The 144,179-nt window shown below is 33.7% G+C and overlaps 4 protein-coding genes and 1 long non-coding RNA gene across 7 annotated transcripts; 4 read left to right on the top strand and 1 right to left on the bottom strand.

Annotated features, from left to right (window-relative positions):
- The first annotated feature begins 3,059 nt into the window (after positions 1-3,059).
- Positions 3,060-14,760, top strand: LOC128987098 (gastric triacylglycerol lipase-like). Its single transcript, XM_054407796.1, has 8 exons — positions 3,060-3,266; positions 4,968-5,145; positions 5,869-5,983; positions 7,393-7,639; positions 8,092-8,334; positions 9,276-9,360; positions 10,649-10,791; positions 14,442-14,760. The coding sequence occupies exons 1-8, from the start codon at positions 3,141-3,143 to the stop codon at positions 14,751-14,753; spliced, it is 1,449 nt and encodes a 482-aa protein (XP_054263771.1). The 5' UTR covers positions 3,060-3,140; the 3' UTR covers positions 14,754-14,760.
- Positions 14,761-64,541: 49,781 nt separating this feature from the next.
- Positions 64,542-79,728, top strand: LOC128988129 (protein dpy-30 homolog). Its single transcript, XM_054409348.1, has 4 exons — positions 64,542-64,696; positions 67,113-67,198; positions 68,016-68,170; positions 79,337-79,728. The coding sequence occupies exons 1-4, from the start codon at positions 64,687-64,689 to the stop codon at positions 79,422-79,424; spliced, it is 339 nt and encodes a 112-aa protein (XP_054265323.1). The 5' UTR covers positions 64,542-64,686; the 3' UTR covers positions 79,425-79,728.
- A 771-nt stretch (positions 79,729-80,499) lies between these two features.
- Positions 80,500-86,419, top strand: LOC128987887 (TLC domain-containing protein 5-like). Of its 3 annotated transcripts, none has more exons than XM_054408965.1 (4): positions 80,500-80,614; positions 82,824-83,079; positions 84,185-84,363; positions 85,966-86,419. In XM_054408965.1, the coding sequence occupies exons 2-4, from the start codon at positions 82,842-82,844 to the stop codon at positions 86,266-86,268; spliced, it is 720 nt and encodes a 239-aa protein (XP_054264940.1). In that variant the 5' UTR covers positions 80,500-80,614; positions 82,824-82,841; the 3' UTR covers positions 86,269-86,419. The 3 variants fall into 3 exon arrangements, with proteins under 3 accessions (XP_054264940.1, XP_054264941.1, XP_054264942.1); XM_054408966.1 differs by lacking the exon at positions 80,500-80,614 and adding an exon at positions 80,775-80,879; XM_054408967.1 differs by lacking the exon at positions 80,500-80,614 and adding an exon at positions 81,516-81,627.
- Positions 86,420-88,490: 2,071 nt separating this feature from the next.
- On the bottom strand, positions 88,491-112,433 carry LOC128984925 (apoptosis-stimulating of p53 protein 2-like). Its single transcript, XM_054404294.1, has 15 exons — positions 112,379-112,433; positions 108,751-108,926; positions 107,706-107,917; positions 106,089-106,787; positions 105,424-105,544; positions 104,024-104,158; positions 96,350-96,463; positions 95,400-95,644; positions 94,480-94,757; positions 93,920-94,183; positions 92,721-92,878; positions 91,825-91,958; positions 91,165-91,331; positions 90,388-90,587; positions 88,491-89,545 (listed from the first exon to the last, which is right to left on the bottom strand). The coding sequence occupies exons 1-15, from the start codon at positions 112,431-112,433 to the stop codon at positions 89,507-89,509; spliced, it is 2,997 nt and encodes a 998-aa protein (XP_054260269.1). The 3' UTR covers positions 88,491-89,506.
- On the top strand, positions 97,810-101,864 carry LOC128985873 (uncharacterized). The gene is made up of 4 exons (XR_008490085.1): positions 97,810-98,097; positions 98,944-99,109; positions 100,028-100,138; positions 101,788-101,864. It is a non-coding gene; the product is annotated as an uncharacterized LOC128985873 (long non-coding RNA).
- Positions 112,434-144,179: the final 31,746 nt, after the last annotated feature.

A 144,179-nucleotide genomic window follows, 5' to 3' on the forward strand; every position in this document is an offset into this window, starting at 1 on the left:
TCTTTAGAAAAAGTAATAAGTGAAAAAAAATGGTGGCTGTGTAAGTAAATAAGGACTTCCGAACCATTTCAATATGGTATTTACTTATGTTTCTAACTCGGGAACAATACTCTAAAATTTTGGTAGAGAGTTCCGGGACACCCTGTAAGAGTGATGCACTGTATCTGTTTGTTCAGAGTAAACATAAACCAGCTGAACCTTCTGGTCTCTATTGTACAAATGAAAACTACCAACATTTAAACCTATGCATGAACCTTCTTTTCATCGTGCTACCTGGAGTGCACGTTGATCGGGGTGGTGAGAAAATAAATACAACAATAATTAAATTTGCTCTGCATATTAACATAGTAAAATCACATTTACTTTGTTAGAATTCCAGTAAAGTTATTCATTGCATTTTCTAAACAGCTTATTTTACTTGACCAATGAGAATTTCAGCTGATAAACCAGTTAGTCCACTAGTTAGTAATTTGGTTTCTACTTTGAATATATCAAGAAACGATAAACACTCTACGAGATAGACTTTTTATGTGTAGAAAAATCTTGGAAACATTGGAGTGCAGAGGCATAAACAACACAAGTGGCTTGGCAGATTAGTGTACAAAACGTGCAAAGGTAACAACTATATTGTGCGGATTTGCAAAAAAATATTTTGTGAAAATGAACAATTGGTTTTTGTGCAATGAATTGGCTTACAAAATGAAACTTAAAAAAACACACATGAAAGTGGAAAAATTTAGGAAATTGATGAAAGAAAGGAAAGTGCAGAAGAGAAAAAGGATTTATTAGAGTGGTAAAAACACGTGACCCGAGTAAATTTGACATTGTAAGTATAATACATTAAATATTCACCATTTCAACTTGTGCACTGTTTTGGCGTGAATAATGTTAAATGTGTATTTTGCGTTAAATACCTCGAATACTACGCTCACTGGTTTGTAAAGGTTAACATTGTACTGTATATTATTTTTCTCAAATTTTTATTTGGAGCATTATTGATTTGTGATTTGCTTAAAAGTAAGTAAAGTTTTGTTCATCGTAATGCTATGCAATTTTAAAGCATTGTTTCTAGGAAAATAATTAATTGGCAGCTAGTTTATTTATTTAATAGCTTCTCATACAGGGAATAAACTATTACCATGGTTAGACCTGGATTCGGGACTGATTTACTTTTTCGTTTTGAGGTCCCCAGATTAACCCTTATTTACTATGTATATTTATTTGAGTGTCAGTACAATTACTCCAGCTACAATTCCTCCGATTTCGATGAAATTTGGTTTAAACGTGTAAATTTACGTTTATTTGAACAAGTTCGTGAATCAAAATGATTGGACTGCAGGAATGAGGGTTTGTGTTTAAAAAGTCTAAGTCTTAAAATTTACGATCCTCGAACATGTTACTGATAACATGTTTCAGTTTCAAATTGTAGAGTTTTAAAATAACATAATTCAGTATATTATAGTATTGTATTGAGTTTAATAGTTGCAGTTAAAATTCAAAATATACTGGTAGTTTAAATAATATTCCTATGTCACTTATGTAGGGTAAGTAAACTTTTGTACGTTGCTCGTTTATTGATATTTCATGATAAAATCTGGAAAATGTGTTAATTTATACTAAGCTATTATTATTTTACAAATTAACGCAACTCTTAAAATGTGTTTAAATAGGTAATAAATCTTTGCGAAAAGCGTATCAGGTAAATAACAATTTGCTGAGTCAGCAAGTTGGGCTGTGGCGGGTGCGTTGAAATATTTAAAATTTGTTTTAGTAAATTTCCCTAAAGGTAAAACGGCATTATTGCGGGTAGCAAGGCGAAGCACAATGCCTATTTACTTCTTAATTTTCATGCCTCAGAGGCCAAAAAAACTATGCATAAAAATGGATACGTGTTTGTGTATCCGTGAATGCGATAACTCGAGTAATTTTGATCCGATTTTGATGAAATTTGGCATGCACTTGAAGGGCTGGATAAAATATTTAAAACTATTTAAATACGAGTTGCCCGTAAATTAAAGTCTCCATCTTGCTTTTGCCTCCACCAAGCGAACTGATTTTAAAGTCTGAGATCAACGTCGTGTTCTTACTACTTCTTCATCTACTACTATTTTCGGTACCCGTCCCTATTGTTAGACAATGAGTCTTCCATCGATGTATATAGAGTGTTTGGTAGTCAGTCTCAAATATTTTAAAGCATTATTAAGCAAGTAAATTGCTATAAAAATACGCAATTTGGATAGTTATATCTCACTCCTACTTCCGGAAACAGCCATTTTTAAATTTTTCAAATTTCTTGACATCGCTTAATAAAATCTCATATTTCTCAACTTTTAACCTAAATAATGATATTTTTAATAGCATTTTTAGAATCGTAATTACATTTTCTATCGGAACACGTATGATATGGTACAAACCAATTCAAAATGTTAAAAATCGATTAAAAGGGTGCTACAACTCGCTTAAGAAAACTGTTTATCAAGTAATTAATGTCAAATAGTATTAAAAAATCTCCACATTTTAAGCTTTAAAATGGTATGCAATATGTGACATGTAATGTCAGCCTAAGGGGAAAAATATTGCGTTAAACATAGAATTAATCACTTTTTCATTAACTGCACTCATTAATTACAAGAACGCATTTAGTGAAAGTTGTGTGCAAAAGGTAACTGTTTAATTAAGTATACCCCATTAGTCTTATGTTTACTGTGTGTTGTTTTAATATAAGGCTTAGGTAGGACGAGTTAGGAAAACTGTAAAGAGCAAGTTAAAACAAATTTCCAAAAAAATACAAAAAAGCGTAAATTTGTTAATTGATTAAAACATTTCACTTGATTAAAAACCATCTAAAACCTTAATAAAGATCATCCGATTCATAATATCGTTATATGCTTTGAATGAACTAAATGAATATACATTAATTACACAAAACCTGGGATGCCATACCAACTGTTGTGTAACTTGCTCACCAATTGTTGGTTTCTAGCCATGCTTCAGCCAGAAACCATCTACACTAGTCTCATTTTTATCCATAACTTTTAACATGTTTTCTTAGTAATTGATGATTTTACACTTTTTCGTAATTTTAATTTAAACAGTGTTTTTGATGTGTATCAAGTGTTTAATTTTTTTCATTGTGAATTATGACTATAATACAGCATAAGGTGTTCTGGAAATTAATAGTTTTGTCAGTTACGTTACGCAACTGTGCAACCGCAAAATCGGAGCTTTCAACGCCTAACGGGGAAGAAAACAAACTAGGTGATGTGGTATGTAAATGAGATTATAACCTTTTAGATTTGAAGTAAGGAGTTACATGATGTGGATCATGTACTGGTATTGAGCTTATGTTTTATATTCAAACAGAACATAGCTATGTATTCACACAGTGCTACTGCCTAAATAGTGTTTACACACTTAACCTATTTTATTATATTCTATAATGGTTAGTTGGTTCCGCAAAATAGATGATATATTTTACAATAAGACATTTCAGTTTAGCTTGGTTGCAAATCTGTATATTCTACTTCAAAAATCTGTAATTAACAAGCAGCACAAAACACCTGTGTTTATTTTATTAAAACTGGCTATAACATCAACTGGGAATGAAAAAAAGTCTAGTTCTATCCCAAATCAATGCATACTGAAGTAGGAATCCCAAATATATGAACCAGCTGTTGCAAGTTTTCATCCGAATTCAGAGAAAGTGCTGCTGCAATATTATATTTTCTACCAATGATAGTTGATGCAAAATTAAATATTTAATAGTTCACCATAGACCGCCATAGGAGTTCGGCCTTGTTATACAGATAGTGTACTTAAAAATACCATTAAGGTAATTGACATTGACGACGTGACTAAAATGTGTTTTTTAATTATTTAACTGGCTATAACGTTAAAAGATACTTCTATCTATAGTCATTGTTTCTTCATAATATTGCCAAACGGCTAAATCATTTTCCAAAATAAACTTATCACACACTTTTTATGGTAAAAAATCTATCTATAGTCAAAAATGTTAACTATATAATTTCAAAAAGAATCTTACGGATATTATTTCACCGAAAACATAGTTTTGAAAAACTTATAAAACACATCAAAGATCTCATTGTAGCAGCTAAACAAAAGAAATCAGTTGAAATTGAAGTAGTTTTTTTCCCCATTTTAAGCTATTGTCAGTCCCATCAACCAAAAACCTATCGTACTTAAAGGGTATAAATTCTCGTAGTTTGACGATTGTGTGTTTATTTGTAAAATGAATGGATGGAACAAATTACATATGTACTACCGGCAAAGTATATACTCAGGAATTTTTCTATTGAATAACTAGGTACAGTATTCGATATAATTTTTACTTTGCCTAGTCTTTCTGTGGAATGCCCATTGGCACTTCAGGTAAGTACAAAATATGATGTTGTAGGCATTTTGTAGACTTTTGTTTCCTTGTTCGCATTGTCTTATCAAATATAAAATAATCTAATCAAGCATAATCATATACAAAATATTCTGTTATTTCTAAAGGCTTTTTGAAATTTTTAATTCATTTTTAGGCAAACGCCAACATAATTGAAACTAACTCATCCTAGCTATACACAGCATAATTCAACATAGTAAATAGTTATTACATACAACCATTTCTTAAACTAGCCTATTCACTTTGCCTCATTATTTCATTACTTTACTGCACTAGTGAAGTAAAGTAACAGACCAATGGGGCTTAAGGATTGAGAGAAAAGAAGTTTAATAATGCTTCGGACGCCGTCTTATCAGCTGTCAACAACCAAAAACAATTAAAACATTATTCAATAACAACCAAAACCTAATTATGCTCAATCACAACTAAAAATATATAACGCTTCTTAGAAGAAACGAAAACTTTAAATGATGGTAACAAAAATGATCACATCATGGCATAGGCCTACTCGTTATACTGTACGACAGCGTACGTATATAATGTAATTTCCCCACAGGTATCCATGGTGAATCGCTGGAACTATAACTTGGAACCCCATACAGTGACTACAGCTGACGGCTACGTTTTGACAGTATTCCGCATTCCAAAAAAGGATTCGTCCAAATCCCCTGTTTACTTACAGCACGGCCATCTTTCTTGTGGTGCTGCCTTCCTGGCTAACAAAAAAAGCTTAGGTAGGCCACTAGAGTCAAATTATATATATGTATGTTGCATTGACGATAAGCGACTTAATCATTGTTTACCTCTGTTACTGATTGAGAAACGTGACATGTACACACACAAAATTACTTTCGGAAAAATTGATAAATGGATTACTAAGGTAAGCCTCGGCCGGCTTCATGAGGCGGAGCTTTAAAACTTCATGTGAGGTTGAATTTAGTATTTTGTGATCGTTGATTTTTAACAATACAAATAATTATCTATATCATTTTAAAGGGGAGATCCTAATTCAAAAAATAAAACAAACGGATTTTTAAATATTTTTACTTTTCAATCTCTATTTTTTACCAGAGTACTTACTAATGTTTTGGTGTTGGTTTGGCATTGATCTCAGATTAAACACTGATGATGCCATTTCACATTAATTGCAACCTAGCTGGAAGTAAATTTCATCTGAATATCTTCTTAACACAAATAAAACCGATGCTAACAAGCAACCAGCATTGAAAGGCTTAAGGATGAAGAGTCATAATTTAACAATGTTTGCCAAACGTGACAGAATTATATCAATTGTTTTATTACAATTAACATAGAGTGTCACAAGATATTTACAATATGTAAGAAGTACTTGATACATAGTACTTGGTTCTATAATTAAGACATGATGTGTTAGTTTTTGTGTCAGGATGGACGGGTATGATTTAAACTTTATTTTTTATCTCAGTAAATTGTTCTAGTGTATCACCTGTTCAACAATGGTTACGATGTTTGGGTGGGAAACGCGAGAGGAACTCAGTTCTCCCAAAAACATGAGCATTTTGATACAAACAGTGCTGAATATTGGAATTTCAGGTAAGGAAATTTAACGAAATTACATTTACAGCAGAAATACCTATCTTTAAGCTAGATTTCGTTCTATAATGTGTAACCAGTAAAATACGTTTGATTTTCAATAATATATAAATTAGCAGTAAGTATTATCTTGACATTTTAAAATCATTTTCCTAGTTTAGATCATTTTATTTACCTAACAGTAAGTTTTTAACTTAACATATGGGTATGCATCCCATATCTTCTTATATCATACCAACTCATAATTGTGTAGCTAACGTCTCAAAAGAACACAAGCTGTTGACCCGTCCTACGTACGGGAATCTAGTGGTCAGTTAAAACAGTGTATAATTCAAAGGTACAATTTTTAAATTCCTTTTTTTTGTTTCCATAATTTGCAAATGGGTTCTTTCAATTATTTAATTTTTAAAGATTGAATTTTTGTAGGACGCATTTCTTTGAATAGCAGAAACAGCAATTAAATCCAGCTGATCATAAACTAAACAAATATGTTCTTTATGAGGATAACATGGGAAATTTAAAGGCTACTGGGGCAGAGCCCAATGGACTTTTTCGAAAATGTAAGGTCAGTTTGCAAATCTACGCGACACGCTCTTTTCAATGAGACGTCAATGGATAAAATCGGTTAAGAAATGGCGAAGGAGTTCAACCGACAAATTGTGTTATCGTATTAACTATACAATAATAATATATACATGATGATGATTTTGAAAGTTATACAGTAATTACGTCCAAGAAACCGCAATTTACAAAACCGGTTTGTATTAAAACAGACAGAAATAACTTAACCCTTGATTGATGGTAATTTGATACAAAGTTTGGGCAATGTACTGGCAATACATTATTGTGGAAATCATATTAAACCGAGCCCCCAAAATGCAGATTTGTTCAACTTCAAATTATTTTTTTCAACAGAGTTAGCTTACAGTTCAAATGCTGTAGCATCAAAACTGTCGGAACTTTACCTCTTTAGAAGCTAATTTGTTTCTACTAAGATAATTTCTTTCTAATGTATAGGAGAAATGTTGCGCAAAACTGTTATTACCTTACATTACCTCATTGGCCATTGAAATCTCAGAAGGATTTGGCCTCGCCAACGATGCTTCTTCACTCTTCTCTATCCTCCGCTGCCTCAGGAGTAGTGCCCAATACAGCCCCATGCTTCAGCACCTGACTCCTCCATCGCAGTCTCGGCCTGCAGAGTGGTCTTCTTCCTTCTGGTTTGTTCTGGTCCACAGCTTTAATTAATGATGAATTCTCTCTCCTCCGCAAGCCTGTTATTACGATTGAAAAACTATTTGAGAAAAATGTGTGACGTTTCCGCAGTAAGACCTTAAAACACAGTTTTATCAAATGTCCTATGTAATCCCGTGCCATCTCTTAAATGTTATACGTATATTTGTCAGCAGTTTTCATGAAATGGGCAAGTTTGACCTCCCGGCAGTTATACAGTACATCACTGACACCACTGGCAAATCCAAAGTCCACTACATCGGCCACTCTATGGGAACCACGATGTTTCTGGTTATGGGATCCTTGCTCCCCGAAAACCTGGTACTCGTTGACACCGTAACTTTCCTGGCTCCCGTCGCGGTACCCAAGCACTTGACGGCGGCCTCATCGACGCTCAAATGGAACATTGCTAACTTCATTGCGGTAAGATAATCAACTGATGAAAATTTATAGAACATGTTCTCTTGAAATATTGTTTACTTGGAGACCACACTTATTGTGGGACCTTTTTTAAACTGAATACGAATGAAGATTGAATGTTGAGTAATTCAGATGTTTGGTGTAGTTTAAGAACTACATTTGTTTCTTTAGCCGGACGGTTTATAAAAAGCCAATCTAGGACAAAGAAGAACCATTAAAATCTTACTTGATTTTATCGGCGTATAACAGTTTTTCTCTTCTTAATGCTCCGTGGTTTTAAGCTACTTCCAATTTTACAAAATCGCAAAAAGAGTATTATTGAACACGTTTGGGAGTTTTGGGGTTATTGAAATCCCAAGAGAGCTGGCCTGGTTTTAGGCTATTAATAACTATAGAATTTTTCACGATCGAATTGACAACATTTTGCATGTAATAATCTACCTTTAATTTTTTAGAAAACTTTACCGATGATTGGTGTTCCCAAACATGGAGAACAGCCTTGGATCGCAAAGTTCCAGCATAACGTTTGCGACTCAGACACATTCTACGGTGCACTATGCAGGTTTTTAAGTGGAACACCAAAGTATGAGGAGATAGTTGAAAAACGTGAGAGAAGAGTAATCGATGAAAACTCTAGTAGTGAATCTGGTGAAATAGAAGTAGTACATACAGTTGTACCAGCCAGCATGTTTGATCGAGTAAGTATTGGTAACATGATTTGGTAATGAAAAGTATGAGACATAAAATATTCCCCTCGATGAAGCTTAATTTGAGTAAAACTAAGGATAAGTTTATGTTTAACGTAAAAGAGAAAAATTTTAAACATGCTAGTATTTATTGTATATAAAGTATGACTTGTAGGAAAACGTATATTACAAGGATAGTGTAAATGTGTGATAAAATTAAACCAAAATTAACTAGTTAATAAGACCATTGACTGTACAAATATACCAGGGATGTAATCTTATCAATATAGACCTGGTTTTCTTTTAGTTTTTTTTTTCTTCAAATCAATCATTATTGAAAAAAACACTGGGGCAAAGTGTAAACATTTATCTCTTTGATTTTGGTGCTATGATTTTTTAAATATAAGATAATATTGTTTATACGGAGTTAAATTTAAATTTGATTTCGTAAAAGGTTTGCCTATTCATAAAAAATTTGACTAATTCTGTCATTACTCTTAATCAAGTTAGTCTTACTCAAGCACTAAAACTTCTAGATTGTGGGGACAAGATAACATACCTCACAATGAAGGTTCAAACACTGACAGTGTCAATTGCCCGAGTTTCGCCAAACAGTCTGTTAGGGAAACCTGTTCCCTCTTAAATTTCCAGGGGAAGCACCAACCCGGAGCAAAAACAATGTTCATCAACATCCACTCATTCTTGGATTGGTATATCGTTTCCAGATTTAAGAGAAAACAACAGAATTCCAAAACACAAATTAGCACAAGAACTATTGTGTTGAAACAGGTTTATCCAACTCTTAAGCATCTATTCGTTTGTATACATGATACATGTAAATGTAAATGTTTCTTACCCTGCAAACAAAAATATACTCCTCAATGCAGTTAGAGTATAACAATAACATTTTTAGGAATAACTAAACATTCTACTCTTAACATTGTTACAACTAGACCTCTGCGGAAAATGTGATTGAGTACTCTTACCAAGGCACATCGTGGAAGACTTATCGCCATTTTCTACAGATTATTAAAGCAGGTAAGAACGTTTAACAAGGAATTATACGAAGTGGTAGCTTCATGATAAAGTACAATCCAACTTACAACAATGTTTAGAACCATGTTATTGGAAGAACATGGAGTTAGGTTGGATCCGACAGTTTTTTGCGAATTTTCCATTCAAGGAATAAGCTATTACCATAGGTCTCATTTTAAGACCTGGGCTCGGGACCGATTTCCTTTGTCGTTTTGATGTCCCCAGAGGCCAAAAATGCCATCCATTCAAATTCATACATTTGTATATGTGTGTGTTCGCCCGTTAACACGAAAACTCGAGCAAAAATCATCCGCTTTTGATGATATTTGGTACAAACGGGATCGTGAACTAGCATGATCGGACCATGGGAACTGGATTTTGTGGGGGTTTTATAGTATACGTACACTGTTAAAATGTACTTGTTTATGGGTATTATTTTGATCAAACTTGGCAAATTATTTTATTTTATACTAAGCTATTAATATTTTGCCAAAAACACATGTACTAACCACCCTATGGCAGCAAACCTGGGTACTCGATACACCTAATGTTTTAAGTAAAAATCAAATCAGGCAAGCTCGTTTGCGGTGGCGTCGGTATTACTTTATCTGAGGAATATCTACCTCAAATTGTTGCTTTTGCAGTGGTAAAATAATCCTTTCATTATGATACTGTAAACTAACCACATATTCTGCTTGTTTCTTCAAACATCGGAGTAGCCCAAATTCACACATATTTGTTCAAATTGATGTTGGTTCTCATGTTTATCAGATTTCACAAAAAAAACTAAATATACATAATTTTTGCAGTTTTACGACCAAACATGCATTAATTGTGTTCTGTCCTCTCAGGGCCCTAAAATGAAAATGTACAGGGTCCCTACATTTCGTGTTTTCTATGACTAACTAGGCGAGTGCTTCTTCCAATAATAAGATTGAAATGTGCCAACACATGATGTCACTACAATAACTGGTTTCTGAAAAGTGTGATCTAATCTATATGAATCAAACGTAAACTCTTAAAATAAGGGTTTTGGAAAAACCATCACTGCATTTAAATTTTACTCTATAAGATATTCTAGTATAAGGTTACTTAAATAGTTAACATATTAAAAACTAAATCCAATAAATAGTTATTAAGAGATTTTTTATAATTCCATATCTAAAAGTTTAGTTTCCAACTCAACTAGCATAATACTTTTCACTTTTGGCCATGCATAGAAGTCTGTATTTATAGTCATATAACCTACTGAATTATTTGTAAGGTTGTTTATTATTCGAGCTATTTTTAGGAAGGTTCCAAGAGTTTGACTATGGACAAGATAATCCAAATGTGTATGATGGAAAAACAAAACCGTATGAGTACAAAATACGGAATATAAATAAACGAATATATCTGCTTTCTGGAAAATTGGATACCATAGCTCGGCCAGAGGTTTGACCATATCTTTAAGAATTACATTACCTTAGTTATATGAATGACTTAAAAGTTCTTTAAGTGGTGGGTTTTTATTCTAAACCAACCAAGCATTCTTTTTCTATAAAGCAAAAGTCTGCAGTAACATCGACATAACACAGACAAATATTGTTTCCTAATTCAATTTAGCGCTGCTTTAGTTATGCTAGTGTGTAAAGCTGGCACATCTTATTAGTCTTAATCAGTGTTAGCCATATTGGATTTTAGTCAAATCCAAAATTTCTAATAAACCTGATGTAATAAAATACTGATTAATATATTAAAATTAAGGATTAGTTGTCCTCTTAGAGTCAAGATTTTAGTTTTTCCAGTTTCCCTCCACTGTTAATGATCATTAATCAAGTCTTTAATTAAATAATTTATTAAGAAAAGACAAATACAAATTTTTGAAAAATAATTTCCTTTTATTCCCTAGTGCTCTACTTTATAAACCTAATTATTAACTTTAAAAAATACCTATAACTTTTTAACACCGGCTTGCTGCTTCAAATAATGGTATGTATGTTCTGTCAAATTTAACATTGCTCTTATGGGACTAAAATCCAATATGGCTACCACTGATGAAGACTCTTAAAGCTACACATTTTGATGTCCTCCAAGATATTCTGAAAGCCACGATGGCAAGGCCAGGTGGTGGGAGGGACCTGGGAGGGACGGGAATTCGGGTTTCCCATATGTACGAACATAGCAGTTATGTGAATGCTTAAAAAGGTTAATTTAATCCCCCCCAACAAAGCTGCATCATTTCCAAAATATCCCCGTGAAGGATGTATTTAGGAATTCGTCCAAAGCAGTGCTTTTACGAACTTTACAAAGTTAAATTTAGGGCTAAGATGATTAATTTTTTATATATACCACTGATCATGTACAATAGTTGCCTATGCATACGTGTCGATGTGCGAAAAGACCATCAATTTAAACTATTAGAAGATTGTTTATATTGAATTGGTACATTTGAAATATGATTGTCTGACTCAATTAATTGATATTGTTTCGACAGGAAAATAAAACTAAAGAAACAATGATTAACTAATTGAACCTTAACTACCTTACATATGGTTGGCTCAAATCTTTGACTATTAATAAACTGTATCCAATAGTCAATGCTCAAACCTAGTAATTCGGTTTACAAATCCTGCATTCTATTATTCAGTGCAGTAACTTTCAGTTTATGTATAACTAGCTGTAACCCGCGGGCTTTGTCCCGTTTAACTTCTTAATTTTCAAGATTATCTCGTTCGCATGGCTCAATCACGTCCTGGTTGAAGTTTGTTCGCTACGCTCACTCACCTTTAAAATCAGGTGTGATTATTTGTTTGTATTATTGTATTCTGTTTATTTATTTCAGCTTAACTTAAATAATCAATAGTTTTATTAACACTAAGTTATGAAGTCAAACTGGGTGAAACCCGTGGGTAACAGCTAGTTTAAATAAAGTTAATTTTATTTCACTTGTGATTTATTTTCTACTCTGTCCAACAAAAGGAATATCTACAATTTCGCCTCATTTATCGATTTAAATATCTACAATGTATAAATGGAGGCTATTTTTTATGTTATAGGATTCCGTATACAAATTTACTAACCACTTTAAATGTGGGTATTTTAGCGGTGTCGTACCACAACGGTCATACTTATTTGACGTAATCGATTGCGAAATAAAATTATCCGATTGTTGAAATTTATTACACCGTTTTTGCTCGTACAATTATATATAGTACTAGCTGTACCCGCGGGCTTTGCCCCGTTTTACTTCATAAGTTAGCTCGTTCGCTACGCTAACTCGCCTCCAGGTTGAAGTTCGTTCGCTATGCTCACTCACCTTTTGGTTGCAAATTAGCTGTTGTCATAAATTTTTACAAAATTGTGCTGCACCCTGTTTGCAATCCTTGTAACTTTAATGCTATTGAACATCGTAGAACAGAACCAACTTGTTTAATTTAAACAGCTGTTAAGATTCATTAATTCCATTTAAATATGAGTACTCATAAGGTTAACATGGGAAACTCCAGACCCACTGGGGCGGAGCCCGAGAGTCCGATCAGAATAAAAACAACTTAGTTTTCCTATTTAATGCCTAAAGAATCAGTGTACCAAATTTCAGCCTCCTAGGTAAATGGGAAGTGGGAGAATTAGTGATGAGTGAGTGAGTGAGTCAGTCAGTCAGTGAGGGCTTTGCCTTTTATATATTTAGATAATCTTACTAGGGTGAACTCAGAAATAGTAGGCTATAACGCTGCAGTGAGAAAAGGGAGTTTTTATTTTCCGTTTTCCATACAATCTTCCACCCTGACGGTCAGCCGTCGTAGCTTTTAGGATACTGAAATCCTTAAAAATGCGTCACGAAGGAGCTGCCTTGTCCCTACCCACCACGGGGATTAAGGTCTGGTTTCCGCCTATGAACGTATTGGACAGAGACTTCATGGGAAATTATTTTGGAAGATTCCCTTCTGGTAGCTGTGGTCAGACAACTTTACGTTGATTCAATTTATCACCGACTTTGTAAAGTGCCGGTTAATTTCTTATCCTATTGTAAAATGAAAAACTGTTACGGTGTGTTTAATGTTGTTTGATTTTAATTGCTTAAACAAGTTACAATAGCTTTTTCGTATGAACTTTTTTCAGTTCTCAAACGTATGTTTCTACCCCTCAGGACTGATTATGTTTAATAAAACAACATTAATTTGGAAGAATTTTACTGATTGCTCTTACTTAAAATCTATCTTATAGTGCAGTTTTGTTTTTACTGAAGTAGACATTATATTACATTACTCTACAGAGTGAACAACTTAACTGTGCCACCATTGGTATCTCAGAACCTATTAGATTTATAGAGATAAAAACATCAACTTGTTTATAATGACATAACAAAATATGAATTCCAATGGTCCAATAAATATAATATAATGAAAAATGGCAGCCACCTTTAAAACTTCTTATGGGACACCCTGTATTTTCTAAAAAAAAAGCTAATGACATAATAACTATGGCATGGCTAGCTAATTTTTCAAAGTTTAACGTAGCTCTTAAACAAGTAGGTTAGAGAGAAAACTCCAGAAATAAAAAAGTCTTAAAATTGCATCCAAAATCTCAAACAAAATACATAAGAAGGTGTCCCATAAGAAATTGTAAAGTTGGCCACCATATTGGAAAATGGTGGCCATTTTTGAAACAATGGAATTCATATGTTTTATGTAATTAAAAACTAGTTGAAGTTCTCCATTTAATGTTCTCTCTAAACCTAATAGTTTCTGAGATACCAATGGTGGCACAGTTAAGTTGTTCACCCTGTATACCAGCTGTAACAACATTATTTTATTCAAATTTGACAGTTCCATGAGGTACTCACAGATTTCTGTATTACTGTGATAGTTGATGTGTCATAAAATAACATGTTCTTAACAAATAAGTTGTCCTTTTTTCCAACTTTGTTAAAAATAGTGTCCTATACAGAAATCATTACTTATCCACTGAAGATGTCAGTGGATGAATAAATAAACTACGTTCAATTTAGTCTACAGGCTTAACACAAGAATGGAGTGTCTACTTCTAACAATACCTAACTTACTTTGCGTATTTTCTATGGTGTTGGCTTTGTGTGTTTTAAGGACGTGGATTGGCTAGCCGTTCGTCTAAATGATCCCTGGTTGATTAAAGAAGGGTTTGAAGATTTCGACCACACTGCCTTCAACCAAGGGCGAGGTATCGATATGGTGCATGAAACTGTTGACGAAATCATAGAAGCCTCTGAACAGGACAGGGATCCAGATTTGCCAAAGGATTTTGCAGTACAGGATTTGACTATCGATTATGAGTCAAATGAAGAAGAAGAAGAACCGTCCCAAACACCAGACAAATTTAGTTTTTTCAACATTTTCAATTCAATATCTATTCCTTACAAGAATAAATTCGTCAAATAATTTATGAAGATACACAATTTTTTTTAGTTTCCTGTGCTCTTTTCAACCATTGCTTGTGATTCATAATTTAAAATTGTTAACTTCTGTGTTTTAGCGAATTTCCCCTATAGGGAATAAACTATTGCCGTAGTACTCATGGTAAGACCTGGACCCGGGACCGATTTACTTTTTCGTTTTGAGGTCCCTAGAGACCAAAAACACCATCCGCTCAAATTCATATATATATATATATATATATATGATCGGACTATGGGAACGAGGGTTTATGGGAGGTTTTATGGGGTAAAAGTTGTTTTTTCCCATTTTTGAGCCTATAAACTTAAAATTTAGCAATTTCTTTCCAAACTATTTTGTAGAGCTTAAAGAAACAAATAATTTAGTATACTGAAGCGTTACTATGCGCCTAATGGTTACGGAGAAAATGCCAAAAATCTGTAAATTTAAAATTCCTATGTTATTCTTATGGAGAATAAGTAAACTGTTGTAGTTTGCTTGTTTATGAACATATGTTGATCAAATTTGGAAAATGCATTCATTTCATACTAAACTATTACATTTTACACAAAAATATCTTTTTACCCTCCCTGTTGCAGCAAACCTAAGTACTCGTTAAACTAATGTTATTTAAATAGGGAATAAAAGTGATATTTTTAAGGAGACATTTTAGTGTAAATCCAGTCAGGCATATGGAAATTCGCTTAGTCTGCAGGTTTGCTGCGGTGGGGGTATTTACTGATTTGGAAGATGTAATTGAGTGTTATAAAGATAATTTCAGGACATAAACTTTTTATGGTATATAATTGTAACTCACTTCGAAAAATCTGTTATAAGATACATTGTACAACAAACCATTGCTGTAACAATTACGGTTGAAAAGTTATTGCACTTTTTGTGATTTTTAACTATACAATATCATATGTATTTGCTCTCACCACTTACCCATGATAAAGGTTGTTGACAAGCTTATGGGAGAAAGTATGTGTCAGAATGCTGAAACCGTTGATTTTATTTTTAAGAGGTTGGGGTCATCTTTTAACCTTGCATTTACACGTCCACATAGACTAACTGCCCATGCGTGGAACGTATGCATCAAAGCAAAAGGTGAGCCGGTACGGTACGAAGGTGAACTGTACTGATAAAATTACAGTGGCCAGGATCCGAACCCACAACATCGCTGCCTTGGGCCCGAAGTCCGCGACGCTACCGACTGAGCCACCGACTCACAAAATGCATTATATCGTTATACCATTGTATACAAGTATTAATGAATGTTTCGCCAATAGACATTTGAGTCCCGGTTAAGATACTACTAATAATGCAAGTGACCTCATTGTTATTGAACTAGAGAATGTTAAAGAGTTGAAAGGTAACAGCGCAAGGATCAAATTGTTAGTGAACATAAGTTTTTTGCAACACCCTTTAAGGAAAGCTTTTTCAACTCCCAAAGGTCACTTTCCTACTTGTTCATTATTGAGTTAATGGCAGCTACTTTATGATAATGGTTCCATTGGGATATCACTACTTAGAAACGTTTTCTATGTTTTTCTTAGGCGTATGGAGATAAATCTTTAGTCGATTAAGATTTTCAAAATCTTTAAATAGTAATTAAAGTAATAAAAAGTATCTGAAACTATTGAGTTCTCTTTACCAAAATTATTAGAAGTGTTAAACAATCATTGTATTACTTTAAAACATATTGGTTTCTTAGAGGAGAAGATTTGTCTTAGAAAGAAACATTATTTTGGTTTGTGATCAGGTGTAAATTGTTGTTCAAATTAAGATTATTTTAATATTTTACATCTGAGGAAAATGACAAAAGAAAGAGACGAGCAAATATGTTGAGCAAAGACTCTTTCAGAATATTTACATTTGATAAAAAGAATAAAAGACGGAGACGGATGGTGATGGTGTATGTATTATGTAAATGCATTCAGCTGAGTGATTTTTAAAGTCAGAAGATTTCCCAATAGAACATCCTTAACATTTTTACAAAAAATGTTGCAACAATTGATAACTTTCTAATTTTTTTACGTTCAATTAGAAAAAAGTAATTTATACATTTTTCATCATTTGCACTAAAATAAATTGAGATTAGTAATCTGATATTATCAATATAACCCACATTTATGTGAACTTGCTTGAATGTGATATCGACTAAATGTTTTATATTTTTTGAGGGTGAGGCTTAGTCTGCACTGTACTTTTTGTTTTTATTACCAGAAGCAAATTATAAAAATGTCAACAAGTGACTTTTTACTTTCTACCCCTATACCATAGTATATGGAGAAAGTATTGTTTTCGTCAAAGTTTTTGAACAATACACAAATAGAAGCAAAAATTATCAAATTACATTTCTGCCAGTAGGGCAATGTTTAAATAAAACCAAAGTTTGTTCCCAAAGCACTAGCAATCAATGTAGTTTTGCTCAAACGTTGTGGGAAATTGGCTCCACTTTTGTATATTCAGACACTTCATCTTTTCCAAGTTTTCTGGGTCAAACATTTACTCGTGGCCTAACTAGGATTCAAAATGTATAAATTTTATTTGTAATTGTAATTTTATTCCAAAACATCATCTCCTTTCAACCAATAAATTCTATTCTATTCTATTCTATTCTAAATTGTAACGTCTTTATATAACTTCGTGTTATTTAAAAAATATATAATCAATGACATTTTTATAATTTGCTTCTGGTAATAAAAACAAAAAGTACAGTGCAGACTAAGCCTCACCCTCAAAAAATATAAAACATTTAGTCGATATCACATTCAAGCAAGTTGCCAAAATATCAAACACACTTCAGAAAATTTTCACAATATGTTGGCATTTCTATTAGAGACATAAAATTGCATTTGTAGTTACTTCTATTTATCTAAGAATTTAAAGTTAGGAAAAAATCTATTTGGAGAGGATAATGAATAATTATAATTAAGTAATAATACCTTCTTCTGATGAAACTGAAAAATGTGAAAAATTAATAAGTCCTCAGTATCATAAAAATTATAATTTTACTTTTATAATTTTTTTATTTCTCAACTGTTTTAATAACCCAATTAAAATCAAAGAATATCTACCACCAATTTAGTTTTAAGCAACTGATATTGCCCAGTAATGAAATTAGAATCACTTGGGTATATTATTCTAAAATATGAAATTTAAAACAAATTAATTGGACATTACTGAACATTAGTCAATGCCAGTGATTAATTTCACAACAATTACACAAACAATAGAAAAACTTTGAGTAACACATTTAATAATTTCTTGTTTAATCCTTGAAAATGTTACATAGTTTGCAAATTCAGGAATAGGTTATAATTAAGGTTAAGAGGATTATATTGTAGGTAAATCGGTTGGGTTCAGTATCGACATTAACTAATGTATTGCAGACATGTATTAGGTAGCGTACCTGGTCTCTATATCTAAAATAATTCCCTCAGACAGTATTTTACACTTAATTTAACACATTATTTTACACTTATTTAACACTTAAATATATAATTGCAACTTAATCAACTGACTAGCTGCTGTACCCATGCTTCACAACGGGAATGAAAATCAGTTTCATAATCAATGGCATAGATTTAGAATAAATAATAATCTATGATAAAGTTTTATATTACCACATATAGTTTAGTAAAATATATTTCATTTCTTTGGATCAGCTGTCTGAAATTGTGAAATAAGTATTTGGCAGTTCTGATTGTTTAAATTGAAATGTCAAACATTTTGAATTTCCTCATGCTTCTATGGAGACCAATTAAATACTTTTGAAAACCTTACCTCAAATCTTTGGACGTCCAAGGGCCCGAGAGGAACTCAGGGAAGTAAATAGGCCTAAGACATTCCTAGAAATGTGGACCATCTTGGTACTTAAATTTTGCTGTATCGGTTTAAGTATTTTAGTACCTAGTGACATCTGCCCAGAAAGACAGACACCACCTCATTTTCATAATAGTATAGATATAGATAAAATGTTTGAGTCCAAAGAATAAATAAGCATAGTTTATCAATCATTTATGGACAAAAATTACACCTTGTATTAGTAAAATACATTTTCTTCTTAAAATAGCGTTTAGTAATTTGAAAAGTTGCATTGCCGCGCTAGTCTATATGATGACCAGCGAAGCAATTATGGAAGTAATATGCTTTTATTTTGCTTTCATCAAGGTACAGGATGAAAACAGCCCCTTTTAATTATACTTTGATGGGTTCAATATTAAATTGTTAGCTTGCTTAATTTCTTTACTGCCAAAGTTAGCATTTCAAACTGAAATATTTACTGTAAAGCAAAAAATTAATAATTTAACTAAATAAAAATATATGGCTAAGAAATGTTTTAATGTGTATCTTTTTCAAGATATTACATAAGTTTAAAAAAAAATACAATCTATGGATTTTAGTTCTATAATGTTTCATTGATACATTGGTTTACAGTAAGCATCGGCTAGTTTAAACACAATTACATAAATACAGTACAGCTGTCATGTTTAACTCGAATTTTCATTTGAGGTATAGTTTGCGGCATTGCTTTTAGTTCGACAAGACCTTAAGACCTTTAATTTGATGTGCATATTAACCTATGCTTACCTTTGGGATTTTCAACTTACTATGGGCCGTCCCCCATAGGTGACATCCAATCACATTGTACACAAAATATGTAGCCTCCTATTATCATCAATGATATGCAAAATTTGGATGTGGTATCTCTTTTCGTTTAAATGTTGTAAAGTCGTCCTACGACTTAATTGTCGCTATATGTAAAATATAAAACAACCAAAAATAATTACTTAACAACTTATAAAACCACAAGTCACTTATGTATACCCCCTGATATAGTTTAGATGAAATTATTTGTTATTTTGGTCAATGTCAACGAATTAACTAAACTAAGAAAAATCACTTACCTCAATGGTAAAAATCCATAGTTTTATGTCTCATAATTTATTTACAATTTAAATAACAGTAACCAACGGAAATAGACTGCTCTTCCAATGAGCTATGTTTCTTAAGAAATTGTAAAATATAAAAATAAAACCTCGTTTTCAACAAACATTATCTTTACACAGATATATTCTAAATGTAGGATTTATTTTGCAGCTCTAATCAATAGTAATAAAAAAGTAGCAACCTCTCTAATCTTTACTCAGTCTGTTATTACCTTGTAAAATCCTTATTAAGGTTGATTTATTAGGTTTACTGTAATGAAAAGCAGGGAAATCCACATAGGGATTGCTGGGCTTTTTAGTTTCTCAACTGGATTCATAAACATAAATAAATCATTTAATAACGTGTCCTTAGTTTTGACGAAAGTCTCCATGGGAAAAAGTAAATCCATTAACATACATACATAAACCTGGTTTCTATCTTTAAAATGCCTTCCTATAAGTATTGTTACATAATAAATTGGTATGATACAACTCTCCGACCTCACATAAGCATCCATTCAATATTAAAATGAAACATAAAAATATTCTGTGGGGGTTTGAGCTATGGTTTAAATCAAATTAAAATACCTCAATAATTTACATCACTGCTTAATTGGAATGTAATTGCATTCCATTCCGTTAAGCTACGACTAATTACGTCAGTCTGCGTGAAAGTTACAATTTATACTACAAAATTTAATTTAGAACTACATTCCTATAAAGGATTACTTCTTTTACATGATTAGCTTTTATACTTAGTCAGTTTTTAAAAATTGAATATTTAGGAAGTAGCTTAAATGTGTCAATAATTTCGACGAGACTTGTTTATAAATATTAAGCCTTTTACGGTTTCAAAGGCAGAATTTAAAATTTTTCCCTTTACCCATGATGCAAGTTTGATGTTAATATTAATTTATAAACCTAAAAAAAGTAAAATTAAAACCTATTAATAAAATTAATTATAACAATTTTAACTAATTTGGTTTGATTTTAATTTTACAAAATTTTAGTTAAAACATATCTGAAGTTAGTTTTAAAGTGCAACTAGCCACACACAGTTTCCTTTGTCACGTCAGTAAATCTAGAGGCAATTTGTTGTCTGCATGCAGTTTTAGTTAAAATCACCATTATCAAACTTTTTTTACATACTCTAACTTTTAGTATAACATAATTTTTCAAGGACACAATTTCTTTTTACATTACAAACTAATAACCCAAAGATGACACCGTTGATATTTTGAATCCGTCAATGTTCAAGAAATTGACTTTTTATTAATTTCGTTCAATATCAAATGCATACTTTCACACACAAAAAATGTATTGAACAGAACAACCATACCAAAATGCTGTTTTACCATAAAAGATTTTTTTACTGTAGATAATTTGGATACATAAATGCTTTACATCCTGTTATGTATCACATTTGTCTATAAATAGTTAACCTTTTTAAACTCTATAGAACGAATTCACTTTTATTTTTCGAGTAACACATGTAATACCACTATGAAAGAATTGCAGTTGCCTCGATTATTCCTGCTAAAAGGTTTTTTACAAGGAAATTGAACGTAATGAACAAACTGCGTTTAATCAAGAGAAACATTCTAGACAAATGAGATTAGTAACGCTAACCCAGCAAGTGGAGTACAATGCAGAACACTGATGTAATTATGATTTAATTGACCCAATCTGACCTCGACCCTACAACAATCATATTTCCACCTCGGGGTTGTGTCCTTTGTGGTTAAACTGCTTGGTACTTTCATGGTTAGCAAGGTTCATCATAACGTTATAAATTAAAAAAAATTTATCGTTTATTTTTGTAAGTAAGTTGGATTATACTGTTAGAACTCAAGCCTGTTTATAAGTTTGTTTAACGGCTAGGTATGTTTAAATGCGACAGTAACAATACATAGCAACAAGTGGCCATCTTGAAGGCTCGCTGTTCATTGAATGTTTAACCAGAAAGTAATAATTACTCCAGTTATAATCCATTCATCTCTATGTTTACCACACTTACACTTACCTTGAAGTTGATATTATCTGATCCATAAATAAGTGATAAATTTACAACACTGATGGTACATTAATTGATGGTACGAGTCAGATGGAGTAAAACAATGCAAACCAAACAATAAAACTAATATATTTGTACAGCTTTTATCTAACATGATGATAAACTGATACACACTGTAAAAGTCTTTTACGATAGAAAGGGTATGCTTCTTTCAGTTTAAAGACTATCTTAAGAAAAGTAAAAAGTTAAAAAAGTGGAAAGTAAAAAGTTAAAAAAAGTAAGAAAAGTATTTTCTAAGTATGCTAGAACTAAGTAGATTGAGCTAAAATATATGGGGAAATAAGTCATTAAAATTATATCTAACTTAGTTGTGGAACAGAGTCTACTTTATAGACTCAACAATTTAAACTCCTGAAGGCTATGTATCTAGCTACAAGTTACTAATAAGTAATTCAATCTCTGCTCAAACTCACTTCCGTTATAGTTTTCTATCGTATGTGTGGAATTTATATTCTATAGCATCAATAACCTTCTAACCCATTTCATTTGTGAGATGTTTTCTCAAACAGTTAGTATAAAATGTTTACTTGGAACAAGGAAATAATGTATTCATATTCCTTATGTAACCTAAAACAATTTAATCAACGTTGTAAAAGAATTTCAAAAAACAGTTGTAAAAATATATGAACATTAAAATCTTCAAAGTATTGTTATTATTGAAATAAAGAATCACTATTTCATCAAAACACATGGACAACATGCATTTAACATTGATACTTGTATATCATCAATATTTACGGAAAATTTCATATAAACAGCTTATGAGTTATTATTCAAAAACTACATAACTCAATTTCGGACTAAATTCAGCAAACAAGTTAAAATTTTTAGTAAATGTTGTAAATATTATTGAAGAATGTTAGAAATTACAAAACCCAGACTATAAACTTTACCGACTTTATACAGTTACCTGTAATGCCTTTTACAAAAAAATTTATGATCTTGAAAATATTAAAAAAAAGTGTTTAGGCTGACTATAAGTAAAAAAAAACCTATTAGTTACTTTAAACAAATTATGACTTTTAGTTGAATAAGGTTTAACAAAAGTTTCTCCACGTAAAATTCAAAAATACATGTTAATTCAGAGAAAGGGAGAAAATGTATTTAGCCCACAATTAAACTTAACATGTAACGGTGTGATTTGTACAACGAAGAGACAACCCGTACAAGAGAGAAGGGTGTGTTTACCATTGTATTGTGTTGAAGGGCGGGACCGTTTCTGATCCAGACACTAATGTGGTCTGACTTTGCGTGTTTAGTGTCTGTTTTATTCTTTCAACTCGCAAAAGCACAAATTAAGACACTAATTGTTTGTTTTGACACCACTAGACAGTTGGCAACGTAATTTAATCCAGTGACGCATCTAAAGATAATTTAAGAAAACATAATTTGTTAATATTCTCATATAATGCAAATGCATCTAGGAGTACCACATTTCATGACAATGACGTGCCATGCTGGGGTTGGATTTTCTATCACTTAACTGCTATACTTGAGGTCCAAATTTGAACCTCACTAACTATTGTACACTTAGCACCGTGATAATGTAAAAACCGTTGTGAAAACATTTTGTGTGAAGATCACAACATGTTGTTAGTAATACAAACCGAGAATATTTTGTTTATCTCATATGAGGTAGATCTTGATTTGTGCAAAGAGATCCTTTTGGACCTAACTGAAATGTCTGTATTGAAGCATTAAAGATGGAGTATGCTAGGAAGTAGTAGCAAGATAAAAAATTTTTTGACACTAACTGTAATGCTGATAAAAATTATGAGCTTCAAATATTGGATTTCCATACATTCAAAAATATGTCTTGTACTTTCTTACTACAAGCAATTTGCGTTGAACTAATTTATTAAGGAGTATACTATAATTTCTCGATGTATATTACTTTGATAACCTTCCAATAACCATAGGTAGGAGTTATTTACTGAAACATAAACTATACCTGAGGTTATTAACTGAAATTTGAGACACTAATTAACCACATAAGAGGCTGGACTTATTACTTAAAGATCATCTACCTTATTTTTATCTACCTTTGCATAATTTACTGAGACATGAGACACCAATCTCACCAACCAAATGACTGTGATTAATTACCAATTAAGTATCAGCGGTAGAGGCTACTTACTGTACTAAGACATCCATCAATCTTGTCATCACTTTCTAAAAGATGAGACACCAATCTCGCGAACTACATTAGAATAATTACCTTCCAAGAATCAGATGTAGAAGCGACTTGCTCTGATATCCAACTACTAACATGATTTATTATTTTTCAACCGAACATTGCTGTTTCCTCATCTATATTAATATATCAGAGGCAAAAGTTGCTTACTAAGACTTCCATCTATCTTGGCAAAATTTACTAAAATATCAGAGTCCAATCTCACGAACCTTACGATTAAAGTAATCACCTTTTAAGTATTAGAGGTAGAAGCTACTTACTAAGACAACCATCTACCTTCAAATCCCTTACTATGAAATGAGACACCAATCTCACCAAATGCATTAATGTAATTACCTTCCAAGTATCAGAGGCAGGAGTTACTTACTGAGACATCCGTCCAACTTCAAATCCCTTACTATGAAATGAGACACCAATCTCACCAAATGCATTACTGTAATTACCTTCCAAGTATCAGATGCAGGAGTTACTTACTGAGACATCCGTCCAACTTCAAATCCCTTACTATGAAATGAGACACCAATCTCACCAAATGCATTACTGTAATTACCTTCCAAGTATCAGATGCAGGAGTTACTTACTGAGACATCCGTCCAACTTCAAATCCCTTACTATGAAATGAGACACCAATCTCACCAAATGCATTACTGTAATTACCTTCCAAGTATCAGAGGCAGGAGTTACTTACTGAGACATCCGTCCAACTTCAAATCCCTTACTATGAAATGAGACACCAATCTCACCAAATGCATTACTGTAATTACCTTCCAAGTATCAGATGCAGGAGTTACTTACTGAGACATCCGTCCAACTTCAAATCCCTTACTATGAAATGAGACACCAATCTCACCAAATGCATTACTGTAATTACCTTCCAAGTATCAGAGGCAGGAGTTACTTACTGAGACATCCGTCCAACTTCAAATCCCTTACTATTAAATGTGACACCAATCTCACCAAATGTATTACTGTAATTACCTCCCAAGTATCAGATGCAGGAGTTACTTACTGAGACGTCCGTCCAACTTCAAATCCCTTACTATGAAATGAGACACCAATCTCACCAAATGCATTAATGTAATTACTTTCCAAGTATCAGAGGCAGGAGTTACTTACTGAGACATCCGTCCAACTTCAAATCCCTTACTATGAAATGAGACACCAATCTCACCAAATGCATTACTGTAATTACCTTCCAAGTATCAGATGCAGGAGTTACTTACTGAGACATCCGTCCAACTTCAAATCCCTTACTATGAAATGAGACACCAATCTCACCAAATGCATTACTGTAATTACCTTCCAAGTATCAGAGGCTGGAGTTACTTACTGAGACATCCGTCCAACTTCAAATCCCTTACTATGAAATGAGACACCAATCTCACCAAATGCATTACTGTAATTACCTTCCAAGTATCAGATGCAGGAGTTACTTACTGAGACATCCGTCCAACTTCAAATCCGTTACTATGAAATGAGACAACAATCTCACCAAATGTATTACTGTAATTACCTTCCAAGTATCAGATGCAGGAGTTACTTACTGAGACATCCGTCCAACTTCAAATCCCTTACTATGAAATGAGACACCAATCTCACCAAATGCATTACTGTAATTACCTTCCAAGTATCAGAGGCAGGAGTTACTTACTGAGACATCCATCCGACTTCAAATCCCTTACTATGAAATGAGACACCAATCTCACCAAATGTATTACTGTAATTACCTTCCAAGTATCAGAGGCAGGAGTTACTTACTAAGACAACCATCTACCTTCAAATCCCTTACTAAAAGATGAGACACCAATCTCACCAAATGCATTAATGTAATTACCTTCCAAGTATCAGAGGCTGGTGTTACTTACTGTGACATCCATCCAACTTCAAATCCCTTACTATGAAATGAGACACCAATCTCACCAAATGCATTACTGTAATTACCTTCCAAGTATCAGAGGCAGGAGTTACTTACTGAGACATCCATCCAACTTCAAATCCCTTACTATGAAATGAGACACCAATCTCACCAAATGCATTACTGTAATTACCTTCCAAGTATCAGAGGCAGGAGTTACTTACTGAGACATCCGTCCAACTTCAAATCCCTTACTATGAAATGAGACACCAATCTCACCAAATGCATTACTGTAATTACCTTCCAAGTATCAGAGGCAGGAGTTACTTACTGAGACATCCGTCCAACTTCAAATCCCTTACTATGAAATGAGACACCAATCTCACCAAATGCATTACTGTAATTACCTTCCAAGTATCAGAGGCAGGAGTTACTTACTGAGACATCCGTCCAACTTCAAATCCCTTACTATGAAATGAGACACCAATCTCACCAAATGCATTACTGTAATTACCTTCCAAGTATCAGAGGCAGGAGTTACTTACTGAGACATCCGTCCAACTTCAAATCCGTTACTATGAAATGAGACACCAATCTCACCAAATGCATTACTGTAATTACCTTCCAAGTATCAGAGGCAGGAGTTACTTACTGAGACATCCGTCCAACTTCAAATCCCTTACTATGAAATGAGACACCAATCTCACCAAATGCATTACTGTAATTACCTTCCAAGTATCAGAGGCAGGAGTTACTTACTGAGACATCCGTCCAACTTCAAATCCGTTACTATGAAATGAGACACCAATCTCACCAAATGTATTACTGTAATTACCTTCCAAGTATCAGATGCAGGAGTTACTTACTGAGACATCCGTCCAACTTCAAATCCCTTACTATTAAATGTGACACCAATCTCACCAAATGTATTACTGTAATTACCTTCCAAGTATCAGATGCAGGAGTTACTTACTGAGACATCCGTCCAACTTCAAATCCCTTACTATGAAATGAGACACCAATCTCACCAAATGTATTACTGTAATTACCTTCCAAGTATCAGATGCAGGAGTTACTTACTGAGACATCCGTCCAACTTCAAATCCGTTACTATGAAATGAGACACCAATCTCACCAAATGCATTACTGTAATTACCTTCCAAGTATCAGAGGCAGGAGTTACTTACTGAGACATCCATCTATCTTGGCATAATTTACTGAGAAATGAGACAACAGTCTCGCCAATTACTTTACCTTCTCATCAGGAACAGAAATGTATTGCCTCGACATCCATCTCCTGATATATATTAATGAAAAAGATAGGTTTCATCAAACGTAAATAATTGTTATAACAGACACAGTAACTACATTTATGTATAGTTTTCCAATCACAGTTGGATTTAGTATCATTGTTTTAGTCGTGTTTTTAGGTCTTAGTGTTGTTTAATGTTGGTACATTTATACTTTGAGTTCAAAAACTTGTGAATAACTTACATGGATGAAAAGTTTATTTGTTCTTGTAAATATGACTTTATTTTTCAATTATTATGTAAACTATTGACTTCTAAGCATGTGTATTGATTTTATAAGTTAGGGTAGATATTCCTTTGTTAAAGGGATTTGGGGGGTATTTTGTTAAAGGTTAATCAAGGATGTAAAGAAAGGTTTGTATAATACATTATTTAGGTAGAACATAAGAAAAATAGTCAGCAAATGTGAAGAAATCTGGGGATTAATAATACAACTTATCAATAAATAGTAAATACAACAGATAATATGTATGAAGCGAATAATACAGTTTGATTTTATTTTTGTGGTTTCTATACTAATTCGTCATAAAAGGTGTATACTGCAAACCGAATTCAAAAAACACTACAGCTCTGTGAGTGAAAGATTTTAAACCAGTTTAGTAATGATTGGACTATTGTTATAAAAGCTTTATTTATATTTTACAGCTTTTTCAATCTTGTTTCCTGAATAGTACAAATTATTTCAATTATTCATTAAGTATATTTTATTTTATTTAAATATGCCTATTTATATTTTTCATAGTTTTTTTTAACCTAGTACTTTAATTTTACAAGTGATATATTCTTATTGTCAACAAGTTACAAAAGTCTCATAACTACTATTATTTTACAGGTGAAAGATAAAATTAAAAATAAACTAGGCCTACTTATTTACGATTTAGAATTCATACATTATTCGTCACGAGTTGGTATTTTAGAGGAAAATGTTAAAAGTCAGGTTTGTTTAGTATATTTACCTTAAGTAGGTTACATACATAAAAAGGAACCACCTCTTATTTTCATCAAAGTAATTTACACAGCGTAGTTGAGATCAGTATTAACATAAGAAATTTTTACAAAGAGAACAATAATTAAATATGAAAAGGTTTTAAAGTAAGCCACAACAATCACGTTAGACAAGATTAATTCTCTGCTTTTTAGAATCACTCCGCTGAATACATCTACATAAATACATTCCGTTTACGAATATTCGTCCTGGGACATTCTTTTAATTAAGTGCTTTAATAATATCCGTGTATAATTGAACCGATGGAAAAAAGAGCAAGGGGTTTAATGGAACCACAATAAATATTCTTTGTGCACAGAAGAATTTATAAATAATGAATTAATATTTAATTTAATTATATTTAATATTTAAACCTCTTATACCTCTTGATTTTTTTATATTTAATTATTTTATATTTAATAATATGTTTTTATTATTTATTGAATTAGTACGTTTACTAGAGTATACAAAAATACAAATTAAACTCAATTAAAATGTCATATAGCAGTTCATTTACTTGTGATAGCCTTTAAAACGAGAAGTCCATAGGTAACTCGTCCCCATAAAAATTACACTACAGTAATGTTGTTTATAAAGATTAAAATATTGATAAAATGTTTTCATCTATGCTTTGAGTGTTTGTAATATTACTTTAAAGGGCTAGTTAACTCAATAATATTATAATTACCTCGGTTATAAACTCATGAAGTATTTAAAACCCGTTATTGTTGTGTATTTTAAATCAAACACGCACTAATGTCAATAGGCGAGACCTAGTCAACTAAAATGTTGAGAAACCTAACCTGTCTTTTGAGTTATAGATTGGACCTGCTTCAGATTTGTATTAGAAAAATTGTCAATGTTATCAATAATATGATCATACAGTAAATAAAACTGCAAATTAATTGTATACCATTTTTAATTGGTAAGCAAATGTTTTCTTAGGATACTGTACTCTTTCGAAAAATCATAAAGTGGAAGTTTAAACTATGATTGAACCTATAAACAAATCAATGATTTAATTTTATTCAGTTTTTCACTAAAAGCTAGATGAGCCAAAGACTTATAATATCAAAACATTTTATGATATATACTATCATCTTTCAAAATAGTAGGTATAACATGCATAAAGTGTTAGTTTTACGAAATTCCTTTCATGCTCTGAGGGATTCAATTTTTATTTACTTCTTCTTACTCAATACACACAACATGTAGGCTTATCCTAACTGTATTTTTATATCAGAGACATACTTTTATTGAATTTGGAATTGTAGTACAAAAAAACTTCACTACCTTCCCTGAGAAGCAAACGTAAGTACTTATTAAAATGTATGTTATTTCGTAGGAAATAAATCTGAGAATTTTAAGAAAGTATTTTAGTGAAAGTCCATTCAGACAAATGGAAATTCTCGTCTGCTGGTTTTTTGCTGGTCCCGAAATACTATATTTGTCTATTTTAATCTAGGTAGGGGGATTACGAAATGAAATTTATCAATCTAAATCCCTAAAGCACTTGATACATCTATTCAGCTAGTCTTATATCTTACATTATGGCACAAGAGGGAAATCATAAAACCCAAATGAGGTTTAGTAAGGACCATTTGTTTGGTCTAGAAAACAAAAACCCTAGTAAGTGCAAAGCCCTCTTGGTGATTTATTGTCTAGTGGAGTATTTCTGGCGCTCAAGAGCCATTAACGTAAGTAACTGCTCTTAACTCAATTGAGAGGGAAAATAGTTTTCTGTGAAAAAATATTTACCGAATATTCATAATACACTATCATAAGGTAGTGAAATGAATCGTGTTAGTTAGGTAATGTATAGAAATTAGTCATGTTACTTAAAAACCTTTCATTATGTAAAGAATGCATCAATGAACAACAATGTAATGAGAAATGTTTTAGACTGTTTTATCGGATCTTAAAAACGAACTTAGATCTGTGCAAGTGTTTGAACATAGGGGTACACTACGAGTATATTCAAAAAAATTTCTCGATTTGATTTTCTACAGCTTAACTAAAAGGAGGAAGTTCTTGTGGAAAACTTTTAATTAGACATTTACTTTTATAGGTGTATTTCTAACCTAATAGCTATGTGTCCTATTACCATTGACTTTACAAGAGCTAATGGTTTACTTTATTTGTGTTTGATTGTTAAACTTTTAGTGTAATGACTGTAAAATGCGTGTGTAAATTGTAAACACGGTTTGTCAAATACTTCTAGATAGTTTACGGTGGCATTTCAAATATAAATTTCTTAAACGACGCGAGTTTAAAAGGTATTTGTGATTCAGTTAGCAGTTCATCAATAGGGTTTCAATTGGATTATTTTGTCCTGGTTAACAAAATCATATCCAAAATCATATCTAAAGATTCTTCTACATACACGCAATTAAACCCTAATCTGTGTAACAATGTTAATAATGTTCTAAATTGTAAGAACTTAACTAACGCAAAATATACATAATCTGTATTTTGATTTGCAGATTGTTCACCTAGAGCGTTATGCTGTAAAAGACAGTAGATAAGTGAGTAACATTTACAAAGGATTTGATTTAAGAAAAATTATACTTTGAGGAATGTCTTTGCATTAAGGACCCGAGCCCTTGGAGGGTAGCGGCCATCTTGGATAATTTCAAACAGCTGCTGAAGAGTTATTTAGTATCAAAAAATGTTTTTTTTTACACAAAAGTGTTTATAATTTAAATATCTAGTAAACCGTAAGATATGTTCTTTGTAGTTCTTAATTGTTCTCCAATGGAGTCCATGGAAGATAATGTCCTTCTTGGATTTGCCCGCAATAAGAGCAATGTTAATTTCGTTAATTTCAAACAGCCACTGAAGAGTTATTTACCATCTCAAAATATTTTTTCAAACACCAGCGTGATTGTAATTTAAATATCTAGTATACTGTGAGATTAGAAATTTCCTTTTTATTTATTTAATTTATTACAAGATAGAATGTCTAGGCTCCAAGGACTCTTAACTGCAAGCCTCACAAAATTATTTGACGTCATAATAGTCAACGTAAACAGGTTTATGTGATGCAAATTGACCAAGTGTTATGGGTGGATTTACTGTACAATGAATGATAATCACTAACATAGAAGATAGTTATATCAGGTGGTGTCCAACTCACTCCATCATCAGGACTACCAATCAAACATGATTATTTTTTAAACAAACATTTTTGCCAACTGTACTTAGAGGTGCTTCAAGTGTTTTTGATTATGAAATGGCATAGCTGTTACTATTCTTCATGTAGTTTATTTCATAATTTACAGTATCAAATGTTTGTAATATTTTAATATCATAGGTTAAGGTAAAATTGATTGTTTGCTTTTTTTATAAGAACTCAATTTTTTTAAATCTAAAACCTATATATTTTATATAGCTCTATATACCTCCAGTTAAATATATAACAATGAATACCAAGCAAGTTAATAAAAAGCCATTGAAAAACCCCGCCAAATGTAAAAATAAAACATCTTCAGTAAAATAACAAAACTATTGAAATCGAGAAACAAGATTACAGTAAACAAAAGATACATCTGTCTTTGTTGCGTTGTTTAACTAATTCGTTCGGCTGATATAGTTGATATGTTATCAAACACGGAACCCGTAGGACAGGAATCGGTGATCACGAACATCAAGTATCCACTAATCCCGCCCAACATCGTAACACTAAAATACGAAATGCAATGATTGGAGCCCACTTAATAATGTCGATTTGGCGTCAACATTTATTTTATATTATTTTAAGATGTTTAAACTCGTTATAGGTTAAAGATTCTTCACTGGATAAGAGAAGCATAAAAAACGTCAGAGTAGTCGTCAACATAATTTAAGCTCATTTTACAAATTTAATTGTTGGATGTCTCTTCTGTTTGACCCAATTTTGTTCATGTAAAATATAATAATGAATTCTTGTCAAAGCCAAAGGATTAGTGCCATTAATCAAACGTTATCGACTCTAATCAAGACAGAGGATAACAAAATGTAACAAAGCAAAAGGTAAATAAGTATTGATCAGTGTCAATGAAAAAGAGCACACCAATGAAGCTTTGACGGGGACTAACTTGATTAACATCAGTGAGGCAGAAAGGAATGTAATCAGGCTTCCAATCACGAAGTGAATCAATCAGTGAGGTAATTCTGTAGCTTTATTTATCCTACAATCAGTAAAAATGAGAAACATATTTTCCGAAATTACCACTATAATTAGTAAAAAAAATATTAAGTGTAAAGCCCTCGTGGTGATATATTGTCCAGTGGAGTATTTCTGGCGCTCAAGAGGCATTAAGGTAAGTAACTGCTCTTAACTCAATTGAGAGGGAAAATAGTTTTCTGTGTAAAAATATTTACTGAATATTCATAATACACCATCATAAGGTAGTGAAATGAATCGTGTTAGTTAGGTAATAAATTAATTCATAGAAATTAGTTATGTTACTTAAAAACCTTTTATTTTGTCAATTATCAATTATATCAATTATTTAAGATGAGGATGCCACTATTTACGTATTTTAACCCAAATATGAGTAAAGGATGATGCACTTGTGTTCCTTATTTTATACATAAAAACAGAATGCACAATCTACAAAAGACACATTTAAAAATTGTACGAAAATATTATATTGTTTTATTGGTTTGCACTCTTTCGTTTTAAATCTCCAATTGTGTAGACCAATCTTTTCGCAAACTTTTCATTTTCAATATGTTTTGTGTACTACCAAGAAATGATGATGTGGAACCAATTTTAATATTCCAGCCATAAAACTGTAAAATGGTATCCATTATAATTTAATTTAATAGCATAAATTAAAGCTCATATAATCTATATGCTACATTAACAATAAATGCACTGATTGCATTTATAAAGCACCCCCACCACAGCAGACCTGCAGACCAAGCACATTTCCATTTACCAGTATTGGATTTTAAATTAATCTAATTAAATAACATTGGGTTTAACAAGTACCATGGTTTTCAAACAAACAAAATTGTTTCACGTCATAATAGTCAACGTAAACGGGTTTTTGTGAAGCAAATTGACGAAGATATTGGGTGTATTTTCTGTATAATGAATGATAATCACTAACATACAAGATAGTTATATCAGGTGGTGTCCAACTCACTCCAACATCAGGACTACCAATCCAACAAGATTATTCTTTGAACAAACACTTGTGCCAACTGTAATTAGACGTGCTTCAAGTGTTTTTACTTAGTTAAATAGCATAGCTGTTACTATTCTTCGTGTAGTTTATTTCATAATTTACTGTATTAAATGTTTGTAATATTTTAATATTATAGATTAAGGTAACATTGATTGCTTGATTTTTTTTATGAGAATACAATTTTCGTTAATCTAAAACTTATGTATTTTATATAGGTATATATACCTCAAGTTAATCATATAGCATTGAATATTAAGCAAGTTAATAAAAAGCCATTAAAAAACTCCACCAAATAGCAAAATAAAACATTTTGTGTAAAATAACAGAACTATGAAAATTGAGAAAAAGATTACATTGAACAAAAGATACTTCTGTTTGTATTGCGATATTCAACTAATTTGTTCGGATGATATAGTTAATGACATGTTATTAAACACTTAACCCGTTGGAGAGGAATCAGGGATCACGAATATCAAGTATCCACTAATCCAGCAAAACATCGTAATACTAAAATACCCCCGCCGCAGCAAACCTGCAGACTAAGCGAATTTCCATTTGACTGATTGGATTTACACTGAAATGTCTACTTACAAATATAACATTTATTCTTGATTTAAATAGAATTAGTTTAACAAGTACTTAGGTTTGCTGCATCAGGGAGGGTAAAACTGCTTTTTTTGTAAAATGTGAATAGTTAGTAAGAAATAAAAACATTTTCCAAATTTGATCAAGATATGTTCACAAACAAGCAAACTACAACAGTTTACTTATTCTCCATAAGAATAACATGAGAATTTTAAATTTACAATTTTTTGGAATTTTCTCCGTAACCATTAGGCGCATAATAACGCTTCAATATACTAAATTATTTGTTTTTTTAAGCTCTACAAAATGGTTTGGAAAGAAATTGCTAAATTTTATGTTTTTTGGTTCAAAAATGGGAAAAACCTATTTTTACCCCATAAAACCCCCCGTAAACCCCCGTTCCCATGGTCCGATCATGCTGGATCGCGAACTCGTTCGAATAAATGTACGTTTACACGTTTGTACCAAATTTCATCAAAATCGGATAATTTTTGCTCGAGTTATCGTGCTGACGGACAAATATATATATATATATATATATATATATATATATATATATATATATATGAATTTGAACGGATGGTGTTTTTGGCCTCTAGGGACCTCAAAACGAAAATAAAAATCGGTCCCGCGTCCAGGTCTTACCATGAGTACTACGGTAATAGCTTATTCCCTATATGGGAAATTCGCAAAAACGAAATACAATGATTGTATAGCCCCCTTAATAATGTCAATTTGACGTTCAATTTTTATTTTATTTTAACAATTATTATTTTAAGATTTTGAAACTCGCTATAGGTTAAAGGCTCTTCACTGGCTAAGAGAAGCATAAAAAACTTTAGAGTAGTGATATCCCAATGGAACCATCAACATAAGTATCTGCCATTAACTCAATAATGAACGCGTCGAGAAGTAATGGCCGTTGGGAGATGAAGAAGTAGTTATTAAAGGGCGTTGCAAAAAAACAAATTATGTTCACAAACAATTATTCACCTTGCACTGTTACCTTTTAATTCTTTAACATTCTATAATTAAATAACATTGAGGCCACTCGCATTATTAGGAGTCTCATAATCGGGACGCTCATGGTTTATTGGTGACCAAAAATTCATTGGTGAATTGTATGCAACGGATGATGCCAAGACCCAAACGTTTCGTCAACAAAATATAAGCTTTTTTCAAGTTTAACGGTTGTATGTCTCTGCTGTTTGACCCATTTTTTTCATGTAAAATATAATAATAAACTCTTGTCAAAGCCAAAGGATTAGTGCCATTAATCAAACGTTATCGACTCTAATCAAGACAGAGGATAACAAAATGTAACAAAGCAAAAGGTAAATAAGTATTGGTCAGTGTCAATAAAAAAGAGCACACCAATGAAGCTTTGACGGGGACTAACTTGATTAACATCAGTGAGGCAGAAAGGAATGTAATCAGGCTTCCAATCACGAAGTGAATCAATCAGTCAGGTAATAGCTTTATTTATCCTACAATCAGTAAAAATGAGAAACATATATTCCAAATTTAGCACTATTATAAGTAAAAAAATATTAAGACAGTAAAATAGCCATTAATATTAAACCACAGCTTCAATCTGATTTATTTTAATTGTGCATGTTATTTTTCATGGTCTCCTATTTATATATTTTTCTTACAATTTTTAAAATGTGTCTTTTGTAGATTGTACATTTTACACTTTTGTATGTATAAAATTAGAAACACATGTGCGCACGAGATTTTTTTTTAATGCATTACTTTTTAATTACCGTGAGTCGGAAAATTATTTCTGACTTTTTAGAAATATCTAAATGTATCAGCAACCGCCACTAGTATCCCTGGGAAGCAACGACGTCAATACTGTATTTTTCCTGTAGTTTCAGCAAAGTTCACGGAATCCACTAAATAGACATGCTGAATATTGTATTTATCGTTGTCACAAAATATGAATTTTCTTACCATGGAAATTCCTGGTTTAAATTGCAGTTTTTACAAGTGTATAGTTTAACCTTTGGTTGTTGAAATGACTGTACTATTGAGTCTCATGACAATTAAATGGATGGAATATCAAATATATCTATATTTAAATTAAACTAGCATAATCTTTTCAAAAAATACATTAGCGTTCTTAGTATGCACTAGCTTTCTTTATAATACAGTTTTAGTAGTACTGGCTTTCCATGAAAATTACGTGGATATAAAAGAAAGAGTCTTTTATCACAAACTTACTTCTCCTCCCAATTGAATTGTGACTTCAATATAGTAAAAATATGGCACACAAGTGACATTTCTCTTTTTTATAAAACAAATATTTTTCTACAGCTAACCATTTTCCCTCTCAATTGAGTTAAGAGCAGTTACTTACCTGAATGGCTCTTGAGCGCCAGAAATACTCCACTGGACAATAAATCACCGTGAGGGCTTTGCACTTACTAGGGTTTTAGTTTTTTAGGCCAAACAAATGGTCTGTACTAAACCTCATTTGGGTTTTATGATTTCCCTCTTGTACCATAATGTAAGATATAAGACTAGCTGAATAGATGTGTTAGATTAATTCATCATGTTGGGAGACTAGAAAAAAAGTAATATTCAGTTATGCAAATATGTTTAGAACTTTTTCATAAGTTCAGAGTGGTAATAAATGATCAAACAACTCATTAATATCTTACAATTTGTTATAAGCAGATTTCAACTAAGTATCGAAACAGGAAAGAGAACACTTAAAATTGTTGAGCAATGAAAAGAGCCAATTCCATGAGAAATAAAATTTAATAAATTAAAACCATCTTATAGATTTGTTTGAAACAGACTTAATTAATGACTAATCAAAGTTTAAGCAGTTGAAGCTTTCTATAAAACTGTTAGAAGACCAAATATTATCCTGATCATTAAAAAGTAGCCCTTAATACTTGTTAATTTTCACGTAGTGTTTTTTCTTTTAATTGCTAATTGTTAAATTTTGAATATTGGTCAAAACTAGTCAGAGGATGTTAACACGTATTTTACACTTTTGATTTTCATTGACAAACAGGCATTTGGTACGTTTTATTTAGTTACTATAACCTACATGGTAATTCTTTAGCTACTTTTTGATATTATTATAGATACACATTTTAAATGTTATTGACTGAATCGTTGCATAAGTGATAACTCTGATATTTGCCTGGGTTCAATGTAAATCATTATTTATTTGAATACATAATTTATTACTCAGTGGCTAAACTAACTAGCCAATTTATTGAAATGTTTGTGCAAATATAACGAATATTTATTCAAGTATTGGTTGGAAATATTTATCATTTTGTATATTTTTGACAATCTTAAGTAAAATCGCCTACATTTTATTCATACATGAAAATATCCATATTAACCTACGTTTCAGTAAACCAGTCATGCAAGTTTTCCCCCAATTCGTTTTATACACGGAAATCATTAAAACATTTAATGAAAAGACTGACCCAAGGGAAATATTTTGTAAATGGGATGTATTTATGCAGATGTATTCAGCGGAGTGATTCTAAAAGGCAGAGAATTAATGTCACCTGACGAGATCGTGGTGGCTTACTCCAAAACTTTTTATTTCAGTGTAAGTTATTTTATGATCCTTATATTTTCAAATCATTCTTTTGTTTACTTCTTAGTTTATACTAGTTTTTAAATCACCTTAATATTAATAATATTAAATCATAATTCTATCGTGCTTTCACATACATAAGGGAAATTTTACTAAGTATGCCAGATTTTTACCCTTCTATCAAATGTCTTACTAAAAAAATGTAAAACCCTTTGTTCTTGTAAAAGTTATACGTTATTTGTCTATATTTTCTCTCACATTTAAGGTAAAATGTGATTTTATAATTTGTTTTTTATTAGTTCATCATATTTTTAGCGTGTATAACATTGTGGTAACTGTTTTTGAGGAAATATAAAGTAAGCAAGTATTTAATAAAGGGAATGAATTCATACATTTATCATGTAAACAAATTTTACCTTTCCTAGAAAATAGGAATAGATAAATCGCAAACTTGATAAGGAGACAATTGCATTGAATTGCTCTAAAAATACCTAATTATCTGTTTTTATTTGTACCAATATACTATGCGTCTTATATTGTAAACAAATGCAAATATAAAATATTCAATGGTCTGACAAAATTCAATGCTACAACATACAAAAGCATAAAACGATAACACTACAACTGATTACAGACGGACGAGTGCGTAAGTAAAGTTATACAGTGGATGAAAACCCCGTAATGAAAGACTGGAAATTCAACGGTAGTTGGATATGATAGCAAGTAGCTACTCGCAAGAGTCTCTGATACTTGAAAGGTAATTACAGTAATGTAGTTGGTGAGATTGTTGTCTCATCTTTTAGTGAATGACGCCAAGATAGATGGATATTTCAAGTAATCAACTCCTACTTCTGTTACTTGGAAGGTAATTACAGTAATGTAGTTGGTGAGATTGGTGTCTCATCTTTTAGTGAATGACGCCAAGATAGATGGATGTTTCAGTAAGTCACTCCTACCTCTGATACTTGGAAGGTAATTACAGTAATGTAGTTGGTGAGATTGGTGTCTCATCTTTTAGTGAATGACGCCAAGATAGATGGATATTTCAAGTAATCAACTCCTACTTCTGTTACTTGGAAGGTAATTACAGTAATGTAGTTGGTGAGATTGGTGTCTCATCTTTTGGTGAATGACGCCAAGATAGATGGATATTTCAAGTAATCAACTCCTACTTCTGTTACTTGGAAGGTAATTACAGTAATGTAGTTGGTGAGATTGGTGTCTCATCTTTTAGTGAATGACGCCAAGATACATGGATATTTCAAGTAATCAACTCCTACTTCTGTTACTTGGAAGGTAATTACAGTAATGTAGTTGGTGAAATTGGTGTCTCATCTTTTTGTGAATGACGCCAAGATAGATGGATGTTTCAGTAAGAAACTCCTACCTCTGATACTTGGAAGGTAATTACAGTAATGTAGTTGGTGAGATTGGTGTCTCATCTTTTAGTGAATGACGCCAAGATAGATGGATGTTTCAAGTAAGCAACTCCTACCTCTGATACTTGGAAGGTAATTACAGTAATGTAGTTGGTGAGATTGGTGTCTCATCTTTTAGTGAATGACGCCAAGATAGATGGATGTTTCAGTAAGTCACTCCTACCTCTGATACTTGGAAGGTAATTACAGTAATGTAGTTGGTGAGATTGGTGTCTCATCTTTTAGTGAATGACGCCAAGATAGATGGATGTTTCAAGTAAGCAACTCCTTCTCTGATACTTGGAAGGTAATTACAGTAATGTAGTTGGTGAAATTGGTGTCTCATCGTTTAGTGAATGACGCCAAGATAGATGGATGTTTCAAGTAAGCAACTCCTTCTCTGATACTTGGAAGTTAATTACAGTAATGTAGTTGGTGAAATTGGTGTCTCATCGTTTAGTGAATGACGCCAAGATAGATGGATGTTTCAGTAAGTCACTCCTACCTCTGATACTTGGAAGGTAATTACAGTAATGTAAATGGTGAAATTGGTGTCTCATCGTTTAGTGAATGACGCCAAGATAGATGGATGTTTCAAGTAAGCAACTCCTTCTCTGATACTTGGAAGGTAATTACAGTAATGTAGTTGGTGAGATTGGTGTCTCATCGTTTAGTGAATGACGCCAAGATAGATGGATGTTTCAAGTAAGCAACTCCTTCTCTGATACTTGGAAGGTAATTACAGTAATGTAGTTGGTGAGATTGGTGTCTCATCGTTTAGTGAATGACGCCAAGATAGATGGATGTTTCAAGTAAGCAACTCCTTCTCTGATACTTGGAAGGTAATTACAGTAATGTAGTTGGTGAAATTGGTGTCTCATCGTTTAGTGAATGACGCCAAGATAGATGGATGTTTCAAGTAAGCAACTCCTTCTCTGATACTTGGAAGGTAATTACAGTAATGTAGTTGGTGAAATTGGTGTCTCATCGTTTAGTGAATGACGCCAAGATAGATGGATGTTTCAAGTAAGCAACTCCTTCTCTGATACTTGTAAGGTAATTACAGTAATGTAGTTGGTGAGATTGGTGTCTCATCTTTTAGTGAATGACGCCAAGATAGATGGATGTTTCAAGTAAGCAACTCCTTCTCTGATACTTGTAAGGTAATTACAGTAATGTAGTTGGTGAGATTGGTGTCTCATCTTTTAGTGAATGACGCCAAGATAGATGGATGTTTCAAGTAAGCAACTCCTTCTCTGATACTTGGAAGGTAATTACAGTAATGTAGTTGGTGAGATTGGTGTCTCATCGTTTAGTGAATGACGCCAAGATAGATGGATGTTTCAAGTAAGCAACTCCTTCTCTGATACTTGGAAGGTAATTACAGTAATGTAGTTGGTGAGATTGGTGTCTCATCGTTTAGTGAATGACGCCAAGATAGATGGATGTTTCAAGTAAGCAACTCCTTCTCTGATACTTGGAAGGTAATTACAGTAATGTAGTTGGTGAGATTGGTGTCTCATCGTTTAGTGAATGACGCCAAGATAGATGGATGTTTCAAGTAAGGAACTCCTACATCTGATACTTGGAAGGTAATTACAGCAATGTAGTTGGTGAATTTGGTGTCTCATCTTTAAGTGAATGACGCCAAGATAGATTGATGTTTCAGTAAGAAACTTCTACCTCTAATACAGTTATTTGAGTTTTTTTTACGTTTAATGTGAAATTACTTCAGCTATTATAGACAGCAAAGAGCTATATATAGCTTACGATACAAATACATATCGTTTGCCTTTTAGTAAAGGTGAATATCTAAATATGGAGAAAGTTTAATTCTCTTAGAACACATGCATGACCTTGTTGTATAAATAGGGGTGGGAAAACTCCAAACTATTAGTTCAGGACAATATCACAAAGCTATAAGGCATTAGGAGATAGGTGAGATTAGAGCTTGGGTATCTTGTACAAGAATACCTTACTTTAACCACCAAATAAGCAACATCTTCACAAAATATCTTCACCTTTTTTATTTCCTTTAGGCAAGTATTCGTAGCAGCGACTTTACTATGTATAATTCTCTAAACTAGATCGCACTTTGTGGGTAACAAAAATGTTAACATGTCAAAATAAATTGAGGGTTTAAATTTTGCAGTGATAAAAGAATAAAACAGACACTAAACACGCAACATCAGACCACATTAGTGTCTGAACCAGGGACGGACCCGCCCTTCAACACAATACACTGGGAAACTCACCCTTCTCTCTTGTACGGGTTGTATCTTTGTTGAACAAATTGCATTGTTACATGTTAAGTTGTGTGCTAAATACATTTCTTCCTATAACCTAAATCAACATGTATGTTTAAATCGAAGTTCATCGAGGGACTTTTGTTAAACCTTATTTAATCACAAATAGTCTTTAGATTAAATGAGTTATTTTTTTATATTTATACTCAGCCTTAACTTGTTTGTTTAATATTATGAAGCTTTTGCAGATTAATTTTGGTTAAAGACATTACATGTAAGTAATTATAATTTGGAGTGATTATTATTTTGCAACATTCTACAATAATATAGAAACGTTTACTGTAAATTTTAACTTGTTTTCTGGATTTAGTTCGAAATCCAGTTATGTATTTCTTTTAAGAATACTAATTCATGTACGCAATTTTTATGCATTTTTTCATAAAAATATTGATGATACTAATTTATCATTGATTAATGTTTTGATCAGACAGTTCTTTTCAATTTCAATTCAATAATAACAATACTTTAAAAGCTAGTAGGGTTTTTTATTGTTTTAGAACAGATAAACTCTTCTTAATACACATTTGAAGCGTAAATATGCATTATTATTCCCTTCTTTTAAATACAACCTTTCTACTTACTGTTGAAAAAAACATTTTTACAAATTAAATACGTAAACAAGTCAATGATGTTAATGATGTTATATCATGTGAGCAATAATTAACAATACTACACACTAGGTGGAAAACTATTTCGGAACTGAGTTTGAGCAGATATTGAATTACTCATTAGTAACTTGTAGCCTTCAGGAGTTTAAATTGTTAAGTCCACATATGTAATGTAGACTCAGCCCCACAGCTAAGTTAGGTCGCATTTAAATGACTTATTTCCTGGTGTATTTTAGCTCAATCTACTTAGTTCTAGCATTGCTTTTAAACTGCAAGAAGCATACTATTTCTATCCATTTCTACCATTTATATGTCACTTTTCGTAAATATTGATGATATTCAAGTATCAATGATTAATTCATGTTGTCCACGTGTTTCGCTCAAATAGTGTTTTTTTTCAATAATAAGAATACTTTGAAGATTTAATTTTAATATTTTAATGCTTTATTTTTTATTCTTTTACAGCATGGATAAAATTGTCTTAATCCTCATCTGAATTCAATGTTTACATTTTTATTCCCTTGTTTCAAATGCAACTAATCTACTACCTAACTGTTTGAGAAAATATTTCACAAATTATTGATTTTATAAAATATACATCATATAAGCAATACCTCAGAGTATAAGAATTACTTTAACAATTCAACATAAGATAGAAAAGCTAGAACGAAAGTAAGATTCAGTAGAAATGGAATCAGTAACTTGTCGCTAGATCCATAGACTTCAGGAGATTTAATTGTTGAATCTAAAATGTAGTCTTAATGTAGTCTTTATGTAGTCTTGAATAGGCGTACCATCAATCAAATGTACTACAAAAGTTGCAGATTTATCATCCATATGAATCAGCTAAAAACAACTTCAAGGTAATTGTGGTAACGCATGTAAGTGTGGTGACATTGACAAATACAAATTAATTCCGGAAAGGTTTTGAGGTGTAGACCTAAATTCATTGAGAGAAATTTGCGTCTTCCATTATACTGTATCACTAAATGATAAGTATTACTCTAGAAATAATTCATCCTTTTATTTTTATTCTTAACTACCTTAGACAATTAAAGTTAGTCAAATAACAAAAGAAAATATTGTTTATTAACCTCAGGGCACTTAAACTTACCTAGATATTAAAAAAACACCCAAACAGGCTTGGGTTCTAACAGTACTTGCAATAACCAACGATAATAGTATATTTCGTACCAAGGGCCGAAAATGAGGTTTTGCCGGCTCGAGATAGTTTTTAAGTTCGAGACGAAGTCGAGAACTTAAACGATCGAGAGCTGCAAAACCATTTCGGTCCGTGGTACGAACGCTATTTTTCACCACACTATACCCTATTACCACTATTCACCACTATAATAATGCACACTGATCGTCAACACAACTACAACTTTAGAAATAATTTGAGGAATCAGCAAAAATATAAAGACATAGTTGCTAGGCAACGGTGACAATAACACAATTCTATATTGCAATGGTATGGATTTTGATTGTGTATTTAAAACGCATTCATGTTCTAAGTAAGTAAGCGGACAGCTGATTTTGCGGCCCCGGCCTGTAAAAACCTGCTCGGTCCCCAAATTGGCGACAGCTGGCATGGCCAGCAAAACGTAACTTTCAGCCACCAATTAACGTATGTAATACAGCCAAAAACATCATAGTGTGGTGAAAAACTTGTTTCTGCACTTTTCGTCTATCTGTATGATTAATATTGTTAACAATGAAAAAACCAAGCAGTTTAACCACAAAGGACACAAACCCGAAGTGGAAATATGATTGTTGTAGGGTCGAGGTCAGATCGGGTCAATTAAATCATAATTACATCAGTGTTCTGCATTGCACTCCACTTGCTGGGTTAGCGTTACTAATCTCCTTTGTCTAGAATGTTTCTCTTGATTAAACGCAGTTTATTAAATACATTGCTTTTTAACTTACAAAAGCATTTTAGGAAAATAGATTTAGTCATTTGTAATTGTTTCCATATGGGTATTACAAATGTTATTTGGAAATAATAGTGTGTTCGTTCCTTAGAGCTTTAATTGTTAACTATTTGTAGACAAATGTGATACTTAACAGTATGTAAAGCATTTATGTATCCAAATTATCTACAGGAAAACTTGTTTTATAAGGTAAAGCATCATTTCGGAGTCTGTCGGAGGCTCACATCAACTACGACGATTTAGATCAAATATCTGGCTACAAATTTAACATATGGATGAACTGTCTACAATAAGCGAGTAACAAAAAGTTCGAGAATTGTAATTTTAACTAAAACTGCAATGCAGACAGTAAATTGCCTCTTGGATAACTGATTTGTCGCAGGAAATAGCGTGTGGTAACTGTGGTAGTTAAACTTTAAACTTAACGTTGGAAGTGTTATAACTAAAATTTTGTACATTGAAAATTTAACCAAATTGTTTAATTTTGTAATTAATTAACTTATTAAACTTTTATACTTGACAGTAAATATTTTAGTTTGAAACACTATAACTTCTGACTGACAGTAATAAAATCAAGCTAGCTGTTAGTTAAATGATATTGAACCCATCAAAGTATGATTTAAAGGTGTTATTTTCATCCTGTAAAGTGATGAAAGCAAAATAAAAGTATATTACTTCCATGATTGCTTCACTGGTCATATAATCTAACACGGAAATATAGATTTTTCATTTATTAAATGCTATTTTAGGAAGAAATTTTATAAGCCATGATAAGCTATTCCTCGGACTCTAAAAATGTCAATAGAATTTTACATATATATTTGTATATTTACAATAAATATTATCAAATATCATAATACATTATCGGAACGGGGGTTTTAGATATATTAGAGACCGGGTATGCTACCTAATACATGTCTGCAATACATTAGTTCATGTCGATACTGAACCCGACCGATGATTTACCTACAATATAATCTCCTCTTAACCTTAATTATAACATGTTCTTGGATTTGCAAACCATACAATATTTAAAGGAATTTGGCATAGATTTAAACAAGAAAATAATTAAACTTAAAAAAGTTAACTATAAAAGTTATAATTGTTGATCATATTGTTGTTGTAAAATTAATAGTTGTATTCACTAATGAAAATTAACGTTAATTTAATAATATTTTGCAATAATGCCATTCCAATTTCATTCCTGGGCGAAATTCGATGGTTAAAACTAGATTAGGTTGTAGTATCTTTTTTTATTTAATAAATATTTTTAGGCTACATGACTTCATATTCATTATACTGGAGACTATGTCACAATCTTCAATCTTCTTCAGAATGATGTATTATTTGATTATTACTTTATTACATTCATAAGCCTATCCAAAATTGGTTTTTGGATAGCAAAACGTTTTTAAATAAATTTAATTCAGTACATATGCATTTTGAAGTCTTGATTAAGCCTGTCAACCTATTGTGAAGCTTTCTTGAAGTGTGTTTCACATCTTGGCAACAAGCTTGAATGTGATATCAACTAAATTACCACAACTGAAGGTTCACTAAATCACCACAATTGAAGGTACACTAAATCACCACAGTTGAAGGTTCACTAAATCCCCCCAACTGAAGGTTCACTAAATCAACCCAACTGAAGGTTTACTAAATCACTACAACTGAAGGTTCTATAAATCACCACAACTGAAGGTTCACTAAATCACCACAACTGAAGGTTCACTAAATCACCACAACTGAAGGTTCACTAAATCACCACAACTGAAGGCTCACTAAATCACCACAACTGAAGGTTCACTAAATCACCACAACTGAAGGTTCTATAAATCACCATAACTGAAGGTTCACTAAATCACCACAACTGAAGGCTCACTAAATCACCACAACTGAAGGTTCACTAAATCACCACAATTGAAGGTTCACTAAATCACCCCAACTGAAGGTTCACTTAATCACCACAATTGATGGTACACTAAATCACCCCAACTGAAGGTTCACTAAATCACCACAACTGAAGGTTCACTAAAACACCCCAACTGAAGGTTCACTAAATCAACACAATTGATGGTACACTAAATCGCCACAATTGAAGGTTCACTAAATCAACCCAACTGAAGGTTCACTAAATCACCACAACTGAAGGTTCACTAAATCACTGCAACTGAGGGTTCACTAAGTCACCAAAACGGAGTTACACTAAATCACCAAAAGAGAACGGCATGAAATTGGAATTCCAAATAAAGTTTGATACATTTTGAATCGTTACTACGAGTGACCTAGAAAACTTTGAGAAGATAAAGTGGCTTAATATACAAGAGTAGGGCCAATTTCCCACAATGTTTGAGCAAAACTACATTTATTGCTAGTGCTTTGGGAACAAACTTTTATTTATTTAAACATGCCCTACTGATAGAAATGTACTTTGATAATTTGTGCTTGTATTAGTGGAGAAACCCGTATACATTACTAATATAATTTCTTTTTAAACTGATATTACAATTTTTTACAAAATTAGCTACAAGATTACATAAGAGTTTGATTTTGAAGATTTTCAAATAGCTATTAGTATAGTTAAATTTTTTCCACCGTTTAAAAATTTTACTTGTGGGTATATTGATGATAATAATTTATTACTCTAAATTAATTGTAATGCAAATTATAAAAAATGTATAAACTACTTTTAGCATATTGAAAATTAAAAAATAATTAAGCAATCAATTGTTACAAAGTACTTTGTAAAAAGCTAAGGATTTTCTAATAAGAAATATCCTGACGTTCAAAATCACTCAGCTGAATACATTTACATAATACATACACCATCACCATCCGTCTGTGTCTTTTATTCTTTATATAAAATGTAAATATTCTGGAAGGGGTTTTCCTCAACATATTTGCTCGTCTCTATCTTTTGTTATTTCCTTGAATGTAAATAATCCAAAAGAATCATAATTAGAACAAACATATTTACCCGATCACAAAACAAACTACTTTTTATTTCCAAGACAAATTTTCTTCACCTAAATAACCAATATTTTTAAAGTATGACTACTGTTTAGAAAGACCCACTAGGTCACAGCTTCGGCATAACAGTAAACTTATATGAACAATTGGAAGTAGAACCATAAACAGTTTTAAGTAAAAGCTTTGTATGAACACAGCCAAATTTATTCGTGTAATAAGTTTAAATTTATCTATATGACAGTTACATGGTAATTTTATGAATGCAATTTTTAATAATATTTATATGAAAAAGCTTTATGAACAACAACTCATAAACAAACGTGACTAGAAATGTTTTTTTTTTTGCCTTGTAATCAGTTTAAAATAGGTTTTTAACTAAAATCTGCACATCTTAATACAATATTAAAATTGGTAAAAAGTTGTAAAGGCAAATAAACTTATTTTTAAATTTTTTTTACATCAGTTGAAAACCCCAAGATAACAGTTAGCAAAATTTCAAAGTAGAAGAACTCAAACCAATTCTTCGCAAAACTATGTTTATAACTTAATAGTATTGAGCCAAATATTTCATTATCATGAGGGATTCCGAATTGAGATGGGATATTATAATAAAGCATTCCTCTTTGGCGCTTGTGGTATTTCTATCTACATTCTTTTAGCAAAGTAGGATAAAACTTTAAAATTCTGTAATATTGTTTAATATAGTCTATGCTAAAGTTATCAATTACAGAACAAATTTGTACCAATTTATGTTTTGTCATACAGTAATAATCATGAAAGGTTTCATTTTCATAATGCAATGAAATACATCCACATCATATTATGTGTACAATTGTTAAATCAAGAAGTAGGTAGAAATGTTAAATATTCTTGACAAATATTAATAATCTTAAAAAGCCTTTATGATAATCTTCGACATTTAGCCTAGAAATTTGTAAGCTACATTGTGCTTATATTACCTTATGTGTGCACAGTCAATGTCCTTATACTAGTCATAAAAATATAGGGTAATTTATGATAACACTGCTTATAATGGACTTTTGAGAAAATATTTGTATATACTTGCTTATATATTTTTATTTTTATATATTTTCTTTCTTTCTTTCTACTTTTTATATGACTAAATATATTCGAAAAAATGAACAATGTAGCATGTCATAAGACTAAAATTCCACAATTTAATTTGATATACCTACTATTTTAGATTATATATTTTTAGAGTTAGTTTCATTGGAGCCTAATAGTTTGCTACACTATTATAAAATATAGCGTTTAATTTTTTTTTTTATTTTATCTTAGTAAAATCTGCAAAAAATGTTGTATACAACAACGTATTAAAAAAATACCAAGTATTTGCTCTTTAAATTTTAATGAAAATTGTGTTGATATAGTTCAATAATAAAGTAATATTTTCTAACCTTATAAACTAAATTATTTTAAAATACAAGTAATTTACAAAGTTAAAAACTATGCTGACTAGTTTATTTTGAACAATATTGTGTTAAAATTGTACAGCTCTATTCATGAAAACTGTACCAAATAATAATCATCCAATCAATTCAAATAATAGTGTTTTCTAAGCTATATTCAATAGAGTTTTAATCGCATAATATATAGTGAATTTTTAAGAGCCGGAGAACCTTTCGACTGCAAAGAATCCAATATCAAGGACCTGGACTCCTTCAACTTTAATCAGCCTTCAATTAAAAGTCTTCCGATAAACCTCTTAACAGGGCTTTTACTTGATTGAATTTTATTTAAAATCTGCTTCCACTTCTTGTACCAGAGTATTTTTTTTCGATGAAAACTTTTAGTGTTAAGTATTTTCCAATAAATAATTTCCCCTTACATATCTCCCAAACTATAAACATATGTAAAATTACAGCTGGTCTATCGTTTAGAGCACACAACGTAAAGTTCTGGGTTCAAGTTCTGGTAATCACCAAAGGCTCATATTTGTCGTGGAGATTTGGAGATTATTTTATACTGCAGATCAACTCTTATCAAGTAGACCAGGGATATTTTCTTGGAAACTTTTTTATCACTGTAGAACTCCCTTCTCAACAAGAAATACGATTAATTTGAAAACTACTATAAGTAAACCACGTGTAAGCAATTTCTTTTTAGGCACTATGTTCACATTCACACGCAATATTTATTATTAAGTTTGTTCAAGGGATTTTATTATATTTGTTCACAATAGTCTTGGTTGGTTTACAGGACAGTTACAAAAATGTGTACATAGTTAGTTTCTTTATTTAAAAAAAGTTAAATTAACAAAATGGTTGATACGCCAATCTCGACTCCCTTTTAAAATGTTTTGAAAACTTTTAAAATGTCTCAAAAGTAGGTATATCGATTTGTATTACTACAACCACCTACTCCAAGTGATAGAGAGTCTGTCTTGTGTAGAGGTTTGACTGCTTTCAATCAACAATAGCTGTGGATATTTTAAACTTCACCAATCCGCCGCAACCCTCTGAAGTAATGTGTAAAACGGTTCCGTTCTAGATCCAAGCGATTGAAGCATCCTAGGTTGTGAAGAAAGAAAAGGACATGATCCACTAAATTTAGTAAATCAGCAATAATCCTAACACATGTTCCAAACTACAGCTGATTTCCATCAGGCAACTGGTTTAACTCCATATAGGTATAATCGAAATGACGTAGGTGGTCCTAATCCTTATTATAACATTAAAATATGGTTTAGACAGTTGAAACATTTAAGCAATGTTATGTCATGTTTAATTTCGGGCAAGTAACATAATTTGTTTATGTTTATGATCCATGCCGTCTTTGGTCTAGTATTAGTGATTATTATATTTCTGTGATACTAGTAATGAATTTTGATTAAGTTTTGTTCATAGTTTACATTTTATGTAAATGTGGTGATGTGAACATTATCACCTGATAATATTTATTATTTGATTTGTTTGTAAATATTGTATTTGTTCTTAACTAAAACATGGTTGTAATTTTGAATGAATAAAAGCCATACTTTTGGTTTACTAAGTCTTTCTTACAACAATTTTATTCATTCATTGATAAACTCAGTTAGTGCTACATTACAATGGAGAAATTCCTTAGACCAGACAAATTGCAAATTGACCCGGAATCTCCAACTGCCTCAGAGGAATGGACGCACTGGTTACAAACATTCGAAGACTTTCTAACCATGACAGAATTCGTTGAAGACAAGGACAAACTGAAACTACTAACTAATCGATTATCTTTTACTACTTATAGATTTATCAAGGAATCTGAAACTTACCAAGACGCTTTGAGAGTTCTTAACTCAATTTACATCAAACAAAAGAATGAAATATTCTCAAGATATTTAGTAATGACTAGAAAACAGCAACAAGGTGAGACTATTGACAAATATGTGTCGGAACTGAAACTTTTGAGCCAAGATTGCGTTTTTGAAGCTGTTAATGCGATTCAATACAGGGATCACTACATTCGTGATGCTTTTATCAATGGCTTAGCCTCGTCATACATACGGCAGAAACTATTTGAAAATAAAACTTTAGACCTAGCTGAAGCAGTGGAACAGTCTAGAGCTCTTGAAATGGCTCAAGCTCAAGTCGAGAGCTATCCAAAATCTATGAACGGAATGCAAACTTGTGCAACAAATGAATTGGCAAAGCAAGCTTGTCAGTACGAATTCCCACTACAACAAAAGGAAGAAGCGACTGTTTCCGCTATTAAAAATGTTGATGGCAAGTGTTATTTTTGTGGGCATGACAGACACTCTAGAGATCGCTGTCCAGCCAGAGAAGCAACTTGTGGGAAATGTAACAAGACAGGGCATTATGCGAGAGTCTGTAAAAGTAATCCAACTCAACATTTTAAAGTAAAACAGAAGACGTCTAGTACATCAGCTGCACTAATAGCAACAACGCATAATACATCTGTATTGAAGGACTCTACAGTTGAAGCTAAAGTGAATGGCCTGAAAGCAAATTGCTTAATAGACACCGGGAGTACATCAAGCTTTGTAAACTTGAAGTTTGTTCAGTTAAACAAAATTAAAATGTATAATGAAAGTGGACAAGTATCACTAGCTGCTTCTAATATGAAATCAAACGTCCACGGGTTTGTTAAAATTAACCTAAATCTGTTGAATCACAATTACAACAATTTTAAGTTGACTGTTCTTGAAGATCTTTGTACTGACGTGCAACTTATCGGACATGATATCATGAAACTCCACTCAAATATACAGGTTTGGTTTGGAGGTAAGAAACCTCCTCTGTTGGTGTGCTCCTGTGCCAAAGTTGAACCACCCAAACTATTCTGCAATTTAACTCCAGATTGTAAGCCAATAGCCACAAAATCACGACGTTACTCAGATGAAGATATGCAATTTATAAAACAAGAAATGGAAAGACTACAGACTGAGGAGATCATTGAACCTAGTTCGTCACCTTGGCGTGCACAAGTGTTGGTTGTTACAAACGACAAAGGGAAGAAGCGACTGTGTGTGGACTATTCACAAACGATAAACAAATTTACTCTGTTAGACGCCTATCCCTTACCAAACATAGATGATCTAGTATCCACTGTAGCGACGAACAAGGTTTTTAGTGCCATTGATCTAAAGCAAGCATACTATCAAATACCAATTTCTGACGAAGAGAAGAAGTACACTGCTTTTGAGGCTGCTGGTCGTCTTTTTCAATTCAGAAGAATTCCGTTTGGCGTAACCAATGGGGTGGCATGTTTTCAAAAGACCATGGACCAAATCATTAGAAAAGAAAAACTGAATGGAGTGTATGCCTATCTGGATGATTTGACCGTATGTGGAAAGGATCAAAAGGATCCTGATGAGAATCTAAGAACATTTTTAGATGCTGTAACTAAGTATGGACTTGTAATCAACAACGAAAAGAGCAAGTTCAACCAGACTTCAATAACCTTGTTGGGACATTTAGTTTCCCATAACTCTATTCGACCTGATCCAGATCGGCTAGAATCTCTACTGTCACTTCCTGTGCCCAAAGACCAAGTTTCACTAAAGCGAGTCCTAGGATTTTTCGCTCACTATTCAAAATGGATACATCGGTTTTCTGATAAAATAAGAAACCTGACACAAGTCAATTCTTTTCCTTTGTCACAGGAAGCGGTTGCAGATTTTGAAGCCCTCAAACTTGACATTGCAAACTCAGTAATTACTCCTAGGAATGGGCAAGAGCCACTGGTAGTGGAGACTGACGCATCTGACATAGCCGTGGCAGCAACTTTGAGTCAAGATAATCGGCCAATTGCTTTTTTCTCACGGACTCAAAACAAATCTGAGAAGCTGTATTCAGCTGTTGAGAAAGAAGCCGTTGCCATTGTCGAAGCCCTTCGAAAATGGAAATAATTTCTTATCGGAAGAGACTTCAGATTATACACGGATCAGCAAGCTTTATCATTTATCTTTGACAAGAGGCATACAAGCAAAATCAAGAACGATAAGGTTATGAGATGGCGACTAGAGCTAACACCTTATCAATATGAAATAGTGTACCGGTACCGACCTGGTAGGGAGAATGTAAAAGCAGATACGCTCTCTCGGGCATGTGCGGTTCGCTGGGATAATGCCAAGTTGTTTGAATTACACAAATCTCTTTGCCATCCAGGAGTCACTCGAATGTTTCATTGGATTAGAACTAAAAATCTAAACTACACTCTGGATGATGTAAAAAGGATGACGTCAGCTTGTCAAACATGTGCAGAAGTGAAGCCAAGATTTCACCAATTCCAAGGCAAATTGATAAAGGCAACCACTCCTTTCGAACGTCTAAATATTGACTTTAAGGGCCCTCTTCCATCAACAACCAGAAACCGTTACCTTTTAACCATGGTGGATGAGTATTCTCGTTTTGTATTTGCTTACCCCTGTAAGGACATTAGTTCAGCAACAGTTATCAGATGTTTTTCAGATCTATTTTTACTTTCTCCCCCTATACCATAGTATATGGAGAAAGTATTGTTTTCGTCAAAATTTTCGAGTTTGAGTTTTGAGTGGATATATTCGTTTTGGGTCCCCCTGGACCCAAAAAAGTGGTTTTCGAAGTGATGTCTGTGTGTGTGTGTGTGTGTGTGTGTGTGTGTGTGTGTGTGTGTGTGCGTACGTTTGCATATCATTGTCGGGACACACGCCTGCATACGGCCAGACAGTCGGGCTAACACACGGTTGTCGGGACTCACACACGTCCCGACAAGCAAAGAGTGCCTGAAACGTTGTAATCGGGTCCCAGAAACACTTAGAAAATTTTGTTTTAAATGTCCCGACAGTCAATGTACGCCCCCGGAGTCAGTGATGTCTATCTTAGTCGGGCCCTATATCTCACACGTACGGTGGCGCGGCAGTGGTGATTTGCGGAACTAATGAAGTGTGTGGTTGTCCCGACATTCACTTCAAATGCAGGTTTCATGTTGAAGAGATGCAATGTTGCCAGTTTGAAGTTCCAACCGTTTTTTGCATCATCTAGTGCTGACTGCTGGTGGTCGTGTCGTGGAGTTTAGCGGACTTGACCTTGCATGTTGCGGTTGCTCCTCTGACTTAAAGACAGCGTTGTAGTTGGAGCTGTTGTCTGCCTAATGGCGATATATTTTCTTCTACTATAGTAACTCTCAACTCACTGAAGTTAGTTGAGGTTATGTTATTGTTATTGTTTACGTCGGTGGGGAATTTAATAACTTTCAGTCAGTTATTCCGATTATTCCCGTACAAAAAGATCACCAAATACTGAAAAACTATCGGTGGAATCAAATAAACAAACCAATTCAGTTATTTACGTTTATGGCAAATCATACAATTGATACGCTAAGTAATTTATAGAACCAATTTAGTTAAACGTGTAGATATAAAGTCAATGGTTAAACTTAGGCCTTGCTAACTTGCAATTAATTTAATTAATTTGTAATTAATTCCAAATAGTTTTGTAATTAATTTTCTATAGTTAAAATATTTATTTTATCTTACCATATATTTCTTATATAAAATATTAGGTACAGTTTCTTAACTTAACTGGGCTACGCTAATATATATTGAAACTATCAATTCGATTAGTAAACCTTATATCGATTTGTTCACTGTCGGTAAGTTTGGTTGGTTATGTTAGATTGTTACAGTTTCATTTTAAAAATTATATAAGTAGGTTAAATATATTTATTACTCAAGATATATTCTCAATTGATGGTTTCAATCGATATTAACGTAGCCCAGTTAAGAAACTGTACTCAAAATAGTAAATAGCCTATATTTATATTTAGGAGGGTTCTATTTAACTTACATGTTGTTTTCTTATTTATTTTAATAGGTACAGGGATGTATTTAAATGAAATTTCAAATTAAATTTTACGCTGATTACAATGCCACAATTTGTTTAAAAAAATCTTGATCCATTCTAAAGTTATGAGGACTTTTTATAACTTTATTTTTATCCCATTTTAACATTGTGCATTTACAAACCAAGACCATTTAATCAAAAAATAGTGCTGGATAAAGATAAGTAACAGCACCAGTCATTGTTGACCTATTTTCACTTGGCTATGACCATTGACTATATAACACTTATAGGCAATGCTATGACGGATGTATATTTTCGGCCACCATCTTGGATCCACCATTTTGAAACGTGATAAATTATTTAAAATATGAAGGTGGTGTTATGACCCATCATTTTGAACTAATTTTCATGTTGAACTCAATTCCGCAATCCGTTTTTCATTTTCATATTTAGTTTTTGAAATATTGACATTGTAAATAAAATAATTATAATTTTTCCATCAAGAAAGCTTGATAACAAAAAATGGATTGCGGCATTGAGTTCAGCATAAAAAAGTAATTCAAAATGATGGGTCACAACACCACCTTCATATTTAAAATAATTTATCACATTTCAAAATGGCAGATTCAAGATGGAGGCCGAAAAAAATACATCCATTATAGCCAAGTGAAAATAGGTCGACAATGACTGGTGGTGTTACTTATCTTTATCTAGCACTATGAATCAAGATTTTTTTAAACGAATTGTGGTCACAACCCTACCTTTACATTTGAAAAAAAAACTTTGTATCTAATATGGCGGATCCAAGATGGCAGCCAAAAATGTATACCCAGCCAAAATGAAGTACTTACTACTCCACAATGATCTGACGTATTTCGGATTTGATATCTTAAGAAATGTAGAAAAAATAGGGAGGAAACTCATTTAAAACTCACCCTTGGCTATTCTATTTACTGGTGCTGACGTGTAGTTTACAAGGGTTCTGATGGGTATGTTTGGCTTGTGAACCTTTGGTAAGCCTTTGGATTTTGGTGCGTAGGGGGCTGTTACTTTGAGTTTTCTTTTTATTTTTTCACAAAGTAGGTGTTTCGATCTGTTAATGTTAGCATTTATTTCTTTAAGAAATTTGGGGGTTGGGGCATTTTTTACAATTTCAATATTGTTTTTGGCTATGAACTGGTTTATTGTCATATCATAATCACGTTCGTACATTATGACAGCTGTATTTCCCTTGTCAGCTTGGTTACTATTGCGTGGTTCTCAGTTAGTTTTTTTTTCTTAGCTATTAGATGGATGGTCTTGGTTTTTATGACGTTTTGCATTTTGTCTGATTTTGGGGACTATGTACAGTATCTGGTTAATTTGTCATTTACTAAAACTATACATAATTGTATTTATGACTTCGTTAACTAGGTTCTTCACGTTTGGGGGAGGTAGCAGACAATGTTTAAGTCCTTTATTCAGAAGGTTAGTCTCTTTGTCTTCAAATAATATGTCAGTTTTGTAATCGTAGGAATATTTTTTTGCTCGTAAATTGACCAGAGTTCATTTCCCTACTACCGGATATTGAAGCTTTAAATAATAATAATTAATAAAATTAATAATAATAATAGAATAAATGTGTTACCTTGTTACTTTGTTGTGTGTTACCTGTGTAAACAAGGCAACAAGTTTATCTTTAATATTATTTAAATCTTCAATATCCAGTAGTACGAAAATGAACTCTGTGTGGTTTTATGACTGTTTTGGTCATATAATGAAAACGTCATTTATTTAAAAAATTTAACTAGTTTCATACATTTAAATGGCTGAATTTTTTATGATGAGTTTTTAAATTCTTCCCACACATTTTTTACAATTCCCATTATCAAACTTGGAGTAGGAGGCAACAATTGTAGGCCTATATATTCTATTATTACTTATTTATTTTGTTAATAGTTAAATGAGGCATGTCTATTCACTAATAGAGTCAACCCCTCTTAACCGACATCGCATTAACCGATAATCGAATTATCCGCCCTTGATCGTAAAATATTACAGTTTTTTTTAAACCAACCTTGCTTTGTGAGCAGTTCGGTTTAACCTACACTTTCTAGGAATCTCGGGGATTTCCGCTCCCACGCTTATCTCCACAGGATGTGCCTAAGAATAGTTTTTAGGTATTCATCCCAAAAATATTGCATGTTGCCAGGTTGTTATCAAGCACAAGCACATCTGATTTGTTATCTGCGCGGCAAAATCATAGAGTGTGTTACAATTTTTATAGCTAATTAACTGATCGCTAGAGTAAACGAAAAATGCAACTAAGTTCTGTACTGTATTACGATAGATTTCTAAATCATAAATTAATATTAGCCTAGAGTACCAAAGTTATTAAAATAAGCTTTTTCTATTGACTCTTGCCTACAAGTATAATTTATACCACTATTTGACTTAACCGTGTTTTGTGTTTATTTGTGATTTTTCTATTAATTCAAACAAAGGAGGTAAGTGTAGTTTACTTTAAATAATAATGTAATTACAGCTTCGAAATAATGGGATTGCCCGTTTTAACCAACTTTTTGCGTTATCCAACTTAGTTACTTAGTTACTTAGTTGTCCAACTAATGGGTCCGGTCCCATTAGGGTCGAGTAAGGCGGGTCTACTGTATACTGCAATTTGGTAATTTAAATAAGCTATAAGGACTGTTGTCTTGCCTTGCTCAAATACAGGGCATTTTTTAATCTTTGAACGACTGTCATTTTTTACCAAGCTGTTATTTTGAGCCCAAAATAATTGCGGAACTGTATTCTACTAATAAAGAACTTCAAGCTTATGTGCATTGACCTATGCTTTCATAATGACTTTCTTCCGGCTTCTAGCGGGCGCATAATTCACAGCAATCTTTGAACAGCTGTAATTTTTTACTCCATTGTCCGCTTGGATTGGGTTTGTGGCATTGTGAATTTTGTCTGACTCCTGATGGGCCCCCATCAAAGTAGCACTAAAAAGTGAACATAACATTAAAAAATATTTAAAAAAATGCATTACACAGTTCCGGGACTTTTCAAATACACAGTATACATAACTAGAGGTCGTCCGAAAACTAGACTAAAATTAAATAATCTACAGACTTCTCTATTTTCACCCAATAAACATGCGATTGCAATTTCTACCATTAGTTTTGATTTTCTGTTTATGTATTTTGTGGTTATTTCATCATCAGCATGGCAACCCATAAAGACCACGTTTTTGTATTTTTTTTCGATTGATACCAATTTAGCAGTTTTGGCGTTTTCCCAGCGCAAGCAATCGTAAGGAACGTTCGCGATAGACAACACTAAACCCAGTATCAACAACAGTCAACAGCGACATTTTCTTCACGATTCCAAGGATAAATGCCGATACCATAACAGCTGTGGCGTTTCCAGCAGTTACATACGAACGACATCAATATCCACAAACACCGATACCAAAATAACAGCAACGACGTTTTCATTAGTTTACACTGATATAGATCACAATAGAAAACACAAAAGCTGATGCCAATTACAGCGTCAGTGTTTCTTTTCCGCGGTAACGTAGGATACGTAAAAGTTGTAAACGATTGCGATAGGCATAAAAAAAGATCAAAGATATAAGAAGATAAGAACATAAAATATGCAACAATAGCGGTGACATTTACTGCAGCTACGAGTTTGCTCAAGAACGGAATTTATGTGGCAAATCACGAATTTGAAAATTCCCTGTTGAAACACAAATTTGCGCATAATGTTTTTCAATGTTTTCCGGTCAGTGGATACCTTGTATACAGAATGTCCCGTAAGTAAACAGCAAAACTCCGGGAAATGGTTCTATGGGTCAAAATAAGTCGAAAATAAAGAATAACATTTTTTCCAAAATCACTTCGTTAACCAGATAGGCCTATACGCCATTTTGTATTTTTAAACATTTGTTTTCTTTGACGTTTTTTAACCGATCTTTATGAAACTTGGTATTTACTTTAAGGTAAACAAGACTAGTGTCCAAATCATCTTGATTCAACTCAAAATTTCAAAATGGTGGCTATTTTAATTTTTAAAACTTAAATTACTCAAAAACAGAAAATTTTATGGAAAATGCCAAGAATACTTTTATTGGGTTAAAAAGGCTAAAATATTCCTGTTGGTCCCATTTTACCACTAAAAATCGTTATATTTAAGCCATTTCTTATTCCAACTTTTTGAACTTGGTATTGTTTTTGATAGGAAATTAATAATGCTAAATATAAGTATTCATTACATCTTTTCATACAATTTGTCGCTTTTGAGTAATTCAAGTTTTAAAAATTAAAATGACCGCCATTTTATAATTTTTCGTCGAATCAAGATGATTGTTTTTAACTCAGACTGGTCTTGTTTACCTTAACGTACATACCAAGTTTCATAAACATCGGTTAAAAACGCCAAAGCTACAAATGTTTAAAAACAAATACAAAATAGTATATATCTGGCCAACAAAGCGATTTTGAAAAAAAATTTATTCTTGATTTTCACCTTGTTTTGACACATAACACAATATCCAGGAGTTTTGTTGTTTAATTACGGGACACCCTGTACATGTATAAAATGACACACATACAGAACGATTTTAAACATAAATTTTTCCCTAACATAATATGGACAGCAACCAAAGATGCTGCATGTCGATAAGCGTTAAGCAAAAACACGTCTATGACGTTTACAAGGACGTTGGGGGAGGGGGTTGATCGTAAACGTTGCGAAATAGAATGCAACGTGAGGCCGGCAGTCCACTCATGAAAGCGCACGGGGGGTGCGTAGCCTTGGCGCTGAGAAACCAGACGATGTGGCAACGTTGGAATGACTCATCTGCAGTTGGTTCACACAGAAAGTGTCAAGTTCTTGATTTATATGTTTGTCGGGCAGACAAACACACTTTTGCTATTGTCGGGGCTATTAACACACTTGTAAGTTTGTCGGGACATCCCGACAGTCAGTTTTAAGGTTTTTTGACATTTAAATGGAGTGTAAAGAAAATCTACCTTTACGTAGTGAATGTACGAACAGCAGTGGGTACATAATGCTGTTTGGTTCAAAAGTCCCGACAACTGTGTTTTATACAGGTGTCCCGACAAAGATTTGTAACCGGGGATGTGTGTGTGTGTCTGTGTGTCTGGATGTGTACAGAGCTAGGGACTACACCTGTGGTCCGATTTCGATGAAATTTGGTATGTGGGTTCTAATCCATGGTATCTCCAGGCGTTTTTTTCATTTTTTTGAAATTTTGATTTTTAATGGGGATTTTCCCATAAAAACCCATAAAAAACCGGAAAAATTGGATTTTCTCGAAAATGGCCCGAACGATTTCGATAAAAATTTAGTATGTTTTAGCCCTTTAAATTCTGAACAAAATGGTACAAATCCCATTTCTGTAAAAATTACGGTTCAAAAGTTATGGTAAATTATGTTATTTTCCCATAAAATAACGAATAATAGGATTTTAGAAAAAAAATACGGTTTTATTTTAACATAGTATGTTATAGTACTTAAAGTTTTTATAGTTTTTCATTTTTTTTTAATTTTTTTTAATGGGAATTTTCCCATAAAACTCCATAAAATAACGGAAAAATAGGATTTTCCCAAAAACGGCCAGAACGATTTTGATAAAAATTTTGTATGTTATAGTCCTTTATATTCTGAACAAAATGGTACAAATTCCATTTCTGTAAAAATTATGGTTCAAAAGTTATTGTAAATTATGTTATTTTCCCATAAAAACCCCATAAAATAACGGAAAAATCGGATTTTTACAAAAATGGCCCAAACGATTTTGATAAAAATTAAGTATGTAGTCCTTTAAATTCTGAACAAAATTGTACTAATCCCATTTCCGTATATTTACTCTCACCGCTTACACATGATAAAGGTTGTTGACAAACTTATGGGAGAAAGTATGTGTCAGAATGCTGATACCGTTTATTTATGTTTGGAGCCCCGTCCTTTGTACATTCAGATAGAGGCTCATCTTTCATGTCGGGAGAGCTGACGGACTTTCTTCACAAGTACGGAGTAGCTACAAGTCATACGACACCTTATAACCCTAGAGGGAACTCTCAGATTGAACGCTTCAATGGAACAATATGGCGAACCATCCTACTAGCTTTGAAAAACCACAACCTGCCAGTTGCTGCATGGGAAGAAGTATTACAGGAGGCACTTCACTCAGTCAGATCTCTTTTATGCACTGCGACAAACTGCACACCGCACGAAAGATTCTTTATACATAGCAGAAGAACTACCAATGGAGACTCCTTACCATCTTGGCTATCCGCTCCTGGTCCTGTCCTGCTTAGAAAGTTTGTAAGATCTAATAAATATGATGACCTTGTGGAGCCAGTTCAACTTTTGGAATCAAATCCACAGTACGCTCTCGTCAGAAGAAGAGATGGGTCAGAATCACAAGTATCCCTGAGACATCTTGCACCCGCTGGCCTACCTCCTGGTGATCTACCTCATGAAGACAACGCTACTGAGAGAGAGATTGTTGAAAATATAAATTCAGACATTGACCACAATGAAGTTCAAAATGAAACTCAACAATCGGTATCTCAGACCCCAACTTCAGAGACGGCTGTGGGGGAACTACGTCCAAAGAGGAATGTCAAGCCTCCGTCATATCTAAAGGATAACATATGCTATACCTACCTTGAAAAATAGTGGGGGAGAATGTGGTGATGTGAACATTATCACCTGATAATATTTATTATTTGATTTGTTTGTAAATATTGTATTTGTTCTTAACTAAAACATGGTTGTAATTTTGAATGAATAAAAGCCATACTTTTGGTTTACTAAGTCTTTCTTACAACAGTAAACAAACTATACCTGTTGACATTTAAGTTGCTATTTCTACTCTTTATTTAAATCTATAATTGATTTAATATGAACTACCTATCTTAATGAGAACAGTTCTCTAGTTCTTTCACTAATTTACATGTCAGTTGAATTTTGTTTAACCCGTTGAATATATAACATACTCAAAACAGCAGTAACATTGAATGTTGTATAATTTAATTGTTTCAGTTCTGAGGTCAACTCTACCAACTCCTAACCATTAGTACCAACTTTAGTTTCAGGAGTAGTTGTTGGAATTAGGTTACATGTACCAATTATCTATATTGAAACAGCTTTCCTCGTTTGACTGATCGTATTTCAAACTTCTAGGGTTAGCAGTGCAGTATTCAGAACCTGTTTCCTATTAATTTTATCCTCAGTTTATTTATCTTCTTACTTATCCATGCACACTTCGATTGTTATATTTTATGCTTAGCAACTGTTGAACAACGCACTTGTTTCGTTTGAAAACCATTTTTAAGAGTTTTTGGAATACTTTCAGTATACGTTAGAGTGAAATACATTAACGAGGGAAATGTTATCACATAAAGTCTTTGGGGATAGATGTCAAGATTAGATACAATTCAAATTTGTTTAGTAGTACAACAGAGCAAAACCCTACCTTTTTAATTACAAAGAACAGTGTGCTCTGATTGCACAAAGAGACATAAATATTCATACAGCATGCATTTGCATTTTAAATACATTGCTTGTTTTATTTCAGTATGTTGTTCACAATCACTAATCAGAAGACATTGCAACGATTCTCATTTACATCTCATTCTCATAACTTTCATAAAATTTAGGACACAAATAATATTTTACTATTTAATAATTATTTTAAATTAAAGGAAATCACATCTTGTAGTCTTAAAAGGATATTTTAGAACATTGCAGTTAAATCCAAACTCTGTCCCAGCGAGATTACAAATAGGGGGGTGAAAGCTGGTTGAAGGTACGGAATCAATAATATTATGTATAAACTTTAAACTCTGCCATGCCGGTGAGAAGCTGAGGACTCAAGCCATGAGGAGGAGAAGGAGGAGTAACCTCGTTGAAAAACCTGGGTCCTCCTTGTCCCTGGTGGTAGCACCCAGTTACAGGCCTCCCTGCAAGGGTTACGGATCTCAACATCAGTGGTGGCAGAGGAAATGGGCTCTGGTACAACACTTTCTGGCAGAAAAAACAACCCTTCTGTACCGGGGGGGGGGGGGGGGTATAGCAGGGGCCACGATCATGTAGTTATATATTTCAACGCTATGGGAGAAAGCCCTGACAGACGTGTAGCCTGTTGTTATAGGTATGCCTAAGTGGCTGCCCCATTGCCAGGCTTTGAAAAGGTGGGCTAATAACCTGCTTCCCTTTAAAATCAACCTTATACATAGAAACTGAAAGAAGTGTAGACGCCGGATTAAATGAACACGACATTCCTCGTTCTTCATTTATATTCAGCTTGGAACTCAAATAATGATGCGTCACACTGTCAAAGAAAAAATATTGAACATTTCTCTTTCTTCCTACCGAGACTAATGACATCTGTCTTGCTTCCCAGTGGCAAAACAATGTGAACGGTTTATATAAAGTTAATTCTTAAACAAAAACAATGCAGCAGTTCCCCTTTGGAATTGGTGAAGAGGAGCTTTAAAAGGTAGACAGTTTCAAATACCAAATACCTATAGAAAGTATATACAGCAGGACAGCAGGTAAAATAGGTATATACAATAGGAGGAGCTAAGAATGGCGTTCAGATTTGTATTAGAAAAGCAAATATGTAAGTGTTGTTTTTGTACGACTTTACAATACTCAGTTTGGTGAAGCAGATATTTTCAAAGAGGGCCAAAAACTGCACATATTTTTATAATACAAATGTCAAGTCCATCCTACTGTATGCGAGTGAGACACGAATGAAAGGCAACAACCATAATGACCTCCAAACTACAAGTTTTCATTAATATTAAGGTCTTCGCAGTAACGAATATATGTCGTCCTGAAACCGTGTATGAATGAGCAACTGGGAGACATAAGCACTAATGCAGATTCAAGAGCGTAAATTACAATGGTAGGGCACACCCTAAGAAAACAAGAGAGCCTTATCGAGAAAAGATTAAAGTTGTATTAAATGAGTGGAACCGACTGAGGTAATAGCTATGGCACGGCAACTCTGTTAGAAAATCGACAGGCTTCAACATTTCGACATTTTGTTACCAACTATAAGAATCCAGCTCAATTGGCTCATGGCTTAAAATCCCACAATTTCCTGTTCTCCTAGTCCAGATTTACTTTAACCCTATATTACAATGTACTTTACAGTTTACTGTGACAAGCTAGCAACAAAAAGAGGAATTTGAGGATGGCTCATTTTCGGTGCCGATCTTAACCTTCCTCGCAGAACTTTGTGCACTGGTGGCACCTTGTCTGCACCTTCGGAGGAATAGCTCTTTGGGCTCTTTGTCGGGATGGTGTTTGGATTGGAGCATGGATGGATGTGTATTGGAGGGACGTCAAATGGTGGCGAGTTGTCGAGGTGGTATACTGTCGCCAGTGTGCCTAGTGACGAGTTGACGAGGGTGTTTCCGGTGCGTACGCACCTGACACCTTTGACGAGAAAAATGGGGCAGTTTGTCAGGGTGGCGTGGCCAGAAAGCATAGTAGGGGTTGACGGAAGGGTACAAAACAATCCACCACCCACCACCTTTCATAAAAACTGGTGTTGGTGGTAGCGGCGGGTTGTCGGGGTTGCCACCACAGAGCAGAGTGTTTTGGTTGCCACCAAAACAGTATTACCAAATAGGGGTCTTGACGGCGACCCCTAAGCCCTAAAAAGGGTTATGACATCTAAGAGAGTTTGTTATATACATACTATCATTAGTGGTACCATAGATAAAACATATAGGCCCTTAGTAGATTTATCATCCTTGTGGAACAGCTGAAGCCAATTGTATGGTTAGTTCTGTTCGGTGCACTGTGAAGTTCGTGTTTTGTTTACAATTTGTTTCTTGTTATTTCAGTCACTAAAAACCTCGTTAAACCATAAATAAAACGATCTCGTCATAAAACTTAACTCGTCCCCTGGTTATTTTTATAACCAAACAGTAAAGCAAAAATCATGAAATTAAACCTAAAATAATATAATCACAATTTCCTCGACACTAGCGGTCAATGTCACCGGAAATGAAATAGACACGAGAAACGAATGAGCTTCAGAATTATTTACATTGGGATGAGAAGTCTACTTGTGTTGGTTAGTCCATGGTGGGATGGTACACACTAATGGCAAGTTATTAGGCTAGGCTAGTTATTTGCAATAAATCTTTACCCAAAATCACAAGCAACATAAATCTCTACTAAGCTCTATAGCTCTCTGTGGCTCTATAGGATATACCTTGTTTAAGGCCGTTAAAATGTTTTAACATTTTCTTGGAATCGAACCAGAAAGCAATTTGGCTATTGCTAGACAATATCACAGTTATACTGTACAGTCATAATATACATGTTAACATGATTATACCATTATCATCACAATAGGGCATACTACATAATAGTATGAATCAGAGGAGGCTATGATCATAGATGAAACATGCTTACTTGATCTAGGTCTTTGAAACGCTACTTTGAAGGTGCTTGCAAAGCAGCCGCTAAAAGTTTAAAACTAACAGCTGTTTATTAAAAATTGGTCTGCTGATATTTTTTCTTTCGTTTGCCTTCCCTTTATTTTTGTTTTACCGTCTTCTTCAATTCGCCATTTTTGTTTACTTCTAATGAGGTTGCTTTAGATCAAATTAATCAACAAAAATACATTACTAATTTGAATATTTTAAGTGAATAACGTTTTAATTAGAGGCAAAAGCAAGGAAACAATACAATGTCTTCAAGTAAGTTAAAACATATATTTCTATTCATAAAAAAATTAAAATAGATAGGCCTAACATTATCACAAGTTTGCTGTGGTAAATTAATTTTTTACCGGTTCAGTTCTTAGATCCTGCATTTATAAGTTTGATGGATATATACAGAATGGATACTGTAAGCTATATAGCCTAGGCCAAAGGTACTCTTGTATATAATTGCTTGTTAACACAGCCTAACTCAATTAGATCCTACACTGTAACATACATTTTTTGTTCTGTAAATTTATCTCATAAACAAACTGAGCCTACACAACAAATCAACTTTGTTTGTTATTATCGTAAATTAAACTAAGCCAAACTAAACAAACCTAACTTAACCCTCGAGTGGGCGCTTGTGGAGTTTTTCTCCACATTTGTAGTTTTTGTTAAAATAATTATGCTAACACTTTGGCCTAAGTTAATGGGTGTCAGCAGTCGTGTCCGGCTCCATACTTCATGCACCTCATCCCGAGAATGCCCCTAAGCTATTTTTACCCCAAAATTCCTCCTTATTAACTTATGTTGTCAGTTGCAATTCAGTGACGCGGTGTCAGTTTGCGGAGGTTTTCTCCACGTGCACACGATCGTGTGAGTCCTTAGTGTGGAGTTTATTTCCTCATGTGCTCTTCAGTGTTAACTTAGAGGTGACCGTTTTAGTTGTGTCTGTTAGTGAAGTATATGACTATTTGGTGTTCCCGTTTTATATATGACTGATGCCACTATGGATTTATTACAAGAGGAGAAATTACAAAGAGTGCTTTTAGTGTCAAAAGGGAAGAAAGGATAGAAGAAATACAACAAAAAGAGATTTTGATTAGGGTATTACGCCTACTCATTTAGTTGAGACTTCATTTTAGCCTATATGCACAATGCTGCAGCGTCTGCTGGTAGCATACGGCTCTTGCTCTCCTCGCCTGCAACTTTGTGCGCTGTAAATACAAGGCACTCCTAGCGGTGAGCGCCGGAACGTTCCTTTGACAGTCTATATTTATTCTATCTATGGTTAAGTTAAAGGCTTAACTTATAGTAAACTAATATTTTATCCCATAGGCCTATAATATTATCTTAGGTACTTTTCAGAGCCGCAAACAAAACAATTATGTTACTGTACTGTACTCACTGCACTGGATTAATCCATCTTGGACTAATGTTCAGAGGTTTGGCCTAGGCCTACTTGTGATTTTTAAACTGAATAGTAACTCAGTAAAATCAAAATAAACGTATAAATGATAATAGAGTGCTCAAGTCATGGAGACTAAGTTTAACTTAGTGCGTGCAGCTAAGTCTACAAGTCTGTTAGCAGCGGGAATTATATTTCGATATTGGCTTCTGAAAAGTACCCAGACAAACCTAGGAGCGATAAAAACTGAACTGAACTGTTTTGGGGTAGGTGCGGTAAAAGCGAGGCCTGATATGAGGGTTTCTACTGTTATTTGGAGTCCTAAGATGTTACTGCTGGCAGTAGTTGTACCATTGAATTATATAAATGTGAATCTTGAAGTAGTTGTCTTGGTTTAGGCTTGTCAGTTTTCCTCAAACGTTTCCAAAAATATTCTTTTAAATATTCTAACTTATTGATACGAAAAGTGTTTAGTCTTATTTGTTTGTTGGGCCCTTGGGCCTTTGTTTTTTTGTTGTTTTTAGCGAATTTCCCTATAGGGAAGTAGCTATTACCGTAGGTGGCACGGTAAGACCTAGACCCGGGACCGATTTACTTTTTCATTTTGATTTCCCCAGAGGCCAAAAACACTATTCGTTCAAATTTTTATATATGTATATATATATATATATATATATATATATATATAGCCTATATAGACTTATATATATACGTCCGTGAACGCGATAACTTGAGTAATTTTTGTCCGATTTTGATGAAATTTGGTTTAAAGGTGTAAAGCGGGATAAACTTGAATGAGTTCGCGAACCAGCACGATCGGACCATGGGAACGGGGCTTTACGGGGGGTTTTATGGGGTAAAAATTGGTTTTTCTCACTTTTGACCCTCAAAACACAAAATTTTCCAATTTCTCTTTAGACCTTTTTAAAGAGCTTAAAAAAACAAATAATTTAGTATATAAAAGTATTTTTGTTCGATTATTATTAACGGAGAAAATTAAAATGTTAAAATGTTGTAGTTTGCTTGTTTATGAATATATTTTGATCGGCAAATTTATTTATTTTGTACTAAGCTATCAATATTTTACTCAAAAACATACTTTATTAGTTTCCTTGTAGCAGCAAACCTAGGTACTCGTTAAACCTAATGTTATTAAAATATATTTAACTGAAAATCAATTCAGACAAATGGAAATTCGCTTAGTCGGCAGGTTTGCTGCGGCGGGGGTATTGTTTTTTTTTTACTGTATTGATAGTTAAAAAAGTTATTTACTTTTTCCAGCTGATGTTGGTAGTGGAGACGCAGAAACACCCAGTCAGACTGCTGGAGGTGTTGCCGGAACTAATGGCATTTCTGATGCCCTCCATGTAAGTCACTTCTTAGTTTGAGAATTAGGTACCTATCAAAACGTAGTGATTAGGTATGTTATTTTTTTAACCTCTCAGCTCTAATAGTTGATATAGGTATCAAAGGTAGGTAGGTGTCATTACTTAACTAATGGGTGTTAAGAATAAAACCATTTAACATTACAGGTAACAGTGGCTGATATTCCAGCCTTGTTGCTGATAGCATCTTTAGAGCAGTAACAGAGCACTACTACTGGTGTCGGCTATGTGAGAGTAGATTGACAAGAGCTTACAGGAGTAAACTGTCAGGATAAGTTAGTCTGGATTCCACTACACAGGGTGTGAAAGTGTCATATCTAAAGACTTTGCAAAATGGCTACCTGGAATGAATTTAGATTGTTCTCATCCACTGCAAGTCCTTAATCTAAGCTTGTAGAGTATTGGTCCGTTACTGCTCTGTAGATGTTTGTGCCTTGTTTGTTGGCAAGTGTGACTGTGAAAGCACAATAACACCTTTATTAAGAAGGCCTACAATTTATGAGACTTAAACGGAGTAGTATGTAGGCTACACGAACCTTTTAGACAAGCCTAGAACTATGGCTATGATGTTAGGTATATTATTATGGTTATTGGTTAATTCTGATTAGGTCAAGCGGTCTACAGTGCTGTCGATAAGCCTACCAATATTCAAAGTCTTAAAAATCATTCTGCCACTGTAGTGTAGGGCCTAATCATGATGGGATGTGTATATGGTATTATAAAATTGCAGGACCTAGTGTATAATTTTTGTCTCCTCTTAGTTTGTTTTACAAAGTGTTTTATCTTATTGTCCGGATAGAAGGTGATATCAGCGGAGAGAGAGCGTGAGGCGCCTGACGGAGGGACAGCTAAGAAGTCACGAGTGGACCTCAAGTCTCTACCAACACGACAATACCTCGACCAGACAGTGGTGCCAATACTGCTCCAGGCCCTCTCGGCTCTCTCCAAGGAGAGGTATGTCACTTATCTATCAAAGTGGGTGTTGTTAGTTACTTTGTAAACCAACACAATATATCAGGGGGGAAACATAATAAGACATAAAGGTGAGTAAAACTGGGTATACCTACCACAAGCCACACGACTTCACGGTCCGATATAAGAGCAGGAATCATCATATGGCTGTCGGGGATTGCTTTTCCAGCTTTAATAGTTTTTACAATGTTATTTTCTATCTATAAATTTTTGGGTTTTTTTTATGTCTTGAAACCAAGGCAACACTAAATAAACAGGTCTCCTTAAGCGGCCCACACACTGGGACGCTTGTGCACGCACATGTGACGCGCGAACAGCTCGACGCACATGCGCCTCAATGTGTGGATAAATGTGCCCATGCTAGTGACGCGCATGCGAGGTGCCTGGTGCCTGCTGCCGGACCTTCGAGCATCGTCACAAGTGCGCGAGCTTGTGACGATGCTCGCCAGTCTGTGGGTAACCGAGGCACATGTTCGCAAACTATCAGTAATAACCATTGCAGCAATGCTGCATATAAATCTGGAACTACTAGGTCTGTCCCTGCGTGGTTCACAATGCAACGTTCACCACCCCACGTGTTGTATTTTGTTTGTCCTTGTTTGTTTGGTTATTGACTTCCTTGTTGTGCGGTTAAGATGTCCTTCAATGACCTAAGAAAGTTTTGGTCAGAGAACTGTATACAAACGTGTACTGTGTACAAACGTGTTTGTGGGATGCGAAAAGTGTAAACTGTTCAAAAAACCCTAATTTGACAAAAGTTATCATGAAAAACAGAGTTTGTACTTTGATGAACGCTTGCAAATAAAGACCTTATTTATTTATTTATTTTTTTTAAAAACAAATAAATGCGAAAAGAAAGTAAGAAGCTATTGATAGCAAAATGTATGAGTGTTTTCTAACAGTGACTATAAGTTTGTGAACACTATGGATAGGATCTCAGAACTAAATAAACTTATTAAATCGAAGTCTACAACCCATATACTCTAAATACAACCCTTATACCATTATATTAAATAATACAACCCTTATATCCTTAAATGTCATATTTCTTACTCTTTTTAGGCCTATAAACGTACTGTAAGCCTAAAAACCATAATACGTACAACTAATAACTCAGCCATTAATTTAAGTATTAATCACGTCTGGTGTCTTTTTTATTTCAAATTTTAATCTTTAGTGACTTTACTTGCTTCTTTAAAAAATCCCTTAATAAAGAAATACAAAATTAAAAACAAATAGTTAAAAAAGAAGGCCACGATACAATTCAGTTTATTATAATGATTTAAAATAACTGTTGTATTTGCTGTTATACCCACTATTTTCATCGTCAAGACAGTTTTGCAGGCACATGTGTCTGTAGTGTGTGGTCACCATGCAAGTCGCACATGTGCCTCGAGCCGCACGCAGTCACCTCACTACGAGCCACGCAAGGCACATGCGCGCTAGTGTGTGGGCCGCTTTAGGCATGACGTCATCATAGGCGACTGCAATGACATAATATTACTTTTTTAGTTATATATTTTTGTTTTCCAAGAGAAGATTAAAACAAGCAGCTGATCACAAACGGCAAACATTATGTCATTGCAGTCGCCTATGATGACGTCATGCCATAGGAGCGTTGGGAATGTTGCTGAAAGTCAACAGTCCCGGAAGATCAAATAATTTATACCTGTGCCGCTAGGTCAAAAACTACAATTTTTGCAGTGTCTGTAGATCAAAAATCCCAGAAAGTCAAATAGTACAGTCCGGGCTAAAAGTTTAGTCTATGTTAAAGCAATTGACTTATTGGGAATTTGACCTAATGCAACAGCAGGTTTAATATAACGAAATACGGTAAAATACAAGTTCAGTTTCGCTGAGTCAAAAGTGCCGGAAGATCAAAAGCAATAAAAGTGAACGTCGATTCAGTGTAAAGTAGACCTCCTGCAACGCTTACTACACCAACAACACTCGCTTTTAGTTACTTCGTGTTTTGTCATAATTAGAATAGAGCTAAAATTATCATATTTAGTACATAGCTTATTTATTAATGCTTCTTGCCAACTGTTTGGTCAACACTGTAAATAGGTATAGTTTATGTAATGAAAAGCCTTTCGTCAAAATTTGTGGCATAAAATACACGCAAGGACGATCTGAACATTTCTGGTTATTATATACGTTTGTAAAAGGAGATCCGTTTAATTGTAGAACTATTTTATGAGTTATAATGTAGTCTACATATAAACTGTGTAATGTATTACGCCACGGAAGGGTTGAAACCTGTCCAAACTATCATATATATTATTATAACGTAAATGGGGGTTTTTCACGATTCTGAATCAACCAGTCGATGGATTTTCATTAGTTTTGTGTTGAAAGAAAGACAATTTTGAGAACTAGATAATTTCAAAGCCATAATTTAAAATTAATGTCCCAGTTTTTTATAAATTAAGTTTTAGTTTTTAAAAAGTCTAGCAGCCGATGCTAACCTTCTCCAATAAGTCAATGCTTCTAGCTAGCTTTTAGTACAATATAATTTGCTTAACATAACAGCTGTAACATTCAGTATTTGTGACACAAATTCAGCATTTGGAAGAAAATTCAAATACATACTTATGGTTGACTTATTTATACTATGTATGTGTAATGCTGACCATTGATACATTTAATTCTTCGGTACGAGGATGGCAGTTTAATTAAATGTGCATAGTAAAATAGGTACAGTAGTAGGATGTTCAAATTATTTTTTAAAGTATTCTTTGTAATCATCGATTTGTTTTAGTCCAATATAATTTGTTTTAACTAACAGCTGGTTGAATGTGCTATGTATACTTATAAAAGGCAAAGCCCTCACTGACACACTCACTCTTACTCACGCATCATCACTAATTCTCCCACTTCCCATTTACCTAGGAGGTTGAAATTCGATTCACCGATTCTTTGGGCATTAAATAGGAAAACTAAGTAGTTTTTATTATGATCGGGCATTCGGGCTCCGCCCCAGTGGCTCTGGAGTTTCCCATCTGAACCTTATGATTTTTCATATTTAAAAGGAATTAATGAATCATAACAGCTGTGTCAATTCAACAATTTATGACAACAGCTAATTTGCAACCAAAAGCTGAGTGAGCGTTTCGAACGAACTTCAACCTGGAGGTGAGTTAACCCCAAGGCAAGTGAGCTCAGCGAACGAGCTCCAACCTAAAGGTGAGAGAGCGTAGCGAACGAACTTCAACCAGGACTTGATTGAGCCATGCGAACGAGCTAATCTTGAAAATTAATTAGTTTAACGGGGGAAAAGCCAGCGGGTACAGCTTGTTATTCTATAGAATTATTAGGTTTTTAGCGAATTTCGCATATAGGGAATAAGCTATTACCGTATAACTCATGGGAACACCTGGACCCGGGACCGATGTAATTTTTCGTTTTGAGTCCCTAGAGGCCAAAAACACCATCCGTTCAAATTCATATATATATAAGTGTATAAAACATTTTGGGGACTTGACTTTTTCGGGACTCGAGAATTTAGTACTTTTCGAGGACCTGTGCAATTTATTCCATTCCAAATGCAGCGCGTTATCGATCTTCACCCTTGTGTGGGCCTCCCATTCACTGACGGAATGTCTCGTGGCGTATGACGACCGGATATAAATAGTCACTTTAACACTCACTTATCTCGTTATTTTTTTCAGCATATTCGTTGACCCGTCTGCAGGTCTTATGTTAATGGGCTGTCAGAGCGTCTGTTGTAATAACTGGAATTCCTTATGTATGTTTGCTGCTGATTACGGTGAAGTATTGTTAGAAATTCCACCTAATCTTTTAAAGTTACCCATTAAATTCATAGAAATAATAATATTTAACTGTTTGACGAGTACCCCTATTGTATTCAAAATACTCAACGGCCCAATCCAATGTCACGTTTCGTATTTTGTATACTACCGTTAATTACTAGACTTAATTACTAGCTTCATTCCCACTGTTCTTGTGAACTTAACTCTAGATCAGACTGTTGCTTCATCCGCTTCTTCATCAGTTAATTTTTCATCTTAAAATCTAAAAAATATCTTTTTGGTACCTATGTTATCACCCACGGGATCTTTGAATAATTTTAGGCTTAACTGAATCTGAAGTATGTGTTTTGGTGGTTGATCATTGTAATGAATTATATAAGATTAACCTGCATTACACTATCGACAAATTAACTATCAAATATTTATTAAAACACTGAAGCATACTGCAAACGCTGAGTCATACTGCAGCAAAAACAGCCGTATTTAGTGAGCTTAAAGTAGGTATTTTCACTATTTTCTCCCTAGGAAGTGAAAGTCAGCTGATTTAAACTCAGTTGTGAGCTTCGATTGTATGCAATCGCATGTATCGAAAGTATGTATAATTTTTTTCACCACACTATGATGTTTTAGTTAATTTACAGTCTGTTTCAAAAGTAGAAAAATAAGCAAATACATTAACAATAATACAACGTTAAAAGTATAGTGATTTACCACTCTCAACACTAGCTAACAAAGATAATTTTGATAACACAGCCGAATCTGAATGGGAGGTTTAATGTCGTAAATGGTGTTGTGATTGTCCAATAAATTTAGTGCAAGATGAGAGCTCGCCTTGTGGTCGGAAACTTGACCAAAAGTATGTATTTTTCCAACTTATCTATATTTACCCTATGCTATAAATAAGACATGTAAATGGAATTTCTTCTATTTGGTTTTATTTTCTGTTTACATTTAGTTGTTATTTCGTTACCTACATGGCAACCCATACGGCCCAAGTTATTTTTTTAATTTTAAATTCGTTTCTTGTGTTTATTTTTGAGCCTATTTTAATTTATAAAGGGATTCATCACATCTACAGGAAAATATCTTTCATTTGGTACCAACCGCGTGTAATTCGTTCCAGTAGTATGGTCAGGCTAGCTGTCATAAGTTTTGCAAAAGTTGTTTTGTATAAGACGATTTTGAATGATTTTCCAATTTGATTATCTTTTTTCACTAGATTTTGTAATTTCTTCTTTGACTTTTCAAATTCTAAGATTATTATGAAGTGTTCTGTTAGTAACAAACCAAGGTGCGTTGACAATTTTACGTAGCAATTTTGATTGGTATCGTTGAAAAATTTCAATGTTTGATGTACTTGATGATCCCCAAAGTTGGATCCCATAAGTCCAAATTGGTTTTATAACTTTTCTGCAAAGTAACATTATTTTGTGTACTAAGTTTTGATTTAGATCCAAGAAGACAATTAAGCTTAGTTATTTTAAAATTTAGATATTGTCTTTTAGTCCAGATATGTGCCTTCCAATTAAGCTTTGCATCTAAGTGCATGCCCAAGTATTTTATTTCTGTTACTTTAGGGTGGTGAATATTGTTCATGGATACTGGAGGACATGTAGCCAGATTTAGGGTAAAAGTAATGTTTTCTGATTTATTTTCACTAATTTTGAACCTCCATGTTTTAAACCAATGTGAAATTTCATCCAAGTTTAACTGTAAATTTGCTGTAGTTTGAACCGGTTTGTCGTGGACAGATAAAATGGTCATATCATCCGCAAATGTGGCAACCATAGTGTTTACAATTTCTGGTAGGTCCGATGTATAGGGAATATACAAGTATGGTTCAAGTACGCTTCCTTTGGGGATTCCTGATTCTATAGGGTAAAGGTCAGTTAAATAATTTTGATGTTTAATTTGGAAAGTTCTGTTTGTAAGATATGATTTTTAAATTTGAAAAACTGAATGGGGTAGCTAAATGTGGCATTCTTGTCAATAGTTCGATATATCGATAGTAATATACACTAACACAATCGTAATAAACGAAATAATTTTATTATATTTACTAAACAGATGCTTGTTTGCATTAGCAAAATAAATAACAATTTAGAAGTCATTTTGAGAAGTTATCTTAGTATTTCTGTTAAAGAAATGACATTTCTTCATAATCTTAACATCTCAAATTACTTTAATACTTTCTTCTGAAATGGCTACCATACTAAATTCAAACTCACATAACAAGAAATTAAATAACATCTAAACATAAATTAAAAAGTTTTACACCACAATTAAAAAAACAAATGTACGATTGCTCTTGCTCATTCTTCGTCAGATTAGGCATAGGCACGAGACCCTCCTTCATTGCGCAGTCTGTAGTCTTGGAGATAAGAGAGATATGCGGTAAAGATAAGGAAGAACTGGAAAGGTCCGTTGTGGGTTTGCAATATTTATCTCAAAATCCAGCGCAAGGTTAACTAAATTTTGGAATTAAGGTCTGAATACGTGATTGGTGAAATCCAGGAGGCAATACTGAACTTGCACTACTTATGTTTTATCGAATTTTTTACCTTATCTACCAAAATTATGCTATTTTCCTTTGGCACTTTAGGGGGAAACGACTATTTCACCCTGAAAATCACGTTTGGAAATCGAGAAAAGCTTTAGAAATCGGCGATTATAAGCGCTCGAAAAATCTTTTTTTCTTTTAATGGAAGCCTATTTTTTATTATTCGAGTCATTTCAAACTTCTTTTCCTCTTGCACTTTTTCAGCAAACACATATTTCACCACGAAAAACACGTTTGAAACTCGTTAAAAGCGTTATATATCATTAATATCGCCACATTTGACTGGTAAGTGTCAATAAAAGAGTGTAAAAGAGTCCTTGGAGCCTAGACGTTCTAACTCATAAAACAATGAAAGAACTACAAAGACAATTTATAGTTTAACAATATACTAGATATTTAAATTACAATCACTCTGATGTTTGAAAAAATATTTTTGGACTGTAAATAAATCTCCAGCTGCTGTCTGAAATTAACGTAATTAACATCGCTCTTATGGGGGACAAATCCAAGATGGCTGTTAGCTTTCATTGACTCCACTGGAGAACAATAAAAAAACTACAAAGAACATTTCTAATCTCACACTATACTCGATGTTAAATTATAATCACTTTGGTGTTTGAAAAATATTTTTGGACGATAAATCGCTCTTCAGCAGCTGTTTGAAATTATCCAAAATGGCCACTAGCCTCCAAGGACTCCCTAAAATAACCTTTAGCTGAGCTCCTCAGCCCTAACCTAAGCTGGGTTTACCCAAAATCGGTAATTTTCGGCACTTTGCTATTTTTTAATAAGTACGGTAAATTAATAAGTACGCAATTAATAAGTACGGTAAACCATATTACTGCAGAGGCCGGTCTTTATAAGTTATATTGTCTATGAGAGATTTATTTTGGACCTATTTGCATAAGTATGGTGATGTAAATGCAGTTGTCATCGTATTTATAATCATCGATCAGTCTAAGTTTTATTTTGTCAATAAATGTAAATATCCTTTTTGGTTAACAAAGGATGCAACCGAATCTGTAAATTAAGACAAGTATGCGAAAAACTTAAGTTTTCCAACCACCATTATTGCCTTGTTTACAACTATAAAATCGGAAGTAAAAATAACAATTAGGACAGCGTATACTAACTATTTGATTTTTGTTGTGAGTTGTATACAATATCACTTCTTTTTGAAATTATGTCAAGTCCAAGAGACATACATCTAGTTTTGTATTAAAGTCTTCTGTCAAGAACTACACGAATGTAAATGTTACTGTGGACAAGGTAGCTGAAACATTTGCAAATAGGTGTAATAAATTTAAGAATATTGTATTAGTAAAAGTATCATATACATTTGTCATTGATATCACTGTATTAAATAATGTATTACCTAATTATTTGTAGGGAGTAAATTAGTTAGTAGACTATCTATTAATCGATTTGCAAGGTACATTATGAATATTTCATAATGTAGCTTGTAAATCGATTAATGTATTTAAACCAGACGCTCGTCAAATAATGCAGTTCAAGGCGGAAATGTAGTGAGGGATACATCATGATTAGAATGTGTGTTACAGAACGAGAAACTGATGACAATAGTTGGAATAACTAGTCAATGTCAACGCACTCGATAAAAGCGCGGGATTAAAAAAGGCGCGAATATGTGCAAGTACTACTGTATAACCAGCGACAACACCTATGTAAAACCAGACATAAGCTATATTACAACCAGGCCTACGAAAAAGTCAAACTATGTAAAGAATGAATCACTGAATATGATTAGACGAAATCACAGAGGTACAAACTATGTTAGATATTTACGTGGTAAAGGAGTGTAGTTTCCTGATAGGTCTAAACAACGTCATCAGTTACCAAATAAATTATTTTTACTAGTTTTAGTCATACAATTGTTCTCATTTAAACTTGCGCTATTATGCTAATTCAACCTAGTTCAGATGTAGTTCCCACAATATATCTATACTTACACGAGGAGAGCGTGGTTTCGGTGATTTTGTAAAGTAAGAAATAATAGATGTAGAAAGAAATGTGTAGATTTTGAACTTTTTTCTGTTTTCATTGATTTACTGTGTTGATTATGCACCACAGTGCTTTGTACTGTAATTATTTTCTGCCATTATGAAAAATTCATTGCCAATATTTCTTTCAAGGTCCCTTGCATTATTTTGCGTGTACTAATGTGTACTAGGTGTAAAATGCAGTTGTCTGCTTGCAATATTGAACGGAGCTATCATAGTACTGTAATCCAATACTTTTTCAAAGTCAATGCTAAATATAGTTCACGTAATTGAGATGTCTCCTACAAGTTCACTAAGTCAATTGTATAATTGTTTCTCATAAATGGGATGACTACTTGTAGTATCCAAAGTCAATGCTTTATCTGTTTCTCTTAAATGAAATCTCTACATCCAGTATCTAAAGTTAATGATAAATCTATGCTAAAACTATTGCCTTGGATGTAGTAGCCTACGCCAGTGTCACGGTGATAACGGCGGGAGTGGTCGTGGTAGGCACGGATGAGTCGTTGTTCTTGCAAGGCTGTTTTTTGCCTGTCTTCTGGCTCAGTCAGCACTTACACCATCGGGAAGAGATTGTACATCCAAACTAACAAAAATAGTTTCCAAGGACCCATATTAGATTTAATACAATTGGCGGCAAACGTTATTGTTGATTAGTATGTTAAATAACAATAAAACTGTTGTAGGAGTTTGTTCCTAACCGTAGGTGCTCTGTATAATATTTAAATCGCTAAAATTATACCCCAACAATCAACGTTTACAATCGTGATACGTAAACAAATGATCCAATAATATGTAAGCCGAAGGATCGTCGTAAATTAATGTCTTTCGTGTAATACAACAATATGATAATAAACAATGTTACTATATCACTAATAACGTGTACGTAGACCGTCGTAATTAGGCTCAAATTAAAATATAATAATGCAATGTCAGTATTAAACAATCTGTATTAACAGCTGAAAATAAGTGAAATAGAAAAGGTTTTGGTTAAATCCATCAAATTGTAATTGGACACTAGTAAATACTAGTGCACTTGTTGCTACCTCCCCCCTTCGGTTTCATGTATTCCTCTCAATCAGTTCAAACCTAGGAGGATTAAACATTAATGTTAATTAATGTTAAATCCTCCTAGATTCAAACCTGAAACACCCAGATCGAAACTCGCCTGTCGTTATTTTACCATCGCCTGTTTTTTAAATATATTTTTCAAAAAAGAAATATTATATTGATTTACTTTGGTTTTTAAAAATGTTAACGTTTTATTTTGTTAAAGATTTATGGTGATACGTAAATATTGTGGTGTAGTAGAGTATATTATATTGTAGTTAAGTGTTAAATTTTGAAATTTTAGGGTGAATCGAGATGAATCTTTGTTTATAACATGGGTCTCTCCTACCTTAACATACATACCAAGTTTGATAAACATCGGTTGGAAAAGTGCAAAGATAAATATTTGTATGTAAAAAATACAAAATGGTGGATATCTGGTTAACGAAATTATTTTGGAAAAAATGTTATCCTTGATTTTCTGTTTATTTTGACCCAAGGAATTACTAGGTAAAGTATCTCCCCGCTTATTTTAACACCCTGTTTATGATGTATTCTTATAAGTGAAAAATGTTAGCTGGTAATAAAGAAAGATTTTTTATAAATAATATGAATGTACTGGTGATCTGTATATTCACCTTTTTCTTGTCCTTAGATAAATTAAATTAGATAAATTAAAAGTCCACTCAGCAGTCGCATCGTACGATGTAGTTCTTTCCATGCGTTGCGAAATGCTACATTTGCCGTCCTCTTCAACCCAAGTTATCTACTGAACCACTGATTGTAAAAAATTCCAAAAAAATATATTTTACGCATTACACTTTTGGCTTCAACTTTGCCACAGACAAAACCTCTCTAACCCAAAAACAAAAAAAAATCTCGCATGCTAACTTTTTCATGTTAGAAATCACGATTTAAAACTATTTCACCATACAAATCATTTTTTATTAATTAGATCGGTAAATAGTTTAAAGTTCCAACAAAATAGTCATCGAGTAGGACTAACCAAGAAGCTCTGTGCCAAATTTCAAAATTTTAGCACAACTTTAAGAACACCAAAACACGAAATTATTGAAGACATGCGTCGAGAGGACTATCGTTGTTTTTAACAGATTATACTTTTGACCTTCCGGCACTGTTGACTCAGCGAAACTGAACTTATATTTTATCTTATTTCGTTATATTAAAACTGCTGTTGCATTAAGTCAAATTCCCAATAAGTCAATTGCTTTAAAATAGACTAAACTTTTAGCCCGGACTGTACTATTTGACTTTCTGGGATTTTTGATCTACAGACACTGCAAAAATTGTAGTTTTTGACCTAGCGGCACAGGTATAAATTATTTGACCTTCCGGGACTGTTGACTTTCTGCAACGCGTCCGGAGCGTTACAGCCTTTCTTTTTAGTGTTGCCTTTCTAGAACTCAAATCTTGGAGAAACCTTTAACATCTGAATTGTTGGATTTTTTTTTTCAGGAAAAAAGTTCAACACAACAACAAACCAATTCTCAATATCTGGCTAATAGATGACAGTAGTACTAAGCAAATGACTCAGCATGCCAGTGGGTAAACCCATTGTGGGCATACATTGGGCTCAATTGGGGTATTATTGTATGCAATTCAAATAATAGGGATCTGATGAGAAATAATCACAGATTTTGAAGTCATGAAGTGACGCTGGCTGCTAGTCTATTCGGTTTTAAGTTAAAAAATTAGTTAATGACACGCTGATTTTATTTTGCAGGCCTGACGACCCGATCAGCTACCTTTCTGCTTATCTGCTGAAAAACAAATCACAATACGACGCCGCCTCTGCAAGCTCTTCCCAGTAATCTGTGTTTGGTTTGTCTTCCGTCTAAATTATGTGTAAATTATTTTGTTACATTGTTACAAGTACGTGAATAAACATAATGTAATTTTAAGTCGTGTAATTTTGTGTCTCAAGTTAAATGACTAAGTTAAATCTTGTTTTGATTTTAAACACAACCCATGTTACTTTAATAGCCTCATCTTGTGTTTTAACAATGATGTTGAAGATTCCATTTATTTAGGAATTACAAACAATAGACTGATAATTTGTTGTAGATTTTCAACAGTAATAATTTGTCTTATATGATTAAAGTTTTGTTTTTTAAATTATTGTTTTCTTTAACAAAGCCTTTTCCCATTTTTTTATTGAAAAGTGGGTATGTTTTATGACAAAAAATGTTTTTATTCTGTTGTGTTGGTAAAATTCTGCTTTGCAACTTCGAGATGTGAGATTTTTAACGTTGCAATTGCGGCAATTGTGGCTTTACGTACAGTAATAGTTGTTTTAAATGGTAGCACAGTTCTAGATTATTAGTAATAATTATTTACTCTTTTGAGTTTCATGTAGGCTAATGAGAGGCAATTCCTAATGATTTCCACTCTGTCAATCTTTGCACGCACTAAGTATAACCACTCAGCTACCCAACGATAGATATAATTAATTTAATTGTTTTGATTGACCGAGTGGTTTTTGTGTTTGCCTCTAAATTTGAAGGTCGCATCTTCGATTCCAAAAGGTGTAGAATCAGAAAACTGATGCCAACGATGCTACATAATAAAATGATTCTTGTTCTGTTAAGTCGACTTATAGCACGACGTTTAAAACTTTGACTGGCATGCCCTCAATACTGAAGAGAAATTTAAGGTTTTCACATCCATCTAGAACTACATCAAGGCAGTATTAAAATTACAGTTACTAACTAAAATATAGCAAAACGATTATCCAGATGTTAATCAGCCTATGCATCATGATAATACCATATTCATTATTATTCAAGGTAGCCAGGCACATTTTCATATTGGGACATCAGGATTCTAAGTGTGAGTCCTGACATTGGGTGTACGTGTTGCCTCGTAGTGTCAAATGCCTTGAAAACACAATTATATTGTAAAAGCCTTCTGAATTGTTTTGTTGGAACACAGTAAGGTTTTACATCAGGACAAAATGTGTTAATCAAATATCGTTGGCCACTACCATTTGGACATTCTTCAGGTATGTAAATGCAACTCACAATTTTATCAATTTAATCCTGTTACGATTGATATTTTATATTTGTTATGATTCATATCAGATGATTTTTATGTAAAAATCATTAAAATTATACTAATTTGCCAGCTGTTATTAATTGATCAATTATGTGGAGCGTAGCAGACTAGGCCTAACTGTTTGTAGTATGTTACTTGAGTTGCGTTTGGCTGTTTGTGTGATAAATACTTATTCTGTGAGTTTCAAGACTGATCTTTTAAACTAGGCCAAGGTAAGTAAATAAGTAAAGCTCTTTACTCATAATACCAGATGATAAACAATACTCTATACACAGAATCCTAATAGACTCCATAAAAAAAAATGGAAAAATCCCTTGAAATTGTCTTTACCTGCCCTATGTGGACGAATTGTCCTTAAAAATGTATGTTCAATCCATGGTGGAATATGATTTTGGCCAGAAACATTATATTTTTAATTATTTAAACACACTGTTGTCTAGCCTGACAAGAAATTCAAAATGGGAATAATTATTTGTGTTACTAGTGCGCAAAGTGGCACTTTGCTGCACATTAGAGAAATATTTACATGTGGAAAGTTTCACTCGACATTGTGTACCCATGGGCACCTAAGGCCTCCCAATAATCCCCATCGTAATATTGTTGTTATTTATTTACCATGTGCAGATGGCCTTGGAACAGTTCCTGGGGGTAACAGCTATTTGTGTAGTAGCATGACAGTATTTCTTTCTTGGACGAGGTTATAGATAATAGTTTCAACAGTTAGTTGCATTTGCAAACTTTGCATTGCAAAGGTGTTTACTTTTGACTTTGTCTTTTGAGCTGCTTGAAAAGTCTAGTGTTGTTATTAATGCTGTGCTGATGCTGAAGTGATTTGTTATAAGTATTGACAGATAAATGTGGTGTGTTCATGAACTATTTATTAAGTTTTGAGTGTTCACTTAACATACTTAACTTATTTTCTCTTTCAAATTCCTCAAGAATGAGTGATTGTTAAGAAAGGTTAGTTTGAGTTTGTGAATTTGTTAAATTAGGTTTTTGATAAGAGTCCCCCGCAGCAAACCTGCCAACTAAGCGAATTTCTATTTGTCTGAATTGGTTTTCAATTAAATCTATTTAAATAACATTAGGTTTAACGAGTACCTATTTTAGGTTTGCTGCTAAATGGAAACTAATAAAGTGTGTTTTTAGTAAAGTATTAATAGCTCAGTATGAAATAAATAAATTTCCCAAGTTTGATCAAAATGTATCCATAAAAAGCAAACTACAACATTTTACAAAATTCTCAAAAATTAGGAAATTTTGTGTTTTGAGGGTCAAAATGAGAAAAAGAAATTTTTCCCCGTTCCCATGGTCTGATTATGCTGGTTTGCAAACTAATTCAAGTTCATCCCGCATTACACCTTTAAATAAAATTTTATCAAAATTGGACAGAAATTACTCAAGTTATCACATTTACGGATACATATAATTTATATATATCTACAGTCCCATTGCATGATTTGTAAAAAATTAGGTGCTGGAACTGTAACCTACTTAATGTGATTAGAACCTATTTATGTTCATGCCAATATTTTTTTCTTTCTGACAGAGAGGTAATGGACAGACATAGCTCGTATCCAGAATATAGGATTACAACTAATAATTTTTTTTTTATTATAAAAATAAAATGAATACAGTATGTAGGCCTGTAGTCTCCGATTGTCTGAGGTCTTTGAGACCAACTCTAATTCGGAAACTGCAAACCTCAGATAATGCAGAGTTAACTTGAAATAATTCGGCCACTGATGTGTATAATGTTGGTTTAGAACCACAAAATAGAACAAGGAGTCATCTCCAGTTACAAATTGTGATACGGCATTGGCATTCACTTTATAAAATTAACTTATTCCATTGCTGCTAGCTTGTGTGAAGACAGTGTTATAAACAATAATAATGACAACATATAGCAGCAATTTCAAGACCGCAGTTGCCAAAATCTTCAATTTCTAAACTTTTAAATCTTGAAGTTCACCTATCAAATGTCAACAACAAAACTTTTCCAACATTTTGAGATTTGATATTTGGTTTTGAAACACCACTGATGAATTGAAAACAGCTGTATTTGATGCATTGTACAAAATTATTCTGGTTAGGCTACTAGAATTTTATTATTTATTATTTGAGAGTTTGAATGTGACAAAAATAAACGTTTACAGTGATTGGCCTCCAGAAAGATGCTACCTCTAGACATCCTGAGTTCGGAGCATATCTCAGTAGCCACAGCAGTTGCTTGGGCTTTGACTTCATTCCTGTGCTGGTGCCTGGTGTACTACTTCTGCAGCTTGGCAGCAAATGGCAGTCAGTTTCTGTTGGAATGTTTGTCATGCTGCATGCGAGCTCTGCATGCCGTAGGGGCTATCGTCTTCACTATGATTGCCACCGAGCATCGTCCACATCCCTTCATAGAGATTGGTGAGTGAATTTGATGTTGTATAAAGTTTTAGGGAATTTTCTATTTCAAAAAGTCTTGCCTACTGCTGTTTCGTGTTGCGAAAAGTGGGTCACATCTACTATCTATCAGGTCAGAATGTCTAGATATTGAAAAATCCCTAATGATGGCGTTCATCACATATGACTTTAAAGCTGGGTTTTCCTAGGCCCGCAAGCGGAGCGCGGAGAGAGGAACGCGGAGAGCGGACTCCTCTTGTCTTAGGTAGTTTAATGTTACTGTTTTCCTAGAAGCGGAGCGGAACGCCATGTTAATTGCTTTTCCGCTCTCCGCCCTCCGCGCTCCTCTTCCGTGTCTAGTCTAGGAAAACCCGGCTCAATTCAACAGTACTGTAAGTTATCTCATAATTTCATGATTATACCAGCCTGGACAGCTTGCTTGAAATGTTACGTCCATGTGTTTGCTGTGTTCTGTGTTTTGTATGGTTGTTTTGTAACTTTTGACTGACTCTTCCATGAAGGATTCTTCAATAGCTATTAGCTAGGCACTCTGAAATGAAGATCTGTTCTGTTTTTTTCGCAGAATGAAACAGCTGTAGGTTGATTTATAAAACAAATCTTTCTGACAGCAACTCAGGTTATTTGGTGATACCTGATACCACACACTGATCCAGTATAATAATACCATTTTTAAGACAAATATGTAGGTCATTGTTTGGGCCCCCGAAGGAAATTTCTTTAAGGAGGGCAAACCTTCGGTATCCTCTTCTATGGGTTGGAGGAAAAAGCCCTCCTCCAAAAACGACTTTGTGTAAAATACTCCTTTAAAACATTATTTAAAATTATTATTAGCGGTTATCTAACTGGTGGAGTTATCTTACAATCTATTTAAAAATTTGTGAACACTTTAGTTTTTCTCAGGGAGCATAGCCCAACTGACCATATCTCTTTGTAGACACCCATGCTACTTTTGAGAAATATTAAACAGATCAACTCCAAATGTTTTCATGCCTTAAACCTTAATACTCCCTGCAACGTTGATGACCTGAATTTCTGGATGGACTGTGTCAAGGGGTGTCACAGCCGTTCCAATGTTACTAGTTGCCTATCAAGATTTAACTGTTTAAAGGTGAGGATAATATTCCTCTGCACAACCTTGTCCTGATTTGGTCCCTGGGATTCTTCATGCTGGAGTGTGCGCTCGCTTCAGTAGTCAAGAAAGAACCATCTCTGATGGTGGCTCATCATTACGCTTCTGTCCTTGTACTTGGCACAGCTCTTCTGATCCAGGAAGGAGGTGCTGAAATGGTAAGTCTGTATCATTAAATGCACATGACAACTCAGCTAGATAGAAAGAAAATAGTTTGATGAATACAGAGTATCAGAAAAAGAAAACCAGGATTTTGAACGGCCGTTGCTTGGGGACCTTAAAAGATAATTTGAAAATTTACGTCAAAGTTTTTTTACTTGCTTTAATACTTTTTGAAAAAAACTTCATGAAATTTAGATTGTCATCAATCTTATAATGAGCATAAAACTGGTAAAGTCTGTACACTTAGGGTGATCAGCGGGTTTAATTTGATTTCTTACCTGAATTTTGTGAGCATGAAGTCTCAATATTTTATGAATAAGGTAATTGAGTAGCAGAAGAATTCCTTGGCCATTTCATTTTTTCTGGCTTCTGATGCAGGACTGTCAGATTTCTTCGACTTTGTCAGCCAGTGAATGTATTTTCTAAACACTTCCTGTTTCACTAACCTGATTAGTCCAGCAACAAATTGCTTTATCATCAGGTGAATTTAAATCAATTTTAATTTAACAATTGATTTGAATCTGGCAAACCTCAAATTACATTGTGCCTTCTGTTGCGTCATAAGTATCGTACTGGCGACTAGCACCATTCGTTTGAGTCGCCACGGCATTCCGCCACCACACACCCGTTTTGCGCAATTGCGCATGCCTAATGATTCCCCCTGCTATATGGAAAACAACACTTGGTTATTCAACTCCAAATTGATGTTAAAACTGTCTAGCTATCGTAAGTAGCCCCCAAGAAATAACCCTTTGTGTTGTATTGTGAGAGGGACTCCAATCACGTCAACCGAAGCTTATTGTGCATCCCACTTGCCACTAACTGGGTAAGCTTATACCTGTGTGTGCAGGAGCTTTGCCCTATGTTTGTGTCTGATTCATCACCTATCTGCTTTAGACCAAACAGGGCCCTTCTCCTAGCCCAAGTCTGTGGCAGTCCAGACTCCTTTAAAATTCAGACATTCTTTGTTGGAGACCTTTTTATATAAATGGTTATGGTAACATATTGATCAACATACCTAAAACTAAGTTACCGGTACTTAACACATCACAAGGAATCCAATAAATTTGCCTTAAACATGGTATTTAATAGAAAAGTATTAAATAGAGGACTTGCAGTAACAACTAACTTAGCAGTAAAAAAACATCAGAGCCATAAAACGCTTCCCAATTTTTAACTTTTTAAAAAGTTTTTAAGCAAATTCCTCATCTAGGGAATAAGCTTTACTGTAGGTGGGAAGGTAAGACCTAGACCGGGGATTTTTTATTTTTGTATGTCCCCGTTTTGAAACACACCCACTGTATTTTAAGCTTACTATTAATGCAAAGTAAGAGTTCAAAAATGAGATGATCAGTGTAGCTTTTTTACTGATTAAGATAAACTGATTCTTTAGACAATACTTTTTGTGGAGTCTTAATTACACTTTCATGCCTCGCTGGTGTAGAACTCATTTTCATAACACTTAAGGATATTATGATAACCTTGACCTCTTTAGACATAACATATGATCGCTAAGAAATTATTCTAGTTTCAACTTTCACCTAGATTTTTTGTCATTCAATATACATCACTGAATAACACAACGATATAATTTGCAGATGGTTGGAATACTCATGTTGGAAAGCACCAACCCATTGTTCCAAGTTCGTCAGATTTTACGTCTCACAAAGTACAAAAACGGAAGATTCTACAAGATTGTGGAATGGAGTTTTTTAATATTTTTTACTCTTATCCGAGTAATACCCTGTGGAATCACAACTCTTTTTGTGCTCTTCGACCCATCTTCACAACTTCACATTCAAATCACCTACTCAACATTTTATTCAATATCTCTTGTCATGGTGTATTATACATTGGCGTATATGGTTAATAAGTATTTCAAAAAAGCAAAAAGCAGTTGAGCTTGTCTACTTGAAAATAGTGAACTGCATTAATAATTTGCTCTTTTAAACTTGTTAACTAATTTTCTGGTTAACTACAAGTTGAAGGCATAGACATTCAATGTGATAATTTAGTTTGGTTGATGTAAATATAGATTATTTAAGTACAAAATGTTTTGTACTTCCTCCCCTTTATACTTCCTACATACTGTACATTATTTTACGCCACACTACACGATTTTGACGAGCTTCACACGCAAGGATTTAGTCCAGAAAACAGGTGTTTGCTGCCAGCTTAATCAAATGGGGTTTCATTGCGTACTACTGTACTGTAATGAGTTTTACCGGACACCAATCAGCTGATTACACTGTATTTGGGTGGCAATGAGTGGTTATAAACTAAAACATAATCTCTCCTAGATGTTATGACTGGTGAATTTTAGTCCTTCAGTTGGTGGTAATATATAAGGATTTGTACAGATTTAGTAGTACTGTATGGCGTAAACTATCGGATCTGGACTAGTAACGTAATATACTATTACAGTATATTAAGATAAAGAGTTTGCAATGGGTAGTCGCCATAATAAACCTCCTTTTTGAGATAGGATTGTTGGTAGGATGCAAAATCAAATTTTCCTATTGTTAACACCCAGTTTAACACTTGGTCAAATTCTGATAACTGAAACTTTTAACTTTTTCCCATAGAAATATGGAAATTGTAACATTATTGAACATCAACATACCAAACCTAAAACAAAACTATTCAGAAAAACACAAGCAATCCAATAGGGTCTTAAAACTGGCATGCATGCATACGGTTAATGCAATAAATACCAGTTTACTAGGTGGCGTTTGCAGACGCGTCCACAAAACATAGCGTAGTCATCAGGGCATTATAATGCCATTGGCCCTCAGCATAAAGCTTCAAAATTATTTTTACAAATTCAAATAGACAAAAGATTTTGTAGATTGTGCACTACTTTTATTGATTGGTCAATTAATTTCAACAAATGTAACAATTTCAAACTAAAACAAAAAAATCTTTATAACAGTGTACCAAACATTTATCTTTGACTAGTTTCTTTTTCAGACGTTCTTTTGAAAATCCTGGGTCGAAAAGCAGTGCATATACCGTTTGGACGGGCTCACTGCAACATACGTCAACCCAGCACTGAATTATCTTGGTCCAATATAGACATCTGCTTGGTTCAGGGTCATGCCTTGGAATTTGTGAAAGGCAGGTGCCAATAAAAATGGTTTTCGGGTAAACTTAATGCCCTGTTTTACAAATTTATAATTTAGTAACAAAAGGGACAATTGGTACCACACTATTGTATAATGTGGTTCTCTATAATTACTAAATTCAACTATACACATAAAAGCTGCATTTTCAAATGTGATAAGACTGCTTCTTCACAATCGTATAAAATATTGTGGGCAGTGCCAATAGACTAATCCTGCATCGGTCCAAAGGTTGTGGCGTTAAATGACCCTACACCCTTTAGTTAATCTGAGGATCTTGATCTTTTCAAAAGATTGCCATTCATCAGAACTCAATATTACGGCTAATTTTTATGACACGAATGAACACTACAGGCCTATGCAGCTTAGCCAATTCATTAAGGGTGTCAGTAGCCAAGTTAGCACCCTAATTCATCGAAAGATTAGTGAAGTGAAGTGTATGGCGAGAACATTATGAGTGACGGAATGGTACGCAGGTGGGTAAGGACATTTAAAGACGGCCCCACCAACGTACATGATGAGCAACGCACTTGGTACTGGGGACAGTAATGATGCCGCCCAGTGTGTTGCTCATCATGTCTTTTAAACGGAAATTATTTTAATTGTTACCAAGTAAAATGTATTTAAGCCAGCTGAAATTTAATTTTTGTGTCAACAAAATCGGATAATTCATTTCAGAGATAATTAGGTTTAAACTCGAGTGCACATATTTATTTCCCCGACAGTACCTTATGGTTTGCTCCCTTTAGACTTGTCTCTGGAGAGATTGCATAGTATGCATTATTATTATTATTGGGAATATTATTGTCTTTCTTTTGTATATTTAAAAGGCTGGGACTGATGCTACGAAGTGTCAATTTTTGTAGAAAAGTACTTAAATAGGGAGACTCACTTATGAATTACACTACTATAACATATATGTAAATGATCAAAACTGATTAGCTGCTATCATTATAATATAATTCCAAGTCCAATTAAAAAGGTAAAATAAAACAAATAAATATGTGCATAAGCATCAACAAAATGTACAATATATTTATTTCATTCTTTACAGACCTAAACCTTTATCTAGCGATGCTAGATCTTTGATTTTGATCACAACGTAATAGTTTCCTCTTATTTAAAATAGTTTACACATATTATAACAATATAAAGGATTACATTCAAATATCTATCTCATATGTGTAATTAAAGGCACATTTGTTTCTTAGGTAATTTGATATACAATACTTTCATTTTTGGTTTTTACAATATACAAAATTATAACAAATTATACAAATTTTATCATTTATAAAATACAATATTTAAAATTTGGTCTAGTCATTATTTAAATATAATACAGAGTTATATAGTTATTTATATACACATTCGTAGCCATCGTGAAACGTTTTATAGTTAGTGCTGCCTGCGTTCGGCATCATAAGCTCTAGTAAAATATGTGTTTTGTAATATTAGGTGTAAATAAATAGTGAGACAACAGGTACTAAAGCGGCCCTCTGATATAAAATAAGGCCTCCAGGGACAAAATTAAACACTACAGAAAACGTGAAACAATCAATATTTCAAGGCCACTGCAATGTCTCCAACTTATTTTTTATGTGACCAAAATGACGTGGTTTACAGTTGACTGAAAATATCAACTAGAACCTGATACACCTAATGTGTCTAAAATTTGCAAACTCTTGAATTCAGTGTAAAGAGTCACAAATACAAGTGCGAAAAATCCATCCAAGTAGTTTTTACTTGACAAGTGGCATTAACAGAAAGTTACGATTCATCGCTTCTAGTTCAATAAATGAAAATAAATTTCTAACTCTAACACAAACTAGACGATTCAATTGAATTATCACATTCAAACATTAAAACTCAACAAATCACTTGAGGTATTGATTGGAAAAATGAAAAAGATAAAAGTTGTAGATTCAAGGTGATTTCATCAGAGAAAAAGTTGACCGTTTTCGTGACTAACGATAAGTCTGGCAAGATAAGACATTCTGACATTCGTCTTCATAAAGCATCAATCCACGTTCTTGTTGGCGTGTACTCTTGGATAGAGCTGAAAAACAAAGTTGGTTAGTTTATAAAACAAGCAGTACACTAAATAAATACAGTTAAAAAAGTCATCGTACTTTATGAAAACTATCATCGAAAACTGAATTAGTGTAATAAGCTTCAAGCCTAAATTGTATTACTTAAGAAGAGCAGTTCTAAATCCTGTTAAAAACCTAGCTCCTTTCCAAAGAATAGCAAGAACATTTTTAATTTATGGAAAAGTTTGGTAATAGTGGAACAATCGATACAGGGTCTAATCATAGACAAATAGAATAAATAAAGACTGTCAAAGGAAGGTTCCACGATGTGCTGCTAGAGCGAGCTCAGTGTTCGATTCGCTGTAGTCATCGGCTCCTCGCTATTTAATTCTGATTTTATTTAACTACACGGCACTCCTAGCGGTGGACGCCAAAGAATAGCTAACCACAGCACTATTCTTTTTGTCTATGGTCTAATTAAAGGTAGCAACACAAATCAGGTGGATTAGCACTCTGTTTCTTCCTCAAAGTACCAACACTTTCTCCCTCATTGATTGAAACAATTTTTATAATGACATAAAGCAAATTTTTTTATAACTTCATCTGTATGCCTTTTGAATTAAGCTTGTCCTATACATAAAGTTACAGTAAGATGTTAGACTGGTGCGTCTCTACGTTGTGTTCTGTTAGTGGAATCAATGCACCGGTGGAACATCTTCACATATTTATTTGCATTACTTTTTCTCATGTAGCTAATTTGGCAACCAACTACAGACTTGATATCTAACCATCAGTGGTGGATATTTTCAGGGAGCAGATACTTTACATAGTGTTTCCGCACTTTGCCATGAGTGACATTATCACTTACCCCCAACAGATTGCGAGGTATGTATCCCTCTCTGTCGCTCAGTCGAGCCCACCACCACTCTCTCTCCCACTCGTCTCCCTTCCTCAGTACGATCATCCTCTCCCCCTCCTTGAAGCTCAGCTCGTCCGTGTTGTGTGCCTCGTAATCAAACACCGCATATACAGCCCCATTGTTGAGAATACCCAACTTCTCTTGGACACCTACGATAAATTAAACTGGTTAGTTGAATCATTACCTAGTTATAATCACTAATACTTATAAATAAATAAAATTGTAGATGCATGAAACACATGTGAAAAGTTCAAGAGCATACTTCTGAAGTGATCCCCTAGACCATGTTTTCAAAACTTTACGTTACAATTAAAATGTTGTTAAAGAACTTTGCAGATAACATGTTTAGGGGATCTGCAGGCAAGACTTTTCCAATTCGGGTCAAGTAGGGTAAAAACTTGCTTATCAAATTGAATTTTGTAAAGTATTGATTGGTTTTTAAAATATTATTTTTTTACTGTATTTGGTTTTTAAACAACTATGTATAATCTCCCGCAATCACAATAAAATCATGAATATATATCCAAGGTCAAGGAAGAATTTTAAACATATTTTGTAGTCTCACAAAATTGTAATCATCTGCCGCTGATGACTTCATTATCGTCTCCCGTGATTGCAGAAAACCCGTCTACATCACCCACCTGTTATGTTAAAACAGGTGCTATGGAGAGCACACATTTTTTACAAAAAAGTAGGAATTTAAACCAATATCTAAGCAATACTGACTGTAAAGGTATTCAGAGCAACCGTCGAAGCCCTCTTCGTCTTCTTCACACTTTTCGGCCGCAGTCTCATGGTCGCTGAGAGTTGTGGCGAAGATGCAAGCGCCGTGTTCTACCAGGAACCGAACCATTGCCAGGTTGTTGCATGAAGCAGCGCAATGCAGAGGCGTCCTGCACAAGATTACGTTACGTTACAAGCTTGATAATTTGTGTAAGTACTTTTATCAGCTAAATCAAGGATGCTGTAAATATATTTCCTGGAGTCTAAACCAAAAGCACTTAGGGAACTTAAAAGCTCTTTAAAGAAATCTGTCCAAAATTCTTCAAGTTAAGCGTGCATGTTCTTGAAATATCACACTTCTATAGTTATAAATGTTCAAATTACTTTCAGGAGGTCAGTCAGATACCATTTTCAAAAATATCAAAGTGTGCAGAACTGGTGTGAGTGGTGTGGCAAAATAAAAAATGAAGTACTAGTACAGTAAATCAATACCAATTTGGGTTCTATGATCAGATTTAAAAAAATAATTTAATGTTAAGAAAGGCTATCCTGTATCTAGACTGACTGTACTTGATCATTATGTGAGTATTTACGCTAGATCCAGCTTAAACATACATGAACGATTCAAAATAAATCTAACACACAAAATCTAAAATTACGTACCATCCGTCGCTGTCTTGAGCGTTGACATCACAGCCGAACTGCACCAGGAACCTCACAATGTCCAGATGACCTGCACAGATGGCGTTGTGAAGTGCTGTGATGCCTTCGTCATTCGCCGCACTCGGGTCTCGCACCTGGGCAACACAAACAGTTAATCATTTTATAGTTTTATTTTTTTTTATTATTAGGTAAATGATACACACTTAAATTTGGACAGAAAGAAATTGCCTAATGAGTTGATATTACATAAATATTGTATTGAGTGACATCAAGTAGGTAATACGAATTAATCAAGTAACCTTTAACAAAGACTAGGAAGAATATTTGAATGTACTTTTTTGCATTAGCTAGAAAGGGATTGTATGTAACAGATAAATGGAAAAAGGAAAAGTCACAATGTTCATACATTTGTTCTATTTAATACACTGTAGACCCTCATTATCTAGATAGACTCTATTATTATGGGCAGCTCTGTCAGACAGCAGTTTGTAAACATTTTACTCAGCTACTTCCTTTATTTCTATCACATTGCTGATTGAACTATACGCAACTGAGAATTTTGAGTTTTTTTTCTACAGTGAATTTATCAACAATATTTTCTTCTGTGTCCTCACCCATAAGGAAATGGCCCCTTGTAGCACAGGTTAAGTAACCACAGTAGTTTATTTTGTTGTCCTTAATATCTTAGAACGCTGGGTTCAAGCCTAGAACTTTTAACTCATTTCTTCGGGCTAGGCCTAGAGGGTCAGAGTAACATCACATAGCTCCATTGGTGATTGGCAGGATTTGATTCTCCAACCTTGCCAGACTTTGGCCCAACACTCTACTAGACCGGCTTGCTACCCCAAAAAAACTAATAATATATAAAAGTAACACACACTGATATATTAATTTACCTGTCCAGCAGTCCGCACTACTAGCTCAAGTTCCCCCTCCAGTGAAGCGTCCAACAGCAGAGCTAGAGGATCGAAGGACACTCTCCTGGTAACTTGCTTGTGTCCTCCATTACCTCCCTTCAGGTTACCCTTCTTGGCTCTCCTCATCACGACCTCCCCTGGAATATATCGGAGCAGTTGAATAGCGTAGCAACATTGAGATAAAGTAACAACATTTTCTTTATATTTTTCATACTTTGGTATCCATACTTTATAGTTAGGTCTACTTAATAGAGTTAGAGTGAGATTAGTGTTGTTTTACCTCCTTTGTCTACTATGTGAAATGTGAATGTGTTCAATCAACCTTTATGTTTATGCCTTCTTATTAAGTTTGCAAATTAGGATTTTAATTTCAGTTGTGTTCCTATCTGGCCAACCAAAGTATGTTGTTTTAGTTCTATGTGGTAAACTTAAGCTTTGACCAAAGGGAAAGCAACTGGGCATATTTTAACCCAAATATGAATGTAGGATAAGTTTAGTGTAGAATAGGGAGAGGCGCTTGTGTTGCTTTTGTTACTGATTAAAACCAGATGTTTGTTTAGCCAGGACAATTTATTATTTATTCGAGCCCGGTTTCAAACTACCAAAAAGCTGACTTTTCTCAGAATATTCACCTTTACACTACTGTGTTTTATTTTTTGTGTTTACTATACCATCGTTATTTTTTACGTTTTTAATAAGGCACTGTCAAAACACATTTTGTTAATGTTACAATTAGGTCCACTAATTGTTAGAAATCAATCAATCAATCAATCAATCGTTGAGATGGGGACGCCACCTGGGTGCGTATTTTAACCCAAATATGAGTGAAGGATGAGTGTTGAATGGTGTGTGATGACCTGTGTAGCTTTGTTACTGACTAAGATCAGCGGTTTCATTAGTCAGGATCATTTATTTAAAGCCCAATGATCAGGAACAGCTGGGTCCAGTTTCGAACCATCAAAAAGCTACTGACTTTTCTCAGGATCGAACCGGCGACCTTTTGATTAATAGGCGAGCACTATAACCACTCAGCTACCCAGCCAGTTACGTCATCAACTGGTATCCCAATGACAAATAGCATTTAGATCCAGAATCAATCCTGCTAAAACAATAACCTTCAGACTTAAAGCTACCACCATAAACTACTCAGTGATATAACGTGTCATGTTTTAACCTACCGGTTTGTTCCTTATTGAGGCTGTTCCTAGTCTCGACATCCATGCTGCCCTCCGAGCTTTTATCGCTGTGATGGCTGTCCTCGTTGTGGATATCCTCTGGACTCGGAGGAGCAACACGATCCACCTGGTCCGTTGACTCCGAGGAGCTTGAGACCAGATCTGCCGGGGGCGCCTCCGTCTCGGGGAACAAGAAAGCTGGTGGCATCTCTATCCTTCTGTTGGAACTGTACCCACTGGTCTCTACAGAGTAGAGGTTTTCAGTCACTGAAACAACATTTTTTTATTAAATTTGGCATACTATCTTAAAATATAGAGAATATAACTGTTATACTGTTTGAAAGTATTTTTTACTATTCTTAAAAACAATCTTATTATGAAATAAAACTGAATTTTCTTTATGTACTGTAACCGTTTTCATCACTTATTGAAATGAGTTCTGGGTTCTTCTGGCATGGTTTGAGGGCATATAGGCAAGCGATTGTTCAACTCTAATGTTGTTTTAATTGTGAATAAACAATAATTTCTCAAAATCACTCAAACACAAACATTTTACTACTCACCATCACCTTCTTCTTTTGTACTCTTGACTTCAGATCCTTGATTCACAGGCAAACTTCCGTTTCTTAACCTCGGGATTTCAGAGGGAGGTTGTTTTCGTATCGTGAGGGGTCGAGCCTTGATTATTTGGTCTTGTGGCCTCTTAGGAAGGTCGTCAATAGGAGGTTCAGTGGTAGGTGGTGGGGGAGGGAGGGGATCGGACACTACCAGAGTAGCACTGGCCGGTTGGGGAGGTTGTGTTTGGTATGGGTGGGGCTTCTGAGATGGGTAGTCATTCCCCCTAAAAACAACGTTGAAATTAGTAATTCCAGAACATTTACAGTGAGTACATGGTTTCTCTTTCTATTTAACTACTAATATACCTGACACTAAGGTACATAATGGTATTTAAGTGTGTACGACATTCCTAGGCAGAGACCTTAACACCTTCTCATCACCGTATATGACTTTTAGTGGTTAGAAGATATGTGAATGAGAATGATTTATTGGTGCATATACAGAGCAAAATAGTTTCAGATATACAACACTACTGTAGCAAAAATAATATAATTCATGAATACTTTGACTACATAAGGTCTACTGCAATTAATAAGCTATGCTTGAAGTCAATGCTAAAGATAGCTTTAACTTACTGTAGAATAGGAAGTTTGGAATGTCTACTTTACACTATCAAGAGTCAGGGCCTCTTTAGCTGCAAGAGGTTTTCATTCGGTCTGTTGTAGTCGCAAGTAAGGGGCAATGGGAGCATAAATATTTTTCAGGCTCATAGCATCTCACATCCAAGCCACCTGTCTAAAGTGGTTACTACATAGAAAATGTTTACAAAATTGATTTGGTTAGTTCATTTTTGTTTCTTTTACTATTTTTTCTTTTATGTTTTGTTTTATGTTTATTCATAGTTTCTTATACTTATTATTCATACCTGGAGGTGAGTGCAGCGCCTCTGAGTACAGTGAGAGCAGTGTCCACAGCCTCCGAGGACGTGTCCACAGGTCGGGGTCGCTTGTCCTCCTCCTCCCCCGCCCAGTGAGCCTGGCGGGGCGGTGGCGGAGGTGTGGGCTTTACAGGCAGTGCAGGCTTTGGAGGCAACGCTGGCTTCAGCGGGGAATCTGGCGGTTCACTGGGTTGAGATAAAGGCAACTCTTCTTTTTGGTCCCGAAGAATACCCTAAAAAAACGACTTGGTATACATATAAATCAACTTATTTAGATACTATGGTTGATTCTCTAGAACTGGGTTTTGGAAATGTTGGTTGTTAACATATGGATCAATTTAGGCCTTTTAATTTACAACTGGCATGTTGATATGTACTTTTAAAACCTTGTTCTCACAACACGTGGTTTGTTGAATCTCCCTTGTGACCTTGATCAGTGGCTTGTATTAATAACCATAGTGAGAACAGCTTGTCAGTGGCTCGTGCAGTTGTTCTAGGTGATTCGTTGGATGGTTGGTACATGTCTACTCCTTGTCTAGATCGCTCACATTAAAAAAAACCTTTTTAAATCCTAATCTGTATTGCTTCACACTTTACCCTTATAAACTACCAATACCTCAATAACTCTGCCTTTTTCTCCAAGCCAGTCAGTGGTTTTTTAAATCTACAAGCCACCACGCCCCGTGAATACAGTCAGGTTCAGGTTCACAAATTCTCTGACAACTCAAAATCCATTGACTGATCAAGGCAATCAGCAAGTTTCGACCTACCACGCGTCGTGTGAACAAGGCTTAAGAGATGTGCACAGATTTTGAAATATAGTTTTCTTTATAAACCACAGGAAAAGATATGTGCTGTGGTGTGTACATCCAAGTATAGAAATAATCTAACTTGTGAAGCCTTGTATTGTAAATCTATACTGTATTGTTGTATTGTACCTGTGGTGTGGAGCTTAGTGTCTGAGGCTGTACAGGATGTATTTTGGTGGATGAGGTTTGGTAGATAGGTGAAGGTAGCTGTACAGTATTTGGGCCTACACTGCTCACGGGCTTCTGAAACAAGTCAGGGACACATTAAAAAAACTCTACCATTTTAACAGTTGAATTGAATAAACAGTTAAATATGTATGTTCATCAAATTTTTATACAAACACATAGAATCAGAGGAGTTGTGAAAACTGTTAGAGAATGTGTTAAGTAAAATTAAATTTATAAGTGTAATGTTTTTAAAAATATTGAAATTAGAGTTGGATTCTTAAGCAGGAAACCCACTAGTCCGACACTCTCTGACATGACACCTTCCAACAAGTCTCCAACACCTTCCGATGCTTTCCCCACTTATTAAGGCAATAACCCATTGGTCCGACAGGCTTCGTCACCCACATAGCACAGAATATTTATTTGATATCAAATAAACGTTCAATATATCAAACTATGTCAAATCAAAAATTTGATATTTATTTGATATTCATTTAATGTTCAAAATGTCAAAGTCAAACAATGTCAAACTTTGAATATTTATTGTATCTTCAAAATATCAAAGTCAAATAACATCAAATTTAGAATATTATCTAAATATTCTTAATGTTAAAAATTTGATTTTCTCTTTGAATATACTAGTTTTAAAATTTTTTAGATTTAACTTTTTAAATTTTTTAGAGTAAAGAATTTAGTCCCCAGCCTACAGGAGCCCATTTCATAATAAACTACAAGTTACAACTTGTAACTTGTTAAAATCCATGTTTTAGCCCCTGAGCTGTATAATAACTAAAAATAGGCTTTACCTTCGTCACTTGTAACTTGTTATTTCCATTAGATTTGCATTGGGCAATCAGCTGATTTACTAATAATATTAGTTTGTACTTTATTATGAAATGGGCCCCAGTTTGTAATATGGAGGTCGGAGGTCAATTATCTCAAAATAATTAATAATATGAAGGAAAACTGAACACTGTAATTTTTAATTAATTGATGATGGATTTTGACTTTTCGCGGGGGGGGGAGTTGTTGGAACATCTGATATTTTTTTCTGAATCTAGGCTTACTACACATTTCAAGAAGAGTGAATAGGAAACACAGCTTTTTTTAAAAGTTTTGTTTATTAATAAAAAAGTCAAACTCTTAACGATTGGCCTTATCATTTTATTTTTACTAGTAAATTAAACCAAACGTAAATTTACATTTTTTTAAGTGTAATATAACTCTAAAAATATGTTAAGTATCTAGTTTGAGCTTGACTTGGCCCATTCGTATGAAAGGAAGAGAGGAAGACTGAAGACAAAACACCAACTTAATTCTAACCTAACTCAGCAAACAAAACAAAACATTACAATACAAAACAAATTACAAAATCCGTCGCGCGACCAGTGGTGGTCAGGTTACTCACGGTGTGGTTTATTTATTTATTAACCAACAAATTGCCCATTTTGAGGGAAAGTACACGATTTATGTAAAATGTACCTATGACAACTAACTTGTTGAGTAGGCTACACAAGTAGTGAAAATAAACTATGGAAGCAACAAGAGTATCAAGATTCAAGAACAAGACATAACCTCAAATCAGTTAACTTAAGTGTGCTGATATTTTGTTTAGTGTGTGTCACTGTTAGTTTAGAGTTGTTATTTTGTGACTGGGTATTGGCATAACCTACACCGAACATCTTTTCACGTTTTGATCCTTGGAGTATGTAAGTATAAGTCACTATACCTAGTAACATAGACGTATTTTAGGCCTTGGCCTTACCTAGACCTAAGTTAAGCTACTGTACAAATTAAATTGGCCAACTTATCATTCCTAATGCCTTAACTTAAGTATAAATAGATAAATCTGAAACCTCAAAATAGGCAATCTGTTTTATAGGAAGTATTTTTCTGCATACTAATTAGGCCTAGGCGTAAGCTACTAAGTTAGGCGGCTTGCTTAGTTCTTACTGAACCAGTAGTTTATTTAGCTTCAAAGGGCAACTTCCGGATGAAAATAGTGTTCAATATATAGGCTAGTAAGTAGGACTAACTTACTGGTTTACAAGGCAAATGGAATACCATACTGTGTTGTAATACCTTGTTAGGCTAATTTTGAAATATTACTAAGTTATGTGGGTTATATTTTACGTCAGTCACTAACTTAAGTTTATGTAAATTCACCATCAAGAATAAGTTAACTTAATTTAGGCTAGCCCAGGCCTAACATATTCTACCTCAACCAGGTTACAATTTACCGGTATTATAAAAGAAATAGCCTAGCCTATTTGAAATCCATTTTCCTTTTAAACTGAATTGGGGTACACTTCCGTATCTGTTGTCAAAAACAACTGAATGAATATAGGCTATAACCATCGATATTTTCATTCGGTTGTTTTTGACAACAGATACGAAAGTCTACCCCTGTATTGTCTCTTATTCTTTTGTATTTTAGTTGTTGTCTGCTTCCTTTACCAACCAATGATTAGGCCTAACTAATCTTGATACATATTTAGGCCAGAGAAAGGTATGCATGAATTTAACTAAAAGTAGTTTTCTCTCCATTGTTTCAGTTGATAACTCTGCAGCTTTGGTGGAAGTTGTTATTTGGTAGCAGTGAATAATTTGCCTACGGTACCAATTCTCCCGAGTGACAAAGTGGCTGTCTAGCAGCCTGTAGGCTGGGAAGGAGGAATAAATTTTTCTTTTGCAATCTGCATCTGAAGCCAGCTATCTTGCGTAAGTTTTTTTTTTTTTTATTTACAATCAGACATTAATAATAGGTAGACATACATATATTTCAATTAGGTTTTCTCAAAGTTAAAATAAGTTAAAATAAAGTTTCAATCTTAGGTGTTTTTATTTCAATTTTTCTGTTTGATTCGCCATGACTGTGTATGTCTTTTTTGCCATAACGGGTACAGTTCCGCAGAGAACCTGCGATATATTATCGGATGAATAACATTATATATCAATAATTATCCGATTCAATACATCGTTCCCTATGTTTTTTCACTATGTAAACATCAAATTGAGTTATGATTTGCAGATTTGGTGAATTGGTTTTGCAATATTAATATCAAATCAGATATATATACCGTCCGATAATATATCGCAGGTTCTCTTAGGAACTGTAGATAAGTTAGGCTCTACCACCAAAACACAACCTAATTCATGATAGGTACCTATTGGGTAATAACGTAGCCTAAGGTTCATCACACAGTTAAGAGAGTTTCTCTTTTTTGTGACCCACTTATATAGGAAGTCTTTGATTTACACTATATAAATATTCCGGCAGTGCTAACTTGTGTAAAAGAAAACTGTATTAGTTGAATTTTTTTAAACGCACACGTAGGCCTATACACACACCAAACTACATCCGACCGTTGCACTCATTTCAGTCAGTGCTCACCCCAATATTTGTCCGTTCAAGTGACTGAGGATTACTTTTACCACTACCTAGGTCAAAATTTTCAATTTTCAGATTTAGATTTAGCTTTAACAAGGCTACTCAAAAGAAGCAAATGCCATCAAAATATAAAATAGATTTCACTAACAATTTAATATGTGTACCTAGTTGTAGGCTATCCTGGGTGTTGATCAGGAAAATTAAAATATATACAAATTCTAGTGCTAATACTAATCTCTTTTATACAGAGGCAGAACCGGTACGCAAGAACACTAGGATCGTGGTGTAATGGAAATATATGTTGTTGCTACTATAATCAAGAATTGGCTTCGCCCAGCAAAGTTTAGGATTGATGCAAGGTAAATTTATTGTGTTATTTATAATTTAGGTTAAAGAAAAGATTGCTTATCTAATTACCTAATATAGAACTTAAATTTTATTATAATTAACAGATTAGGCCGACATCTAACTACTGTGATGTTTTCTTTTCAAATTGTGAATTTTCAGTGACAGGCTATGCAAATGAGCAAAACTTAATCTGCGGTTTTATCCATCTCTTTTTTCTTTATTGTCAAGAACTCAATGCCTTATCGACAAATTTAATTATAAAGTACAGGTATAGTAAAAAAATAGGTCTTAAAAATGCCTAACGAAGGGGTCTCCAACCTACAGCCTGTGGGCTACATCCGGCCCTCGTGCAGTTTTATTCCAGCCAGCAGAAAGCCAGCATACGTTTTTGAAAATTATTATTTTTTATAGCAAACACCAATTATATTCTCCCACAATTGCGTAAACACGTGTGGTCAGGTGGTCTCAGCTATATCGTGATCATCTCCCGTGATCTCGCCAAGACTCACGAGCATATTATACTGCAGTCTCGACGGTGCCGTGATTGTCTTTTGCAATCCCAGCAACACCCTTCATTGTTGACCGTGATTTCCTTGAGGTGTAAAAAGAGAACTTTGTCAATGAATGCAGGCTCAGCCGTGGGATATTTATTTACCTCGCGGCTCATACCATAATTGAGAGCAATTAACTGTCTCTTCCCATTCAACAAAATTTGTGTACAATACCCTGTCTCCAAGTTGGCAGGTTAACGTATTTAAATAGGAACATAGTAAATGTCTCTCACTTGCTAATTTTTTTTTTCAATAGGCCTAGGGGAATATTAGTAGTAGTCAAGTAGCGGCAGATTAATTTAAATATATATATTTTTAATTGATCCTAATTGGCAGAACTACAAATTGAAATCTTAAACTAGCTGACATTTTAAGTGTCAAATTTTATAGCCTATTCTCACTAAAAAATCATTGAACTTTTTGTCAAAGATTTAGCTTAGAATGTGATTACTTCTTAATTGCACATCTTTCGTTAGAATTAGAGGCATTTATAATTTTATTTTATGAACAGAACTATATTTTAGATTATTAAAAAAGGAAACTATGTAGTTTATTTGTTTATGGATAGATTTTGATAAAATTTGGCAAACTTATTTACTTTATCCTATACTATTGACGTATGCTCAAAAAAACTTTTTACCTTCTCCATGGCTGCAAACCTAACCTTGTTAAATCTAATCTTCATTCAATTTTTATCTTGTATATTTTTTTATATTATCAGCAAGTTAGGTTAGCTTATGACAGTTTAATTTTATAATAGAATGCTCTCATTTTGTCCGTAGTAAACCTTAATTCAATTTTTTCACAATCAGCAAGTTTGGTTAATTTGGTTAGGTTACGACATTTTAATTTTATAATAGAATGCTCTCATTTCGTCCGTATCACAAAAAGCCTTTACCTTGTGACAAACGACAACTACAATCGCATCGATAGTAGATGATGTTGTGATTCGATAGAGTAGCGAACAATTAACGTTAGTTGCTAAATCGGTGGCGTTTTTAGACAAAAAAGTGCTCACCGAGGAAAAAGGGTTGGAGACCCCTTGTCTAACATATTATATTTTATCTATAGCTGTCTTAGAAAATAACTCTGTTGAACCTCTTTTACAGGAACAATAGAAAACTCAAGAAGGCCATTTGGGAGATGAAGAAGACCAGAATTATTTTTTTTGTAAATTGTACATATCTTTATTATATTTGTGTTTAAATAATTTTTAATTAAACTTATTTTATCATACAAATAAAGTTTTTTCTTTAAAATGTTTTCCTTGAATGCAGTTTTGTTTTAAACAAATATGTTTTGTGATACTTTTGTTAATGTTTTGTCAAATAAGAAATATATATATATATATATATTTACATTTTTGGGTCACCCAAGAACTTTAACAAACTACCTATAACTTCAGAATAATAAGTCAAATCAAGGTAAGAACAGTAAAGAAGTCTGAACTGATATTATTTTAATCGCCATGAAATTTGAAATGTGAAAAAATGCAACCTAATTCTTCTAAACATATTTTACCAATAAATGTATGAGACATTTATTTGATATTCAATTTAATATTTATTTAATGTCAAATTAAGTGAGGTTGAACCTAAATTGACCATTTATTTGATATCAAATGAATGTTCGCGAATATTAATTTAATATTCGAATGTCAAAAATGTTATATCAATATTTATCACCATCATATTTAAAATGTGAATGTAAATTCAATCATATTCTCTTTATTATATTTTACCAATAAATTTATGAATGTCAAATTTGATATTTATTTTATATTCAATTTGAATATTTATTTGATGTAAAATTGAGTGACGTTTGAACCTAAATTGAACGTTTATTTGATATCAAACGAATGTTCGTGAATATCAATTTGATATTCAAATGTCAAAAATTTGATAGCTATTTGATATCAAATAAATATTCGGTGCTATGTGGGCAGTGACCGACGAGAAATTAGATATTTCGGGCTTTTTTGTAAATTGGTTGGCTGCTAGTAGTAAAAGAGGTCATTATGTGTCCATCCGGTTCTTTGTTCGCATAATCTTTTTTGATAATAGTTAGTCCACAATTTAAGAACCAATCACCACTCAAATCCATAGAACTTGCATCATTGAAAGCATCAGAATATGTTCAGGCAGCTTTCATAAGCCACTGTATAAAGAAAAGGGATGTTCCCAAACCGCTTCGATCGAACGTTTGCCAATACTCATGTCACACACAAAGCTAGACAGTGACTAATCTAGGTCTCATGCACGCAGAATGGATTTCGGATCGGAAGGTGTCGTGTCGGACTAGTGGGTTACAGTCCATTTAAAGTCATGCAAAGTAATTTTTTTGGAAGGTGTCGGAGACTTGTCAGAAGGTGTCGTGTCGGAGAGTGTCGGACCAGTGGGTTTCCTGCTTTAGGGGTATGGCATTGCCTGGCAGTTTGAATACTGTGCATAACCCCTTCTCCCTAACTGGTAGGCTAGATATTTCAGAAGGCTTACATTTAATAATTGAAGATATGAATTGCTGGTATTCTGGCTATCAGAACCACTTTTATAAATAGGCCCAGAGGCGCAAGAGGTTTTTAGGTTGGTTGGGGGTGCAAGGAAGAGAAAATTCCTCCCACGATGTAGGTGTAGAGGAGCACAATTATCTCTCGGGCCCATTAAGCAGCACATCCAAACCGCAGGCCTACTGGCCATAAGTATGTTTTTTTTAATATAAAATAAAATGTTCGTACAAATACCGTTTTAAAATTATTTCCTTAGCTTTCTGTGGGAGAATACACCCCCACCCCAGGAGCAACCACCAATAGAAATTAAATTATTAATTAAATTATTAATTATGTATATCTTTAGTTGGTTGTTAAATTATAAAAAATTACTACAACGAGAGTTTATTAATATGACAAGTAAAGTTTAGATGACAATATAATAAAAGATTGGCTAAAAAGAATGTTATTTACGTAATTTCTTGCAAACAAAATACTAAATATGAGGCTTCTGGGTTTTGGAACAAAGAGTAACCTAAAATATCGAGGAAGGATTCTACTTATTTATGTAGTATACAATGTGCAAAAAAAAGTTATAAGTACCTAGGTAAGAATAGCATTTACTTTCTAGTGCTATAATATACAAAATGTAATTTTTTGTTACATAAAAACTAAATAAATTATTTTTTAAGCAGAATACATTTTAAACAAGCTGCCAAATGACATGAGAGGTGCATAATGACCGAACTAAAACAAAATATATTACAAAAAAAAAAATCAAAACTACCATTAAAAGTGGAATTTAAAGAAAGAATCCGTGACTGACTAAGATGCTACAGCCTATTCAGATTCCAACTCACCTGGAATTGTTCAGATAAGGAAGTTGGTGGCAATACGAAGCCCGTTACCATCGGGACAGAGTTTGAAGATGAAGAGGAAGCGTTATTTACATTAGCAGAATGAGAGGAGTTGGGTTTGGTGAATGGAACCATAGTCTGTGGAAGAAAGCATGCTTTTGATAGTAAGACAAGACTTACTGCAATTGAATTCAAAAGATTATAGATGAAGTTCGGTAGTAGGAGAAGAAGTTAACAAAAAGGCAGCCATGAGTAGGAGGAATATAGTAAAGGATCACATTGATACAGGTATTTACGCCAATTTATAGGAAGATATCAGGGAAAAGCAGAGGTCGTTGGAAGGAGCTTAGAAGATATTTAGGAAAAGGTAGAGTAGGATGGAGGAAGAGAGAATTCCCAAAAAACAGTGAGGTGGATGGTGGAAGAGGGAATTAGCAAAAAAGATTCAGTTGGATGATGTACCTATATACAAGAGAGAATAAGCATAAAGAAAAGGAGAAATAGTACAACTTTGTGTGAAATTACAGAGAATGAAATGTTAAAGAGATTGTTTAGTTATTGACTTATGCTCGTGTGAATGAGTATAATATTTAAAGAAAGCTTTTTCCAATAAAATAACAAGGATGGAATAAAAATGTAAAATGTCAGTGGACAATGTTAATCCAGATATTGGTCTAGGTTAGTGTCACTCTTAAATTTTCTTAAAACTACTTAGGTAAACTTATCAAATGTGGAAAACTGATTTTTTTCATATCATTACAAGCAGCTCTTTAACTACATAGGTCATGTCCTTTTGAAGTGTTAACTATGTCTGTTAACATTCAAATGCCTAGACCATTTCTTATAAAATATATGCAATGGTTACGGTTTTACACACACATAACAAAAACATTCCAGTGTGATATTGCAGAATATAAGATAGTGTCAAAATTTGTGCATTTTCAATTAAAAGTTCTGATTAGCTAAATTCACACTGTCTAGTGCTCACAAAGTTTTGAATATTAATTCAATACCCTCGAAGTAGAGCATAACAAACAAGTTTGGTCAAAGGCATGATAATGTCTAACTTGAGATTAGCTAGTGTCAAAGGGGAGTGAGGCCACATAAAATCAAAACTTTATAAGCACAAATTTTGAATTGGGGCCATACAATAGCTTATTATTATAATCTAACAAGAATGCAAATGTAAAAAGTTTTTAAAAAATGTGTAATTATGGATTTGGGTTATTGGCTACCCTTTAAGAGGGTTCCACCCGGTTGGTTAGCGTACCACATAACATGGTCCTACAAAAAAAACCTCGTTGCATTATTAAAGTGTTTATCGAGTTGAAATAAACTAGAAAATATTCACAGATCTTGAAAGCAGCTTTAAACGGTACACTGGTTATGTTATGATACAGTACCTGGTGACTGGATGTGGAACTAGAGCTGCTATTGGTGGCTACGGAGGAGGTGGGGGAAGAGTTTCCTACAGGCTGTCCTCTGGCTAGGAGAGAGGCCCCGATATTACTTGTGTTGTACACCCTGGAAAGTCATCAGGAGTTAGAACACATGGTTGTTTCTATGAGCATTACAACTCAACACTGCATGAAACCATGACCTGATGGGTGATGAGCCAACAGGAGTGTTCTAGAACTTTGGTCCTCTACGGGTTTGGAGAATTCTTCAAGTTCAAGGTCAGCTTTGACAGGCGCCAAGTGTGTTACCAACAATGTGCAATACAAAGCTACCTGTCACAGCCTTTGGTAAGGATAAGGTTGTATGGTTTTGGGTGATCGTTAGGCTATAGGTTAGGCATGGTGGTTTTTGGAAGTGGTTTGGTTTTTTGCGGGTATTTGGGATGTTGTAGTTGGGTGAGCGTTGTCCTACGCTCTTGTTGCTGAATATATAATTAAAAATATCCCTAGCCCGTGTCAATTAAATTTTATTTTCAGAAACATTGGTCTTCACTAACAAAGCTTTATCTACCTCACTATTCCAAGTTATTTCAGCTTCATTTAGGTTGTGTATTCAAGCTAACCCATTATCATTAACATTACATGAGTGAGCATACTAAGAATCTATTTACCTTGGACCCAGGTTTCCCAACACAGACAACGACGAGGTGGATGAAGTAGAAGACGAAGAAGACATCATAGAAGGAGACAGTGAGAGTTTCTGGTTGGCCAACGGCGTCGCTAGACCCTTGTTGACTCCAGGTGGTATGGGAATACTATGCACTACACTCATCATGTTGTTGTTCACATGGTTACTGTTGTTGTTGTTCTTCACCAACTCCGAATCACAAACGGTCTCCCTCTCCCCTCCCTCCCCCTGAAGTCTCCTCAGTTTCACTCCGGTCAGGGGATGCGTAACATAGTTTACCGTAAACTTTGTATTGTAAGGCAACGTTTGATATTTAGGGTCCGTTTTACTCGCACCGAACTCCGGAAGGTTTTCCTCTTCTTTCACTTTGTAGTTGTCGTCCACCGGTGAGTTTTGGTTCTTGTGCGATGACTTCATGTTAAAATCGTCCTGCGACCCTGTTAACCTCTCGTGGTTGTATATTTGATCGTTTACCACCTCCAAGTGGTGACTTCTCCGCTCCGGTTTCTCTGGACGTAGCGGTTGTCTCACGTGCTCCTGGGTGTCAGAGGGGACGTGGTGGTACGGCTCGATGGCTGCTATGTTGCCAGCAGTCAGTGGCCTCAGCAACTGCTTGTTGCCTGGTTGCTGCTGATACTGCTGCTGCTGGTGATGTTGAATGGCAGATGTTGACAACGTACTTCTGCATAAACATCAGTCACATTAAAACCAAAAATATTAGCTAGGCCTATGTGAAACCATCAAGCAATACACTTAGGGAGAACGGAAAGATTATTAGTTTGAAAACTCATATATGATTGTACAAACTGAAAACTTGAAATGCTTCACTAAAATCATTTATTGTAGTAAACATTGCATGGTCCGCTGCGTAGCCACATTTTTACTGCAAGATAACATTGAGTCTCTTATTGAGTGTAGTAGTATTGAAGTTCTATTTTCTTTTCCTTTTTTTATTGTTGGTTGATGGAGGCAAAAAAAAAACTACTTACATTGCTAAAGTGTGTGGTGGTGTAATATGTTACCTTTTCAGTTTTTGTTTTAACATATGGTGCTTTCAGCCTTCGGATTTTTACAATACAATAGATATAAACGGGTTTGGACGGTTTCCTTAAAACAAAATGTTATAAAGGCCAAAGGAGTAAATACCCACTTAGTAAAAGGCCTCTAAAATTAACTTATGTTTACTAGATTTCTGTGCACAACTGTGTTACTCAGCTTGCTATAGAGGTAGTTTTCTCTATAAGCTGTCTCGGCTTGCATTTAAAATGTTTTTCTTAATCAGTGTATCTTTATTTTGTTTAAAATCTTTTTCTCATTTAAAAATATTAATTTATGTCAAATAGGGATCTGAAATAGATTTTTTATTGAGGATAGTAGAAATAGTCCTCTCTTTAAAAGCAGCCCTTTGAACAACGTCTACACCCTAAGTGTGTTTTTGTGTCTAACACACAAAAACATTATGCATTTTGTCAGTTGGGTTTTACGGCTGTAAATACAGTAGATTTCAATATTCAGATTCTAGATAGATTGATATACGCCATAGTATAGCAATGACTATTCTAAACTCAAAGTTTTCTGACACAAAGTTGACTAAGCTTACCTCAGTTGTTGCTGATGTGTGGTATTGGCCTTGTTGCTAGCTGCTGTGATCTGATTGGCCAGTTGCTGGTTGAGAAGTCGCTTGCGGTGAAGCCGATCCTGAAGTTCTGAGATTCTCTTGTCTATCGACACCATCTCCTCCTGCCTCTGTGATAAAGCTTCTTTCTGTTGAGTTAACCTTGCGTTCTGCTGATCGTTCAGTTTGTTCCGGTACTGTGAACAAACGTATGGTTATTGTTTTTGTTTAATGAGTGTTATTGTTTCGAGGAATAAATTTACTGTGATACCGATGGTGGAAACTATCTTAACACCAAAATTACGATAGCTTTAGTGATAATATTATGTCCCTTCTTAAATATTAGCTAAACTTGCAGGTTTTAAATCCTGCTACAATGCATAACTAGGAAAATATTTTAAGCTGATTGTGAATGATGGACAAGAATGGATGATCTGTGTAGCTTTGCAACAAGATCATGTGTTTCGAAAGCAGCATGATTTTTAATACCAATTACATCTTATATTATTTATTTACCAGGTTTTTAACTCATATTGCTAACAAAGTGTTCCCTAAATGAGAGCTTGGTTAACAAAGCAGAAAATTAAGGGGTTCAAAACATTTATCAGGTCAATATCATTTGAAAATTTTAGATGGTTTATACTTAAATATTGAAAGTGTTTGATATTCTCTTCTCTAAAGAAAACACATCTGACATAGATGAAAAAAATGTTTCTTCAATAAACGGTGGAGTAAAAAGAGCACATTTAAGAGTATACAAATATTCAAGGGGTTCAAAATAATTGAGAAGTTTGAATTCCTTTCGCTTGAGTTTCTCTCTTAGCAAAACACCTCTGATATAGATGAAAAAGTGATTCCTAGATTATCCTTCATTAACAGACCACTTTGAGGAGTTTAGTAAAATCCCCCCCAGTTCCTGCACTATGAAACCGGAATTATTTTCCCTCTTCCCCTAAAAAACTTCTAATTACAAATCCCTGGATTTCTATATTTTGTTCTACCTCTACCATCCATGGAGTCCCTGACTTACCATGAGTTCTCTCCGGAGTTTTTCGAGTTCCTGCGCTGTAGAGGGGGGAGTGTTCTCCCTCCTCCCCCTCCGCAACTCCTCCAGTTGTCTCGTCAACTCCTCCACCTTGGCCACGGCCACTGACAACTCCTTCTCCTTCTCATTGAACAAGGCACGGATACTGTCCAGGTCTGAAGCTGCAACAAAACACTTCAGTTGAGTCCGAGTAGCAGATAGCATTGACTGGAGAAAGATAAGCTTGACTAGGACTATTTGTGGATAATTTACAGAAGTTAACAGATATTGGGTTGGCTTCTGACATGATCCTAATGTTTGAATAGATGATGAGCCCAATAAGGTTGTTCAAGGTCTTAATCCTGTTCAGTCTCATGGCATTACAGTACAACTACTAGCTAAGAATGTTTCACATTCACAGTCAGCGTAATGAGATCGTATCGCATATCACAAAAAGATTGACACTTATTTAAGCACTAGTCCACAAACTCTTTATGGCACTGGGAGTAAAACTTTGAGGGTAGCTTAAAGCTTTTCAGGGTAAAAATATTAGAAAGTCCAAACAAAAATTGGACAAAATTAGTGCCAGGATACTTAAAACATAGAAATCTTGAAACATTGAAATCGGCTGGATTCTTATAAAAAAGTTTCAACATAAAGTAGTCATAGGACTAAGAGGCAATTATTACAGATTCAAGGGCGGATTCAAAGAGAAAATTTGGGGGGAATGGGTACAGAATCCAGAAATATATATATATTTTTAATTTCTATGCCCATAGAAGAGATTTTGAAACATAATTTCAAAGGTGTGCAGTGTGCAATTAAATTTTCTTAGTTAGGCTTTGTGATTTTTGTATGGTTTTTTAAGATTTGGGAGGGGGAAATTGACTCCTTTTCCTCTCCATGGGCCTGCCGCTGTTATACTGATTATTATTACTCGCCCCTTGCCATTTCAATCACTTATTCACTGAACTAATATACAAAATCTTACATTTATATTTTAGTGTACAATCATTGCTAATAGCTCAATACATTACAACTGGATATAGCTTAAAAAGAAATCTTGAATGTTAAAACACTAATTGCTTCTTTGTTACCGCCATTTGTACATAATGGGGGATTCACTTGATATAATGGTTTAAAAATGAATACGTTTTAAATGGTTTGTTGTAGTGCTTTAAGTAAAGTGTAGTGTCATTGACTACAGTATTGGTAGTATTTGATTGATTTGAATTTTACAAGACAATTTATTAGTTTTAAATAATAACAATTGCCAATAGCAGTAAAATGTAATTTAATTTTTGTTGGTACCTAGTATTTAAAAAATTCAAAATCATCGTATAATAATAAAATACACTTTTGTTTTTTGTTAATTTAACTGTTACTTTTAAACATTTTACATTAATAAAAAGTTTGATAACCTCTGTTTTTATATAGGATAACTTAAATGTATAATAACATTTTAGGGAATATGTGTAGAGGATAATTATTTTCATCATAGGATCCACCAAATATATCATTATTTCAATTAGTCCATAAAAAGTAAAATTTACAAAAATATATAAAAATTCCCCGACCGTAACAAACGCCTGCTAAACTCCAACGCAAACCCCGCTAGACATCAAAGGCTATCAAGTAGCGTCCGCCACTTTGCGGGTGTTCATTTTATTCAAACCGTCAGGAAAAATTATTTTGCAATTGAATCAAACATTATGATTACAATTTGGAGACATTAGAAGGCATTATCAGTAGTAAGAAACACCACATATAGGCTGTTAGTTTACAAATGTTTAGGGCGTTATGCAATTGTAATATTTTGTAATTTTCTGAATGCAGTATTAAAATTTCAAGTAATTCCATTATTAGCAGCCTATGTAGCGCTGGACAAAACATTGACAAAACTATTCATACTTCAAGGCACAGTAAATAGTTGGCAAATAAAATTATCTTCATTCTCTCTAACAAATATATAAAATAATAACCATGCAAATATATTTTAGCTACAATGTTAAAAAATGTAACTGGGATCATCATGGAAAGTAGTGCAAGATTGAAGTGATATTTGAAACCAAAACGAAACAACTTATATTTTATGTCAAGGATTTTACAGATGTCAGCATCGCGATCAAAAGCAGTAACGAATGAAATCGAAACTCCTCGTAGTGAATTGTGGCAAGATCGGTAGCGGAGATGGTTTTTCGTTTCATCGTAACGATAGTTTTTATAAACGATAAACGTAGTTTAAAAGAGCTTTGTGTTTACAAAGTAATTAGCCCCAGTACAAGGCCCCACTAGAAACACTTTTCCTAGTGGGGCCTTGCCCAGTATATCACATGTGTTTGGAAATACTGCCAAATTAACGGGTGGATGTAGTACTGTATATAAATTGACTTTTCGTGTCTTAAGTGTACAATAAAATTGAATCCAATACTGTTTTACCCTCATTACAATTTAAACTGCTTAAACCACAGACAATAGACCACTATGGTCCACAATGGTATATTCTCTGTACTTAACTTAACTTGTCCATAGTATCGTTTTTGAACTCAGATTATATTTTGTGTTGACTTTTTAATTGATAATGCTAACAAAAAGTCTACGTTAAGAGTAACCTTCAACAAATCCAGGGTTTGGGCAGTTTCCTCACAAAAAAACAACGCAAACAATTACAAACATACTGCTTCTTATTATTATGATCTCATATTTATGGCAAAGGTTGATAAAGGTGCACAGTAGTTTAGACAGACACAGAATTTAGCTTCGTTGTAAATTTACAGTAACACACAAACACAAAATCGCATTTTTATTTTCGACCAATTGGTCTGTTACATCAGTTTTCCAAATGACAATTATGGTGGGCTGAATATCATAGTTTGCAGCATCATTGCATTGTACGTATTTGCAAGCTAAATAAAGGCTGGAGTCACCCCTAGTAAAGCCAGGCTCGGTAACGTGAGTGCCAATTAACACTGACTAGAGCCATGTTACTACAAAAGGCTCTCCACAAACGTACACTCATAAAAACCACTCTCTGATCTACTGCACTACTCGTATAAGTGGAAACCTCCATGTTCGACTCTAATATTTTTGTAGTTACCCCTCTTGGCACTCTATTTGACTTCTATCTAAAATTCAATATTTGCCCCACCATAGTTTCAAAATAAAATTGATGTCCATGCTATTTGAGAATATTTTTGGACTTTAGATTCACTTCCCCTCTGTGCTCTCTACCTATCAGCCATCTTTCTGAACAATAGTTCAAATCCACGGGAAATCACAGAACCACTCTTTGGTAAGCGATATTCCAAAAAGATACAGGGAAAATAAACTAGGGAGGAAAGCAATGTGTAATTTTGGCCAATTCAGACAACAATGTACCCGAATCCAACACTAGCCTATATTTTCGCGGTAATTTATACGCGGTCTATTTACGCGGGAATGCTGCGTGTCAAAGGATGGTCCAGAATGTGAATCAAACTGATTATCAAGGTCAATAGAGTTTCAATTTCGTTGTGCCCTCCGCGCTACCGGAAGGCCGGTGATTTCAAAGCAGGTCGTTAACCTAGATTTGAGCGGGAACGGACCAAGGTTAGGTTAGGTGTTCCCGCCAGAAGACCGCATTCCTGAGTCACACCTGCAGTGTTGCCAGCTCTCCAGCAGGTGTACCAACCTTGCCGAGGGAATCCCATCAGGGACGAGGCTTCTGAACGTTACCGACACGGGGGAAGTAGGGAGATCCAGAGATTACTAGGGGAACGTTGGGTAGTAAAAACAAATAAAAATATTTTGTCGCAATCGAATAAAAATCTAAGGTTTTACGTGGTTTACTATAAAGGACCTATTTTATATATGAATCAAAGTCAATGTGTAAGTTCGTAGTTTACGAATCCTAGCTTACCTGGACCAAAGTACACATTGGCAGTTCAACGGCGATAGTGAAAAATACAAGCATATGACATCTAGAAAGCGTGATCTTTTCATATGAAGAGTTTATTTTTTATCTTATATTTTTCTCACGAACTAAACAGCGCTAAAAGGAATAGCTAGTGTCGATGTAAACAACACGAATGGAAGGGAAAAATAGAATCGACAAATTACAGCTGGTGTACGGCTAAAACGCACACATTTAGAGCTTTTACGGTGATAGTAAAAATTGGCAAGTATACGAAAACAAGTAGTGTAGAAAATAAAACACTAAAGAGACGTAAAAGGTATCAATAGACTTGAAAAAATAAACAAACCTTAATAGGCGTAGTTATGGTGATCTACAATGATTCAGCTTGGACAACAATATGATGTTATGCGAATTGACTTAGAGATCAAATTAGCACAAACATTGTTTTAACCCCTTAGTTTTTATTATTTTTTTTATTCTAATAACTCATTTTAGAAAGCAAACTATATTTATTGTATACGAACTTTTACGTGAACAATGATTTGGAATTAAGTATTTAATCAAACAACTCAGTAAACTATAAAAAATTGCTTTCATCATAAATTCAGTAAACATATAATTTAAGATCAGCTGTTTACAAATCAGGACAGTAAGGATCTCAAACAAGACACACAGAACAGTGTACGGTGTATGACGCATCATGCAAAAGCAACAGTCATTAGTCCGTCATACCCTCTTTGTGTCTTTCTCTTTTGATCAAACTTACAAACCTTTGTGGCCCGCCACAAAAGGAACCCGTTATTTGTATTTACCGCTGCACACCCAACGCAATACTTCTTCAGACACTTTTCAAGACAGTTTTATGTCCATAATAAAAACTTATTTTTAATCGGTTGTTTAGAATAAATGCGTTAAAATAGCTACTTTTCCCTCTAGAGCAAAAATAATCAGCTGTAGTAGAGGTATTGATTACTCCACTGACTTTGCCGAAGAAAATTGTTAGAAATTAGCAAAAATACCGCATTCAAATTTGTTTGAGTTTATCATCCTGTCATATTGTATATTAAACTGTAGTACAAACACATTTATTTATATTGATACAAGTTGAAGTGTAAATAGACAATACATAAAAAACAAAGTTAAAGTTGCTCCAATATAATATATCAAAACAAGAATTAAGCTATTTTAGAGCAAATGTAGGTAAACAATGAACGAAATTTGCGTTTTGGAAATCATTTAGCCAGAAGTGGTCCAGTATGACGAAAAGTCATCACACAAAACGTAAATGTACATTATTTTTTATCCTGTGTCATTTTCAGTTAAACTCAAGCTCCTGTCGAATATGTAGAGTCAATTTTGGTCTTTATGATGAAATATTATTGTAATTGCCATCGTAGTTGTTGTGTGTTGTATACATTGTTGTTGAATATTATTATTATTTTTGTAACATTATTGTTAAAACAATTTTTAAACAGTTTAAGCGCTGTACAAAAGTTGAGAAGGATGTAGAACAAATTTACAAATGCATGTAGATTTATTCATCGATGGATTTCTAATGTAGTGTGGTCGTATGCATTATGCGCAGCATACATCCGGATCTGTGGTAAAACTGCGAGAAAAGAGGATTTAAGGGATTTTGCGGAAAACTCGACAAGACTCAATATTACGAAAACGGCGATGTCACATTTTCAAATGTATAAAACTTTCCTTTAATGTAAAACGGGCTTCATACGGTAACTTAGTTGAAATATAAATTTGAATGAAATTATGAATTATAATAGAAATTATATTGTTACGAGCTGACGGAACATACTGTATAACAACATGCAATGTATGATGAAAAAGTCTATTGTTGAAATTTTCTGTGCACTTAATAAGATACAAGTGTACCTGTTGTTCGAATTCGAGCAATTGCGAAGTATTAAAGGCGTTATTTTAAAACGAATAACAGTCATAATATCCGATTACTTTAAAAGAATTAACTCAAAGATTATGGAAATACTCACTATGTACTTAACAGTTCGATATAATCAACATTTCTTGTAAATATATTGTCATTTTTCAAAATCTGATCTTGTTTTTAGTGTTTTCCACTCATAGCCGCATTAAATTGTCCACTATAACGATTATAAATTGTAAAAACGCATCATTTCCATTTCTTCTTCTTGGTGGTGTTCTATGACTTTCCTATGTTTCCATTGTTTACAAATCGGCCCTTTATATGATTGGTCAAGAAATGCAGCACATTGTTAAATTAATTTTTATTTTTAGTATATCAAATAGTTCAGGCTTTCTCCCTTTTTTCCATTATAATATTTACGCCAACCCAAATTCAAAAATAGTAAATATTTCATTTCAACCAGGTCAGTAAATGTTTGCAGCACAAATTTCCTTAAATTGCAACTAAAATATTAACTGCAATTAAATTATCCAGCTAATCATAATGTAAAAAAATGTAGTGTAAAAAATATAGTTTTTTGACTATGGTATCTGCTTGAAAATGAACCTTTAGGTTCGAAACCTCGGTCGCTGACCTAAATTCCAGGATCACTGACAAGTACTACAGGTATTTAACCTTTTTATTAGTACAAAAAAATGATCTTTATAAGGATAACATGGGAAATTTACATCTACTGGGCAGAGCCCAAGGGACTTATTCAAAATGTAAGGCCTGTTTGCAAATCTACACACCTAGACGAACATTTTGCTATATAATATGTGGGGTTCAATCTTAAAACAAAAAAAGCCTTAATGTTTACATGTAACAAAAGTTTCATGTAGCTTATTGATAATATAGAATATTTAAAAGGATACAAAGTATTTTTTTCTTTCAGTAAACTCTCCAATGAGCTAAAGGCTCGTTGCACATTATATACACTAATTCGGAAAACAAGTACAAAACGGAATACATCACTGATATAAAATAAAGTACAAATTTGGAGTGCTAAACAAACTGAGATGATTTTTGTCACAAAATATTTAAGTTACCTGAAAATCTTTAACGACAGAGCTTTCTTCGACTTTTAACTCTCCAGCGACCAAATCGGTTTAACTCTCGGCCTTCACTGAAAGTCTTTGGGAAAGTAAATAAATCCAATTTGCCAAGACAAGGTTGGGAAGCAGGATTTAAAGGGTTGTGTTGAAGTCCGGTGACGTCATCTATCAACCCAACTGGGACTGACAGACCGTTTCCTCAGGAGAAACATCCCTTCTCTCTCCAACAAATCATCCCTCCCCACAAAGAGTGGTCCGAGGTATTCTGTTGTACCCGGAGGAACTACTGAGCTTTTCTATTTATTTTTACGCATTTCCTTGAATACATTTAAAAAAATAGTTTTCATCATACCGTCCGGACAGCAGTTTTAGCTAGCGATATTTTAAGTTATTTTTGTAAACAACAGCAATGTAAACATTGATGACGACTTTGTATAACCTAAAACTTGGTGGTCTAATTTTGTAACGATTAGAAGGTTATTTCCACAGTATGATGAAAATAGATGTTCATCACACAGAGAAAAAGTGTCTTTTAGCGAATTTCCCATATAGGGAATAAGCTATTACCGTAGTACTCATGGTAAGACCTGGACGCGGGACCGATTTTTTTTTCGTTTTGAGGTCCCTAGAGGCCAAAAACACCATCCGTTCAAATTCATATATATATATATATATATATATTTATATATTTATATATATATATATATGTGTCCGTCAGCACGATAACTCGAGCAAAAATGATCCGATTTTGATGAAATTTGGTACAAACGTGTAAACGTACGTTTATTCAAACGAGTTCGCGATCCAGCATGATCGGACTATGGGAACGGGGGTTTACGGGGGGTTTTATGGGGTAAAAATAGGGTTTTCCCATTTTTGACCCAAAAAAACATAAAATTTAGCAATTTCTTTCCAAACCATTTTGTAGAGCTTCAAAAAACAAATAACTTAGTATATTGAAGCGTTATTATGCGCCTAATGGTTACGGAGAAAATTCCAAAAAATTGTAAATTAAAAATTCCCATGTTATTCTTATGGAGAATAAGTAAACTGTTGTAGTTTGCTTGTTTGTGAACATATTTTGATCGAATTTGGAAAATGTTTTTTTTTCTTACTAACAATTCACATAAAAAAAACACAGTTTTACCCTCCCTGATGCAGCAAACCTAAGTACTTGTTAAACTAATTCTATTTAAATCAAGAATAAATGTTATATTTTTAAGTAGACATTTCAGTGTAAATCCAATCAGTCAAATGGAAATTCGCTTAGTCTGCAGGTTTGCTGCGGCGGGGGTATTTGGTACTTTTGGTACCACTGGTATCGTATTCCCACCAAAAAGAGCAATTTTCGCTCAAAGTGTTAAAAACTACTATTTTTGTATTGTTATTGAAAAATATGTGGGGAAAAGATGTTGTGACCTTTTAGAATTGAACTTGATGACACGTAAACTGACCAAAGTAGTGCTTGACGTACTAAACAAAAACTAAAAAAAGTACTAAAAAAGTAGACGTTTTTTTTGTATTTTTCTTTGTAATTGATTCCATTGGCAATACACCGAGTAATACATTACATTGAAATTACCGACTGCTAGTGAGATAAGCACATCAGCTGATTACAATGCATTGTTGTCATTAACCAATTTATGTTCGTGTCAGGTATTCGATTATCCATCTCCCATCTATGTTCAGGAATAAACATGAAACTGAGTGATCTACTCACACTAACAAACCTTGAAATTGGACTTTCGACAACAGGGAAACTAATGTGAAGCATACTTCCCATTATATTAAGTTTAAGCTAGTTTTATAATACCGCATTTTATTGTGTCCCAGCAGTAAAAGCAAGGGGGATATATTGTAAAATACTAGCCTATTAAAGTAGCTTGTGAAAACTATGTACATTCAATATTATGGTTATAGTATGTACATTGCAAATGTACATGTATATAGTATACGTATTACACATATGGTTATAGTTGGTCAGTTTAGATAAAATGGAAATGCAACAGCATTCAAGACATTTTTTATTCAACCAACGGTTGTTATTTTTTCGTTTGCTGTTAGTTACAAATATCTTGTGTGGTAACATTGGATTGTTGTCACTAACCAATGTGCTTGTTTTAGGTAATCGAATATGTATCCCTCACGTATTGGAAGATAAATAAATCAGTGGACACAACATGAATGCTTGAATATATTAATTCTAAGGGTTAATATATTCACATAAGGAATATATTAATTCTAAACTAGCTCAGGTTATCCTAGCTAGACGGACGTACCAAATGCATCATATCTGACCTGGCCGATGACAGAACAATCGATATGACCGCTTTGTATTTTAACTAGCACAACTATATTTAACGAATGATTGATTATCATTTTTAAACGTTTAAAATTTGTAGATAGAGATTCCTTGTTCTTCCACCTTAAAAGGCCTTAGTTTCTACCTATTGGTGAGGTTATAATAAAAGGTGGGCTTTTAACTACCGAAACACTGAATTATCTTATAGATAATTTGTGGTTGTTTGGAATTGCACTAGAGTTTGCAAAATACAACACTCTAGAGACTACTACGTACAACTTTTTTATTAATTATTTCATGAAAGTAAAGGCAATAACACTTTTAAAAAATTCGTTATTTCTAGAAACGATAGGATTGTAGAATAAGGTGATATTTCTAAATAAATTCTTGTCAATGAATTAAAACTTCTTTGGCAGTTCGGAATCTTTTAGAGTTTTTTTTATGTGCCATGAAATATTTTACACTAGTTAAAAAAAACAGATAATTTGATTAATTCTTTAAAAAAAATTATAATAAAGTTTAGTAGTTAAAAATAAAACCGTTGGTAAGACGATGCCGTTATAACAAAATGCAGATTATGAAACTTTTTCCCATTTTATGTACAATCTTAAGTGATTTATCATTTTATGAGGTAACTACAGTATTTTTACAGTCTAATGATAAACAAAAATAAAACTCAACAATACCTAAACCTAAAATAACGACGGGACCACGTTATTTTTCAATTAAATTTAACCAATTTAACCACGATAGGAAGTTTTCGCAATAACGTCTTGGATAGCAAATGAAACTCACTAACACCAGAAATCTGCAAACAAACGATAAACAATACCTTTGCAGGTTACGCAATTAAAAGCCCAGATATTAAAAAGACGTCAAGTTAAAAAGCGCAGTGTAGTGTGAAAAATCCCTCCCCTTCTTTTAAAAGAGACCGAATACTTTTGAGTTTACTTGATGCTGTCACAAACAATCTTCCGACAGGAACCTCTTTTCACCCCCTCCCCCCCCCCACTAGTCAACCCCTATATCAACACTACCTCTTACCCACACAAATGTTCGCTTTAATTACAAAAACCTTGGAAATAATTTTAACCTATTTAACGTGCCATTCATTTAATGCATATGTAGTCGATATGTTTAAATAAGTAACTTTAATAGAATATTGGTATTTAGTTTTTAGATGAAATGAGACATTTTTGTTTGGCTATGATAACAATTTTTTATAAAATGTGATAAATATCTCACAAAATTGACTTTAGTGAGTCAGCAGCCCTTTCAATAGTGAGACAGCTGTCTTGGGTTTACTAATGGTGCAAACACTTTGCATGTAGTTATATGTAGCACCTATTTTCTATCAGCCCTTTCTTGTACTGTACCGGCACATCTTGTTCATATGTTTTTATGCACAGGCCTTTGAGGACTATGTAAATGGGATACTGCAGAGTAAAAATAGGCCACCAACCTCTTCGAAAACTTGTTCTGCAACAAGTTATATTCAGAAAACACTCCTAAAAACTATATTAGGATTAATGACGTAAGGTATGTAAACTTATAGTTATATGGTAAAAAAGTGTATAAAATCCAAATTAATTTAGTAATACCGGTATTTAATCGATTCTCAATTCATATAACAATCAGGTTTCAATAAGTCCCGTAAATGATCCGAGATTATGATTAAATTAAATGAAAATTACTACAATCGTTTCCATAATAGTTTTACTCGATATCGTTTTCATAATCGAATTTCAATAGAGATGATAAATATATTTCTGAGTCAAAATCGGTTTTATATAAGTAAACTCTATGAATATATTAAAGCTTTTTATTGCTCTGATCGTTATTATTTATGGTTATACCTTTGACTATTAATACAACAATAGTCAATGGTTACACTCTGTGGAACGTCTGTACTGTAAAATGCTTGCTGTATATTCTTTTACTACTTATTAATATATGACATTAATATATTATTGATGTAACGTTATTATTACGTTATTCATCACTTATTAAAAGCGTTATTTCAAAGGTTAAACAAAATTATCTGAGTTTTTAAAACCACAATAACTGAACGTTCAATTCAAATTAATATTTTTGCACAAAGTAAGGTACATCGGACGATAAGATTTATTTCTTTAGAATGCTATTTTTTAACTGCATGACTTTTCTATTGAAGCCCAAACGACTATTGGACAAGCGGGACTTAGCTTGCTAATGGAGACGACATCAATACCGAGTTACGTATTCCCAAAATTTGACAGGACGAACAACTTAGCCATTATGAATATGCAAACGTTGAGTGGACGCTGGATCTGTCAACGGATGCTCGGAAACCACTTCATCATGTTTCAGGAATAAACAAGCGAATATAATCTGCGAATAATGTGAAGACGTAAAAAAATTGTGTTTCTAACAAAATACCGCACGTACTGGTTATTTTTAAGAATGACCAGTGATATTCTGAACGTTAGTTGGTAAGTGAAGACAGCTATTACTCTGTGTAATTACTTGACAACACCGGCTATATTACATCTCCTACACGTTAGACGGTAAGGTAGGACAGACTGTGTTGTGTTATTCATTACTCTGTGTAATTATTTGACAACACTAGCTATATTACATCTCCTACACGTTAGACGGTAAGGTAGGACAGACTGTGCTGTGTTATTCATTACTCTGTGTAATTACTTGACAACACTGGATATATTACATCTTCTACACGTTAGACAGTAAGGTAGGACAGACTGTGCTGTGTTATTCAATACTCTGTGTAATTACTTGACAACACCGGCTATATTACATCTCCTACACGTTAGACGGTAAGGTAGGACAGACTGTGCTGTGTTATTCATTACTCTGTGTAATTAATTGACAACACCGGCTATATTACATCTCCTACACGTTAGACGGTAAGGTAGGACAGACTGTGCTGTGTTATTCATTACTCTGTGTAATTACTTGACAACACCGGCTATATTACATCTCCTACACGTTAGACGGTAAGGTAGGACAGACTGTGCTGTGTTATTCATTACTCTGTGTAATTACTTGACAACACTGGCATTCCCAAAACACCTGCACCTGCTTCGGAGGCGCTGAAACTTACTGTGAAATGTAGCCAGACTCATTTTGTGACTTTATCATTCCCGTAGAAAATGATATGTACAGTATTAGTTATTTTGTAATGGGAATATTTAAAGAGCTTTCTTGAGTGGATTTTATGATATTATAAAAAATAAACTATAATTAACTACTCTTACTAAACATGATGACTTTTGTTTACATACTTCTAGATGGACATTCTTTACTACTACACAACCCCTAAAATATTACAAATTAATTTTACTATTACGAACTCAATCATACGCATATAATATAACGCATGTTATGCGTTTATTGATTTAAATTTAGGTTGAATTTATTGTATTGTTTTACAAAATTTAAGCTCAGTTTTTACACAGACCATTATTACGACAGAGTTCAAATGATGTTAATTATATTTCACAATTAATTTTATTTTACAGTATACAATAATTTGACGATAAATGTTAAGGAACTGTACAGTGTGCATCAGCTAAGTTTTCACCACTGGAAGTAAAATATAAACAATAATACGAATACAAAGTAGTAGATGTAGCAACAGCTGGCCCGACAGAGGGGGTAAACTAGGGCTTTAAACTTTCCTGATTTTATTTACGAGTTCAACTTTGGAGCAACTTTGTCCGTAAAGACGATGCAGTAGTTTTACATATTCAGTCTGTTTCTACATTTGTTTTATTAAAACACCAATTTAAAATATATTTTAATAATAAATAACAATTATACACCCACAAAACTTATAAATACGCTTTTAAGCTGTTTATTTCGATACGTTATGGTATTTAATGCACACATTTTGTCTTAAATCCTTTCTCAAAATAACTAAAATCTGCAAAATACAACAAATCACAAATGATTGACACAAATATAGGCATAATATTAATAAAAGTGGATTGCCAACACATACATTGCAGACTTACCCTAATTGTCCAGGGTTTTTATGATAGACTTTAGAAAAAAAAAATTAAGAATTCAAGAAAAATAAAATCTTTAACGGGCTGTGAAATAAAATAATACAGTGAATTGATTCAATAATCTGGAATGTAATATTCTCACTTTCATGTACATACAAAATATTATATTGTTTGCCATTAAACATGAAACAAAAATGTTATAAAACAAGAAAGATTATACTTATATAACCGGATAAGAAATCAAATGACAAAAACTCACCTGTACATTTACGAAACGGAAATAAAAAAAAAAATTACGTTTAAACATGGATACTCGATATAAATGAACTAAATAAATAAACAATAAAATAAAGCAATAAAATATCAAAATATAATAAACGTAAAGACGGTAAATTGACCAAAACATGAGAATGGAGCTAATATTTCTTTGAACAATTTTCACACCAGATTTTATAAAGGTTTAAAATTACTCAAAGGAAACGGCGAACGTGTCGGCGACCACTTGTGTTTCAAAATGAGGTTTAGGGAAGAAACTCCACCCCGGAACCTACATAAGCGGGGTTTAATAAGTGATATTTCACATCTCAGCCTCTTAATGCTTAAACCAAATAACGGCGCGGGGAGTGCAGTAACATTTCCTGACTCTTGTAAATAATGCGCAGTTTACCAACTTTCCTGCTGTATACGTTTACAAAAGTATAAATACTGTTATATGAGTAGAAGGGATTATTACATTCGGTTCACTATTAAATTTTTAATCATGCATTGCTGGAAGATTAATACTTTAATACTTTTAACACTTTCTTACTAAATGGTGACCATAGAAAGTAGGTATTTTAAGCCAAGTATGAATGGAGAAGATTGTAGGATGAGTGGCGCGATCTTGTATCCTTGTTAGTTACAAAGGCCGACATTCCTTAGACACAGCTGTTAATAAATAGCCCATACAGCTAATGACAACTAAGGGACCTACAGTTTATAGGTTGGAATCCGAACCAAATTTTTGCCTTGGTCCTATATTAAGGTAAACAATAAAATAAACCGACCAAATAGAACTGTGTGTTAAAAATGTATATCTTAAAGTCCAACTAAGTCTTAAAAACTACACAAGTAGCCTTGCCTCTTCTTTGCAAGCTCGTTCATAAAAAACACAAAATTTAAATTTTCTATTTAAAATGGCGAAATTACAAAACAAATTTAATATACAAAACATTGGAGATCTTGTACAACATTCACACATAACATTTTTAATTCCAAATCCAAAATCCAGTACTGTATTATCGAAATTGAGTCATTATGAGTTCCTAAGTTGATTGTAACGAAATAATTATCGCATTGCTTTCAGAAAATTGTCTTAAAGAGTTATTTAACACTTACGAGTTCTGCTATGACCCATTAATTTTTCGATAGAAAACCCCGTAGCTTCCTGAATGCTATACAACGCGTTCCAAGCATTATCATGTTGCTAAGTTTAAAAATCTTATCCTTTAAAAAAAGGAGCGACAGGAAATAAGTCAAGTAAGTCAAGTTTAAAAATCTGGCTATTAGGATAAAGTTCCTCTCTTAAACCAGCAAGAAAATATTCTACAAATCACTATCTTAAACGACGAAGAACACATAACATTTACGTAAAAAATATTTCTACACCCAAAATCGAATAAACAACCAAATCTGCATCAAGAAACCAACACAATACTGATAGCCTGTTACAATAATCGGCTTGCTACTGAGTGGAAGGGTTACTCTATGGTTGGTAGGAGGGGGGGAGGTGTTCATTACTCTATGTTATTACTTCACGACATCGCTACGTTGCATTCCCTAGGTATTTCCCCGACAGCAAATCTCTCTAAACACTACCTACAAGTGTTGTAATCTTAATAATATTTTAACACGCTGCAGGTATATTGAGGAATATTGGAATATTGAGGTTATAGTTAAATTTTGTTTAGGATGAAAATGTTTTAATACATTAAAAAATTAACTATCTTCAAGCTATGCAAACGACTTCGTCACTAATTCTGCACCATTTCATCTGATGAACGAGACCTGCTGTAAAGGCTCAGACTGTGTAAAAAAATACGATCAAAAATACTAAAAATAAAGTATCAATCGTTAGCGAATTGTAAGGTTCAACTACCAAACGTATAAAAACAAAACATTTTTAAAAATAAACACGTAAAAACCAATATTGTGAAAATTAAATTTTTGCTTTTTATTTTACTGTTATATACAACAAAGAATATACGCAAAGTAAAAAACCAAGCAGGCTTAAGATTTTGTATTTAAGAAAAATAAACCGTACTAAAATATACGTTACACGACAGATGTTTGTATTAGATAACGGTCAACAAATGTCATAACATGAAATGCCATATGTACTAATTACCTATTACATATAGATATAAAGTTTTATATTGATAAAACTTGTATTATATGACTCGGAATTAACATAGACTAATGTATTATATTGGAGCTATATATTTCACGATTTGTGTCTCTATTTGCTGTAATGTGGAGGAAAACACTGTTTTATCCTATACTGTTATGCGTTTTAGTTTTATACTAATTAAAACTTCATATTGTAGGTGTGTTATTAATTAGTAAACTCCTGTACTATAACAGTTTATTCGTTCCTGAAGTGCTGAATAGTGCTTAAAATAATATGTTAAAATATATAGAGACTTTCATGGAAACAAATCAATTTTATCTCAAACTACCCTACAAATTTCCTAACTAAGAAATTTTACACTATAGTAAAGGCATTCATATTTTTATTGAAAAAAAACAGCATTCAGTGTTTCTTTTAGCTAATTTTTTTTTAAAGATCAAATACGTTATCAGAAGAAAACCTATTAGCTTTAAATGCCTTGATAACATTTTGTCCAATGGCAAATGTAAGCAATGTTTCTCTCAATGTTTCAAATCTTTCTAATCATAAATAAAGCTTGGGAACAGTTATTCAAGATTTTAATAATCCATGCAATGTAATTTGTGCAAACGTTGCAATTAGCAAAAATTAACTGTGACAGCTAAAACAGCGGATTTCATAGGGATTTTCTATCTTGCTTTTATTTCGTTTTTTTTTATAACAGATTGTGACAATAAATCGTAAAAATAACAAATTGAAATTAATTGAATTTTTTTTAGCCAGGACTATCTAAAACTTTTAAAGGCAATAGATAAATGCCTCTGCATTTAAGTTTTATTTTATTTTGGCTTAAACTTCAAATATGTCATTCACACAAACTACAAAAAAATGGGAACATACAAATATTTAGCATCTAGAAAGGCTACAAACTTTAAAAAATCCCAAGCTACTTGTTGTATATATTTCTTGCAAGTGAGTGAATTATAGCTATACTTACTGTATATCTAAATAAAGGAAAAGTTTGATATTTTTTACATGAATTAACATTACATGAACAAACACACACCACACATGATGTTTTAACATTTTACATGAATAAAAATTACTTTATAATATATTGTAACAAGGATTTAGGCTATATAGAAAAATGTTTAGACAAATTTTATACTCTTCCTGAACCCATCCGTAACCAAGTCCGTAATATTGAAAACTTTCTTCAGATATCAGTAACAATTTGATCAAGATCGTTCTGATGTTGCAGTTTCGATAATACACTCCCGAGTGTAGTTGTCCATTATAACATGGCGTTATCTCCGAACCGATCTCACCCCTTGGGAAGATGAGGCAGAGTTTTGAATACCAAAGTGTCTATTACTATAGATACTGTCTATAATGTAGACCGAAGAGTCTATCAAACATGTAAACATAGACACTTATGTCATTTAAGTTAAGTCACACTTGCTTGTGTGTAAGTTGTTAAGACAAATGATTGTATCAAGAAAGAATATTTAGCCAACGTTATGAGAAAATACAACACTCCAACGTAATTCTGAAGTGTGTATACCTACAAAGTTTCTCGTTTTATTTCCTGACCTATTACTGTAAAATTCCTTGACTAAGACAATTTTAGGGAATATTGATAAAACTTGAAAAAAATGTGGTTTTCACCATCCACTATACCCACCCAGGCCTTATTGATGTTGACTCAATACCAAAAACTGGATTTTTTCCACCTACACTAAGGTATATACATTTTAATTAATTTTGGGAGATTTCATCTGACTTGTAACCTTTTTAAACCACTTCCCCGTTATTCCATTAATTTCTAAGCCCTCAAAACCCATCGGGATTTTCGATTAATAAAGACAGAAACTAAAATCATAATAACGTTAAAACCATATAACAATTGTGTAACGTTCACCGTAGGCCTATTAACCAAATTACAATGCTCTATCGGAAATTGGTTATACAATCAGCAGTTTTCCTCATCGTGTTGCTCCTTTAGTTTGTATTCGAAGCGAAAAGTTGTCAATAATTGTTCACTAAGTTACAAAGTGAGCTTTTGAGGCTAAAATAACCCGAATATTATGCTTTAGCTAATTGAAAAGTTAATCCTTTGTGAATATATCATGTTGTAACTTTATAAAAACCAAACTATATTTAACGGTTTTTTTAAACTTAAATCTAAAGTTTAACAGGTATTTAACAAAAACTTATAACGTATTTAATAGTAAGAAGGTTTACAAAGAGGTAAGTTTTTTATATGGTATCACCTTGAACAATAAGGAATGTTACAGTTAGAATAATGGCCTCAGTATTATGCATGTGTTTATGAACAGTGTTAAGGTCTAGGGTCGGAAGGATTGCGCGTCCATGCGTTTTGAGGATTACCCCCCCCCCTACCTAAGCCCCCCCTAAAACAAACATGCACGCTCTAAGTTTTGGACTAAAGGGTTTATTCCACCAGCCAGCGCATTGGATTCTACTGAGCTAATTAACAACTCCATCGCATAATAGGTTTAGGGTAATCCTTACTCGTATATCTAACGTGTGTAGGGTAAATAATTGAACTCAACTGTTTACCTAATACTTTATGCTTTTATTGTTTTATGGTTTTGCACTATAGAAAAATGAAAAAATAAAAGGATAGAAAAAGGATTATCATGTAATTTGTTTTACCTGTTTAGAATGATTAGTCTATACGGATAATTTTTTACAGAATATCTGGTATAATAAGTGTTTAAAACATTGTTTTACTAAACAGCGGTTCGCACCTTAACATTTGTTTATCAACTAACATGAGTGTTCTTCTATAAGGCTATTTTTATTTTTTTATAATGCAGTAGATAGTGTTGCTGGTTTATTCTTCGTCTGCGTGTCATTTTTTATATTTAAATTTAAGGTTACCAATTTTAGGGTTTGAAATGTTGGATTTAACATCCTACTTTTTAGTGTAAAATAAATAATGAAAAATAAATATTTAATAGGCTTTTAATTCAATTGTGTATGAGCTTCTTCAAATTTCCCATAAAAGTACATATGATACCTATGATTCTAACCAGGTTAGTCTAATAATTTAGCATGTTGATTAAAAAAAAAGGTTATATTTGTAAGGAATCAAAATTACATCAAGGAATCAAATCATTAAAGGATTTTCTACTTAACATCAGATTATTTAAGATAATGTCTAGACAATTTATTTTAATTTAGGCTAAACGCGGTTTCAGTTGTTTTTGTTGGTTGAAAACACATACAAACAATTGCTACTGAAGTTGTATCTACTTCACGACAATACAATACATTTGAGGCTGCTGTCACAACTTTGGAGTAAATTGTGAAAGTGATTGTGTGTAGACGAACAATGCTGTGAGGCTGATAAAGTGAAAGTTCAAGTACGCGTAAATTCGCCAAAGACATTCAATTCCTTTCAAGAGTAAAGAAACTTCTGCAAATCACATTTCTACTTGTACAGGCTAAAGGAGTTTAACTGATCTTGAGGAAAGTTTAGGCCTAACTTCCTACTTAGAGGCGCTGCAGGGTCAAGAAAACACGTATCTCTTACGAAATGGATTTTTATAATTAAAAAAGTTAAAATATTACTACAATATTTAAATACACTTTGTCGATTTACATTAGTTACCAAAGCACATGTTTTATTAGGACACCACTAATAAATTAATTATACTGTATATAAAAATGCAATATTGTAACCAATTCAACATTATAATGATTCCCAATTAACAATACATTATTAATAGTTATTTGCCAAATGAATGTTTATTATAAACTAAAATTCCATTTTGAACCTGATAATTATTTTATAACTTGTTTACAAAATAAAATAATGATGCTTATGAAATGTGTTGTATAAGATTCTATTTGAGTTGTCTTTGACAAACAATTTCCATTTATAAATTACTACTTTGTATTTTCAAAAGGTTACTTTCTCAAGAGCGTCTTGTAAAGTCATGTTAATTAACTGTAGTAACTATTAAGACCTTTTGTAACTATTATGCTAAATTTTTTGCGTTTAGGGACTACAATAATGAATAAAACTACTCATACATCATTACTAAATCCAAACTTTATACACCACTTAAACATTATTGATTTGGAACACACAAAGGTATTTTTAACGAACCGAAGGCTTGCATCATACTATTTTATAATAATTATACATTTTCTTATTTTAAATTACCAATCATTAAATAAAAAATAAAATTGGAGTTTAAAAAAGACAGGAGGCAAGCGATTGTTTTGTTCATTATAACGTCCCCGGAAGTAGTGGTGAACTAGCAAAGATACCCCACTTTAGACACGTTTTCCCCATAAGAATAACATGGGGATCATTTTTTGGCCACCAATTCCAAAAATCCTGATCTTTGCCTAAATATCCCTATATAATTGTTAAACCTTATTTCTTACTTATTCCCTATATATATTTGATATTAAGCAAAAAAAAAAAATTATTGACCCATGCATGTGTATATGTATAGTAGTATAGTTTGTCGCCGCCGTTTTTTGTGGCGCGGGGTTTTTGGGCCAACTCCCCGCCCATGCCTAATTGCTAGTACATCTAACATTCCCCTTTCTAGTTGATATGTTGATATATTGTAGTCTATATTTCTGTCTTATCTATATATATTAGTTGTATGAGTTGTTTAATATTTTCATTTCTTTGTCTTTTGGTATATACCTCTTAAACTTACTCTTGGGCCTATACAAGCCTATATAAATGTACAACTCCATATCTATATTGTATAATTTCAAATCCATCTCCAACACCCATTCACATGTATATTCTCAAAATCATCAACTTGACAGTGCGAGGTTTGTACGCGAACTCGGCCGTGCTCCCGGCTCATGGCGCGCCCCCTTGGACATCCTTAGTGGAAATCCATGAGTTTTGGCTACTTGGGAATCCAAGCCATTTGACATACAATAAATCACCCTTCCTTCTAATTACCTTTTCTATCAAATACATGTCTTTATACTTGGTCTTTAACAACTCCTCTGTATAGAAGCCTCCTCTGATTATATTGCCATTTTCATCTTTCAAGATATAAGTCACAGGCTTTGTATTCTTAACTTCTGCTATTGTAAATAGTTCCCCTGTCCAATTCGGAGTATAACCTTTACTAAAAACATGTTTATACTTGGAAATCCTCACACTATCACCTACCTTATATCTTGGCTTTTTAACTTGCACTACTTTAGAAGTCTTTTCATGCAACCTCTTATGCACATATTTACTATTCTTAATATTCACTTGGTTAGGCTTCATTCCTATAGATCTATGCACTTTATTATTATATTTTCGAATTAACTTTGGAAGTAAATCCAACCATTTATAACTTCCCTGAGCACTAAATTCCCTATATAACCAATTCTTTAAAGTTCTCTGAAACCTCTCCACAATTGCAGCCTTTGTTGTAGAAAAAGTGTGATAGTGATTAATATTTAAGTTTTTCATTAGTTTGCTAAAATATTGATTAAAAAATTCTTTTCCATTGTCAGATTGAATGTTTTTAACCCCCTTTGGTAGAATTGTTTTAATGGCTTCTGTAACCACTAACCCTGTCTTATTCTTTAGTGGAGCAGCATAAGCTTTTTTAGAAAATGTATCTATTAAAGTTAAAATATATTTATTGCCAGAATTCTCTCTAGCATAGTTTTGCATATCAATTAAATCTATTTGTATGGTTTCGTTTATACCCAATACTTTAAAAGACCTTCTAATGAAATTCTTTCTTGCAGGCTTATGAAGTTCGTATGCAATTTCATTCATTTTTTATAACATCATCCTTTCCTGTAACTCTAAATACATCACCATTAGCCCCAATCAATAGATTATCTTCCATTCTTTTAAATACATAGTTTTCTGGTATATATGGTCTATTATCTATATACTTAAATCCACTCAAAGATGTGGGGTCAGCAACTAATAAATCAGGATTATATTCCATCAAATTAAAATTTTTTTCTCCACACACAAATTTCGATCCATCATAACGCATAGCTTGTGACATTAGACAAATGTCATCCGAATGTTCCCCTTTTGGTAGATTTCTTATAAATAGATTTCTGGCATCAAAACAATATAGTTTTTTATTATAAGTTATAGTCTGTTCTTTTGTAACACAGTCAGTGTCATCAATGGCAGGTTTAACACGTACTAACCTTTTATTATTAAAATTCCAATAGCCTGCTTCCATTTTTGGAACTTGTGAAACATTCACAGCATCTTTACTATCTGTACCTTCCATCAAATTGTTAAGTTTCTGTTTCTTAGCATTCCAAACACCATTCTCTGATTCTAAAAATTCATAATTATTATCATCTTGTACAAATTTACCATCTTCTTTTCGTATTAAAGTCTGTTGTAAAGTGGGCACATCATCTAAACTTTCACCCTTTTCCACATTAGTAATTTTCCGTTTCTTAGCATTCCAAACACCATTTTCTGATTCTAAAAATTCAAAATTATTATTGTCTTGTACAAATTTACCATCTTCTTTACGTATTAAAGTCTGTTGTAAAGTGGGCACATCATCTAAACTTTCACCCTTTTCCACATTAGTAATTTTCTGTTTTTTAGCATTCCAATTTTTATTCTTAGATTCTAAAAACTCATATTTAGTTTTACCTTGTAAAAATACATCACCTTTTCTAGTTAATGTCTGTCCTAAAGTTGATACATCATCTACAAACTCCCCATCTTTAACATTACCAATTTTACGGTTTAAACAATTCCAACTATCGTCTTGTAAATTTAAAGTAGGTTCACTACTAGCCCTGGGTTCTGCAGGCTTATTATATGGATTATATAAACGATAAAATTTATCTATAAACATATTTTTATTTAATAAATAATTCCACTTTCTCTCAATTCCTCAATAATGGAATCTATTTCATTATCCACTCCTGAGTTACCAGCTTGGCGACTTAGCCAAAGAAGTCTTAACCTATCTACAAGCTCATTAGGATCATCCCAATAAATATAGTCTATTTTATTACCAGTCACTTGTCTCAAACCTTCACCAACAGATTTAAAAAGAGGTTTAATTATATTAAGATATTTAGTATGTCTATTACTTGAAATTGGTGCACCATCTTTGTAACTCTTTAAATGTCCATTTGTAGCTTCCAAAATCTCTTTATAATTTTGCAAATCAGCCTGAGTATAGTTCTCAGGTTCTTTTAACGTTAACAATTCCCATAAACCTTTTGTCCCCTTGTAGGTTTTATTTGCAACTGTAACATCATCATTGGCAATATCAACTTCCTTATTTCCAATAAAAAATTTATTTGCTTCTCGTCTAATACCATATGTAGTGTCTGTCATACTACTTTTACTAAGGTAATTTCCTAAATAGTCTGATGCTAAAAGACCAAAATCTAATTTCTGTGGAGTGGATGGTTGTAATGGTTGTAATCTTGGTATCATTGATATTCTAGATGGAGTCATTGGGAGTATCTCCATTTGAGGCCTCTCTGTTTTACCAATAGATGTGATTTTTTTTAATTCTTGTAATGGCTCTATTAAAGGTTGGAATGTTTGGAACCTCTCTTCAGCTTCTAGAAACTTGCCACGTTTTAAAGCTCTATATTTCTCTCGTATTTGATTTGCAGAGTCAACCAATTCTTGTTGAATGTTTTTCATCTTTTATTTACATTTTATTTATCTCATTTGACAAAGGATTGTACTCAAACACTTTATCATGTATTATCAAACAATATGCAGATGTATTTGCTGGCACATTTTCTGCAGTTTCAATCTCTAATTTAATATCAACAATTCCTTCCTTCACTGTTTCGTTCTGTCTAGAACAGTCTATTACAATTAGTGGATATTTCTTCATAAACTCAGCCCTACTAATCATAGGATCTGGGATAGTATTATAGTAAGTCTCTCTAAACCTCATAAACATCTCATAAGCTTTAGAGACATCTCCATTTTCAAAGTCGAGATTTAAATCACTATAAGGATAATATTCAGAGTTTAGAAATACTTTGAGATTTTTTAATTTACAGTGATCAAATTCATCAGTTCTTTTTCGTGCACTATTATCCCTAGCTGTTTGGAAACCAAATATAATATACCTAGGCTTCTCCAAACTTGAAGATGTCTTTACTGACCATGTATGTCTTGTAGTATTGGGATATGATGGAAGTTCATGCAGCTCTAAACTTCTAAATGCAATTTGCAAATTTTTATTTTGCAATAACATCTTTTGTAATTGTAACTTCTCTCCATCTGATGGTATCACATGTGGCATTACCCATTGAATTGAATTAAGTGTAATTTTGGGAATCGTATCAGCAGTGCCACTGGCTGGGGCACTAGTGGTTGTTAATATACAATTCAAATCATTTTTCGATCTTTTCAATACCAATTCTTGTTTGACATTTACTAATACCTTATTAAAATCCTCAAATACACCCATTAACAGCTCTAATGGCAAACATGTACTAAACTTGCCACCTTTATGGAACTCTTTTAAATTTGTGTCAGAATCAAATGCTACATTTGACAATTTAGTAGTTTTATTGTAAGAGCTCAATATTTTCATAAGACTAGAAATTCCTGGGTTTCTTACAATGTCTATTTCTTTACCTGCAACTTCGTATCTAATTTCATCAAATAAGAACGCAAATGCATTATTTATAAAATGACCTTTATCATGATTTTCAATTTCTCCCTTAATATACAGATAACTCCTACATGGGAGAGTTAGCAAATCTTGATTATTAATACATATTCGAATTTCATCAGAATTATTTATTGCTAAAGTGTTGTGGGGAACATAGGAGTGATTTGTAATTTTAACCACACTATCGTCGAATTGGGATTTCCCTGTAACATCTAGAAAATCTTCCATTTTTATTAATAGAAAATTTTAACTTTAGTCCTATTGATTTTAGGAACCTAGCATTTTGTACACTTATAGATAAATTCTTATAAATTCTCATATCTTTTTTATATGACAAGTAATTGTAGTTTCTTCTCCGTTAAAGTCAATTGCCTTGTCGTGTTGATCGGCAAATGTAATACTGACAACATCTAAACTTCTCTTATTTACAGGAAAATATATAATATTTCTTGGAACTTCAATAATTTTGTAGCCAGGAGGAGCTTCTGGATAAAAGCTATGTATGGTGTGTGATTTGTTGCCGTTTAAATAGGACCCGTTTGCAATATTACATTTTACTCTAATCACATTTACATTATTAATGTTTATTTTATTTGTAGATTCAAACTGAACACCAGGAGTAGAAACACCTTTAAATCCCAATAAAACAGACCCTAAACATGGTTTTGTAAAATCAAACACGTGGCTAGAAAGTAATGTCGCTTTCATAGTTTTATTATTAGCTGTAAGGAAAAAGTCTGGGATTTGCTTTTGAATTTCCTTTGCAAGCTCAACCACCTCATATGTTCCTTCAGAAATTTCTATTGTAACTGGAGCTTTGTGATCATAATAGAAAACATCATCACCTTCTCCAATGGTTAATTTGTTGCCTTTAAGTTGATTTAATTTTGGAATAAGCCCTTTGAATAAAAGTTTAACTTTAGTATTAATTAATGCTTCTCCATTTTTATCTATTATAACTTTAAGTTTACCATTTAATAACTGGTTTAAATCATCAACTGAGATCTCTCCCTTTGGTAATGTTTTTTTCTCTACTTTGTAATATGTTAAAGTATTTAGTGGTTTTTTAACATTAAATATAGAATTATAACTTTGAAAATCTACTAACCCAATTACATAATCATCATTTAATTCTATGGGAGGAAAGAACACTGACTTTAGCTCTGGCTCTGTACCCGAAAATGTTATAGTAAATGAATCCATTTTTATAAACAAAAATTTTTTATGAATGATAAACATAAAATTCCACAAATTGAACTATTTAAATCTTGTATTTGATCGGTTGTATAGTAGATTTTATATCCCTCAAAATATTTAATTACTTCTTTTGGAGGTTGGATTCCAAATGGGTCAAAATAAATTACAATATCTTTATTTTTACGATATGCTGTCCAATGTGTGCCAGATGAGCTATCTAAATTAACTATTCCGCACTCTTTTACTCTTGGTGTTAGATTTTTTAGCTCGCTTTTTAGGTACACTCCCCTGAAGTGAGGCACGTCTTTTGCGGCCTCTAACAGCTGGTAGTTGTCCATCTTTTTTATTAAATTTTAATCCCATTCCCATTTTTGCTTTTGCCTTCATCAAATTTGTCACGGCATAAGCAGCAGCTCTTTCAGCAAGATTTGCGTCCTTGGCCGTTACTCTAGTCCAAGCTAAGTCTGCTAATCTCATGTCTGCTTTGTTCCGAGCAGCGGTATCGGGATTATTCATATAGAATATGTCATGCTCTTTACAATAAGAGTCTAGTTTATTTTTTGGAGGTACATTTTTAGCTAAATTCTCACGTACATTCGTCCCAGGTCCACAGTACCGATATGATGGTATGTGAAGTGGGAATGGAAGGTTATTTATAAGAGTATTCAATAACCCTCGACCCCTGTAAGGCTTTAGGAATAAACCTTTGCCCTTTTTACATGTTTTCTTATTAACATTTTTTACCATTTTTATTATATAAAAAATGTCTTTTATTCAACAAAAACACAAATTTAAAATAGTACATACTAAGGAAAATATACCAAAGAAGTTGGGTCTATTTCCTACCAATATTCGATGTGTTATTTGCGGTCCAAGTGGAAGTGGGAAGACGGTTGTAATTTATAACTTAATTGTAAGAAAGGAAGGATTAAAATTTACAAACTTATATTTAATATCTAAATCATTAGAACAAGAAAAATATAAAAAAATAATTGAAATATTTAGTTTGTGTGATGAAGTGAAATTACACACGTTTACTGACTGTGAAATCACACCAAATGATGTAAAATCACAGTCAGTTGTTGTATTTGATGATATAAATAGTCCAAATATTACACATTTTTTCTCAATGGGTCGACATAAAAATATTAACTGTTTTTACTTGTGTCAATCTTACAGCAAAGTACACAAACATTTACGTGATAATGTAAATTTCCTAATATTATTCAAACAAGATGATTTAAATTTAAAACATGTATATCACAATCATGTTGGTAATGACTTTTCATTTGACCAATTTAAAAATCTCTGTCATCAATGTTGGGATAAAACTAAATATGGCTTTTTCGTAATAGACAAAGAAAGGTCAAAGAATAATGGTAAATATAGATTTATGTTTGACCAATTCTATCAAGAGGATGGTAAGGGTAAATAAATAAAAGACTGGAGTTTTTTAACATTTGCATTTATTTTGCAGCATTGAATATATCTACACATACAATTCATGTTTGATCAATTTTATAATGACCAAGCGCAAGAGTATTAATGCCATCTTCAAGAATAAACCTCTTGTCATCGTCAAAGGATAGTACTTTCTTGTTCATGGTCAAGGTTTGAAGATGATGATTTGTAGATTTAATTCTTGTCACATTCTCATAGTAATCTTGCCCAGTTGCAAGACAGTTCAAATAATGTTGATGTCTAAGGAGATGTTTAACTGTAGCACCATCAGCTCCTTTAGCTTTCTTCACCTCTAAAGCTTGTTTGTCTTCTTCATATAACCATTTTAGAGGAATGTAAGAATATAACTTTGGTCTTAAACCACAATATTCATACATAATATGACCATCTAATTCGTCTTTAAACTTGCCAGTGACTTTTTTATTTTTATCAGAGTATAAGAAATGGTCTTTACTATATCCAGAGGTATCAAAATAGTGCAAGTCACGTTCTATTTCCTTGTAAAAGTCCTCTGTAACTATAGAATACATTAATGAATCTGTATCAGTCATAAGAAATCTTTTGTTCTTAAATTTTGACATATAATTATAGTGAAAATCATACATTATTACTTTACTAATATCCAAAATGGTCATTCCCAAATATATCGGCTTATTAAACTTTACAACTAATTTATTTAAATGTATAGCATGTAAATTGTTATCGAACTTTTTGCTACAGTCAAACCTTGGATTAGTGACATATTTTGTTAATAGTGACTCATCCTTGAGATATATATCACGAAACTTTCGTTGATTCATAATTGTTCGACCAAAGAGACTATTATTTAGCAATTTGTAAAAGTCTTTTTCAAAATCATTTTTAGCCCATTTTCGTTTTTCAATATTAAAATTAATATAGGGTGCAAGCCATTTTGATTGTCTAAATTTTAAAATTCTATGGTATTTTGTAACAACCAAACCTAATTCCTCATATTTTTGTAATGCTTTATAATGTAAAATATATTTAGTTTTGTCATTTAAATTAGGTATTAATTTGCCATTCATTTTCTCAGGTGCTAATGGATAGTCATTATGTAAATCATGTAAGCTTTTATCATATTTTAAATCAACTTCTAAAATGTATCCAAACTCATCATTTTGATTATATTTGTAGTCTATCTCATTAGTCCAACGGAATTCATCCACAGGCAGTGGCTCGCACATTGCTGTGGAGTATAGCGAGTTACAATCTAAATATATTAAATACACACTCTCTTGATTGGGATCATAATGTTCGCCCATATATCTATTATTGGCTTTAGCGTAACGTGTAGAAATCATACTGACTCCTCCTCTGATTGCACTTTCTATGAACAAATGCATGTCAATATCTTGAAATAATTGTAATTTTATACCAGTCATTCTAAGACAGGCCTCCCATGTTAGTCCTGGAAGTGAATACATATGAACGGGGTCAAGTTTATAATCCTTTAAACACAGGTCTCTAAATGTCTCAAACACATCAGCCAACAGCAATACATCTGTTTTAAGATATAAATCATGATATTCTTGTAAATTATTTATATTAAAATGGGACCATACATTTTTAGCATGTTCATATTCATTGGGAGAGATATGTTCTTTAGTAAGAGTACTGTAAAATGCTTCTTTTGGAGGTAGAGACTCTGTAAACTTATCTGGTCCCGTCATATATTCATAGGGATATACACCTTTACGTTGTAGTAGTGGATTTTGTATGAATCTAAATGTATTTAAATTGGAAGCCAATTTATATAATGGAAGGGACAGAAAGTTGCATGAATCTAAAAATACTAAATCGTCTACAGAGAATGATATATATTTTTCCATATCTTTAGCGATGCAATTTAATTTACGTTTATTAAACTTTCCCAAATGTTGCATTATTATGTGACCATCATAATTTTTCAAGTTATGGAAGAATACTGGGATTTTCTTTGTTACTTTATAGTTTAAATTACAATCATTGTGGGCAGCTCCACGGTATCGACCAGATGAATGACAATGATCTCTCACCCTATCAAAATATAGGGGCTTTTCACAAATATGACAATGTGTTGAGTTTTGGAAAGATACCTCTTGCTCAGGAGTCATTTGAAGAGGAATATATATTGCCATTTGATTTTTAATATAATCATAAGTCTCAAACAACCTTTCGAAAAACACATCCATAACATTTGCACCACTATATAACTCTTCAGAAATAATTTTCGAATCTTTTACTATGACAAATGCAAATCCCGATGGAATATGGTTGTTTGAGTTTATAAAACATTCAAAATCTGCATAAATTACATATGGGGCTTTAAGTTGATATTTATAATTTTTAAATTGTAATGTATCTTGTTTAGACATTTCCACTCGTTGGGCATCAAAGTTTTTACAATATATTGTGTGGCGTTCTAATATATCGTTAGTGTAAAAATGTTGCAAACACAACTTGCAAAAATGTTTCTTATGGTCATATTTTGTAGACCGCAGCATTAACTTATCAAAATCACGAATTAAACAGTAATGTGATTTACGACCTTCTTGTAATAACAATAAATCGATGTGGGTATTACTATTCAGTTTGGTTGTTCTTAATGGATATACACATTTCTGGCCTTCAACTCCAAATACATTAACACTTATATTATTTTGTATTTCAAATTTATCTATATCAGATATTTTCACAGGATACTTTATGTTTGTCATATTCAACTGATTTTCATAGGGTGTATAGTTTGAGACCCTTTCAGCATGTTCATTAAAGTTCCTTGGGTATAAAGCTGCTAAAATTGACCAAAGAAAGCATTTATTGTCAGAATTTTTTATATTTAAAACAGCATGTTTTGATTGAATACTTTTTGGTGTGGGGATATATGACTTTGGAGTTAGGGGCTTATACTTGTAAACATGCAACTGCCAATATTTAGTATGGTCATATATCCATCCACTGCCTTGGGCTTGATATTTGTGTATGGAAGCATCAATCTTTAAAAGTGCATTTTCAATTTGAGGCTTTAAATCTCTCTTCTCAATAGTTAAGGTAGTAAGACTTCTAAAATCTGCTATACATTCTTTCTCATTAACTAATTTTCCATTTTGATCCATTGAATATTTTATAAATTTAATTCTCCTTACTAAAGTCCATTTTATTGGCAGAGGACAAGACTTGAGAGTATTTTCAAGTTCAGCTCTAATTGATTCACCAACAAATTTAATCATTGTGTATGGACATTTGTTACAAGAATTGACATGTCTTCTAAAATGTCCAACAACATTTTTCTTACAAAAATTACAACTCTTGTGACTTTGTAATATATGCGATTTTAGAGCCAAGTTATTATCACAGATTAAATCACAAACCTTGCACAGTTTCACATTCATTTGATGCATTACCTTATAGTGACGAATCAGGTTGCTTTTGGTGGAGAGCGACACGGAGCAGTGTTGACATGACGGCTTCATGTTTAGGAATGAGGTCTCGGGCTGATGCCACCTCTATATATAGACTTTTGGGAAATTTCCAAATTTTTATAAAATTATAAATTTTAAAAATTTTAATTTATAAAATTATAAATTTAGAAAATTTTAATTTATAAAATTTAACTTTAGACATTTTAATTTATAAAATTTAACTTTAGACATTTTAATTTATAAAATTTAACTTTAGACATTTTAATTTATAAAATTTAACTTTAACATTTTTAATTTACAAAATTTAACTTTAAACATTTTGAAATTTATAAATTTTTTTTTTAAATTAAGAAATTACTTCAACAGGAGGTTTCCCACCCAGGACTCAATCAAGAGCTACCACTAGAGACAAGGAGCAAGAAGCAGGAGCTTGCCCGTGAGCCAGGGGCACCCCATGAGCCGGGAGCACGGCCGAGTTCGCGTACAAACCTCGCACTGTCAAGTTGATGATTTTGAGAATATACATGTGAATGGGTGTTGGAGATGGATTTGAAATTATACAATATAGATATGGAGTTGTACATTTATATAGGCTTGTATAGGCCCAAGAGTAAGTTTAAGAGGTATATCCCAAAAGACAAAGAAATGAAAATATTAAACAACTCATACAACTAATATATATAGATAAGACAGAAATATAGACTACAATATATCAACATATCAACTAGAAAGGGGAATGGTAGATGTACTAGCAATTAGGCATGGGCAGAGAGTTGGCCCAAAAACCCCGCGCCACAAAAAACGGCGGCGACAAACTATACTACTATACATATACACATGCATGGGTCAATAATTTTTTTTTGATTAATATCAAATATATATATAGGGAATAAGTAAGAAATAAGGTTTAACAATTATATAGGGATATTTAGGCAAAGATCAGGATTTTTGGAATTGGTGGCCAAAAAATGATCCCCATGTTATTCTTATGGGGAAAACGTGCCTAAAGTGGGGTATCTTTGCTAGTTCACCACTACTCAGATTCGATTCATCGAACTACGGTGCCCGGTACCGATCAGCGACCGTACGGTGGGTTCGCGAGCGAATAACTAGGTATTGCTACACAGGCAAGCGTGAATCACGGATTCAGTAGTGGTTTGCCTTCGTGTCACGAAAATTCGAACGTAATTCGTAAGGTTGGTGTTGATGTCTCGGCGTTGTGTAATTTAGTTCGAAAGTGGAACGTTCGTTTTGACGGCTCAAAAGACCCCGTTTCTTTCTTGGAACGCCTGGAAGAGCTTATGGAGGCCTACGAAATAAATAAGAACGATATTATACGAGCACTCCCCGAGCTACTACATAGTAATGCACTGTTGTGGTATCGAAACTATAAAGACTCCTGGCATAATTATGAGTCATTTAGATCGAGTTTCGAGCTACAGTTCCTACCACCGGGATACCAGCGAAATCTAGACGAAGAAATTCGGCGTCGGACTCAAGGTGACAACGAAGCTTTTAGAAACTTTGTTGTGGCTTTAACTACTCTCATGCGACGCAAGGGAACCCTCAGTCTCCACGAACAATTGAATATTTTGTATACGAATATGAGACCCGAATATAAGTTGACGATGAGGAGACACGATTTTTTCTCGGTCGACGAAATGCTCAGACAAGCGGAACACGTTGAGAGCTATTTTAGGGAAAAATCTCTTTTCCGTCCCCCTCCCCCTCCGTCGGCAGCGTTGGTCCCCGAAACGGCTTATCACCCGAGACGAGGACGCGATAATAAATCAGGAGATAATTTCGGAGTTTCGACGATTGGCGAGTGTCAGTCATCGAACGGCGTGACGGGACGATTAACCGAGAAGCGCGTAGGCTTCCGGTCAGAGGCAAGACCACGTAGGTCACGAGAGAACTCTCCGAACCCCCGGACGGGTAATTTTACGAGGACCTCGTCATCTACGAGCCCACGACGTCACTCGGAGCGTGAGCGCGGAGGTTCACCCCGAGAAAACAATGCAGTTCCGCGATGGCCGAATAACATGAGAGAAAAATCTGCTATCACATGTTGGAACTGTGACAAGAAAGGTCACATGTTTCGTGACTGCCGTATGCCCAGAACTCTAAAGTGTTTCTATTGTAAAAAGGTGGGTATCCGTACCCACGATTGTCGGTGTCGAGGAAAATACCAAATGAGGTCGCCTGAATCCTCAGTAGTACCTTCTACGAAGACCTCCCCGGACTGGTGCGCTTGGTTAGAGAAAATTAAGCAATTCCCGGAAACCGACTCCGCTCAGATTCAGACCAACGACAGACGACCGCACGTATCAGTGACGATAGCAGGGCGAGAGTTCGCCGCGCTAATAGATACAGGTGCCGTAGTCACGTTGATCGGCACGGCGGTGGCACGTCACTTGGAACAGTCTGGAATTATGTCTGTTTTGACTCCTATGGTAGTGAGACTCGCCAACGGTAGTTATTCGAAGTCGGACAAGTACTATCACTTCAAAGGTCTATTGAAAGGACGAATGGAAGAGTTTCATGCTCTGTATCTTCCCACGCTTACCAGTGACATAGTTCTCGGGATCGATAGTTTAGACCGACTGAAATTGGTAACATACCACTTGGAGGTAGAGAATACGAGACCGGACGCGGCTGACGGAGTGAACGAACGGCACGGTGTTGAGGCTCAGTACCAGACAGGTACCGCCAACAATGTGGCTGGTGCGTTATCGCGACAGGCCGAAGGTGTCGCCGAGTATACCTCCATCGAGACAGCGGTGTGTCCCCTTCAAGTATGCGTTAACTCGGACGCTAAAACACCAGGGAGTGATCCAGAAAGGTTGAATAAACGATCTGGTGGCACAGACAGATGGTACGATAAACTTTGGACCAAGGTGAATGTTAGTCCCGGGAGTTTCGATAAATACATTATTCGTAGCGGCAAGCTATTTCGGTTGAACGGCCGGAAGGATACGGACGGTGATATTCGCGATTGGAGAAGGAGGATGGGTGTTCTTAAAAACGAGCGCCAAATGTTCGTTGCAAGTAGAAAGGATAATCGACCGTCGCCGAGTGATATCCATGTCAAGCGTAGGAACAGTTTCCTGAGGTTGTGCGATACAACTCAGCCAAATCGTAGATTGAAATCTAACTTTGACGGTGAGGCCAACACTTCTCTTTTACGTAGGGTTGAGAGGAGAGCGTTCTCCCCGCCAGAGAAGAAGGGCCGAGCGTTGGGTGCGGGGAAGGTTTGTCGCCTCGCCCACTAGAAGAAGTGTTTGTACGAGCGAAGATAACTGTAGGCAGGTACCTTTTTTTTTGTTTGTTTTTTTTTGTCGCCAAAGTGAAAAGGGGGTGTAATGGTCACATTTTAGTGGGGGGGTTAGTTTTAATTATTTTAAGGCCGCGAAGGTTATTTGAGCGCGCTCGACAACAATGCCCAACATGTCCACTGCAGCTAGTCATGTCTCCTAGTTCGAGACTCGGCCGCTGTCACCTTGAAGCGCTGCCGCAGACGTGGTGGGGAGAAGCCGAGACCAGCGGACAGTGGACAGTTCTTAGGACAGTCGGCGTCGAGCGTTAGGTTCGCGCACACCAACCAACCCTCCTTAGGCCGTGCGAGCGAACCAAATAATAAGGTATCCGGACGAAGGCGAGAGTAACCCGGATGCAAATCTGGAAGTGTCGTGTTACGTAAGTACACTGTATATAGCTAGCGTATACGTTGTATTCATCCCCGTATCCACTTTGGCGAGGGAAATTGCGTTATTTATTAGGCTATTCTAGGACGTTTATCGTAGTTTATTATAGAATAACGTAGTTTATCGACCGACGCTGCGAGTGTAGTGTCGCAGTCACATACGCCGACTTTTAGTCATCCAAAGTGGTTTTGTTTTATTGTAATCAGGAGTTTTTATTTATTTTCCTTAAAGCCAAGAAGAATTGGCCTAGGTGCCTTCTACGTTTTGTTTTATTTCATTATTTACTTATCGCGAGTTAGCGTCGTTTTCTTTTAATTCCGAGAAGATTATTTTTAGTTTTATTTCGAGAAGTGAGATCTTTCGTTAAGCCTAGGAGCTGGTTATTTATTTTATTTCCTAATCGTCGCCTATTTATCTATCAGCCCTAGTAGTTAGCTTAGACTTGGCCTTGTCAGCGCGTCGCTGTGCTGACACCAAGTTATAGGAGTAACTATAGTTAGTGTATTCCTTAATAGCAACTCGTGTACGGTGCGTCGACGTGCCGAGGTACACAGTGTGTACTTGTGTACTAGCAGATCGGCGCGACATTAACATCTACGAAGATCCAGAAGTGGGAAGCGAGCGACGAGGATTGTCAGCGAGACCCTGGACTACTCGAGCTGTCCGAGCAAATCGGAGGTAAGTTTACGATAGGTGCCCTACCCGACATAAACACCTCACACACTAATAACAAAATGGCGCCCTAAAACGTTTCAAATCCAAATAACCATAAGGGTGGCTGCAAATGAACTTGCACCCCGTTTAACTTTTTAACTATTTGAGATATTTGAAATCGGTTTGTGGCAACTTGTTAGGATATGAAGGGCTAAAATAATTATGGTCAGTTTCGAAAATTTTGCCCTTAGGGGTAGTGGGGGTAGGGGGTAGCTCAAAATTGTCAATGACAATGATAAACGAGTTTGGTATCATTTTACAGGTCTTGACGAAACATAACAATTAATATAAAGAGAATAGAAATCGGACCATTAATAACAAAATGGCAGTTCAAAATTACTTTTAATAAACATTGTCTTAATCATTTTTGGCTGCCATTTTGTTATTATTGGTTCGATTTCTATTTTCTTTATGTTAAATGTTATGTTTCGTCAAGACCTGTAAAATGATACCAAACTCGACCATACTTGCTATTTAAAAATTTTTAGCTACCCGCTACCCCCACTACCCCTAAGGGCAAAATTTTCGAATCTGACCATAATTATTTTAGCCCTTTATATCCAAACAAGTTGCCGCAAACCGATTTCAAATATCTCAAATAGTTAAAAAGTTAAACGGGGTGCAAGTTAATTTTCAGCCACCTTCATGGTTATTTGGATTTGAAACGTTTTAGGGTGCCATTTTGTTATTAGTGGGCCGATTTTGGTTTTCTCT

This window comes from Macrosteles quadrilineatus, unplaced genomic scaffold (assembly GCF_028750875.1).
Source record: "Macrosteles quadrilineatus isolate MER2022 unplaced genomic scaffold, UCM_ALF_1.0 Scaffold_2__2_contigs__length_208266976, whole genome shotgun sequence".
NCBI classification, from domain to species: Eukaryota; Metazoa; Arthropoda; class Insecta; order Hemiptera; family Cicadellidae; genus Macrosteles; species Macrosteles quadrilineatus.

Excerpts from the sequence above, each read along its gene's own strand:
- LOC128987098 (XM_054407796.1), top strand. The coding sequence starts at position 3,141 with ATGACTATAATACAGCATAAGGTGTTCTGGAAATTAATAGTTTTGTCA. Across the intron at positions 7,640-8,091 it reads ACATTGCTAACTTCATTGCG|AAAACTTTACCGATGATTGG; the intron begins GTAAGATAATCA and ends TTAATTTTTTAG. Across the intron at positions 9,361-10,648 it reads TCTACAGATTATTAAAGCAG|GAAGGTTCCAAGAGTTTGAC; the intron begins GTAAGAACGTTT and ends AGCTATTTTTAG.
- LOC128988129 (XM_054409348.1), top strand. Across the intron at positions 67,199-68,015 it reads GCATTTCTGATGCCCTCCAT|AAGGTGATATCAGCGGAGAG; the intron begins GTAAGTCACTTC and ends TTGTCCGGATAG. Across the intron at positions 68,171-79,336 it reads TCGGCTCTCTCCAAGGAGAG|GCCTGACGACCCGATCAGCT; the intron begins GTATGTCACTTA and ends TTTATTTTGCAG.
- LOC128987887 (XM_054408965.1), top strand. The coding sequence starts at position 82,842 with ATGCTACCTCTAGACATCCTGAGTTCGGAGCATATCTCAGTAGCCACA. Across the intron at positions 83,080-84,184 it reads ACATCCCTTCATAGAGATTG|GTGAGGATAATATTCCTCTG; the intron begins GTGAGTGAATTT and ends AACTGTTTAAAG. Across the intron at positions 84,364-85,965 it reads AGGAAGGAGGTGCTGAAATG|ATGGTTGGAATACTCATGTT; the intron begins GTAAGTCTGTAT and ends TATAATTTGCAG.
- LOC128984925 (XM_054404294.1), bottom strand. The coding sequence starts at position 112,433 with ATGGGATTCCCTCGGCAAGGTTGGTACACCTGCTGGAGAGCTGGCAAC. Across the intron at positions 96,464-104,023 it reads CCTTATCTGAACAATTCCAG|AAGCCCGTGAGCAGTGTAGG; the intron begins GTGAGTTGGAAT and ends GACTTGTTTCAG. Across the intron at positions 92,879-93,919 it reads CCTCAATAAGGAACAAACCG|GGGAGGTCGTGATGAGGAGA; the intron begins GTAGGTTAAAAC and ends GATATATTCCAG.